The sequence below is a fragment of the Electrophorus electricus genome, chromosome 10 (genome assembly GCF_013358815.1).
Source record: "Electrophorus electricus isolate fEleEle1 chromosome 10, fEleEle1.pri, whole genome shotgun sequence".
In the NCBI taxonomy this organism is placed as follows: domain Eukaryota; kingdom Metazoa; phylum Chordata; class Actinopteri; order Gymnotiformes; family Gymnotidae; genus Electrophorus; species Electrophorus electricus.
In genome coordinates this window covers 14,005,807-14,118,804 of record NC_049544.1, presented here as the reverse complement: position 1 = coordinate 14,118,804, position 112,998 = coordinate 14,005,807, and the positions used below count along the sequence as shown (strand labels likewise).

Sequence of the window (112,998 nt, the reverse complement as noted above, 5' to 3'; positions counted from 1 at the left end):
TTATGCTACCTTTCCCAGGCTACCCTCCCTAGCTTCAGTTTGTACAATAAAATTAAAAAACAAAATGTCTTAATTTATCTGTAGTTATAAATTGCAACCAAAGCATTATAGCATATTTCACATTTTTGTTGTAGTAATTCTTGCACAGAGTGCTGACTATGCAACTTGGTTTGTAAAACTGCAATCATAATGTTCTGTATTACATATTACTATATCTTAAGTGAAACCACTCTTGATATGTGTCACTGAAGGAATACAATTGACACAGTTGTATGTCCAGTGCTGATACCAACATCATGAAGCCATGAGTTTCAACTCCTTTTTCTTGGTTTTCTTGTTCTTTTGATTTAGATAGGAGACAAGGGTATTGGTTGACATTTTCCAGGGCTCTTACACTTCCACCCAGATCAGATTGTATTACTGGTTAGAAATAATCCACTGGAAAATCTGTTGTCCAATGCATTGAGTGTGTTGGGTGTGATTTAAACATTGTTTGGGATATCATCTTTTGTCACTCTCCTCAAGACATTTTTTTTAAAAATTGAAATTGTATTTTTTTTATACTTTTTTTTTTGTTTTGCTTTAATACTACTTAACTTTTATGCTGTACATTTCTAAGATGCCCTTATTGTATTTTTGCCACATAGATTAACATGAAGATTAATTAATAAATTCAATAAATAGATTTTGCAAAAAAGAGATTAAAATGCATTTTCTGATTTTGCCCAAACTATAGTGTTAAAAGAATTATGACTTAAAATTACATTAATTGGGGATTTGACACAATGGTTATTGATCAGCCTGGCAGGAAATCTTGTGTACTAGATATCTTGGAGCACTCAACATCTGTACTTGCCTCTCAGGGTGTAAACACTTAGCAGTTGATTTGATATTACCTCACCCTCGTTTAGTCTGACTGTAAGCACGTCTTTCTTGGCTAATGAACATTTAAAGTATTTCAATGTGTCTCAAACAGCCTGAAAGGAGGCCTTGGCTAATGAACAGCATTAAAAATATCAACTTTATTTGCTTCTAAACACTTACCATCTTAACAGGAAATTTCATTCCATGCTTTTCTTCAATGGGGTACCTTCTTCCTATTAAAAAAGGATGGATGGCACATATACAATGACATACTGCAGGACAATCTATTTTAATCTGCTGAAGTAAAAGAAAAAAACTTCATCTCTCAGCATGACAAAGACCCCAAGCACAAGGCCAAGAAACACAGGAATGGTGAATAACAAAAAGGTGAAAGTTATACAAGGGCCAGGTCAAAGTCCAAATCAATCAAACTGAGTACTATTTGCAAATTGTGGCCCAAGTGTCATCCAACCACTTGTCCAAGGGAGGCTACAGTTGTGCTAAACCACACACTTTAAACTACCTTTAATAGTGCTACAGAACCTGGGGAAAAAAAAAATCACATTTAAGATGCCTGAAAAATGCAGTGTCTCAAATTGTATTACTATAACAGTCACTCATAAAATAAACATCTGTTAGGAAGCTAATATTTTCTAGGAAACATTTTCTTACCTCCAAAAGCTAACTGGGGCTTAAGTTAGTAAGTTGTAAAAATATGCTACACTATATGTAAAGCCTGCTAGGATAAACCTGCAAATTAAGAAAATCAAGCCATTATCAAGCTAATAAAAAAAAAAACTTACATCAATGGGGCTTTTAGAAAAGGTCCTTTAGAAAATTAATACAGATATTACTGCTTCAAAACAAAACAAGCAAAAAAAAAAAAAAAACAGTTCACATACATTTCAAGCTTCAATGATGTTCCTAGGGGTTTCCTGCAATTTGATTGGCTGAATTCTCAAAGCTAGAAACTGCAGATTCTGCAGTTTAAGCGGTTATGCTCCTTGGGTAGGGATTACATCTTGTAGAGCACACATTCACAAGCAAACCACACAAATTTTCAGGATAAGCACTTAAATCAATATATTCTTCCAGGCATTATATGAATGGTTTGAATGGTAGGAAACTTTAATGTGTATGTGTAAAAATATGGAAAAGATGATGATAATGAAGTGAAACTATGTCTTTCCACTAATGGTAGACCAGGCCATGAACAAATGTCAAAAAAGCCAATGTATCTGTTCTTTCAGTGTCCCCTTCCATATTGTCTGAGATGAAGTAATAAGCTAATGCATGTTTATCAGCCACATAATATTTGTGTCTTAAGTGATAGAAACTGTATTGATCCCTAAGGAAACCACAGGGTAGGAGTAGCAGATGTCACAAGTTAATAGCTTTCACAAAATACCAGCTTCTCTTCAGCAAAGAATAAACAGTTAAAAAGAACTAAAATATAAAATAAAAAAGGAACTGATAAAAATTACAACAAAATTGCTGCATTCAGGTCTTCTGCATTTTAACACCATTTGGGCAAACTGACTGTTACTGTACATCAAAGGATTTTTTTTAGTACATCTGAATGTAATAAAATGTAATATTTAAATTTACAAATATGTAAAATAACTTCAATGTCCTATAAAAAATTCTCAGGAAGCCGAATACAAAATTATCCATTTATCAAGATAAATGGATGAGCCAAGTTGCTTATCTTGTCTTTCTCAAATTTATATGGTGGCCATTAAGTGTAATATCCTCTGATATCTAGTGATTCTACCTAATACTGTTGGACTTATTTTTGATCTTTGCTGTGCTTGCTTAATTGATTGTTTTTCTATTAGCATACTGATCTAAATCTTTTCCACATAGTTGCCAGGAAACATGCCTTCTCTTCCCCGTAGACGGCCACACCACCAGCCTGAAGTGTCTGTACAGAGAACACACAGGGATACAACATTAATGCAATTTGCCTTGCAATGCAAATGTACAGAAATGCAAATACCTTCACATATACAATGGATGTAATCTTTGCTATACATAAATGTCCTATACTAGTGTTTATTACCTTCATTTAAGATCTCTATGATGTCCTCAGCATTGAAGCTGAGCTCATCAGTGTCCTGGGCATCATATGCATAGAGGGCACGGCACTGTGGGGATCGAGGCTTGGGTCTGGGGGCTGGTTTTGGGAGCCCTGCTCCTGGAATGGGTTTAACCTCTTTTGAAAGTCGTCGATGAAGGCTATAGTTGGGGACAACAGGGCCAGTGTGAGAACACAATCTCTGCAATCCAGCTGCAAGTAATGCATATAGGCCGTGATCTTTGTACACAATGTCATATTCATCATCACCAATGTGTCATGGAGCTTTTGTATAGTACATAAAGTAAAAACAAGAAAGAGTGCTTTTAATCTCACCCTGATACACCCTGGTCAGGCACATTCATGAAACTTATGTCAGTGTTAACTGGATTCCGGTTTTGACTTGGGCGAGATCCATGTTGGCGGGGTAGGATGGGTTGATCCATACTGGACTGCTGACGAAGCAAAGAGCCCCTAGAGGAGGCATGACGGCCCTTGTCAGCTACTCCTCGACCTGCACTCCTGGAGGGCTCTAACATCATAGAATTTTTTCAAAACAACCTTTTCTAACTTTGTTTTTAATAAAATGTGTCATATCAGTTGAGGGATGCTCGGGCTTTACCGCATAAATACTTGTCACGGCCCTGATGTGGATTTCCTATGAATCTGCTCTTTCGCTTGTCTAGGCGAGTGGGCCCTAAATGAAGCACTCATTATACTCATGTAATAAACAGAATTAACATGTGTACACACACCCACACCATATGTTCTCACTTATTGTCTTAAGACAATTAAAATTATTTTTAATTCTTATCCAAAAATCAAAACAAATTGCAGTTAAATTACCAAAAAAACCCAATTTTTTTTGAGGCAAAAAGCAGCATTCATAGTAGATATCCATGGTAAGTGTGAAAGACCTACTAGAATTCCTTGGAAGGCCAGGTCCAATACCAACAATAAGGGTCTTGCCACTTGGCTTGAGGACCACATTATCTCCCTGGCCTGTCTGGAACTGGATCTGCCGAGAGCCGGCAGATGCAAATGGGCCCCAACCTTCCTTCTTCACCTTAAATTCAAGTCTGGGAAGACCAAGACATTAAACTTCACAAGATACAGCTTCATTAAATACAACACATATGAAAAACAAAGGAACTCTATTACTTGCTATGTTTGAAAATAACTTTGAAAAATAAACATACAACCACATGCTTAGAAAGCAATCAGAAGATATAAAGTCAAGTTACAGGTTGTTGAATTTCAGGGCCAGCTTCCTCCGAGTCTTCTCCTCATAACGTTTGTAGAGCAAACTCAGGAACTCCGTTTTAAAGACGGACTCCAGCACGCTGTCGTAGCGCTCCTCATGAACAATGAAGAAGTCATCCTGGAGCGTACTGAAAGAGGTAGAAGGTTGTTAGTCGGACTCCTGGCAGAGGAAAGAGTTGAGATGCAAGCCAGCCTTCATGGCAGTAGCTATACATGGCCAGTATATGTCCTATGATGTTATCAATCAATGACAGGTCACATTTTACAGGTTAAAACCATTTATTATGATGGAATTTTTAATTATATTGATTTAGTTTTACCATTAATTTAATAGTGTGTGAAGCTGTGATGTGACTTTCTAATCTTCAGAAGAAATGTACCTCAGAGAGACAGACTGAATCTTCTCCAGCTCAATTTGCCTTTTGATGACCTCTCGAATCTGGCCCTTCTCAGGCCCCTGCTTCACCTTCTCCCGGCCAATCAGATAAAGAAACTTGGAGGTCAAGATGAGATCACGCTTGACAGTCTGGGAGTGGAGAGAAAACATTCAAGAATGTGATGTCAGATTTTAAAAAAAGTTAAATGTGTCAGATAAATTCATAGTCCCAGACTAACTGAATTTTAAATCTCAAAGAGCAACAGATGTGTTGCACACATCTCACACACATCCAGAAAGGAGGAAAAACAAAACACGCTTACCTTAAATCTGCGATCATATTTGACCACAACATCAGCAAATTCAATCCTCTCCCTGCGACCCACAAATTGCCGGATCTCAGGGCGATTGTCTGTGCCAATGTAGTCACCCATGAAGTTCCGGTTCAGGCTGTTTTTCCGCCGTTCCTTCTTATTGAACAATACGTCAGATGCTAAAAGTCAAGAACCCAATTTCACAGTCTATCCCCATACTATGTACAAAAGCATTACATTAAGTATTACTTGAAGCACTACATGTTAATTGCAGGTAACTGGAGAGCGTAAAACGGTCAGGCTCTTACCCTCCTCTCGCATGCGAACGTATTTGCGAACAGCAACGTGCTTGCGCCAGGCTTGCTGGATGACCCGGGCGTACCCATTATACTTTCTCTCTCTCATCTCTTCCAGAAGGAACAGCTGCAGGGGACAGTGGCTGACCATGAGTGACAGCATTAGACAGACAAAAGCTAAAATGGAACAGACCACCAACTGACCAAAGCACCTGTGAAAAGCACCCTGACTAAAAATCCACTGATCACTTCAATTGATCACTTCCTTGACTATGACTTTGAGAAGAGCAGAAGAGCAGTCACATGAGGCCTGCCACCAAAGACTCCTCATTTACATACTGTGATGCTGAATTATATCCTAAAGCAATATCTTAGAGGCATGTACTCATTTTGCCGAACTACAAAGTATTTACAATTTACATCACAAATACTGTATATATTACATATATCACAAAAAGTGCAATCATGTTTGAAACAGTATTGTAGGTGGAGTATGTTGAAAAATATTTGGAAAATCACCACCACCAAGTCAAAATGGCCTCACTGATTCTGGGGCCTTGATGAATATTTTGCTTTTGCCCAGCTGGTACTGATCTGGGTCCATGTTGACAGATTTCAGCAGGTGCAGGACACCTTGCTTCTCATCTCCACTCCACTGTGGCCACGTCTCTTTAGTCAGGATTGCATATCTGTGGTTTAGAGCATCTATTAACAACAATATGCAAACCACATGGACTGTACCAAAGCGAGGCTTGTTGCTATGGGTCTTCCAAGCTCACCTCTGTAAGAACTTCTTGAAGACACGGCGGAAGGCGTATCCAGCCCGGCGCACGCGGATATTCTCACGCAGGCCCAGGTATTCCACCTGGTGCTTGACACGGCTCTCCTCCCAGTCCCGGGGCTTTTTGGTCTCGTTGGGTTTAATACAGCGAATATAGTGGGGGGTGCATTTCATCAGTGTCTGCACCAGGTTATTAGCTTGTTTCTGTGAGCGACACAGCAGAGGATGTTTCAATGAATAGGTACACCACTACCTAATGTAAGATGCTTGTGTCATTTCTATCTACTGTGTTAGGTGCCTTACCTTGATCTTGGCACCTGCGGTTGTGGGACGGCCCTTTTTCTCAGCTTCAAGATTCTCTGGGAAGAGGCTTCGGATGAAGGCACTGTCAACACAGAGAGAGAATTTAGACGGACTGGTAATTTATTAAAAAAAAATCTTCAGACTTCAAGTTGGCTAGAAGATGCCATCAACCAATATCAAGCAGAACCTGATAAAGGGGTAGAGGAGGTAAATGCTGAACTTACAATTCACTGCTTTGCATCAGTTCTATGATGTCATTGAAAAGCACATCTCTGTTCCTCTCACAGAATCCATTAACAATATATGAAACCTACAGAAAAAAAAAATGGATCACTGGTATCTGTCAACTGAACATTGCAGATTAATTAATTTATACATCACATGAAATGATCACAGGGTTGGTTGTTGGGGTGATCACAGAGTTGGTGGTCACCCTGGCAGCTCCAGGGTGTCCATGCACGACCTTGTACTTCGTGCTTCTGTGAAAGCCTGATTCACCTCCAAAGGTAATTACTATGAGCGAAATCAAGGGTGTCAGAGAAAAAGAAACACAAACGTGCCAGACTGCGATCGGAATGCACTGCAGCAGGGCAAAAGTGTTTCTGAAACAGTGGTATTCATTCCTGCCTGCTCATTTAGTGAGTGATGAAACAGCAGGAATGTATAGGCAGAGAGCAGGATCAGTATACTGCCTAGACTGCTGGGTGTCAGTGGTTGTTGTTTCTTTCCTGTCAGGGGTTTTATCTCACCAGGGACCCAAAGATGCTGTGTTTTTTTCTGAAGGCCTCAGGTTGCAGAGGTTTCTGAAAGGGCATTAAAGCCCTTCTTTCAGTTTGCAGAGAAAGAGTTAAGAGTAAAAATAAACAAACATCCACACCATTAAAAAAAAAAAAAATCTGTGGGCTCACAGATACTTGTCCTTATGCTACAGAAGAGTTGTTCCTTTGTTACTCCTAGCTTTTCTTTAAGTCATAGATTTCATGCATCCTCAGCACATAACTCAGGCCAAGTGCAACGGCCTGTTAGAACACAAAGTCATTTTATACTCTTGAGTGATGAAGCTGATTATTATAGGTGACTTAGTCATGAGGCTCTTACATGCTCTGATGTCTAGGCTACAAAACATACCGATTTGTGTTTAGAAATAAGTCTGCCATTTACACTGTACTCAGCAAGGTGATACTGATCCCATTCAACAAAATGGACAAAGTATAACATGCACAAATGCACAACATCCTGCTCCTTGAGATGGTGATCTCTAAATCCAGGATGCCTATCAGGTAGGTATGGATTTTCAGGTTTTGAAGAAAATTTAAGGCCACCTCTGTTTATTTTCATACACAAATGCTAAATCAAATCAATATCATATAATGTCCACACATTCAAATGATGACTTGAGTACACAAAGTGAATGGTGCTTTAGTGTTGCCCCTTACCTTGCCTGCATAGTGGTGCACTATGAAGCCCTTATTCCAGCTATTGAAGTGTTCATGAGTGCCGACCTGTGCTTGCAGTTTCTGAAGCAGAGTCTGGTCTGCACCCTCACCCTTGGCGTGCATGGTAGCACACACATCATCCAGGATGCTCATAATACCCACAGGGTTCTGGGAATAGCACAGGCCAATTTAATACTTTACTCATTTCAATTCTAAGGAATATTTCCTGATTTGAAAAGTAGCACTTGCGTGATTATCTTCCAAAGTAGCATATAAATAAATGTGAGCGTTTAAAATCATAAGGACATGAACACTCACCATTTTGGACTCCATCAAGTCACATACAACTTTGTTGTTAAAATACTCAATAGGTGTCCATTTAATTCCTTCCTGCACATACTCTTCCTGTAAAGAGAAAAGTGAGACACAGCAGACACATTGGCTTCAGAGCTGCCTCTAAACTACAGTGAAAACAAAACTAAACTACTACTGTCATTCTGAAGTAGAATCCCAGCTGCTCACCTGCTCAGCCTTCAGGGTGAGCTCAATGAAGATCTGCTGGAGCTTCTCATTCACAAAGTTAATGCAGAACTGCTCAAATCCATTTTGCTGTAAGTGAATGACAAACCTGACTTTTTTACTTGGGCAACATTTGCAAAGAAAAAGTGTGCAAATTCAAAGGGGCTTTTCTAAAAATTTCTACCTGGAAGATTTCAAAGCCATAAATGTCCAGCACTCCAATGTTGAATTCCTCATGGTCCTTCTGCATGGCCTTGTTTATCGACTTTAGATGTAACAGAAGAGATTACAAGGAAATGTTTAATAAGTACACACTTGTTTAAGTTTCGAGCTAGGCTAATCACACATTAACTGAAGGACTGTGATACTGTACTTGTGTACAATATCCCCACTTTTGCCCTTAACTCCTTTTCCTTCATCCTCCCCACTCAGTGCAAATATCAGTCAGGGCATACCACCATATGTGTGTGCTGCATTTAGTTCTAACTTTAGTGATGAGACTGATTACGATGTTAATTGACGGCATATATTTGTGATCGTTGGGAAAGCGCCTCAGCAAACAATCAACTTTATTAAAACTAAGGGATGAGCCTGGTCAAAATATATCAAACAATAAGAATTGAAGTCTTAAAATGGTAATTTAATATGATTCGTGGATTGCAAAACAAAAGACATGCAATGTAAATTTTTGGTGTGCCTGTATTTAATCCAAAATGTGCAGAGGATACATGCGGTTTTAAAGCCGGAGACGTACGTCTACGAGGTAGTCAAAGAGTCGGGCATAGAGTGCCTTGGACAGGGCATCCCTTGAAAAGCTGGCTTGCTCAGTGTTCAGTGTAACAGAAATGCTTTCAGTCTTGCCTCCCCATTTACTGTCCATAACCCGACTTGTCAGTTTCTTCTTCAAGCCGTCCTGAGATATACCCAGCAGATAGGATGGGAAGGCGAGAACTGCACAGGAATGATGGAAGGCTAAGATGTGAAGCCTTTTCAAAATTATACCAAAGTACACAAAGAAGCTAGTTTTAAGCAAGTCCTATTTTGTTTATCAACACAACAACATACAGCTACAGCTTCAGTTTTAGTATAATGCTATTTTATCTGGAGGTATGGTGCACATTAGATTGTTTTTAATGAAAATTAATATCCTGATTTGGACAAGCAATCAGTTCACTCAGTCAACTGTTTCAAGTCAGTTTGTTCTAGAGAGTTACATGTAATACATGTGACTGATATGATGATAAACTGGGTGAGAGTTACTCACAGTCTTCACTCTCCACCACAGCATAGTTGCCTTCCTCTCTGAAAGTGATGTTGCCCAGATGAAGAATGCCAGCCACAATCTGTAGCACTGCATCTTGTTCTTCCAAAGACAAACCAATGACTGACATAGCCTCCTAAAAATGCAGTAGGGAAAATGAAACAAAATCTCTGTTAGGGTGCTGCGAACAGCATGCTTGTAACAGTTCATTAGTCACAATGTAAAGGTGTGTGTATAGTTCCTCATTTTCTGAAGCTGCAGAGACTCACCATGGTGTCAGAGAACTCCTTCTTGTCATTCATGTCATCCACAGTGTAGGTACCAGACTGGTTCATGTAGAAGTAGTAGTCTGCAGTGGTAATTCCCAAATTCTCTCTCTGCTCTTTACTTGCACCTGCTAAGAGCTGCAGGACAAAATAGTACTTGAGATCAGCATCTAACAGGACACCAGTACTAAGACCTGTTCACGTGTTCCTTTACAACAAACAAACACTCCATCTCGCTGATATTTCAACCCATTAAAAACATATCTATTACAGCACACAAACACATCCAATTACTTTACCTGGTAGTATATATGGAAATTTCTCTCTCCTTGGTTTTGAGACACAACCCTTGATTTCTCCAACAGGAAGTTAGAAATTTTTCCTCCATCAGGTTCCCCTCCCCGGCTGAACTGGATCTCAAAATATTTTCCCTGAGGTTTGAAATAAACACAGTGACTCAAGAAGATAGCTTAAAGTTGGTCCAATGTACAAAAGGTACAACAACCAGCATTACAGACTTACATATTCACAGCAGTTTACAGCTTTGCCTGCACCCAAACACACTCACATACACAAAAAAGCCAGCACCACAAGTCTTCACTTGTTGAGAAACCATGTACCGTTAACACTAGCCTAAAGGCTATTGGACAGGAATGCATACAAAATGGCCACAGATGAACTGCAGTTGAATGTATGTGGAAGCAAGAGGAAAATGCAGAATTACAGGTAATTCTGCCTGTTAAACATGAGCAACCTAATAATCAGCATGCAATGGCAGAAAATTGTTAATCTGTAAAACTCATTATAGACCAGTGAAGTTCCTACTGGCATTTTCTACTGCATTTGTGTATAAATAAGTACTAATATGGGCATGTTTATTCCTTACATTAAATGTGTATCATGTCTGGATCATATATGGATTATATATGGATCCATATATGGATTCTCGCAAATGCATCCCCAGTATGACCAGATGAAATCTGAATTTACACTCCCACGTAAAAAGCACCCATACATTGTTTCCATTTTACTTACTCCTAATCTGCTATTACCGGTGTATTATATGCTGTCAAATATAGGAAGAAACCATACAAAGCAGGCAATGAATCCTTTGCATCTATGGAGGAGAATGGTCCTTGTGCTGCTTTCATTTCTGCTGTGGTCAGTGCCACTAACATTACTGGCCAGAGGACTTATTGGGCACAAAAGAGTTAGGACTGGTGCGACAGAACTGGGTCTGGTTTCACTGATACATAGTATCTGTTATTCTTTCATGTACTATGTCAAATATTCAGTATAATTTGTGAGAAAGAACAAGCGTTGTCAGCACTCAGCAGAGGTATTTGCATTTACTTAACTTTATGTGGATATCAAATCACATGACATTTACACTTTTATTAAATTTGATCAAGATCCTGTGGTCTCTAATCATCTCTGAATATGGTTTGAGTGATCTGATCATAATACTTCCCGAGGGGTGTTTATCTGGTTTTTCACATGGCCAAATGAAATCCGAACTTGATCCAATCATCAAAAATGCATGTTAATACAATGTGTAAACAGCCTCTCAATCTTATTTTTAAGGAAAGTAAATATTTTGGTGGCTCAACTCACAAAGCGACTAGAGTTGTTATTGCGCACTGTCTTGGCATTCCCAAAAGCCTCCAGTAGGGGGTTTGACTGGAGGATGATATCTTTAACATGCTGATCAAAGAGGGAAAGAGATTGGAGGACATGATGAGAGATGAATGAGACATGAGCAACACTCTGTGTTAATGTAGAGTACACATTCCATTTGTTTATCTTAATAATTCACATTATTAGGACACAAATACAGTAAATCAGTAAAGTGTCTACTGTGCACACTAAACTAGAAAGTATTTTCAAAATACCATTAACATAAACCATTACCTCTATGGTTTAAATATTTTAAAATAAAATTACTACAAAAATACTTTAAAACACACAGCGTGCATGCGGACATATTGACAGAAATAACAGTAATAAAAAGGTTCCTACCTGAACTTTTGGCCCACCTCCTGAAACTTTGGAAATGTAGCTCATAATGTACTTGGCTGCCACAGTCTTTCCTGCTCCACTCTCTCCACTATAAAATACATACTTTGGTTTTAAACACACAAATATCACAGCATATAAACATCTCATCACATAAATATAAATGTATTAGATGGGTTAAAAGGTCCCTGACCTAATGATGACACATTGGTTTTCCACATCGATCATCATATTACGGTACATGTTATCAGCCAAAGCATAAATGTGTGGTGGATTCTCATATTGAGCCTAGTATGGAAACATTCAGACAGACAGACATTGTTCATTACAAAATTATGAAAAAAAAAAAAAGATTTACATGAGAAGTAGTAATAACTTTTTTTTCTGATGTAATGTGAAACCCCTGATCATCAACCTTAGCTGTGACAAAGCTTGAGAATGGTAAGAATACAAAGATCAAATTAATCTTCAGGGGTAAAGATTATTATTGCTATTATGCCGGTACTCACACAAAATTCTGATGCAATAAAAGTGTACAATGTGATGGGTTTAACTAGTATGAATACAGGAACTCACTGTTAGACTTGCTCTTCTCTATATTTTTAAGGGACAGACACAAGACTCATTTGTACTCAGAGAGAACAGCAGCTCCTTGGTCACCTTCGGATTTTGAAATTAACCACACACACTGGTTTATTTTACCCTCACTGTGCAGGCACCATGGCAAGTGCTAACATGCTGCACTACCACTCTGCCAATCTCATCTGAGTCGATCCCTGCTTAAATGAGTTATCCTGCAGGAATGGCAACCTGCTCCTGGCTCCTCACTCTACTTCTTAATCCACACACTGACAGCAACACTAACCCTTAAGAAGCCAAGCCAGATAAAGAGGTGAGTCTACTCACAGCTCCCTGATAGAGCTCCACTTCCCGGTCAGAAAAATATGACAACTGTTTGAAAGGATTTACAGAGATCAGCACAGGTCCTATATATGTCTGAAAGGCACTGGTAAAGGACTTGGTAGTTGATAGTTATACATTTTCAGACATTGATAACTGATACAGATACTGATAGTCATTTTTTTCTATAGCTACTGCAATGCTGTCTGATCATCTACCTTTTTAAAATAGAATTTTAAAGAGAATGCCATTATATTTCTAACAAAGGCATGACATACCATTTAAAAACTATTTTTATTTGCTTAAGAAACAATTACTACTGAAAAAGCAAATTAATATTTGCTAAATACTGAACAGTAATACAGACTGTAATAAATTTCCTGCATATATTGATGAGTGTCACACAGTAGCACCACAGAAGGATTTTCCCCCTCCAATCATCTTTAAAGCTATACCTGTAAAATTTGTATATGTTTGAACAGTCTTCTCATAGCATTTTCATATATTTAACAATTTTTTATTTATTTATTAAACCATCCTGATGTAGACATATCATGCATGTTGAATGAAAGCACTTAAATTGAAACACTTTGGAAAAATAAGATATGAATACAGACATAGACATAATGCAAAATGCATTTTGTCGCAAGGATACAAAAATGAAGTCATCCATATATCTTTTCTTGAGGTTGTCTGTGATGGCATCTTCACTGATCTTGGAGAGGAGGACCATGTCATCCACCCCACTGACCTTTACATTTTGTGTTTGCCAGTGATATCGCTCCTTACTGCCCTGAAAATGTAAGCGTTTGTTATTGTCTGTTAGAGTAACCTAAATGTTATTTGCAAATTAAGGTTAACAAATAAATCAATATTTATGGAAATTTATGCTTGTTGAACACATTGCTTAAGAAAAAAACTAGTGCTCCTTCATTTCTCAGTTGTGACCTGAATGTGGTTGGAGGCATCATCTGGTTAATAAATGTATTTGTGCACTCATTAACTCTGAGCCAGTAAAAACAGATTTGGGGAGTGGCTCAAAAAGTGTGTAAACAAATGACTGAGCTGACCATGTTAAGCACTTTAATAACATACTCAACACAAATGATGCTAATTTGATCTTTGTTTGCCTTGTGGAATGGAATTCCCAGATGCTGATACCATGTGTTGCACACTGGTTTATGTGCACTTAAGTTGACAAAAATGACTTTAGATGTGTAGCAGGATAACAGATAGCAACAAGTTTATTTTTACACCAATCACAGCTGTGTTCACATACAACCTCAAAGGAAAATGTACCAAAAATTACAACAAAACATACCTGTTAAACCCTGTATAGGTAGGGCCCTATCTAGGCAGATTTAAAAAAAAAAAAAAAAAGGTTTTTAGGTAATGGTGTTTGTTGGACTCCAACTATCTTTACAAAGAGAGAAGTGAAGTTGTTTCTAACTTACATTTTTATGTTCTAAGAGCTCTGAGACATCTATTTTTTGTTCTGTTTTCCCCCTGTGAATCATGACTAAAAAGGCTCAAAAGACAAATGCACAACAGAGTGTAGTACTGTTAGGAAAATTTTTTGGTATGTGGTGTTCAGAACCAAATCAGGTTAAACTTGACTATAAAATAATGTATAATAACACATTTATATTGGTACTGAAGTCATAAAACCTTAAAAGGAGACTATGCTATCTCTAAAAGCAGGTGAGTAAAGTGCTCGCTTATGTAAAGACAAAAAACGTAACATGAGGCATCAATTTACAACCCCCACATTTGAGTTGAGATGAAGTTAAATTCAGTTTCAACACATCTGATCCATCTAATCGAGGACTTGATCAAGTTATCAGCGATTTAAGTCTAATAGTAATGTGGGATCTAAACTTTCTAGGAAAGTACGTTTTCTAATGCCACTAAACCCTTGGTGAAAGGGCCTCACTGAAGGAATGAATTAATGTTTTTGGTTTGTTTGACATGAGCCAACAGCAACACGAGGATTAACGAAATAACTCACTCTTCTAAAGCAAATGTTTCGAATACTTCAGAGATTTGTACCCTACTTCAGGGGATTTTGACCTTCAAAATATCCAGCTCTTTCACTAAACAAAAATATTTCGCATTAACGGCAACTCAAAATTCAGTGTTAACGAATCAGTAAGGCCGCACCCATCACAAGCATCAACCCTTTTATATAGTGGTACATTGCAGGTAGCCTAAATTACCCAGATGTCCATAATTCAAATGCATAAAAAATACTTGTTTTGACACAAGGTGTTTTGACACAAGCGGATTCAAGGAGTTGTCACAACCCAGTCAGAGATCATTTCTCACAACAAATCAATTTTCATGACATGTCAGACTTTCAGTAAATATTTCCTTTCCAAATTTCCCAAATTAAACTGCTGAAAACGTTCCCCCACATGTAGGACTCTTAAATAAAACTGGCACAATACGCATGCATTTCAGGCCGGTCCAATTTAATCAACAATCAATTTAAGCGTACTTACCATCTTGAAATAGAGATACTTCCTGTAACACAGTCCTTGAACAACAGTCCAGTACTCAAGAAAATCGAAAATTTCAGGTGAAACTCAGATTTTATGGTGATCAGTATTCTGTGTCCATTTGTTGTACTATATAGCTTTGGAACCCTTAGGTATCCTTAAGTCCATCGAAACTAAGTGCAAACATGTAAAATCATGAAAAACCGACTTGTAAGAAAAATCGGTCACTGACAATCTATAAAGCGACAAGTGCGGACAGGTAAGGAACTTTTTTTCCACCCCTCCGTCTTCGTCCTGAGAGCATTGTGGGTAGAATTTGAGTATTATAAAACTTACAACATCGCCCGCTAGTGGTCTATGCAAGTGTTTTCAAAGATTTGATTATTTCCATTATCAAAAAGTAACCACAACACAATGAAACAACGTTACATTGGACAACATTAGCACTCAGTGTGTGAAACAGACATTTAATTTATTATACAAAGGAACATTCACAAGTTACGGGAGGTCATTCACATAATCGTAAGAGCTGGTCCGACTTACAAGTTACAAAGGAAGGAAAAAGATCTGACACAGAAAACTAGTATAAAATGGTAATGAAAGATATACATACTGGTAAATGGCTTACTCAAATATGTCCAAATAATTTGGAAGAACTGGGCTTCATCTAAAAAAGGTGAGCTAAAACTTACTAGAAAGGGGTCATACCTTCCTTCTGTTGTAATAAAAATTTAATTCTAAATCTGTGCATGTTCTGGTATGTAATTATCCAAAACTAGATATTAACAATGCATTGATTTCTTCCATTTATGTGTAGCCCTTGCTGTGTTTTGCTACCATCATTTGATCAGATCATATACACAACTGCCACTTTCACCCTATGTAGCAACATTTGAACCTCTGCTCTCAATTAAAATACAAGTGTTCAGTGGCTACATTACATATTAAAGCACAGCTCCCCATAATTCTGACAAGAGACCATGCACATTCTGTAAGTTTTAAATTTTTGTTATGGACATTTATACAGACTGGGGCATCTTGGAATGCCCAAAACAATTTGAAATTATCAACAGAATGAAATAAGAGTAAAAGCAAGTCAGACTTGTCATGTAAGAATGTAAGTAAGCATTTGTAAATAGGAAATAAATAGTGTTTTGACTCTTGGTCTTCCGTTTCACACTTTTAATACTTAAAATGGTTAGAATTGGACTTTTGGTAAATCTATGGATTTTTTTCATGCCCTAAACAGAATCCAATCAATTGTCACTACACATATTTAGGTTTGTATCCTTCCCATGCTTCTGTGCCTCAGCATGACAAATTATGAGTGACTATCTTGCAACTGATAAGAGGGGCTAAAAGTGTCTGGGAGATCAAAAAAAGCCAATATAAAGCTTTATTGAGCCAACTGGGACACCTTTTGAGAGGTCCAATTTTGGAAACTCTCAGTTAAAGCCCGACATCTTAACAATTATGTTCAGAGTTGTGAAAAGTGTGTGGTTCTCTCAATCTATAGCTAAAATAACACTGATCAGACCACACTGGAGAACCCACTTATGACTCTGTGCTGTTTACCCTCCATCTTCCCCTATCATTTATATTACAAAGCACACATCCCTCAAAACATTTCTTAGTTTGACCACTAGTCGGTTGTCTCAGCGGTGATTGCATTGTGTACATGTGAAAAACCGAACGCTGTTCACTCAAAGTAGAGATCATTAGTGATTACAGACACAAAAATTGCTCTGGAACACATGGGAATTTAAGACAGTAAGTACAGAGCACATGGATGAATACAAATAAATGAAAGAAACAAACAAATCAACAAAAAACAAACAAACAAAAACACTGAGCAGTTGAGCCTCAGCCTACTATTTCAAATGATGGATTAAGATACTGGACAAAAGAAGATTCCAAAAGGATATCCAGAGAAACACAATACTCCAAAAAGAAAAGGGGACAGGACTCAATTGAGAGAAGGCTACTGAGGAAAGAGTGAGGAAAAAAGACAAAGCAAAACTTCACAGCTGAAACCTCTTCAGTCAGAGTATAAATTCCATGATCAAAAGTCAGTCTGGCTTTACAAACATGCCAGGATGGCAGAGGGGCATGGCAGACAGTGGGCTTGGGAGGGGCCTCTGAGAGTGGTACAGTCTTTTCCAGTTCAAACATTACAGTCCATGACACGCTCTCCAGGATTCCCGCCTTCATTCACATGATGCCATTGGTGAGATACTGGAAGCCGTCGTACAGCTTGGTGGTGATAGAGCGCATGGAGCCATCCACCATCTGCTCAACCAGCACCTGCAGCTGTTCCTCCGTCAGGCTCATGTGGAATCGTTCCTTTAGGTTACGGATGGTGCTGGAGCCATGGAAGCAGGGCAGCTGAGAGCCTAGAGAACAGTTATAACAGTGCAACCATGATGTAGCCACTGCTACAGAGAATTTCACTAAGTGAGCTGAGGGAAATGGTACGGACTCCTATACCTATGCCATGCAAGATCAATACATAGTGTTCCCACTCTAAATCAATGTCTAATTCCCTGACATTCACTGACTAAAAAGCTGAATTTGACATGACCTATAATGAATGGAAAAACAGGCCCCCTTCGTTAAATTGGCAAGGAATTTTTATTTATATTTTTTACATTGTCAAGTAACCATAACGAGCACTCACACAATATGGAAAATGTGTGAAAATATAACATTTTAGTAAATTGCAATTACAATTTAGATGCTTGACACAGAAAAGATCAAATGTCTTGACTTTCCATGTCTGGAATAAATATTCCAGAAATTTCATGACTAGAGAGAACCCTGAATACAAAATGTTTTCAGTGATCATGCTGATCTCTGAGAAGGGTGCTTTTAAGTGGAAAGTACCTTGTTGCATGATCTCCACTATTTGGATGACTTTCTCCATGTGTTTGCGTGCAGCAATGAGGCCCTGAAGCATAAGCATCTTGTAATAGTTGAACATGTCTCCATCCTGACCTCCCATTACCTAGAAAAATAACAGTCTTAATATGCACCAAAATTTCATGAGGGGGTTGTCCTTTTGATACATGAGGCAATTCAAGGTGCTTAACAAATTAAATTATTAGACATTTGATTTAAATTGAAACAAGTAAATTATATATATATACATACACACATTATTTATACTGAAATAAATAAAATGGCATTACATCTACAAATTCATTGGTCAGTTTAAAGGCAGACGTCTCAAATCCCAAGTTTCGAGGAGAGCTTGACAAAATGAAACCAAAGTCAATATGAATAATATGGCCTTCAGAGTCAAGCAGGATGTTTCCATTGTGCCTGGAAAGCAGAAGAGAGTTACAATAACTAAGGACTGAAAAGGTGAACATATGTGTGTTCATTCAAATTACACATCTGTGGTACGAGGGGAAAAATATTTCATTAAAACTGAATGAGACCATTTATTAAATGCATATCACAACTGGCACCACTCTTAAGAAATAGTACAAACAGATGTAAAGCTTCTTTTTGTAGTTTAATCAACTGCAGTTTTTTTTTTTTTTTTTTTTTTAGTCATCTTTAGGAATTTTGAATATTAATGAATTTAGGCTTTTCTAGTTTTTCAATGACAAACTCCAAAGGTACAGAGAATAATGTCTAGTTTAAAGTTACAGTGAGAAAGCGTAAAGTGGCAGAGGCTACCCATCCCACCTGTCCTTAACCTGCAACAGGTAGCAGATAAGACAATATCCTGCACAACTCTGCACAAAGTTTCGCTGAGCAGTGAGGAAGGCCTCCGTAGTGTAGTTGCCGTGCTCCTGCAGGAAGTAGTCAAGCAGCGAGAGCTGGCTCTGCTTCTTTACTTGGTGAATGGACACAGCATTGACTACTGGCTCAATCATGCCACTGTCTGAGGAGATGACCAGGATCTTATAGGGCTTAATCCATAGTGGAACCCGCTCTTGCTCCCAGATAGACTGCAGGTGTGAAGAGAAAGAAGGTCATCATGAGATTTAAGTGATCTATCTCAGCTTCGAGTTGAAGGTTAAAAAAGTTAATCTATCTATATCCATGAAAGAGACTTAACAGCTTTCGTACAAAAATATTTGCCATTTTATATCCTATATCAGGAACATTTTTATAATCAAGCTGTTCAGTCTCTGAACTGACACAAATTATTCCAAATAGTGACACCACCTACAATGCCAATGTCATGAACTGGCATTTGAAATGTCTTTGAAACCAACTAATAAAAATAAGATGGTAACCTGAAGCTGTTTCAGCACTTGGAAGGCAAGGAGCTCCTGTCTTAGGTCATCACCACATTTCACTATGACTGAGAGAAGACGCCAATTAGGCAGGTGCCCATAGGGAGATGCTTCCCGGATTCGTCTGTAACAGCAGAGGGGAGAAGATTAGAACAGAATACTTCAACAAAAAGTAAGAGTGCAAGTGACTTTTCTTCACTTACCTAACCTTCTCCTGCCAGGGCTCTTTTAAGGCTACTGCTGAGGGATCCTCTGGGTCCTTCTTAAATGTGGTTGGCGTGTGGGCAAGCTGCTCTGACAGGCGCCGCCTAAATAAGTGCACACAAACCCAGATATGGTGAGGCGAAAGAGCTAATGACCCAGAGGAAGGCCAAGCTACATGTCACGACAGGAGATGGACAATAATGTGCTTACGCCCAGGTATGAATCCTCACATAACAGTAATACATGCTACAGAAGTGTTGATATCTTTGATTTTCAGTGCATCTTAAATGAAGACTATATCTACATTATGGGTGGGTGATATAGCAAAAATATGACCTTGATATTTTTTTCCCCACACTCATCGATATCGATATTTATCACAATATATAATATGATAATGTTGTCAGTTTGAAGAGTAACCTGATAATGGCTGAAGCCTAATTAAACCACGGGGTTCGTGGGTTAAACTTTAGTTTATTTCCAAAAATAGAATAGTAAAATGTAAACATTTAACTATGCATGCTTTATCTGATTTAACAAAACTTAATTTTAACAAAAAGTAATATTAGTTATGTACAGGTTTTACATCTCTTTAAATCTGTGTAAAAATAGAAATCTGTGTAAAAAAGTGCAAAATGTAAACACTGTAAACCAGTCATTATGCTACATCTGAGTTTGCTAAGCTATATCATTGAAACTGTGTTTGTTATATCCTTATACCTTTTTAATCACTTTTCACATCAATGGTTGCAAAATATAACAATTTATTGTTGTTTAGGCACCGACCTGACTAGTGCTGCTAAAATAAGGAAGGACCAACATAAAATAAGGAAGGACCGACTGTATTTTCAAGGTGTAGGTGTGACTGCTGTGGTCACTGGGATGGAAACTTTTCAGGTAATGAAAAAGATTTGTTGTGCTTCCCATACTAGTTTGCACTGACCAATGACATATTTTGCAATTAATCAATGTTTCACTGCTTTTCACATATCAAAACCACTTCCATATAACTGGTGTCATGGTAACTTTTTTTTCAACAATTTTCTCAGCTTTGGAAGATACCGCAAGTTCACTTTCTTGCATTTTCCTAGTTTTTAGAGCCTTCTTCAGCACCAATAGTTCATACAATGCTTTGCAGTACGAAATAGGCACATCATTTAATGTGCAAGCCAAAAGTGAATAACTGGTTGTTGTCATGTTTATTTCTGCTGTATGCTGTTGCATCTATCCTTTTTGAGTAAAAATGTCAAAAGCTTGTCATCATTATTGACATAAATTCATTGCGATCCTGATTCTAGATCATTTTATTGCCAAGCACCAATTTACACACTTCACCGGCTCTTGCTGGCCCACTGATTATCAATGTTTAAGCACCTACAAAAGGCACTGACTGAGAATGACCCCTCTTACTAATATCTTCAACATAGGTTTTGAATGACCGATTCAAAACCTATGCGGCAAAACTATCCAAAGAACTGAGAACGAGACTTGAATGTTTCTGTAGCAAATCACCCTCAAAGACAGCCAAAGAAAAACAAGTATGTTCTTGCATCACAATATTTCTTACAGTTCATTTAGTTTTACTACAGAACTGCAGCTCTCTCAACTTTAAGAAAAAAGTTCTCAATCATTCTGAGCTTGGGCATGAGAACATTAAAAATTAACTTTCAAAATCATGGAATCCAGTCAAGAAGAGCAAATATTTTAGATCTGTCTGTGGTGATAGCAAGCCAATTTAGAACACTTTTGGATGACCAATTCATGAATGAAAGTACATTCTTCAAGTAGCTTATTCTAAAACCATTTCATGCTGAATTTGCTACCTTATTTCTTTTTATAACTGATCTCCTGAAAATGGAACTGTTCTCTCAATGGATTTATCCCCAAACAGAAAAGCCTTAGATGTTAATGTGTTTAAGATTACCAAACACACAAAATACACACCTGATGTCACCAGCGGCGATAAAAATGGGTTCTTTGCTCTCCTGGCTGGTGATGCTATCAACTGAGAACTGGGATATGTTGTCACAGCTGTTAGTGTGGATCTCTGGCAGCTAAAGGGGTAAACAAAGTATGGGTGAATTTACAGTGAGAAAAGCATGCTCCCAAAGAAAGCCAACAGCTGTGCTCTGGTACCTCAACCTGTAGCTCGCCAATGTCATCCACGGACCAGGCCTCATCGTCGTTGTCGTAGTTGGGCACGGTGGAGAAACTGCTGGCTCGCTGGTCGGGCGTGATGCCGCAGTCTGGAAGATTCTCCACAGAGCGTGTGCTGCGGATCCGTGTCTCAGGAATCCTTACCGGAACACTCGACGTCTCAAAGTTCTCACAGTCCAGAACTTCCACATAAATTAGATATGGTGCCTGGAAATAGCAGAAAATTGGAGAAAGTTCTGAGATGTCTCCATTTCAAGGCTGCCTAATTAATGTCAGCTCACCAACTCCACATTATATTTACCAGTTTGTTAAAAGAAATAAAAACAATCCAGTGTGACACACAAACTCAAAACTTATTAAGAAGCTATGCTGCAACTGGCCTGTGTCTATTCATTTGATCACAGCCAAGTTCACCTTGTCTTTTGAGTTGAGCACAACGGCCTGTGTGTGGGGCACCCGCACCACATGGTGGTCGAAGGCAGCTGTAGGCAGCCAGACCCGAGCAGGCAGCTTGTGGTTGAGCAGGGAGAGCTCGGAGATAAGTCTCTGAGTCTTCTGCTCTTTGGTGGGCAGGGTGGCCAGCCTCTTCCCAATACCCATCAGAGACTTAATGAACTCCCGCTGAGGAGTCAGGCGGACAGGCTGACAGGAGGAGACGAGGACAGAAATCCCATAGATATGGGAGAAAAGAGGAGAAGAGAGAGAAATACAAATGTGAATACACAGATATTATTTCATATCTGTGGATTTATCAGTTGTAGTATCAAGAAGTTATAAATGGCCTACAGGTAATAAAAGTTATTTGTACTAGTGATGTCATTAATACTACTATAAACAAAAATGATGTAATAGGCTGAACTAAAAAAAAGTCTACATGCATGACAAAATCACACTGAAATCAAAGCAAAGCATGAGAGTTTAAACAAATGAATGGAAAAAGAGTGCTCTCTAGCAGCAGCAGCTGACCACAGGGTGGCATAGGTGAGACACAAATTAATAACATCACCTGAAATGAGAGGACAATTTACACAAACAAATAAGCCCATTCCACAATGGCAAATGTGGAGTAAGACTCTACAAACTCCTCCATCTGTGTTCTTCGCATGTTGAATCACCATGTTTATTTACCACTCCCAAGCCAACAGAGACAGATTGAAAAACGTGTAGAAGAGGTTGGAAAGACTAACCACCAAATAATTTGCAAAGATTCTGTCAAACCATAAACCTCTTTGGGTAAACAAGAGCATGTACACCATGCCCACAAAGAGAATTCCCTCTGATTAATTTAGCAAGTGAAATGCACACCCATTATTGTATGGTGATTAATTTACCATAATAAAAGATACAACATTCATAACAAAAGATAAATCCTCAATGTAATATCAATACATGTGTGATGAATGAACACACCTGACAAAAAAAAGCAGAGCTCACTTAATGAAAAAACCCCACAAGGAACAGATTCAGAACAGCCTAGCTACATCTTACCCCCCCTCCTAAAAAAGCATTCTATGCACAATCTGTAATTTAATATTCAATTGCTGATCATGGTGTCAGACTGAAAAAAATGCCCAGGTTTTCTATAGCTAAACTAAATGTTAAAGAGACTTAGAAACAAAGAAAAGAATGCCAAATAAAATGACTTGACGGCCAATAAATTCCTGATTTTATATATATATAAATAAAAATCAGTAGACATTGTGTTTCTATGCTGTTGTATATTACCAGCCATTACCACGCACTGAATTCACATGCAAAACAGCAATCTATCCTCCCATTTACCTAACCGACCCCACGATTTAGTGTCTTGCCCTGTGTTTAATGATCATTGAAATATAATGTGTAGTGACCTGTAGTTTAATCACAAGTTGCTTAATTTATTGTATAGCTTATGGTTGCACTGTTGTCTGTATTTGTCATATTTATTGACAATTTGCATTGTTTTTTTCCTGTCATGTCAAATATAGCATTGTGTCCTACAGGAAATCATTTTTTCCTTGCTGAACACCTTGCTGATTGTTTTGGACCATCAAAATTTTAATACCAACAGAAAATGGCATTTACACAGGCATTTTAATACTAATAGACACTGCATTAATGACATATTCATTTGCACTGCCAGTTGCTGCTATCGCAGCAATGAAGTAAAGAAGTATAAGGATAAAAACTAATCTACATTCTCTAAACTTTAGAACCCCATGAAATGAATGTTATGATTTAAACATCTACTGTTCTGAACATAAACTGGTTTCACCTACAATTTCAGGAGTACTTTGCTTGTAAAGCTGATGAAGGGCGTACTTTTTTATCCATCCATCCATACATACATATATGCAGGTCCATAGACAGACCACTCCAAAATGATCACTTTCTCTTTTTTTTCTATTTATTGGTATATGTTTGAGTAAAATACAATGTTTTAATCAATAAACTACTGACAACATTGCTCTGAAATACCAAATAAAAAAATTCATTATAATATTTATTTGCAGAAAATGACAACTGGCCAACTGGCACTATTTTCAGACCTCAAGTAAAGCAAAGAAAAAAGGTTCACATTCATTTTTAAACAACAAAATGATGTTTTAACCTGGGAAGGATTCAGAAATCAATATATGATAAAATAACCCAGATTTCTTGTGTCTTGGCATGCTCTCCACTAGTCTTTCACATTGTTCATTAAATGAGATTTGGTTCAGGTGATCTCTATCAGTGCCACATTACATAGAATAAGTTGTCTGTGTTGGAATTGAACAGGAATAAAATGACACACACACACACACACACACACACACACACACACACACACACACACAGTTTCCAAAAGAAACAGATCATTTCAGACAGAAGTCCTTCATCAGCTGTGCAAGCAAAGTACTTCTGAAGTTCTAGGAGATTAAACATAAGTTCCAAGAATGTAGATCAATTATTTTGCATTACATTTCATAATTTTGTTGTTGCCATAGTAACAACTGGCAATGAATGCCTTAAAATGCCTTGCCAAGATCATACCTTAATTTTGACGGTGTTCAAAAAAACAATAAGCAAACCTTCTTTTGGTTTCTCCAATGCATAGCTGATTACATCTTTTGCCAAAGATACAATAGACAACAACTGCGTTAATAAATTCATGGGTTTCACTGGAATTTATGGCCTCCTTCAATCTACTTTTACTTATTAATATTGGTGGCATTTATTTCTTTACCCGAGTAGTGCCTGTATCATCCAAACTGACTTCACAGTTAACAAACATTTAATTATGGGTTTTGCATATGCTAATGCTCCTTAAATGATCCATATTCAATAAATCAGAAATCTGAGCTTTTGCAACAAATTATGACATTATACCAGAAAGGAGAAACCCTTCTTGAATTGTCCCATTCACTGAGTAATGGGTAGCATCAAAGGGGAAAAGACAAAGAATTCAGGTTTCCAAGCATGTCAGGTCATAGACATAATTGACAGGCAGAAGTCACTGTGGAAAGGTCGGCTTTAATATCACAAGGTTCAGTACACCTCAGAACTTGTCACTTGAGATGACATGCTTGCAAATGTCAAAGCTTAAAAAGGCACACATCTGAAGGAATCTGGGAGTCCAACCCCAACTGCGAACAGAAACAGCCATCATCCCACAATGCACAGATAAGGATGTTATTAGACAGTGGTTCACTTACGGTACCAGCCTCTAACTTGAGACTGTCGGAGCTGGAGCTCATGTCCTGGGAAAAGGGGGATGGGTTATGGTACAAGAACAGGGGGGAGTGGTGAGGGGAGGGGGTAGCAAGACAAAACAAAAACAAACACACACACACACACACACACACACACACACACACACACACACACACACAAGGCTTGCAGTTATAAGATCCATTACCACTCCATGGTCCTGTTTATGACTCAGCATGCCTCAAAATTTGATGTTTACTCCTGGCTGCAGCCTGTGATTAATCCTCAGAGACATATGGGAGGGCCAGCAATCTTGCATCATGACCATGCTGAACAAGGCCAGGGATTGATAAATAAGTGCAGCACAGCACCCCTTAACCTCTCCTGTACACTCTCTGCACAGATACAGGCCACCTTCTAACATTTTCATTGCTTATTGGCAGTATGGAATTGATCTCATAAAGGAAATGTTTAAACATGAAAAAAACATTTAATGTCTGCCATTCTGAAATATGTACAGAATCATCACTTTATATTTTATCACACTGACAGTTAAATAACACAGAAAGGCAAAGTCTAATCTGCCCAATATTTGCCCTTGACAATTTCTGCAATCCTTACAGCTCATCCTTTCGCTACATATACCTCAGATCTGCTGATCATCTACTCTCTCACATGATACAAGTTGTTTCCAAACACATAGGACAGAAAAACTAGAGACAGGCAAAACAGCAGAAACAGAAGGATGCCTAGGCATGCTCAGCTTGTTTACAAAAGCATGTGGTTAGGCAGTGGCTGTTAGGCAAACAGAAGCAGAAGTCCAAACTCTTCCATATTAAGACTAATCACCATTCAGAAACCCACAGTCACCCTGGACTTTCATGGATCTTGTGGAAAAAACAACCTGCAACAACCACACCATGTTTGTTTCTCAGTGATAACTTTTATGATTCTCTTCTGGGAAAACCTGATTCCCAGGCGCTTGTGCTATACACAAAGGTTTGGGATCTGACACACTGAAATGCACTTCCTGAAGAACTAATTGTTCAGCCAATCACGTATACCTAAAATGACAGCGGCTGGAGCTATACAGAAAATGTTAGATAAGGCATTCCTCCTTGATAATGACTATGGCTGCTTCAAAACAATAAACTGAATACAACATTAGCAGTCCACTGAAAACATGAATTGGAACAGAAGGTTCAGTTTCAGAGGATTGCAAATTTCTTGCCATCTCTGAGATACTAAAAACATAAAACACTCTGCACTACAAAACAATGCTCGAACCAGGTGTGGCACCCCATTATGGTACACATTATAGTGTACGACATATTCTACTACATACATTTACCCAAAATATTCATCAAACTCAACAAATAAAATCAATATTTAACTTTTGGTAACTGAAAAGTGGATTCCAGGCATCATCTGAACTGCTTTATTGCCTAATATAAATCAATATAAAGCCCATAAGCATTACAGTCTGAAGCGTCTTTCTCGCAGGACACAGTTAATTCTCAGGAATCCAAAATGTATATTCACAAGGCTTCACTGATCCTTGGCCCATGTGTTACAGCTACAGGCTCTTAATATAAGTAGTGCTACCACTGATTCTATGGAAACTCAAACATGCAAATAAAAAAGGAGTTAGGGTCAAAGAGCATCCTATAGTGAGACAAATAATGAAAGGTAATAATCTTGACCAGTGATTGAATGCCAAATTTCACATCACAGTGAGATGCCTGTGAGAGAGGAGGGGTGGATCTGCTAAGGGTAAAAATAATAAGAAATATTAACAAACAAACAGACTATACAACCCACCTACACAAAATGGGAGGAGACTGATTAGTTGAACTTATATTCTGCTTAAAGCACAAAAGAATATGACTATGTGAAAGCTGTCTATTCTAATGTAGGTAAATAGAGACTATTAGGGATCTAATAGGGATCTGTTCAGGTAATACAAAACCCCATTCATTGTTTCTTTGTCAGGCAGGGCCTAAGTGACAAAGGTATTGTGGTCATTCTCTCATGCACTAAAATTTCTGTGTGGAATTTCTTTTTAAGGTCAGAAACAGGAAGAGATATTTCATGTCCAGCATTCTAGCCAATAGAAAATTGACTATGTTGGTGCCCTTCTGGTGTAATGTTACATTATCAGCACGGTGACTCATTATGCATGACAGAGGGACAGTACAGGTGGCATGTGGGGTATAACTGAGCTAATGGACGAGTGAGGTACACGACCCCAACAATGGTAGATGCCATGGACACATCTGATGTCATTCTACTCAGTGGTCCACAAAAGATCTGTTTTCAGAGTGGAAAGAAGTTTACTGGGCGAGGACCAACTGGCTTGTGCCTTATTCCTTTACCAGGATTAAAGTGTATTTATATGGCCATATGGCTCATAAAAAGGAGCACTCAGCACAAAATCAGCATCGCCTGGCATTAAATACACTGTAACTATGGTGTAAACTGACAATTCCTAGTCACTCAAGAAAAGCAAAGAATAAGAAATGTCATGTGTATACATTACAAAAAAGCAATATTTTATATTTTGTGCTACTGATATTTCTGTACTGCAAACATTTGACAGACTGAGGCCAGACAAGAGGTAATGAGATTAACATTCTGACCAGGGAATATAACTTCACAGCCCAGTTACTGCACAGAGCACTCCTTAACATGTGCCAAAATGTTACTCTTCATCAAGTAGACCTTCACTTTTATACACTTTTGAGACAAAAGAAGGCTGCGTGATATGGACAATACATCATATTGTTAATATATTGCTACATCTTGCAATAAAATCCTTAATATGATAGTTAAACACGATCAGATAATTTTTTAATGGTAATAAAACTTGTTAGTCTTGTCACAGAATTGAATTGATTCATCAAAACACTCATTATGAACTTGTGAGGTTGATGTTTACAGCGCATAAAAAGGTTTGGAATCTGTTATAGGGTGCATTCTGCAACCCACTCAGAAAACTGAAAACAATATTGCATAAACACATAACTAATGATATAGTGTGTGGGTTTGCAAGCTAATAGTTTGCAGTTGCATGTATATAGCCACATTTATTAGTGTGGCTTGCAAAGTTGACAGTATGCCATCATAAGATGACCAGAGCTAGAAAATATGCAGATTACAAACACATATGATATACCCCTAAATGAGCTCTGCAGCAGTGAAGATGATCAAAATGCACATCTCAGTGCACACAGTACTGGCAGTGAATAAGACAAAATAAAGCCTCTGCAATAACCAGCAATCAAACTCTCATACTCCAGCTATGACAGAGGTGCTCACCTCGTCCTGACTGCTTTCTACTTTGGGGTTGCTGGCTGTCCTCTTCAGGTTGCTGCTGAGACTGATCGTGACTGTGGCATCTGACTTGGAACGCTGGTGTGTGCGTTTGGAGGGTGAGAGGCCGTGCTCGCCCATTCCCTGCCCGTGGTGGCAGGGCGGGGGTGGCTGTAGGGCCTCCCTGCGTGCGCGCTGGCCAGCAGGCTTCAGCTCATCTGACAGGATAACCTTGCGCAGCTTGGTGCCACGCGAGTGCCGCTGCGTGGAGATGTGCATGTCAGAGGAGTAGGCCCCTAGTAGCCAGGCGCACTGCAGCGAAAAGTTGATGCTTTGCCGGCAGCGGTGAACCACGTAGGGCTTGATGGCATCACCCACATCCTCGTCCATGTGGATGTACATGTTAAGCAACTGGGGTAAGTAGAAGTCCACATCCTCATAGCGAAAGCTGAAGAGACGGTTGCCTATGTAAGCCTGTACCCCTGGCTCCTTTGAGTTGTACAGGTAGGAGATGGCCATGGAAATGTCAAACAGTTTGGATTCAAAAAGCCGCAGCAGCCATGATTGCTTAGAGGAGTTGTTGTTCTGGCGCCGGCGCGCACTCTTCACTGTGTCCGAGGGGGCCTCCTCCTCGCCAATCTTCTGAGATGTGCACAACCTCCTGCTATCTCTATCTGAGGAACCTATGTGCCCGGTTCCATTCACCAGCCCTGGCTTAGTGGTGACCAAAGTTGATTGGCCCTCACCTTTGAGGAGCTTGACCTTCTGCAGCACCTCCTGGCAAGCTTTCTTGGCTACTTCAGTATCTATGACCAGGCTCAATTCTCCCACACCCTCAGATATCACATCCAGTGGCGGGCTGGAGGTGGACAGGCCCTCACTGGCACTGGGGCTGGAACTGGTGAGAGGCCTTGGCCCAGAGGATGGAGAGGAGGGTAAGGAGAGAGACGAGGTAGTGGAGGTGGAGGAAGCTGACGGGCTCTTCTGCAGTTCCTCCTGTTGGGAAGAGGAAACCTCCAGCTCGGTGTCACCCATGGCCACATACACACAGGCCACTGCACAAAAGACAGAAACAGCATGAAAAAGAGGAGGACAGTGTTAAGATCAACAATACTATAACACTTACAGTTGGATTTTGTTGATGGACACATTCTGCACAGCTCTTGAGTAAATTCTCAGCTATTTTTCCTCACAAAACAGAGGCTGTCCACAAACAGATCTGCGTCTCAGATAGCAATTAAACTGAAGCACTTCCCAAGGACAATTTAACCCATAACCTTTAGCTAGACTGTCAATCCTTAGAGGCAGCTGATTATTGTTTAAAAGCAAGAGCCTTGTGCTATTTTAAACTGTGGTGAAGAACTGCAGATTTCACTGATCCATATTTAACTTGCCACCTGCAAAAAGCCTTATAAAGGGGTAGGAACAAAATGCTCTTTACAGAAATGAACTCTCTACAAAAATCAGACTAAGTGTTTATTTATTTAATTTTACTTGTTCATTGTTTTGTTGCAAAGCATTTATGGAGTGCAATTTCTATGGTATTACCCAAGCCTACATAGCAATTTTTTTCATAATTTGTAATAACTTACCCCACATGGTATGATTACAAACCCAAATGAAAAGAACTGTTGTTTAGCCTAAATTATAGTGAGGTACCAAGGACCACTTCTGAAAAGCTCTAAACTATTGTGTAGGTCTAATTTGTTTATTGAGGACTTTATAGGCCAACCACTTTTGATATGAAAACCTAATGTTTTTTTAAACATAAACTCATCCCTTGTCCCTTGATATCCTGAAAAGAGAAGTTCCATGCGATCTTAACTTTCATATGAATGTCTGTTACCGTGACTGAGGAAGGACACTTTCCCTCAGCCACAGCTACATCCTATAGTCATCAACTTCTTCAGCCGGTTACACCATCAGAGGGCCAGCTTGAGATAAAGGGAGGAATCTATGCTTCAAGCTACACTGTAAGTGTGAACATAAAAGTGGATGGAGGAATTAAAATCTGCAGTAACGTTAACAAAAACAGTATAAAATAGTTAATTTTAAGCATCATATCCAAAGTTCCGCAAGCAATGTTCAAAACAAATCTGACAAGAATCAAAGGCCTGAGAACACATCAAAGTTTCAGACAGCAGCTGCTCAGGTTTGACAATTTTGGCAATGAAATCAACACTTCACAACAAAAAGTCATAAAAATGAAATTTTCCATTTAGCTGTAAGTGCCAGCACAAGCCCATTCTCTGAGTCCAATGGCAAACTCCTTCTATACATCTTGAAAAATTCAGTGAAGTCTGTGACATTAATTTGCACCAACTCATAAGATTCACCTTACCTAACACTAAGCTGCTGTGGTACCAAAAGCCTGTTTATTGGTGTTGCAACAAAGCAAACTTGCATCTCCGATTGCAATGGAAACAGCTTCAATTGGATCCAGTACTGACAGGCGACACCACTTCCACCTTGCTTAGCTAGCCACCCTTACTAAACAATGAACCGATGGAGCACAGCCTGCATCGTATTATCTTTCCTAGTCTAGCTAGCTAGAAAAGTTTCTGCTGATGGGCAACAATAACGCCTGTAGGGCAGGGTTATGACAATAGACCGAAATAACGTTATCCGTCTTTTGGCCTAGATTAAAACGATTTTGTAGATGTGACATATCTCTTATTAATAAATGTATTAGAACACGCATAGCTATCGAGCTAAAGTAGTTGCAGCTATGTCAGGACTATGAAATTTTCAATGCAGATAGCTTCCCGAGTTAACTTACCCTAGCTAAACGACACATCATAGATAGCTGTCTAACCTTTTGCTAGTTTACATGCAAATATTTTAATGCAGCTAAATCAGCGTTACGTTAACGAACATCCTTAATGTTTAATAACCTTAACTAGGTACATAGTGAACAAGTTACCTAATATTAAACATCATCCACATTATTCCAATACACAATTTCGCCACAACAGCTAACCCTGACACTGAACAAAATAAGTTAGCTAACGCTAGCTAGCTAGCAAACTAAAGTCCACAATTTGGCAGATAGCTAGGTTAGCTACCCAAGTAGCTAACGCTAGCTAACCTATCTTCCTAGCTAGCTAGGATTAGCACACTGATGATCGGGGTTCGCTAACCTAGCTAGCTAAGCATTAAACACTGCTAGTCGGTACGAATCACAGCTAACTAGCTGTAATTACCATGGATCGCGACAGTTGTTTCACGATTATAGCAAGTGCAAGTTCTAAGACGGATAGGTAGCTAGCCTAGCTAGGTAACGTACGATTAAATTATATTAGCTACCTAGCTAACTAAGGTTAGGTGGGTGGCGAAAGGGATTAAATAGCTGGAGAGCTAGCTAGCTAAGTTAGCTAACTAGCTAGCTCGCTCAGAGGCAAGACTGTCTGGTTAGCAAAGCAGCTACAAAGCTCTCATAAAATAAGTATCTATTTTTCGTCAGTAAATAGTAAAAGCCCAATTAACTGATAGACACCAACACCAATGAACTTATTTTACCTTATGTAAACTGGGTGATATGATTATTCCGTCTATCTCTGGTGTAACATCCCCATTAGGGAAAGGTACAATTCCCCGTCGGATGCCGAATAACCGGCTTGCTAGTTGACGTCCTAAGTGAGCTAGGCACACTTTCCCTACTCTCTCGAACTTGGTAAAGTCCATGCACAAACCCCTTTCGAATAGCAAATTATTTACTTATTTAAAGTAGCGGCCATAGTTAGAGAGTATAAATTTAGCCATAGTAAGATACAAGTTATTCTATATACAATATACTGTAGTTTTAAACAACATTTTTCTGAACAGAAAGTACTTTACCGCAGAAGAATGGACTTTTCCAAAAAGTAGCGACGAGGGGAAGTGAAAAGAAAGTGAATTTGGACCAGCGTTGTCCGTGTATGGGTCTGGTGTATGTGGCAGTAAAGGCTTGTAGTTTATAACCTTTTCATTAACGGTTATAATACCTCAAAATCTAAAGGTGGAATGACAAAGATGGAGAGAATAAAAGACATTGACACACTCAACACATTAACAACTATGAATAGGAAGAGAAGTTATGAGAAATGTTGAGAAAAGAGGTACGTTTTAAGTTGTTATTTGAAAGAGGAAAGTGAAGAGCAGAGACGGAGAAACTGAGGTAAAGTGTTCCATAATTTTGGGGACATAACACTAAAGGATCTGCCTCATACAAAGACCAATCTAAACTTGGGGATGGAAAGAAGACCTGAATCAGAGGACCAAAGTGTACTGGTGGGGCAGTATGACTGTAGGAGTTCAGCTAGGTAGGGAGGTGCAAGACCATGCAGAACTTTGAATGTAAGGAGGAGGATTTTAAACCGAATGCATTCAGGGATGGGGAGCCAGTGTAACTGATGTAGACTAGGAGTGATGTGGGCTGATTTCCTTATATGAAGGAGGATTCTGATGGCTGAGTTTTGGACATATTGAAGTGAGCAGATGGTTTTGTTTGGGATACCAACAAAGAGAGAGTTGCAGTAATCAAGACGGGAGGTGACGAAGGCATGATCCAGTGTCTCAGCGTCTTGTTTAGGGAACATGGCCCTAAGCCTAGCAATATTACGGAGGTGAAAAAGGGCATTTTTGACCAGTGACTCGATGTAGGGTTCAAAAGAGAGTGAGGAGTCAAAAAGCACATAAAGATTCCTAACTGTGGATGAGGAACTGATCAAGAGACCATCTAGATTTAATTTAAAATTGGAGAAATTTGAGATTTTGGACTTTGCACCAATAAGTTGATATTCTGTTTTATCAGAGTTTCGTTTGAAGAAGTTTATGCTCATCCACTGTTTGAAATCTTGGATATAAGAGAGTAAAACAGGAGGTGGTAGGGTAGTGTTAGTAATATAACTCTGAGTGTCATCCACATAACAGTGGAAATGAAGACCATGCCTGCGAATAATCTGACCAGGGGTAGCAAATAGATAATGAACAGGAGAGGGCCAAGGACTGATCCCTGGGGAACACCTTGAGTGATGGTATCAGTGTGTTATTTGTGTTTACGTAAAACAACAAAATGTATTCTATTTGAAATATAGGATGAGAACCATGAGTATGAGCATGTTATGGTTAATTGTGTCAAATGCGGCACTTAAATCTAGAAGGAGGAGAATACCCAGGTCACCAGAATTAGTAGAGAGAAGAAGATCATTGAGAACTTGTAAAAGGGCTGTCTCAGTGCTGTGCATGGGATGGAAACCAGATTGGGAAGGTTAAGTGTTTAGTATTTAAAGGCATACAATCTTGCCCTTAGGCTTTGGTCCTATCCTTTTGGGAACACCTTGGATACAATACATTTAAATGTGTATGCAAATGATGGAAGAAATGAAACATGATGGAATTAGAGAGTAAAAGAAAGCAGACCTTAAACATAGGGCTGATTGTTTGGACAGCACAGGTAACGTTCTTTCTGTTAAATTTGTTTCATCTGCATCACCTGAAAGGTCTATTTGGAAATTTTGATTTAACTGATAGTAGCAGCAGTAACTTCAAAGCTTGTACAATAGTAACACTAGAGAATGACCCTGGCTTGTTTTCCCCTTTCTTAATCAGTAATGCCATGGTATATCAAGTTTTACAAACAAAGGAAAAGTTCTTATCTGTTAGTGAAAGGGTCTAAAGTCATACTTAATGTATAATTGCCTCTTTTGGCCTGGTCAGTTACTAATGAAAATAAGACAAAGCTGGAGACAGTGGCTATTCCAAATGTATACACAGGATGTCAAACATAATCGGCCAAAACATTAGGGTTTCAAATATGGTTGCGTTCACTTACTTCATAATAGCTACTAAGAACCCACTGCCTTGCCAGTTCTTCTCAGGGGTCATCAGGTAAGCATGTCTCTTCACTGGTGTTCCCTGATTTACACCCACATACATCAGATTATTTTGGGGTGGCAAAGCTATATCAGAATGAAAATCTGTTTGCAGACATTCATCATAGAAACAGAATACTATACTGATCATCTATGCCTAAAGATAATTAAAAAAAAACCCCAGCAAGAACAGTGATGACAAAAGTAGCTTCTTAATATTCTACTGGTATAAAAAGCTAAAATCATACAAAAGTAAGATAACATATGTTTAGGATTTCTCTGTAAAATAAAACTGTCAAAATGTCTATGACAGGAGCACTCATAGATAATTGTTAGAATTTCCTACAATGGGACTCCCTTTTCTGTACAGGACAGTCTTTTTTATCCAGCCATATTAAAGTTCTGTCCTCTATAATGTTATTCTCTCTATTTTTAGATAATTGAAAGGCTATGTCAAATATGGTCTGAGCTAGTATCAGATGGCTGTCTCATTTTTGATACTGCATATTTTATCAAGTCTGAACATGTTGCACTTGCTATATCATACATATTTCATCTTAAACATCTGCTTAGCCATCTATATATACTCATGTATCTCTGTATAAAGTGTGTGTGCTTCTCAGCATCTCTAACTCAGAGTCAGTTATACTGAGATACATGCTTCAGGGCCCTGAGGAAGGACAACCAGATAGGGCGAGGAATATGGTGGGACTAGCAGGACAAGTTCAAGAAAATAGGGTATTTTTCCTTACAATAATTAAAATCAAACAGTAACATAGTAAAAACATAAAAAAACAGGAAAAAAATTCTCTTAACCTAAATGACCAAATATTTTAGATGGAGGCCTTGAGTAGTGTCTATGCACTCAGTTGAAAAACAATGTAACCCCCCCCCCCCCCCCCCCCATACCTTTAAGAATATAGCACACACCCTTATGGTACTTATTACCATTCACTTAGTACCATTCACAAACCCATATGGCCACAGCTTGTCTATTTCGTTCAGAAACACAGCAACTGAGGAATTCTGGCTAAAGTCCTTTTTTTTTTCAATGAAAAGGGAATGAAAATATGTGGTGTTGAACATAGACAGATGTATGAACAGATAATTACCAGAAAAAAGTAGAATTCACAAATTATGGTTACATACCAGAAGATCATACTATTTTATGAACTTGATATGATCAGAATTATTAATGAGTTTAAGAGATTCAGTGGTATAATTAATGTCAACCACCAAAACGTTGAAATTATGGGAAATACTCCTCCAAACAGTTTTTAGTCATGTAGCTATGACAGAGACCTAGAGAATTAAAAAAAAAAAAACTTCCAAAATGGGGGTCAGCACTTGACATTCCATAAAACATCAACAAGTCAGTAGATCAGTGCTGCTGCATCAAGAACTGCAGATCTTTTTATTAATAATGCAATTGATCAAACCCACTGCCCATGACTCTCTAAAATGACATTTCTGAATGTTTTTGGGTGTTTTGTATTTTGTTTGGTTTAATAATTTGGCTAAATAGAGAAGTGCCACGTTTTGAATGACTGTGCGCTTGCAGCTTGCCAATGTTACATACTTTTGTGTTGTGCATAGTGTACATGACCTAAGGTCAGTAACTGATGTTTGTCTACTTAATACATAGCCTACTAGTTAAATATCAGTGTATGTTGCTAGAGTTAAATGTTTATTAGCCTATAATACATGGTGTGGTATTGAAAGTTCACTACTCATCTCAGATTTACCAGTAGCATTTCTATGTATAGTGTTCATAATTAAAACCTGTTCATAACTGAAACAATTCTTTACATGAATTTGTTTGCTGATATTAGTTATTAAGTGGTAGGCTAATATGCTAAGCTAATGCAAACCAACGCTAAATAATTAATGTTTTGTTCTTTCTTCTATTATTTCAGACCACAACAGACTCAACTATCACTACCTTGTATTAAAATCATATGATCTTTCAAGCATAGTACATTTCCATGTTTACCACGCAAACATCTGCCTTATTACTGACGCTGGATTATTTACGATATTATCATTATGTGTATTATAATTTTTTTAAATATTGCGTTTATCCGCATATATTGGTATATCACAACACTCCTAGGTTATAATAGTGGTCTTCAACCAATCAATCTTTCAGGTTAATTTTCTAAGCCGTTATTATATTTCGATAGCTAGCTAGCTGCATCCCTTGGCATAATCGCTTATTAGCTATTACCCATATCCCAACTACAGTGTGTTTTCTCTTTCTCTCTCTTCCAGCTTTATTCAGAAAACAAAATGTCTGAGAGGTCTTTGAAAAAGAAATATTCCTTTCACCCAGAGTGGGAGAATGAAGGTTTTTTAAAATATATATATTATTAATATATATTTTGTGAAGTGGCCTGCACAGTATTTTTCTTCTTTACTCAAATGATATATTATCAGTAAGGGTGTGATTGTCTTCATACCTCTGTTTTTCATTGTTTATTGCGCACAGGCATTTTCCTGCAAATTTATTTGAAAATTGAGGTCACTGTACCGCCGGATTTGCCTGCCGACTAAAGGTTAATGCAGAACACTTACTGAAGGAAATGTGGATAATAACTTGGCAAGTCTTTATTTTTAATTAACAGTTAATGTTTTTATTTGCCACTTTATTCAATAACGTAGCAAGCAAAATATAACAATGTGAAGGCTAATGTATGTTAATTTTATGAAATTTAGTTAAGCTACAAATGATTTTTTATAACGTTACGATACACTGGCATGTTTGAAATTGCCAATAGTCATTGATTAATATGTAAGAAATGTACACGATTCTGTTATAAATACGTCTTTATGGCGTCCTCTAATTTAACCAGAGAATTGTATTAGCCACTATTTAAACACGGCACGGATTCCGAGGCTCTAACAGCCTTCCCACCTTTCAGGTTCAGACAAGCAAACCCGTGCTTTTGCGATCCGATTTCCAGCCTGCGCTGTACTGACTAACTGGGCAGTTACGTTTCACACCGAGGCTGTCAATCAATCCTCTGGTCTCCACGCCCACACAGCAGAATGGTAAAAGACAACGAAGAAAAACGAAAATTCAAAATACTCCTTTAAATGTCGTTTCAGGGGAAAATGGAAGGTAACTGGAAAATATATAATTATTGGCGGAAATATTTGCTTTTCCCCGATTAAAAAAAAACAATAACAACCGTTCAGGGCCTTTAAGGACCAAACTGCGTGATAGCGTATGGAAAGTGTAGCTTTGCCCAAAAGAGGTAAGTAATGTGGAGCACCATCGCTAAAGAATCGAAATCTTTTACCAGATCGCTAGAACAAAGGGGGTGAGGGGAAATATAACCCACTGAAGCTTTACGTGTTGTACAAAACCGTTCCCAGGTGGAGAAGAGGAAATAGCGGTTGCTGCTGACTCCTTATTTATCCATACACATACTTCAAAAACAAAGATGAAATAAGATATGAGAAAATTGCCTCTTGCAGTTACAACTGTATCACTGCACGTTTCACGTAGCCTAAATGAAGGCTTACACGTTTTTGCTACATTTTTGAACATTTATGCTGGTAGATTTGTTCACGTTTCTAAAGAGAATCTTATTCCTAAAAAAGTTGGTAACTGCCGCTTTACAGTGTGTGTTTACGTGAATGGGCTTTAATAGAAGGTGCCAAGTCACCTATGGATCGATGTTATTTATTGCCATTAGCCTAACTTTGTCCAAATAGCCTTGCTTTGCGAGTTAGGTTTTCCAATCAGGATGTTTCTCTTTCCCCTTATATATTTATGCTCTTCTCCATCACAGGACAGGTCCATAGAAGGGTATTAAACCAGCAGCAGGGCCTGGTATCTGCATCTTTGTTAGGAGGAACAGGAGGAGCACTGCCAGAGCCTTACAAAGTGACCTCCAGTAGGCTACTGGTGTGTATGTTACTGAGCAGAATGCTGTTTTAGCATTATGGCAGTCCACACCCCTTGGGGGCCTGTAAGGCCACCCAATGGAACAGATCCTTTCTCATGTTTCAGGTTATTGCATAATATCTATGCAGCTTTCTTGGTCCAGGTAGATTACACTATCAAAGTCAAAGATAGTGTAGGTACTACACCAGTTTGGTAAATGTTATTCAAACAGTCCACATGAATTGTGTACAATCCTGGATTTGACTACACCTACAGTGGACTCTGTGAGCAACAGCAGTTTTTTGTGAGGTTAAAAGTACCAAACATCTTTCATTTAAGAGTTCTTACATATATAATTTGTGAGCCATGTAAGAATCTTCATGTTATTTTCATATGCAGTGATTTATTTATTTTGCATTTAATTTCTGCGTACTGCAATTTCATACAAAATGTACCTGTTTAAAAATACTAGGGCTACTTGAAATACAAAAGGCTGGCAGTGCAAGGAATATAATAACTAGGTGAGAGGGATAACTATGAGTAATATTTCATGGATCATTTTGTAAGATAATCCAAGGTGATTCGCTGTTTACAGCCAGATGTCTGAGGTGCAGTCTCCTCCAGGGTATCGGACCTCATGAGCAAGTGCAGGACCTTCAGGCTCCTCCCCAAAATCCACCAAGAAATTCTCATTGACCTTCAGGCCACCTTTTGTTGTGTCTACATCAATCTGCAGCATGACAGATCCTTGCCTAATGACAGGAAAATAATGAATTTGTGAATCCGAGGATAACGTATAGTTCAGTAAATTGCACTAAAATGAAGTGGGCTGTAGTGGGACTGACTTGATGAGCTCAGGATAGAACTGTTTGTCCCATGCACTGTACAAAGAAGTGGTTACATAAAGTCTTTTCCCATCCAAACTCAATTGTAGCATTTGTGGACTCCCTGGTATTCGCTTGCCCTGATGGACAAGAACAGACAACCGATCAATTTTGGGGACAAGCAGTGGTGGATTGATTAGCTGTGTGTCCACAAATACATTTTTAGAGCTGATAATTTTACCAGGTAGCTCATTCCATATTAAAACATACACAGCCATTTCAATAACAGGCACATAATGCTAATTTAAAAATCATCCCAGATGCAAGAATTTGTTAACAATGAAATAGACACTATGTACTTTCACTATCCTTGGGGATGGTTGTCTGTTCAGTTCCTTGTCCTCCAGTACTTTGACAGGACCATCATTTTGAATGCTGCCTCCAAGGAAGACCTTACAGCAAATAGTTATTATACAGCTTGGAAGCAAGACCATATGAAACTTTGTAAACATATGTAAACCAAGTAAACGCCCACAAAGATATCTACTGATTTATTAAGCATATTGATGTCTGGAAGTTTGTCAGGGTTCTCACCTGGCCCACCATATGGGGATTCCTCTTGTCAGTGATGTCATATTGACGAATGTCACCATGCAACCAGTTGCTGAAGTACAGGAAGCGATCGTCCAGAGAGATTAAAATATCAGTGATGAGACCTAAAGCAAGACAAGTTTATACTTATAAATGGGTCTCAACAAAACACTATGGAAATGGTTAATTCCAGACTAATACAGTCTCACTTGGCATTTCAGGTAGGATCCAGCCCACTACTTTTTTGGTAGGTACTTTGATGATTCTCTCAGCAGTCCAGTCACCTTTCTTAAAAACCCATACATATATTTAAGGCAATTAACTGTTTCTGAGAACATACACTATAACTTTTAAATAATGATCAACAACTGAATTTTATAACTGGATGCCTATAAGATTTGCTTGCCAGAGTCTTGGAGAAGTGGAAGACAGTGCCCTGGAGTGCACAGCCTACATAGCCCTCAGCTGCAGCAGGGTCATGCAGGAAGCGAATCTCTAGAGGGATGGCACCCTCTTCTCCCAGATCCAGAGTCTGCACACATTTGTGAGTGGTCCAGTCCCACACATGGATGCGCTGTCCATAGTGACCTGCAAAGAGAAGTGTAAATTATATTTCTAGTCACCATTGAAACACGATGACTGCACATTGAAAAAAGACAGCAAATCATTAGAGAATTAGAGTAAGCATATATGCAATAAGCATATGCACCCATACCCACCAGCTTTGACATCTGCAGGATTGAAGCCATTCGCAAGCACTTTGGGTGCTCCCCACTCAGTACTCATCATGACATTATGGCGTGGTTGGTACCAGAAGTCATAGCCAAATGGTGCTGCTTCACCAGGCAATTCCCAATTGCCAGTTATTTCAAATGTCTCACCATCCAACAGCACAAACCCTCCTACGAACATATAAAAGAAATTTATACTGCAAATTTATTAAACTTAATAATGACTATTAAAATGGCACTGGTAAGAGATGGTTGTTGGTTTAAAAAAAAAAAAAAAAAAAAAAAAAAAAAAAAAAAAAAAAAAAAAAGGGGACTACTTGACCATATAGATTAGGTAATACACAATATGAAACAGCCAAGACTGTAGCTAATCATCCAAAGTGTATGCATGTGTCTCATTTTACCTTTGCCATTTCCTAAGGGATCACCCAGAGTACTGATCATAATTTGGCCACTGCCCAGGCAGTGCGAGGTATGAGGATTAGCCAGGCCACATTTCCAGAACATTTCCACTGGTTCCACTGTCTAGTGGAAGAGAAAGATTAAGGGGAAAAGTGATGCTTGTGCTTAGAATGTGGTCAGCTGCAAACTAGTCTTACCAAAATGCAACAAATAAAGATTATGATATCCATCCAAATAATGTCAGTTTCTTAAAGGGCTATAATTTGGGGCATAAAGAATTCCCTCTATTTTAGTCTTACCTTGTGAAGTCGAGGTGCTCGGGAATCTGTGCCCACATCAATGATGTAGATGCGGGAGGAGATGAGTGAGGGTAAGATGAGACGGTTACGCTTTTTAGAGGTATCGCCATAGCAGCTGCTGCAGGCATTCCAGCCAGAGTGGTGGAGCTCATCATTCATGTTGGGCATGGGCAACCTGTGAATGACCTGATTACACCCAAAACAGAGTGATCATTATTCACCCTGCATGCTGCAGAATTAAGGAGGATACTAATTTTATATACGCCAATGTTTATCTGAATATTAAATGAATTAACAAAGCAAACAAAACAGTCTGATCCAACTCTTTATTCTGTGTCAATTACCTTGCAATAAGTGGCAGATTTGGGATCAACATCAACTGTTGCAAGATAGTCGGGTTTTCGATTTTCAGTATTCCGGTAAATGCAGGGCAGGTAAACAATCTTCTCTCGAGGCCCTTGCAGAATTATTAAGTAATTAACTTCAGGTTGTTCAGGCTTTTAAGTGGAATCTCTTGATATTTAGATTTAATTTTATCAAGTTCCATGTTGCACTCACCATTCATGGCATCCAGAGGACTTTTGTATCCTGGCCCACATCCTGAGCAGTTAGATGCTGAGAGCAGAAAAACAAAGACAAAGACACTATTACTGATATACCACACTTGGTAGAATACATTTTCCAGAGCCCAAGTGACACAATGACAAAAATCAATTCAAATGCAGACGTTATAGGAACACATACAAAATCAGAGATAGTTATGAATATAAACTAGTATGCATATCTAAAATACACACATATAGTGGTACTTCAGAAACATGTAATTCATAAATTAAAGTACAGTCACCCAAAGAATGCTGCATTAGATAGAGCTTCAGAAGAGAAAGAGACAACATTTTCTCATGTGAATGGTTAAAAAAGCGATTGGGTATATGCAGTATCCATGCAAAAACTTCCAACTTCATTGGTTGGGGGCAGGGCTTAGAGAAAAATCAGGGAAAGAGGGAGTCTGTATGGAGGAGGCGGCGACAGACCCTGTCAATCAGATGCAAGAGGAATGATGAGATTAGCATTAAAACCAATCTGGAACACTAAGTTTACATGAGCATTTCACATTTTTACTTCCACTTTATTTCTGAAGTCGAGAGTATTTGTGCTGCAAAATGGTTACTGAGAAACTATTAGTGGTATCTGTCATCCTCCAAGTATTTCTAATATAAACATATGAACCCATAGCCTGTAGCTTTAGTTTGTCCACTTTCCTTGGTGTTTCAAGACAGCGGTGCTACACATGTAAAGATGCTTATACACAATTTAGTAATGCTACAGTGAGTGGGGAATCTATGTAGACCATTGAACAATTCCAATGAAATATAAATGTAAATTTAAAGCCAATTTTAATGAAATTGTATAAAATTAAAATTCTATTTTTTATACAGGTTATATTAGATTGTATTAGGCTACTTAATTCCAAATAGCTATAAGTCACCCTGATCCTGACACCTTAACAACCCCATGTTTAGTAATATAAAACTGCGCATGTACATTAAATTTTTTAGGTTTCAATAAGAGGATGTTCCATGTGACTCACTGCATAAGATTTTGAACAATTACATTTTCAAACCAGCTTTTATTAAAAATAAGTTTAAAAATAGACTGACTTGGAATTTAATAAGCAAAATGGGCTATGCAAGCCATATAAGAATTTCAGATAGGTGGATTTGTCCAACCATGCAAAGCTGAGTACATTTAATTTGATGTGGTTACAATACAAAGACATCCAAGATATCCAACTGTTTGCAATCCATAATTTCTTAACTATTCAGATACATGACGGTTAACCAGTACATTGGCCTCTTCATTTGCACAAAACATATGAGATTTCACAATAACACAAACAGTGTAGAGAATGAGCATTGCCAATGATTTAGCAACATCCTGTCTGTGATAAGAATAACCATTAGAGAGTATTGTTTAGTTAAATCTTCCACCAAAGCTGAATGACTGCCTTTTGTGTCGACTAAAATCTATAAGTACTTCCCACCATCTTTGTTCAAACGTCTTAATTCAGTTCCATTATGATTTAGAGGGGTTAGTACACCTTCTGCAGAGATTAATCAGACTCTTTGGCCATATGCTCTACTGTTTATGGTTATCAAAAAAGACTGGCTATCAGCTCTTAGCTATCAGAATACGGTTTTCCGTTTCTTCTGGCAAGTATATTCAAATATATTAAACTCTGCTAACACTCAGAGTTGGCTTATGCTTCCAGGATTTGGTAGACAACCGCTGTGTAGCCTGTGAGCAGTTGGGCAACAGCATTGTTTTTGTGAGGTTAAAGTACAAGAGAGCATGTGTTAAGTTGTATTGGGATTGTTGCTGAAACTGTCACGTACAGCTCTATCTAGAATAATTTTCACCAGCCACCACTGCTTACAGTTGTTACTTTCTTTCAAATTCAACATTAGTAAAATTGATTATTTAAACTCTTTCATCTTTATGTCTCTTAAACATACAGAGTACAAAACAATACAGCCTTGCCTAACCAGAAAGTCGCCATTGTCGCTCTTCTTTGGTTATATGTACACTAAAGCTCTAAATGAAGAACATTAGCCTACACAACAAAACATTTGCACTTACCCATTTTGATCGAGTCGATCAAACCCGTCTCGCATAAGCTACTGAAGAAACAGTGCACAATTATATAACCCTCTTGGAGGGGACCGGCAGTTACATAATTTACGACGCCACACAATGAATTAGGATAAACCAGTGGCGACTCCTCGCGGATGCCAAAGGCAACTGGACTCTCCCCAGATTAAAAGAGAACATATAACTTTAATCTCCATTAGTTCAGTGTAACACGGCCAGTGCTTTAGAAGCATTAAGAACGATTTGTGCAGGTGTGCTTCTGTTTTTTTTGTTCATGGTTTGAGCAAGCATGCTTCTGCTTTTTGTTCATTGAAAGATTATTACAACCATAAACGGTATGAGTTCACTACATCTTTTATGATAAACTTTAGTCTTTGGTATTTTTTATAAGGCCGATACCCCCGCAAACCCTTTTTTAATTGTGCGAGGAGTCAGTTATTTGTACGTTTGTAACCACAATGCTTGTCAAGCACAATATAACCTTGCAGGTGTGAAACTAAACTCAAACTATTCTAAGACCTGACAACTGCATGTATGAATTATATATCCTTGAGGTCGAGTCTCTTGCAACACTCCAGGAGGTTGACTGACTGAACCAAGACTAAGCGAATTTTGATAATTTTCAAAACAGACATTTATTAACCATTTTTTTTTACAATAAACATTTTAATGCCATGTAGTTAGATTTAAGACATTAAGATACTCAACGGTCTTTAAGCTATAGAGCGAACTAAACAACACAGTTCAATCCGGCCGGCCAGTTATTATACAATCACTGCTGAGCATCGTCCCACCATAAGTAAACATTTTAGTGGGTGGGCAAAGGAAGCCACTGTCGATTTGGGTTTTGTGTTGTATATCGATTTCGACAACTTGCCATTTGAACAATAACTGAACATCAAAGAATAATCATTCACCTTTAGGTTTATACACACGTTTGGAATAGCCCTACTAAACAGTTAGAATGTATTATTAGGCTTGTTCGAGATAACCTCCTTGACTTTCACGAGAGTAGCCTGCTGGAATATTTTGTTTATGGTTCAAGCCTACCCTCTAACGTGGATCTTCCCAGAAGTGTAAACTAACCTTCAGGAGGAGTCTATTGGTCCACCATCAAGCCTTCTTTGAAGATCGAGTTATTTCAGTTAAGAGTTCTTGCTCATAGACAAATTCTAAGATTTCTAATTGAAGGCACCAAAAACAAAGTGTAAAATTGTACATGCATGTTTATCTAGAAAAGGCGTATTTTCCCTATTTTCCATCCCCAAGAGATCTATGTGCTTCATTTACGTTATCTTAAACAAGAATGTAGGAATAAAGAAGCTGTTACAGATAGATCTATAGTTTTCATTTCAATAGGATCCAATCTTCTCACAGCAAACTAAATCAATGCTGAAACATTGCTGCCTGAGCTATTTGCAAAAAAATGTTGCTCCTGTATTAGTTTTCTCATCAAAATGATGTTCAGTGGGTATACGGTATAAAACCAGACTCATGTTTAAGGTTGCAAGAATAGATTATTTTAGTATTTGAATATTTTTTCAATCACTCCAATGATTAATCGATTAATGATTAATGGAGTAATCGGATACAAATACTTTTGCTTTATTAACGAGCAATAGTAAATATACAATTTATTATTTAAGAACAATCCAAATTGTATTGCTTAAATTGCATACAGTAAATAATTGCATAGAAAACAAAACATACTTTAGTATATTTTAGTGCCATATTAATTTAATAAATTAATTACATTAAATTAAAAAAAAAAAGATATCCACATTTTTCACGTGTTTTTCTTAAAGACGTGCAGAACATCCGTGTGTGAACGGAATCGTTAATTTTGACAAATCTGGTGTAATGATGCTAAGTGATTCTTGATAAGAATTGCAAACACAGAATAGTTTCGTTTATACACCAAACTATTGATGTGTTTTCACATTGATGTGTGTTTACAGACTGAAAAATATAAACCAAACAAGTAATTTGCTTCTTTCCCTAACCTTTACAGGACAATCAGTGGGCATCAACATTTGTGTGAAAGTAGTTTTTGAAAACAGTAGCTAACGATAGATTTATCAGAACACAGAGCAATTTATTTCTCCAGTGTATCTGGAGGAATTTATTATTTCTCCAGGTTATCCCCTAACAGTATATTTTCATTATATATTCATTAATTCGTTCCAAATAAAACTGAATGTAATGCATCTTACCCCAGTCCATTTACTATAATGCCTACTACATAGATTAAAAACGTAAAATTCGACGTATCTGCCAATAAACATGAGAAATCGCTCCAGTACAATTCAACATTCTGACGGTTAGTGAACTAGCTACTTTGCAAGCTAACCTTCCGTAAAATAGCAGTGAGAGGACTACATGACCTCTCGGGTCATGCACGATAACCCTATTGTGTGAAACTCTCCTGTCACTGCAGTGATAACCCAAGGATGATGGTACGGACTGTTCGGACTCTGGCAAAACTCGATGTCGGCTTTTAAGTAAACATATTCGTCTACCGTCTTCAATAGAACATGCTCGACCTTACTGCTATGAAGATACTGGTTTCTGGGATCTTATTCACAGCCTCCCCGTCGCTTACTGAGAAAATACGCAAACTTAAAAAAAGTCACATTTGGCTTCTTCATATTATCCTCTCGTCCTTAGAAGTAGAAGCAATACAATAACACCTCGCTTTAATGTTGTTTTGGTATGTTCGCGCATTTTTGTTGTTAGCGAGCCTAGTATTAAGCTACTGAATCTGTTTTCGGCCTCATGGCCGTTTTGCACATATTTCGCACAAGGCACAATGGGGCATATTAATATCGTATATAGTTATATGGATTAAAAGAAGATTCGATACAAGTGATTAATAAAAATCATCGATGCAAATTTAGTTATTAATGTTGAAATTAAGAAATTTAAACATATTTCTTAGTACCAACATCTATTAGCACAGAAGCTGTAGTTAGGCATCTTTCTTGGTTTTTGTAATAGTATAATGTAAAATAAAGCTCAAAGGCGAGAGGTGTGACCATTTGTAACCACTCCAAGTGGTGTCTTCAACAGAACATACTGAAACACACATAAGAACTAGTAACTAAACGCGAATGACGAATGTAAATAATTCAAAAAATAATTACTTTACTCAGAAATACATGCAAGCATTAAGAATAAAAAAAGTGTCAGAAAAGCACAAATCCAAAACTCTACTTATACACACATAACTGAGCAAAGTATTTAGTACCCTGCTCTTAAAGATTTTAATTCAACTCTAACAAGATGAGTTAAGATGTCATGTCTTAATTCAACATAGCATAAACCATATTTTTTGGGGGGGGATCCCACCTTCCCTATTCCCCCAGTTTGCAGTTGGCATTGTAGTTATTCTAAGGCAAGTGTAAAATTCTGCTTTGTAAAGTACACAAATGTATCCAAATCCATTATTACCATCACTTCAGCATCACTGAGACATAAAGGCAATGACAACCACTTTTACCTGAGTGGATGAAATTAAACACTTATGTACCAGACATATCATTTAATAAACACAAATGAAAATTGCAACAATTTCGGAGTGAGTCTTTTTTCTTTAAGAATGTATATTATTAAAATTATAAATTAATAAACAAAAAACAACCCCCCCCCCCACCAGTCACAATCACCTATGAATATCTTCAGTTAATGCAGCTTGTGTGAAGAAATGAAGAGCTACATTTTCTAAATTTTTCAGGTTTTAAAGATTACATTTCACCCTACAATATTAGATAAGTTATTAGTCATGCAAGTGGCCTTGTTGTGAAATTAAACAGATATATTAAATCTTTAGACAGCATTTACTGATTCTTTTACATTTGTGTAATGTGATACGGTATGATATGGTAATGTCCTTTTGAAGAAACAAACAGCAGACTAGCCGTTGAGTCCAACATCTAGCTGGGTTTCAGTCAAGGTCTAAATATGGCTCTAAATGCTTCGCTTTCTTAATAATCTTGGGTAGGGCTTGTGACTGACATAAGGGCGAAGGGAAAATCAACTTTTTGAAGTCTCACTGGATGTCTCCAAATCTTTATTCATCCCTTCCTGTGCTTGTTGTTCAGTCCTATTACTCTCTGTCACTGTTCTGGATTCAACATGAATTTCATCAACTATTTGTCTCTCTGCTACTTCAACATCCTCCTTTGAGTGTGACTCTTTGCATAATGCATTTTTCATTGTCTCCATTACACCATCATTGCTCTCTGTGGACTGTTCCTCTGCTAGTGGCTTAGGGTCTGCTGCCTCTGTTCCAAGCATGGCTTCTGTCAGCATTTTCATCAACTCCAACTGTGTAATAGCTTCCTTCTTATCTTCTTTTTGCTTAGTAATCACATGAGAAAAGAAGAATGAATACTCAATCAGCTCAGTCCTTCTACAAGCAGCAAGAGCCTCCTCTAGCCAAGCCACAAGTTGCCAAACCAGATCTGCTGCCTTGACCTCTGCTACTCTACCCTTTTCTGCCAACTGAGACCAACGAGCTAGCAAGAACTTCTGCAGCACAGGACGTACACACATCTCCAAAGGCTGACACTGGCTAGTGCACCCAGATGGAATTATGATAGGTAATGTTTTGGTGCCACTCATAGTAGACAGGAAGTCTTCAGACATGTGACCATGATGGCCATCCATAACTAGCATGGCCTTATCCCTATTCTGGGAGCGTAAATGCTGTCGCCATACACGAGCAGTCCACAGCTCAAGCTCTTCTTTTTCAGAAAAACCCTCAGCTCTTGCCTCAAGTAGAACCGAGTCTGGTAGCTCTTTGCTAATATTCTCTAAAGGGGTGCCTTTAAAAAACAGCATTGTTGGCAACATCGTGCCATCCGCCAGTACTGCAAGGTAAATGTTTATGCAAGGTTTCCCAGTACCTTCTAAGCGAAAGACTGTCTCTTTGGATGTGGTTGAACTTTCAACAAGCACATCAAAGTCAACAAAAACAGAAAGCTCATCCATGGCGCCAATAGTAGAAAGAGGAATACTGTGCATTTTAATCTGTCTGTGAACAAACTCAATGAAATGGAGGCAGCTTTCCTCCATGCTGCGTGGAAGCTGGCAACTGGACATAACACTGTGCAGGGCAAGCTTGTGCCGAAGCATAAAGTTCACTGCCCACTCATACGAGATGCGGAAGGAACTGCTCTGAGTAGTTTGACTGTGGATCTCTGAAGCTTTTTGAAATAGATTCTTCTCACTAATGGGATGTTGCTGCTCACGTTCAACTAACACCCATTCCACCAAATTGTCAACAGCCTCTCCACTGCTGTAAGTGCCAAGACTCTCATCGTTCAGTCTTTTCTCTTTGTCACGAAGCCAGGCTCTAATGAGCTGAGGCTTAGTGTCCATTTCTTTGGCTGCTTTATGGATCCCAGAGCACAATGCAAAAAGCAGGATCCGTAGCTGCCGCACAGACAGTGTCTCCTCTCTTTCCTTTGTGGTTTTTGTTGAGTTAGGTTTTGGAGTAGGCTTGCTGACTTTGTATCCATCTTCTGTCTTAAGGGCCTTCTGCTGACTACTGTCGTCAATCTCCAAATCTGAATCTGATAAATCCACGGGGGCCATCTCCTGATCAAGGTCTTCTTCCACTCTAGAGGTGTCCTCCAATGATGTAGCAGAGACATCCATTGAAGATCCATGGGGAAAGCTTCCGAAAGTACTGGAGTTCAGGATAGGCTGAAGATATTGCCTGAAGAAAACCATAAGCTTTACATATTAAGAAACATTAGATGTAGGTAGAGATTATTGTTTACAGTATTTGGAATAGGGCCCTGTTCTTTATGGCATATCTGTATAATTTAAGTAGTAACACTTCACAAGAGTAATTTTATTTACTTTGGCAGACCATAGATATTTAGAAGCCATTGATTTCATGGCCTGATGTTAATTACTGATATTCATTTCTTAATAATGGCAGATACCAGGAAGATGTGTTATATTACATACTGCTTATACCAATATTATTTATTGGCAAACAAAAAAAGCAATGACTTTCTTGTAACAAATTTCTGATCTATGAAAAAGGCTCAACCTTGTCAAAAAGTTCTAGTGGCTGAAAATATATGATAGATAAAAATCAGTTTACATTAGAGTTACATTAGCTGTTTTTAAGAATTTAAAGAAACATTCTCCACATACTCAAAGTCACAGTGAAGACATATTGCATTGACAAACTCCACACTTATATGTAAATGATAAATACATAAAGATATACCTGTTATGCTCCACAAATCCAGTTTTGGGGTTACCTGTAATAGAAAAGAGAAATGAGTAAGATTACATTCAGTGATATTTTATTACAAAGTGGGCATATGTAGGAAATTAAGTAAGAAGAAAGAAATTAAGTTCTTTGAAACTTTGTAACTACGATGCAAACACACACACACACACACACACACACACACACACACACACACACACACACACACACACACACACACACACACACACACACACACACACACACACACACACGCGCGCAAAGGTTTAATTGGCCTTATAACCTTTGAAATTTGCAGAGAAACCATGGAAATCCCAGAAGCAATAGGAACCCTTGCACAGGTTGACACGACATGCAGTGCAGCCATACACACTCTCATGGCGCCGATTCTTTAGGTTGCAACTCTTACATCTTCTGGTCCTAAAAGTAATTTTGGCTAAACGGTGCCTGACCACCTCAAAAGTACTGGTATCTTCTTTACTACCTTCATATCTCTGTTGATGAAATCGGTCCTTGTTCATTTGCTTTTGGAGAGCTTGTCTTTCAGCACATTTGGCAAGCTGGTATCCCAGACGTCTACGGTAGCTGGCCTGTGAGAAGTGGCCACCCTGAAGCCACGTGGGTGGGTTGCCTTTCCGAGTCTCTCGTAGTACAATGAAAGAGTTTATGATGCTCAAGTTGACAAGGAACCAAAACAGCTGCCGCCAGTTTGTGTCCAGGACCAAGCCACCTAGCTGGTTGCAAGCCAGCAGCTGTTTGCAAATGTCCACACCACGCATGTTATCCTGAAGGAGCTTAAAAGCCAGAGGTCTTGAGATGGTGGAGAGCTCACCTACCTTTGTGGTGGACCTCCTCCAAACTGTATCTGGTTGGCCAGCCACAGCATTTGTTGAAAGGCAGACCATCTCTTTTGCATCTTTCCACCTGGTAAGCAGCAGTGGGGGGTACTCAAATTGAACGAATGATCCAGGGCTCTCCAATGCAGGCTGATCCCAGACATCTCTAGGAAGGACTGGGCTATGAGCGGGGATGGAGCTGGAGCAGTATATGCTCTTCTTTTCTAACTCCTTCATGAGGGGGACACTTACTAACAGGCTGGATATGAAAATTTGATGATGCTTTCCTTCAAGGCCTGCCATGAGGTTAGGCACAACCAAACTTCCCAAGTCTCTGTTCTTTTCCTGTTGGGTCAGGATCAGCAGTTTGTGACAGTAACCAGACTTGGAGTCACACAAAAGCCATATTTGTGGCTGAGAGTTTCTACATTTTTCCCCATAGGTTCCCTTCTCCTGGGCTGGCAGCAAGGCACAATCAATAGTCAAATATTTGTTTGGTTTGTAGGCCATCTGCATGTTCATCTCCAAAATTTTCAACAGGGGCTGGAAGGAGGACAGTTTGTTCATACTGTGATCATTCTCCTCTGCAAGCATGCTGCTCATCCGAATGTGAGAGCTGATTTGCTTGAAGCGTGTGGCAGACATGGTTCTGTAGAAGATGCAACAGTTATGGTAATGCTCCCAAGACCAGTACATTTCTGGCTCTGGAAGAGACTGCAAGCCCATCAGGATACAGAGGCCTATGAAGCCCTTTGCCTCCTCATTTGTGAGAGGATGCCAGGTGGGGTGCCCTCTGCCAATAGAGTGTTGATATTTGGCAAAAATATTGGTCTCACACACAATTAAGTCTATGAGGCTGTCAGGGAAGATTAGTTGGAAGTAGTCAAGGACATCGCTGCTCTTGGCCATGAAATGCTGGGGCCCATAGCTGTCTGTGAACTCTGGCACAGATCCTCCATCACTTGGAACCCTCCAGTGCTCCATGGACAACCAGTCAGGCTTTGCCACAACATCACTAGCTCCTTCCACTTGTGGACCCTCCACCTCCTCCTCAACCTGGCAGAACTCAATATCAGTCTCCAGACACTCTGTAGGGGAGGGGAGGGATCATAGGAATACACAGTTAGTCTTCTTTTTGGAGTCTGATGACCAATACTACTCCACTTTATAATAATATGCTCAGTGCTTAAGTGGGTCCCATGTGCCAGTTAGCTTTTTGAAAGGACTTCAGAAGTAGATGGCAATTCCTTGGCTTACAGTCCTTTCGTAAAGTGATTTGTCTTTTTAAAAATAGAGCTTCTCTGTGTTAGAACTCCTGGATATCTCCATTCAGCTTTTGCACAGAGAGAATTGTGTATGCATTTATTCTCTTTCTCCCACCCACAGTGTTCTGACACAGACTTGCTGTGACGTAACAATAATTTCTGTGAAGTAGCACCAGGTAAAAAAACCACGTCTTTTGAATATAAAACTCAAGATAAAATCCTGTGATGCAAGTTTATTATAAACCCGATAGTCCTGTACAAGTTTGTGGAAAGTGTTTGGGACAGGTGAATCATTAAAACCTGCAACACATCTACAGTGTTTTTTTCTTTACAGTCATTGCAGACCATTAATGAAAAGAAACAAAAAGTGTATTATATAAGAGGAAAAAAGAAAGAGGCAAAATGGCACTTGATTTTAGTGGCTGCCTCAAATTTCTTTGCATGACTACCATCAATGCAAGTGAAGATACTCAATTGGAAGGGGAGGTGATGTCTGGATGGACATTTTCCATAGGTATACATTACATACTTTAGACTTTTTTAGTGTTTGAATAAAACTTTATACGTGCATTTACAGTGTATATATAAAATTTTAAATCTATATTCAGTGAACCATATAGATACTCAGTTGTTACCCAACAAGCTGCGTCATTGCATCCTTTGTTTATGCACAAGAGTCTGGCATCTTTTGTCTCAACACAAGGAATAAAGTGTCACTGCCTGTCAAGCTGGCCATTACAAGGTAAAAAAAATCCATCCCTTAGTCACAACATTAGTTGCATCAAAATCAATTATTTGATGTATTGTAACCTGGAACACTGGTGAGTTTAGCAAGAGCACCCTGGCAGACCCTAGAAGAGTAAAATGGTTGCTAATTTAATATTTTCAATCATGTAGAAAAACTGTTGAACAAAAAAACGCTTTATAAGATGTATCCATAGATGTGTGAAGATCTGCCATAAAGAAGAAAATATCAGCATGACTTTTGAGGGTTTAGTACAAGATGCAAATCACTTGAATAAGAAGTGGAAAAGTCTTTTCTTCCACAGTAGCATGATGATTTTGAAGTGTGCAGAAGCATATTATATTATCTGTTCTGATCCAAAACAATACCTCAAATATCAATAAATAGCACTTTAGTTTACAATTGTCCAGTGATCAAAAATTCTCTACTCATACAAGTACAGCGTTTTTCAGGGACAAACAGGGGAATGTTAGAGGCAGCACAGGTCAATCACCCAACCCAAAGTTCCATGCAATTCTCTTACTGAAGACAAAACTGACATTAAAAATCCCCCAAAACAAACAGGAACTCAAAAATGCTGCCTGGCACAGATTTCTCAGACTTCAGGCAGGGATCAAATACAAATTATTTACAAGTACTAAACATTACAACTGTATTTAAGATTAAGTTCACTATGAAACTATATATATAATGGGCTAGGATATGGTTCACCCAATATAGATATAAATATCAAATATGCCCTCAATCTGCTTGAATAAAGAACTAAAATGCACTGTCCAGTTATATACAGACTGCACTATATATGCCAATTGTTGGTCATTCCTAAAAACATACTCACCTTTCAGAGTGAAGATACTGTAAGAGTGACTAGGGAACTGGACAAGGTGCTTAGCCATCAAGTCTCCTTGACTGGTCTTGTAGCTGCAGCATTCACATGTAAGCCTTAACCAGCTACAAAAAAAAGTTGGATCTCAACAGAAAATACCAGAGGAAATAAACTGGAAACCATGAACACAGAAAACGCGTTACCTTAGAGATGTCCTTTTTGAACGAGCTTTATGAGCTCTACCCGGAACATGATTGCTAAAATATAAGTACAAACATTTGAGTCACCACTGAGTGACGTCCTAGATAAGGTCACTGTTCTTTATTAACATTGTGTTAAAAGTAAATGCTAAAACACAAAATGCAAATTAATATTTATGCTACAAGGTCAAATGTGAAGGTACATTTTTCATAATAATAATAATTATTATAATTGAGCTTGACTCACTTGATCATGTGGTTAGCATATGCACGGGAACAGCATGTGCTATAAGGGCATAAGGAGCAGTGGACATATGTAGGATAGTGATTGGCAAAGTCTGGGATGTCAAAGGTGCACTCCACACACTTATGTCTCCCCAACAGTGCTCTGAGTAAAGAAACACACAAAAATGGTTCCTTAAAATCATGAGTTTGGGTCAAAAGTATATACTTGGAATTAAAAACAGTTCTTAGAGAAAAAACCCCAAAATGAATCAATCACATTTAAAATTTCTAAATGTTTGTGAACAGTAGAGTCAAACTTTCTACTACTGTTAGAAAGAAACAGGTAATTTCAGTTTTGGAGCGATAAAATTAGTGTCGTATTTTAAATCCACTTAGCCTGTAACTAAGCCTGGGTATGATACACAGTGTTGAAAACTGTAGAGCTCCTTGATTATTAAACAGGTAAAATAAAATATTTTTACCAACAGGACCTTAGCATTAGCTTGCTATAATCAGGTCTTATATTTTTAAGTGTTTTACTTTAATATCATTTCTCCATTGGAAGTTTCACTCTTTAATGTTTGACGTTACAATTTGTATGGACTAAAGTTGCCAATGAGTAAGTGCCGTAATGGAACATTTTTAAAAAGTCAAAACACATTCAAATTTGTGTCTAAAAATGTTAAAATTGTTCAGACAAAAAAGTGTGGTTGTAAAGGGCTAAAATGATGCCGCCACAGCGCCTCCTTAAGGACAGAAATTGCAAAAGCAGACACAAAATGGTGACACACCCTTTATATAAGAACTTACCTGTGCTCCTGGAACTTGGATAGAAAGTCATACATCTTTCTGACCTGTTTCTTCCCAGTACCACTGCTTTGTGGGACCAGTAATTTCTGTGTTGAAGCTTGGACATGCAGAGCAGGGTTTACGTTCCTCTCAGAGGGATCTTTACTGGCCTTAGAAGGCATCTGGCTTGCAATTTTTTTCTGCCCTGCATAAGCCCTTATAGTTACCTATACAGAAAACCATACAGAAAATTTAAGAATGAGACACCCACAAAAATGATTACGTAAAACTTTCCAGCAAATTGACCAGTGAGTGTACACCATAATGAGTAGGACTCAGTTTGCTCTCAGAACAGCCTGAATTCTGGGCAGCAAGGATGCCACAAGGTGTTGGAAACTTTGAGATTTTTAAATGATTGCATCACGCAATAGCAGAAGATTTGTTAGATGCACATTAACACCGTGAATCTGTTCTACCACAGCCCAAATGTGTTCTACTGGATTCAGATCTCATGACTGGGTTTGCCACTAAAGTACACTATGTCATGGTCACAAAACCAGTTTTAAATGTTTTTGTGCTTTGTGACTTTATCATGGAAGTAGATATTGTAAGATACCATGGCCACAAAAAGATACACATGGTCAGCAACAATACTCAGATGAACTGTAGCATTCAAGTATGATTGGTATTGGGGAACACAATGTGTACCAAGGAAACATTTCCCCACACCATTACACCACAACCACCAGCATGAACATATACAATGCAGGTTGAGCCCATGGATTCCTGCTCTTTATGCAAAATTCTGACCCCACCATCTTAAAGGCACAACATAAATCATGATTAATCAGAACTGGCAATATTTTCAACTTTCGTAACCCTGTGCCTACTGTATTCCTTTTCCTTTTCTTTTCTGATTCTGATTCCTTTTCTTGTCTGCCAGGAGTGGAATCTGGTGGGGTCTTCTACTTAAGTTTGTCTTATGGTTCAATGTGCTATACATTCTGAGATACTTTTCTGCTCGCAATAGTTGTAAAGAGTGGTTTAGGTTACCTCTTTTGATTTGATTAAGGTTACCTCTTCTTTCGGTTTGAACCAGTCTACCATTCTTCTCTAAACTTGTTTCAATTCACAAAATCTCCTCCCACACCATTCTGTATAAAGTCTAGACACTACTGTGTGGCAAATGTCAGCAGTTTCTAAAATACTCAGATCAGCCTGTCTGGCAACAACAGTCATATCAAGGTCAAAATCAGACCCCCCCCCCACCCCCCAGTCCTGATATCTGACGAACACTGACTGAAGCTGTGTCTGCATGATTTTACCATCTCCCTGCAGACATATGATGGGCTGATTGGATAATTGAATGAGCAGGTGTGCAAGTATTCTTAATAACAACAATAATAATAATAATAATAATAATAATAATAATAATAATAATAATAAGGCCAGTAAATGTATATTAAAACACACTTCAGCCAGAATATTAACATTATTTTCAATGTACATTAACAGAAAAATGTTCTTTTGAAAATGTCATGAGGTTTCTTTGAGAGTTCATGTGTTTTTCTGGAGATTAAGCTGATACTAGCATTGAAGACTTACTTTAGTTCCAGCCTTAAGCCCTTCTAGTTGACTTGGCTTACGGAACGTCTTATGGTGATTGACTTTATGCTCAACCTTCTCCTTTGTGAAGAGAAACTGAAGTCGACATTTGTTACAGTTGTAGACTGTTGAATTCTGCAAATAGAAGCAAAAACAAATTAATAACATTTTGTTGCAGAAGTGTCTGTAAAAGACATTCAGTCTGATACTTGTTTACAAATGTAAACACCTACAGATGATGGCTACATTCCATTCCATCAAGAATCTTAAGTCTTTGTCTGAAATCGACAACAATAAACAGATGTGGACCTCATTTACCTGATGACGACTGAAGTGTAGCTGGTAGCTACTGGAGTTCTTAAAAACCTTTAGACAGTAAACACACAGCAGATAACGTGTATCCTCATGCCATGTGCGGAAGTGATTATGCACATCACAGTAGAATGAAGATCGATACTGACACACCTGAGAAAGTGATCAAAACCACATTCAACTTGGAAGCAAAAACATCTGCATCATCAACAGAATGTCAAGCAAACATTTTCTAGATTTAATGTTTTTAATAACTGTGCTGTGTTCAATGTAAGGTATTTCACCTGGCAGACATATGGCATCTCGCCAGGTTTGTGAGTGTTCTTCATGTGTTGCAGGAAAATAGGTTCGCTCTCAAAGGCCCACTCACAGATTTTACATCTCGCTGCACAGAAAGTGTACCACCCAAATTAAAGCAAAAAGAAAAATCTACAGAATACAATGAATTACAGCTTAAGTACATGCAAAATTATTTTACTTATACAAGGTAAAACATTACAATATCTACACCAGCTGCATTAGTTTATATATTGAATAAAAGAGGCACCTTTAGTTTAAAACATCTCATAACTTTGCCTATACAGTGAAACAGAACTGAAATGCAAATCTTGCTTGCAACATAAAGTAGTAATCTTAAGAACTTTGTATCCAGCTATGTGAAAGTGATCAACATTCAGCATTATTCTGTGCTTTCAGTAATTTTTCATAAGCCTTGAAAAGGGTCCTTTAGTAACAAGTGCCTCTTACAAGTCGACTCTGAAGCACTGTGGACACTCTCCACGTGGCACTGAAGGCGAAATGGTGTTGGGAACTGGCGGAAGCAGTGCGGGCAGGATGTGTGTGTGTCCACCTCACCAGTCTGCTGCTCCACATCCATGTGAAACTTCATGTGGTTCATGAGCCTATTCAAGGTGCAGCAATTAACCAGACTGAGCTGACAAACCAACAGGTCTGAGATACTCTAAAGAGTGGCATTGAGTGTCATCTTCAACTTTTAATCACCTTTACTGTACATAAAGTACTGCACTTAATATAACGAGCACAGGTTATTCAAATATTCAGTTTTGGTCCTGACCTGATATTGTTCTTCAGCTTCTTTCCACAGGTGAAGCATTTGAATGATATAGGCTCTTTTAAGTTGTCCGTGGGCACATAAACTCGATTTCCCTCAAAGGTTCCATAGTAGAAGTCATCTACCAACATAACAATCTTGGACTGGGTCTCTTCTGGACCGACATCCATGCTTTCGCTCTTTATTTGCATGGAGAAGCTTTTGTCCTGAACCGTTTGAGGTTTTGCTGCAGGTGCAATATTGCTTGTGCTCACAGTACGAGTCATATCTGGACAGCAGAACTATAGGACAGAAAAAGACACTTCACTCTCCAGCATCCCTATGGTTTCAGATAGAATCAGTGTTGTGTCCACGTATTTATGTACTTACACACATATGTCCTCGTAGTGCCTCGATCATCTTGAACTGAGCGCCACACCGTGGGCAAACGTGGGACAGTACTGCAGAAGCAGCTATAAAAAAAAAGAAAGACCTACTGATACGATGTTTAAGTTAGTTTAGGATTTCTCTCTTTCTGTGCCATCAATTTTTTATATATGGTGCTGTATTTTATTCTTTGTTGTATACATTTTATCTTTATGCATTTCATTTCAACTTTGCATCACATTTTCTTCAATTTTGCCTAGATATTTCATAATTAAATTTATTTATTTCATTTCACCTCTACTTTTGTAAGCCTGTTTACAAAAGTGCTATATAAATACAGATCATTATTATAATTATTTACTAATCTAACATATCATTTGTAAGTGAGCTCTTCTGATTCTCAACGTCATCAATACCAAAAACTTCAACTCTTTCCATTCATGTCAACTCCTAACTATTAACTGTTTAAAAATGCATTACCATCTCTCAGCGTACCTTGCACAGTGTTGCTCTGAGTTATAGGAACGGCTGCCTGGACAGCAGCTGAACAAGCACTGTCAGTCTTTTGATTGCTCATGACAACAAAGGCCTGCTGCGGACTACCAGCAGGGAAGGTGACCGATTTCACGATGCTCATCATGTTCTGAACATCTAGGTTTCCTTCTGGCTTTACTGTCACTGCCAAGGACAACATGAGACCCATGTACAAGTAACCAACACAGGATTTCAAACATTATATACCAAATGTTGAATACTGTTTTCAGTTCTATTGCTGTACAATCAGAATCAATGAAAAGGTAAATGCAAGAATTTTAATTTGCAGTTCTCAATGCTGTTTCACTGTTGAAACTCTGAATTCAGCTTATCTCAGCGTTTCCTCACCTATTTGAGTTGCTGTGTTAACGGGGAGCACCCTGGGAGGGGTGGAAGGCTGGGGGCCTGCAGTCGAAGGTGTAGGCTGGGCCCTGGGCTGGCTGGTTGGTACAGTGCTGTGGAGGGTAAGGGTGGCTGGGAACTGCACAGCGGTGAAGGAGCTGGGTGCCTGTGCCTGATTCACAACTGGAGTCGTAGGCCTCATCTGAGCTTGCTGTGTGATTATCTGAGTTGCTCCTACTCCTGGTTTAAAAATGCCAGGTGTCCCAGCTTTGTCAGAAAAAAATAGGTAAATAAAGCAGACACAAATACTAGTATTTACCAATCCCACTACTGGTTGAAACAAAACAATGACGAAAAGGTCGTTAGTAATAGAACTGCCGCACCTTGGACCAGAGTGAAGGGTCGAACAGTTTGGCCCTGCTGGACGTTTAACACAATGCCCATTGGGCTCTGGCTTGATTGGATATTCTGAACAGGGATCCCCTGTAAAGGCACAAAATAAATGAGACAGCAGTACAAATCACATGATATATGGTACAGTGTTCAACAGCCAGTGACAAGAGAATGGCCGCCGAATCTCATTTGAGCTGAGTAAATGGCGACCAGCCTGCATCTGTGTGGTGAAGTAGATGGGCTGACCACCAGCAGCACTGGAAGCAGGTGATGTGCCGGGGAGGATAACCTGGGACAAAGCCACAGGTGCCAGTCCCCCTGCACCCTGCGTTAGAATCAGCTGCTGACCAGGTGCACCCTTAGGTATCCCAGCAGGCATAGCGGTAGGCACTAAAAGAGAATGAAAGGATGTTGGACTCTAGAGGCTTAAAAGGCATGGTAGAAAGTCAGACTGGGTGGGACGATGAAAACGATTGACACTCACATGTACTGGCGAGCAGGGGAACAGTGTTCACATTATTACTGGATGCCGGCATGCTGGAAATCACAACTGGTGTGGACACAGGTGGGGTCTCAACTTCAGGAACACCTCCTGAAGACAGCAGATAAAGCCAAATATGCAGTTTTAGAACAGTGCAAAAAACACAAAAAGAAACTTCAACTTCAAAAAATAATTCAGGAAGCCTCTGGAATTACTGTCACCATTGTTACATATTAACAAAAATGGCATGGAACAAAGAGTCAATTATTAGTATTTATTTCATGCAATTTGGTAATCTTCCACTTAATCACTTAATTTATTAACAAACTAACAAACAAGGAAACAAAAACACATACATCACTGCTGCACTTATTTTCTCTCTGTATTTGTGTATCCACACTAACTCTGCTTCAGTTCTGGATATGTGATAATGCCAGACTGGCCCTCTGAACTTTATTAGGATTTAGTAATTATTTGTGCAAGCAAACCAGTTTCCTGTAGTTACCTAAACAAAAAAAATCCAAACTGAAAATTACTGCTTAATGTTTTCATCTATTGTTACAACATATGTCTGTAAGATTTGTAAACAAAATCTTTGTGTGCAGCATGATGAAATCCTACTTGATGATGATTATTTCCAGACTGGAGACTGCAACACAGTATAATCCCAAAAGTGAGTTGTGTTTACCAAATTTTAGGAAATCATAAATTGTGGCAAGAACTCTTGATGGATGCAAAAATGTCCAATTTGGCCTTCTCTACTCATCTGCTCCTCTCTTTTTGACCCAGAAATATTTCCCAATTCAGCATATTTTTCCAAATACTGAAGAAAATTAGTAGAAAATACTAAAATTCAGATGGTTGCTGGCAAAAGAGTAATGCTAGTTGTACCCTTAGCAGAACCGCTTTGCTGTTTCTTTAGTGAGAGGTGCTATGTGCTATTCATGCCGCATCTGAGATGCTAATTTCTCTATAATTATTTCTCTAATTATATTCATCACATTTTTGTTTGTAGTGCATTTTATCAGTTTAATAACCACCCGTTACGGTGACTGAGTAGTCACCGTATTTGACTAAATGAATGCTGAGAATTACAGCATTCATTTACTCAACATACCTGTTGACTGTCAAGTGTCTATTTATATTCATAGAGGGCATCTGCTTGTGTATATTCCTAACCTGACCTCTAGTGGTACAGAACAAGCATATAGGTCAAAGGTGTATGCATTATACATGAATGTAATAATTCTAACATAATATCCTGGTATTACTCATCAAAAACAAGCTTACGTTACATTTGAATTTTAATGATGGCTTTTGTCTTACAAATCATCAAATTATATTTTATGCAGTATTGTCAAATAGGCTGTTTACCTGTGAGACCGCTACAAAATGTCACCCTTAAATAGGAATAAAACTTACACTGAAAACAATTATTGTTAATGTCCGTGTGTAATACATCACTGTAAATTAGCTGAAAATAATATTTACCAGTGGAGGTCTTGCTTTCAACAGTGGCTAGTGAATCATCTGGCTCATTCTGATTCATCTGTTGCCATGGCTCCAGCTCCTCCTCCTCACACTCCATAAACAAATCAGCATCCTCCATATTACTGCAATGAATACTGTAACAGTTAATGAATATTCATTTTAACAGAAATGTTATTAGTTTAAGGTTATTGTATTCTCACATTTACTTTTATACATTAATACTTTAGTTTTGCTCCTAGAACATGCCAAAGTGATCATTTGTGATTGGAAAATATCCTTAGTGAATTAAATAAATTACCTGGTGTGTTTCTTTAAAATAGTTTCCAAATTACCTCGCTGAAACAGACCTGTAGTCTAAACGACGTTTGTGAACCTTCTCAGGTTCCAAGGGCCTGAAATAAATACTCAGTTAGGCCAGTGTACAAACAAGGGTAACGTTGGTGGCTGTCATTATGGTCAGTTTACATGCACCTGCAAAATGAAAAAGGTAATAAGTATGCAAACCAGCTTTTACTGTCAATAAGTTTATACTAAACACCAAAAACATTCATTGGATATACAAGGTCACGAGCCTCACGCTGCGTATGACAGTGACGTTAAAATAATCTTGGAGAAATTCTCAAACGGGTGCAATTTCAGTGAACTGAAAAGGGGCGGAGAAAAAAGTAGTCCCTGTGCTGAACCAAGACATGACTCAAACTGTTGCAACTGGCTTTAAACGCCTACGTATTTTTCCAAGTACACAGTGCAATAGAAAATAGTTGGTGTCAATTATTGTTCTAACAAAGTATTTCATTGAAATAGACATGGTATTTCCAAAAACTGGGCGGTTTCAATTGATTCGCATGGCGGAAAATAGCAGCCACTTTACATTGTGGCACTCCGCGCATTGTTCAACGCGCATATGATAAAGAACTAATTTATAACCTGCGTGCTCATCCTTCGTATCATAGAATGCATTTAACGTTATGAGTAATACTCACCATTTTAAAGCTTATTGCGAAACGACCTCTAAACGATACACAAGAACAAAAAGCTTCACCGGTACGTCACCAACGAGACACTGTGATGAAGGTTTTCCGTTTTCAAGAACACAGATCCGACTGGTGGAATATCTGCCTACGTAATATCCTGGGTTCAACAAAACATGCTGATTGGCTGTTGTCTCCCAGAAAGAAAAACTGTAATTTTTGGAACAATGGACATATTGTTAAATTGCGTATGCTACACTTTTAGTGCTTTATTTGAAGCTATTGTACATTTGTATAGCCTATATTTGAGATTGCATAATCACATAGCCTATACGCGATGAACATCGCGGATGAAAAGCAATTGTTGATCGTGTAAACGCGCTTATTTCCAAACTAAGTGTTATGTTTCTAAATGGGCAATTGCAGATCTACAGTTTCTCATCTAAACTGGGCCCACAAGTATGGGAACATGTGTGTAGGTTGTGTGTTAACCTTGCTGTAATTTGATCAGTCTGACCAGTAATGTGTATTACCTTCTTTTTTGACACTTAGTATTGGGGCTCTCAAGTTGGGGCCAAAAAACCCCAAAAGACCTGCCACGCTCTTTAAAGTAGACTGTGTGTGCATGTTCAGAAGACCAGAGCTTCAAAGACATTCATAGCAATTACTATGCTTTGTTTTTTTGTATTTTATATATTAAGATGATTGGAACAACCTCATTAAAATCACTTCATTGTGGCCCAATATTTAATCATGCATCTCGTTCTTCCATCATAATTCACCAGATATGTAATAGGCTAACTGTAGTGACCTAAGCGCATAGTCTCAAATCAGCCAGTATCTGAGGCTTAAGGAGATAAGCCGCTCTCTCTTCATAGATGATTTGGACTGTGGAGAGAGGGATAGAGATAGAAGCCTAAGCTGTCCTCAGGAATTGACCGGTGGATACTTTGGACTCCCAATAGATAGTCCTTGACTTAAGATTGGGGATCAAGTTTTGTCATCTGCATATGTATATGGCTCGCTCATTGCTGCGACAGTGGGTTGTAAGTCATCATCGGTTTTATCAATCATTTTAAAATCACCCACTGTATTAATTGATGTAATAAAGTGATTGTAGCATATACCCCATGGAGAAAAAGCTATTTTGTTGACCACCAGATATTATGACTAACCTTTCTTTTTTTTATGTAGGCTATTTAAGCCTGGATCACTAATTTGTCACATAGTCATTACTACATAAGTATAAGAATGAACTTATATAACAAATTAAGCTACATAGTGGTTAATACCAATTAATACCAGGAATTACAAAACTTGTGCTTTGTTCACAAGGTCAGAGGTAATCAAATTAAAAATATGTACAATAATATTTCTTAGCATTCAACATTTTATACTTTGTTTTATCATATTTTATTTGGTATCCAAACCATGACACATTATTACAGTTACAAAGTAGGTATAGCAGTTAAGCAGACAATGCAATCACTCATCACTGTGCATCTACTGTTATACAGTGTTTAAACTTAAGATTTAAAAATCTTATAATTCAGCATTTTTGACATTTTTAATGATTGGAATATAAGGCCATTGCAAATAAGCAAAAATGCCCCTTCTCTTTTACAAAATGTTAAGTTAGAAAATCTAAAATATTTTATAGACTGTCTCAAACACATTCTATAAATAAGAAATTAAAACCTTGGCCCTGACCAATGTGGTACCCCAGGCAGGATTTTGGCTGCTGCCCTTTGTGTCATTCATTCATCATTCATTGTGTTTGTACACTCACACAGACACTGCATAGCTATGTCTATGAGATTTTCTTTATTTTAGGGACAAAAAAACAGTATTTGTTCAATGTCACTTGCTTCTTTAATACTGTTTTTTGTTGCTAAAATAATTATTTATACTGCATACATACAGTATATACTATTTATACTGTATTTACATTGTTTTTTTTTAATTTTTTTTTTTATAATTTATTCAATGTCATGTAATATATAGAGGAGCATATGTGACCATTGGGTGTTACAATATGTTAATAATAAAAGCTGCTGATTATGAAAGCCATCTAATAACATAGCCAGCACCTAAGCCACATTATAGTCTGTAAAATTATAAACACAAACAGCAAGAGTAAATTACACCTAGCCGTCATGCACAAAACAAGCATTCATGGAGCACCACTCTCACATGATTGATGCTGATGACTATACATATCAAATGCAATAAATGAAATGAAAATGCAAAGGCTTACATTCATTAATGACAAAATTAAAATTAAAGGACCATTATAAGCAGGGTTAATATTGGTTAGTCTAACTCGACTAAGATGTCAATAAAAATGTTTGCATGGATTCTTCAGGCAGACAGTGGATAGGTCGTGCAAGCAGCACACATAATTTTGAGAAAAAATACTCTTTCTTTTATGGAAGTTATTTCCCATACACTTGGAAAGTTGGAATAGTCATTCCAACTTTCTCTAATGAATTTAGGTGAGGGTATCTGACACTAACTGTTGCTAGATAGTTATTTATTATTACTATTTATTTGTACAAGACTTCATTTTTGGCTATACAACTACAAATTCAAGCTCGCAACCTTTTAAACATCACAGTACAACTTCACATTTGCCTCAGTAGACTTGTTGCGAAACATGTGCACGTGTACATTTTAGTTTTCAAATTTAGCTTACAAGTTCTCACATTAAAAATACAAGTACAGATTTTATTTTACAAATTCTCAGATCAGGGCCTACAAGTTGTCAAGTTTTCCAACATAGTTACATCCATAAAACATCAACCAAATTTATCCTCGTCATTTCAGTTTACACTGTATAAATTGGTTAGGGTCACTGGGTTTTGAAGTTCATTCCATGTAAATGGGGCATTAAATAAAAACAATTTCAAACTACTTAGTAAAGAATGAAGAATTCTCCTAGATAAATGATGAGTGCGGAAAATGTAGTCAGGAGCAAATACATGTTCCTAATAAAATAAAAATGAAACATCAAGGGTATTCTATTAAATTGGAAATAAGAATATTGTCTTCTATTTAAATTTTTCAAATACATTTGGATTTGACATATTATCATAGCAGCAAATTCAATGATCTCCAACACTGGCATCGGCAAAGAAACAGCACTGGATACAGCTCACCGAGTTGTGGTCCATCATTCAGAGCCAAAGCAGGTGTTCATCATGCCATGATGCCCTTATACATCTTCATGCTATGTGGTGTGCGAATTTAAGGGGCTCAAGTGGTGATCACCTACCAGGACATGACATGTGCTGAGCTGGCATCAGAGGAGATTCGTCAGGCCACAGGAAGTGGGAATGTTGTCTTGCGACACCTGAACTTTTTTCTGTCTGCGAATTTGCCAAAGAGTTCTTAGCCATAGAGGGATGAATAGACATCCTTATCAATAATGCAGGTTCTGAGCAAGCTCAGTCAAAAAAATATTATACAGAAATGCCTTGAGTAGGTACAAAATTTGTCTAAGTGTGAAAAGTGCAAAGCATGATGCTTTACTGAACAAGAGTCCAAACCTAAGATTGGTTCTGGAGTAATCTAGGGGCAGATTGGAACCCTCTCACCAACATAAGGGATCAAATCTGAAATATAATATTTTCTAAAGGTGAAAGATAATGTTTTCTGAAGTTGTTGTTAAGCTATAAAAACAATGTGGGGTGTAACAGGTGTAATGATGTGTACCAAGTGGATAACAGATGATGGCTTTGAGACACAGCTAGCAGCCAAACACCTGGGCCATTTTCTGCTCAGCAATCTCCGGTTGGAAAGACTTAAGAGCTCTGCCCCCAGTCGTGTGGTGACTGTGTCCAGTATTGCACACGCTGGTGGTATTACATCTATTAATCTTTGAAAAAATAGTTTTAAAGTATTTAAAGAAATGTAATTGCAGAATTTTCAGAGAACTCTAAATAACAAATCATTTGTAAATAAAATAATTTTACCCTCAATCCCTTTAAATGGCAATATCCAGTTTTCACATATTCATAATGCGTACATATTTTCATGCAGGAAAGATTGATTATTTAAGAGGCTATACAACTCTGGTTAGCTCCAAACAGAGCAAGCTGGCAAATGTCCTGTTCTCTAGGGAACTTGCTTGATGGATGAAAGGTAAAATGCCCATCTAGCTCTGAAATTATGAAAAACATTTTTTTTTCTTTTTTCTTTTTTTGAAACTTGAAGGTGTATGTTTTTTGTACTGTGTTTGTCTTACCTTTTAGAAAATAGCTAAAATATAAATATATTTGTACTTTAATGAATTACGCTACAGTTATGTGTGTGTGTGTGTGTGTGTGTGTGTGTATGTGTGTGTGTCTGTGTGTCTGTGTGTGTGTCTAACATGTCTAGTCATGACTGTTTTTGGAGATGATGGAAATTTTCAGTGGTGAAGTGAAGAAAGTTTCACTTAAATTAAAATTAAAGTCCAATATTAAAACACTAATATGTGCTTGATAATGGAAAATAGAAATATATTAAAAGTAATGGCTTTTTATTTTTATTTTATCTCTCTCATTTTTACACACACCTTACATGTACATTGTTTAAAGTCACTAAAGGTTTCCACTTTCCACAAATCTTTTGATAAATGTGGATAAGTATATAGAAAGGTGTGTTGTGTTTCATATAAGTGGAATAGAAAGAAATGGATATATTTAGAATAGTGGGTTGTGTGCCACTAGAAGACCACTAGATGGCAGAATCATAAGGTATAGTTCAATGCCTTGGCAATTATTGTATCACTTTGGTTACTGCTCTTTGGAATTGGCCTTATTTGCTTACAAAATGTGCTAGTACTGCCTATTGCAGTAAATGACTTACTGTAACCTTGTTAGCTCATGCTGCTGCCACAGTTTGTTAGTCAAAGTCTGTTAACAACCTTAGGTGGATTATACTTTATACAACAAATAACAACATTGGCACTAGTGTCATACCTTCCTATTACTGAACAATGTACAGAGAATAGACTTGGTAATTTATTACTGTGGCTTAATTAATGTGGCTGACATGAAAAATTGAGTGACTAAAACAGTATGGTCCTGTTTTCAGATAGTCATTCATAAGCCTTAAAAAACTGTATCCTCCTTCTGCTGTAGATTGATCTACCTTTTCAGATGCAAAGAAATGCACATTTTTGGACAGTCATGTTCACAGTAATATGAACATCATTTTCATGGTTAGTGTGATCAGACATTCAGTTTTAGTCTGGACAGTCCGTTTTTTCATCTCCCTGTCCTCCGTCGGGCAGAATGCCTAGTTATCATTCTTTTGGAGTGAACTGGTTGCTAGTTATTGAAAAATGTTATTTTAGAATGTCACTAGGTTACATACATGTCAAAGCAAATACCTTGTATTTCATTGGTTTCACAGATTGCCTTGTACCTACCAGATAACCATAGAAATCTAGTGTTAATGGTAGAAAGTTACGATGTTTGCCATGGTGTGAAAATGCTAAAAAGGAATGACTTCAGTTCTCAGTGGCATGCACATCTCTTCCTTTTGAGGAGTAGGACAGATGAATTTCATGCCTTCTGTGCACTATGCCAGAATTCAGTACTGCAAATAGGTGCCAAGTTTGGTGATAAAACATAATTTATGTTACAGATTTCTACATCAAAGCTAGCTACACAGGTTATGGTTTTCATCTTTAAGATTCGTGGCTCAGTTAGTCCAAGGCACTGACGTATACAGGGACAGTGATAACCTACTATAGCAAACACAATAGGTGAGTCAGCTAAGGATTCTTGCATATCACAAACAAACTTGAGTCTTTAGATTGTACTTCATGGTCAATATAGCACTTATTGCTTATATAGACTGTATAGACTTCCATTTAGAAGTTTAGGAAGGGCAGTGACTAAATCATTGAAGTGTCTGTACATGCTGTCCCACTGGGAAACGACCACTAGACTGCCTTTTGTCTTCATACAGATAGGAGTGTATTGACTAGGGAACTTTGTGGTTTCTTGTCTGTAGTCCAAATATTCTCCTTTTATTAGTCAGAGATAAAAGGGGTAATGAGATAATGCTCTGTAAAGCCTCTAATGCAGTTTATAATTTATGCATTATGTATGTGTATCGATTTAATATCAGTAGGTCTAGATTACATTCATTTGACATGCATGTAAGAAAAAGTCAACCATACCTAAAAGGCTGTGACAACCTATGCTCTCAAATTTCATGTATGTCAGAGATTCAGGAGTGTATTTTTCATGTGTAGTTCATGTGGCTTCATGAGTCATTTACTATTCAATATGATGCTTTTACGCTAACTCAGGTTGGTCTTTATTCTTAAGTTCTTTCACATGAGGATATTTCAGCACAGTCATGTGATGGACAAATTGCTTATGCATTTGATAGTGCATTTAATTTGTTCTACTGCTGTATTTACTGTCCAGTCCAGTATATACTTCCCTCAAGTTGAATGCCTCACATGTGATCACATCTTAGATGTTTTTATGAGATACTAAATCAGTCATTGTCTCTGCTAAGAGAACACGAAGTACAACTTGCTATGTTAATTAAGGAACAAGCCGCAACAGTAATTTAATCTATTAAGGGAGGCATAAATTAATTAAGTAGTATACTTCTCATGCACATCAGCAATGGCTTCACTAGGCTCTGTGTGTTGACCTTAGGAATTAATGTTGCACATGATCACTGCAAATGCCCCTTTGATGAGGCATTTGGGAGAGTTTTGAGGAATGTAAGCTCTGGATATGCTCTGGATATGTCTGCTACATGCTGTAAATGTAAATGTAAATGGATATACTCCAAAAGCCATGCCTCCTAATGCTTCCATGAGACTAACTCCCAGGCTGGGATGTTATACTAACTGCACAGCCAAATCAGTTGACTCCCTGTCTGCCCTCCCTTTCTGGCCTTCAGTATGGGTTGAAGTGCAATGGTGTATGGCTGAGAACAGGTTTCTGCAAATTCAAAATGTAGCAGCCATAGTTCTTACTAAAACTAGAAAATTTGATCCCATCACTCCTATGCTATCTACTTTACATTGTCTTAAAGCAAAATTTCATAATAATTTTAAAATACTTTTAATGACCGTTGTCGGCCAGAGAAGGATGAAGGATGCCCCCCCCCCCCCAGGAGTTTTCTTCCTCCTGCTCTAGGGAGTTTTTCCTTGCTACTGCTGCCCTTGGCTTGCTCATTCGGGGCTTGGACTTAGACATTTGTAAAGCTACTTTGTGACAACATCTGTTGTAAAAAGCACTATATAAATACATTTGATTTGATTTATTTCCATTACCAAAATTTTCAATGTGGTGCCCCATACTGATAGCAGGTAAAGTACTAACCTGTGGCACAGCAAGGGTCTAAGCACCAGCAAAACACACCTGCTCAGACTTATGTGTGCATGTTTGAGACTGACATGCTATCTCTAACTTAGGCTGACAGAAACAAACATTGTCTCTTTTTGACTCCAAATGAGGCTTAAAGTATTTAGAGTATCACTGCAGCTAAGTTTTAGCTCCCAGCTGCCTAGCAGGACCATCCAGGCTGAGATAATGGAAGCAGAATCTTTTCCTCAGTGAAGGAGGACAGGCAGATTTTGACTTGGGTGTAATTAACGCCAAGCTTGAATCAAGGCTTACATGGGGGAAAGTCAGTGCTCTGTATTACACTACTGCATGTATGTGGGCATGCTGCAATCAGTCCTACTCATAGAATCAGTGTGATTGCATAGAGACAGCTGGTGCCTTGACACACACACAAGCAGCGTGGTTTCCGCCCCTCAGAGAAGCAAAGCTTCAGTTGCAGCTGTATGTTTTTGTTTTTTTTGTTTTTTGATACCCCATATGTCATGAAAAGTAGTGATATGTTTTTTGCAGTCGCAGAAACAAGGTGTTTTACTGCTTTCCATTTGGCCACATTTCAGCCAAATGTCCTACCTGATTTATGTGTGCTATAAGCATTCACTATGGAACTAACCTGATTAATAGCCATTCACCCTGAAATCTATTTGCAAGGTGTTATAGCAAGAGATCTGATTAGTTTTTGTTTAAAATGTACTTTGGCTGTTTATATTCCTACTACTACGGGCTAATGTGTAAATAGTCCTGACCAGGGGCATTGGCTGGGAATGTAAAAAATTCAGGGTTGAGTCTTACAGTGTAACTTTCATAGTGCTACAGTGTATTTTAATAAACTTGAGATGGAAAAAATAATTTGGGGCTGATATTGAAACATTAAAGGCTTAAGCCCTGAAGGTCCACACCTAACAATGCCCATGTCTCTGACTTATTCCAACTGAGAACTCTCTGCAGAAGTCATTACTTGACAGATTCATGTTTAAGTGCAATATTAGATAAATTATTGCACCAAGATGCCTCCATAACCATCTGCACCGAGCCATGCTCATTTTCTCTTACTGGAAACATCCTGAGTTTGCACAACATCTACTTACATCCTAATGGATCAGGAAGTTTGATGCTTGTATTTGCTTGGCAAGTTGCTCTACTTCCTCTGATCTATCATCAATCCTGATGCATTTTTTATGATGTGCACTTAAGATCCTCAGGAGTCAAAGGAATCTCACTATCATCTATAAAATAAACAATTGCTTAAGGAACCTGAAGAGAATACTACATTGATTTGGTATTATTATGGATGGTATAAATAACTTTGGAATCACTTAATATTTAAGTGGAAATTTTTTCAAGCGGATAACCAGAGACCCATCGGCCTAGTACCCTACTCAGCTTAAAAACCTACATTCAAAAGCCTCAACCAGCAGAGAAGTGCTGCATTTTTACAAATCACACATTTTAAAGAAAATATTTACTAACACGTCACTATAACACTGTCCAGTGAGTCAATGTCTATCTAGTAATGATAGAGAGGAAGAGAGGCATACATGTACACACACATGTTCACAGAGAAAGTGAGAAAGAGAGAGAAACAGAAAGAAAGAAAGAGAGCGAGAGAGAGAGAGAGAGAGAGAGAGAGAGAGAGAGAGAGAGAGAGAGAGAGAGAGAGAGCGCAGGGAAGCTTTATTGCTTTATTTAATCTAATGACACTGCTGACCATTTCCAGTGCCCAACACAATGCACTGAAGATGAAAAAAATACAAAACAAACTGCAAAAGGGAAGATGAGCCATGCAACTGAACCACTACACTGCTGTTTTCAACTGATGTGGCAAGCATGGGTTTTCAGGAAAACTTTGTGGTAACAGTATAAGATTAAGGCCACCTTACACAATATTAATGCAATGATTCTCTTAGTACTACAGGAACAGAGGTAGTCCAGAGTCATTTATGTGTGAAGATAGCAGACTGGTGTGACATAGTAGTCTACAACTTATCCATTCACCTAACCTGAATCTTAATCAGTCATATTGATCCCCTCAACATGCTTTAAGATCATCAAGAGGTTCTGCATTAGAAGATAAGCTGAGATAGTCGTGTCCAAACCTTAGTCCAAACTAATGACTTTACCATCACGGGGCAGTTGTGGCACTCAGTCTTTAGTTCCAAACTGATTTGGCAATATTGGCAATTACATCAAATTTTCAACTAGTGTACAGCTTTGCCAATGTGCATTTAACTGTGATGAGCCAAAATAAAGCATGCTCATATCACAACTAACTGGCTTTAAAGAAAAGCAGGGCCAAGCCATAGCAGTCCTATTCCACACCAGTCTTATCCTGTGTGAACAAAAACTTGATTCAGTAGTCAAAACATAGATCATGTATTTGAATGACAGGAGATGCAATTAGGGTCTTTCTGTGGACACAAAAAGGCAGATCAATCTACAGCTAGCATATAAAACTACAGTGTAGAGAGAACACAGTCTTTTAAAGCTTATGAATAATGACCAAACCAATAAAAGATGTTTTAATAATTGATGAGGGGCATTTAGATCTCAGTGGAACTTTTGATTAGTGTGGGCCTTTTAATACCAAAACACAGAACAAAAGAATGTTTAGAATGCACATCCCAACTGGCCTTATTAAGTCACTGCTCTACAGCTGGGACTCAATAAAACACAGGGATCTTTGTGCTCACACAGATGAGCAGAAGTGTTGTGATGTTGTTGTGGCTTGGCAAATGTGGTCACAATGTATGTTATGGAAATAATAATATGGCCCACTAAGGAGAGGAAGCCAATGTCATAACAAGGTAGTGTAATGGCTCTGTGGATCTATAGAAAGATGGTTCTTAGAGCAGAGAGTGTAACTAGATATTCTTGTTGTTGGCTCACTCCATAATTGATGGGTGTATAGAGTAGAGTTTCAGGGTTAGCATTACAATGAGTAGGTGCATCTCACTTGTCAGTGTTGGTACAATGGTTGTCTTACTTGGCAATATTGTCATAAATCCAGTCTCTGTAAGAAATCTATGCATGTTTATATAAAACAGTAAACAGAGAAAAACCATGGGTTACCAAAACCTCTCATACATTTCAAGCAGATTCACAGCAGGCTAATTTTCTAATAACATGTTCAGAAGTAATGTAAACCGTTTTATGGCACATTATGGCTTGACCAAATGAAATGAGAATGTTCCAGCGATCTCCTTTAACAGAATATAACCCTGGATATGGCACAACATTGATTACTGCAAATAGCCCTTGGGCTTAGTGAGCAAAATTATTTCACTGTTGTTACATAACAAGAGGTGTTGTTATCACTGTATGATGCTTTACATAAACCTATTTGATCGTACAATCTATATTTGGGCGGACTTTGTTACTTTGATATTAACATAGACAATACTCAAAGATAATACTCAAAATGGCAAGAGACATGATTAATAGGCGAAATCTCCACATATCACATTACAACGTCAAGAGCTAAACCTGCTCTTTAAGTGTCCTGACATCTACAGTGGTAACATTTTTTTACCATTTGATGCTCTAGATTATTTCCACCATCAATTCCCTTATTTAATCCAGATGAAGTAGGTCTTGCATATTTGAGCCTGTTCCTCTCTATAGAGGATTAGTGTTCATGTTAATGTGGCCTGGGAACAAATAAATACTGTGATACCTCCTAATGCAAAATTGAAGAAATGTTTTTTTATGTTTGTCAAATCCAGTGGTACCATATATGTAGTAATGGGTATTTTAAAAAAGCCCTTTCACTGAGTGTACATCATAATGATGTGACTGACTTAATCCCACTGTGTATCTGAATCATTAGAGGACAATGCAGCTTCATGATTTGGTCTGTATTGAACTAGTCATGCAGGACTCAACATTGCATGGTGATAGGGTTTCACTGAATCTTTCATTTGGTAGTATAATGTAACCACACACTGCAAGAAAGCTAAATCCCTGATCATTGGCCTTACAGCTGGAGTATTTTCAGATGTGAAATCATTTTTTATCACACAAATAAATTTCAAAGGTGATATAGTAATATTGCATAAGGTTAATAAAATAGGCAAACTAATTGTGAAATATGAAGAGAGATTTCCCATTACCAGTGTGTTGCTTTTACTATAGACAACCCCTTTACAAATAATGAAATCTTGTGTGTCACCCTCTGTTGATACCTTCCCACAGCCAAAACTATATGTAGAAGCAGAGAACTGGTCAATGTATGGAGTTTGTTGTTGTGGCTGCTTTTTGTAGAGTCAGCAAAGAGTCTAGTTATATAGGCACTGCTAAGGGGCACTTTAGCAGTTTAAATTCCAAATGTTTATATGTGCTGCAAAGTGCATAAAACCTCAGCTCTACCACTCCAAACTCTCCAGGTTTCTAATTCAGTATTTCATCAGAACTGCAGAATCAGTAGTTGGCACTCTTTAAAATTTCCCTCTTTAATCACACTACAGTGCAGAATCAGTGCAGAAGTTAAGCAAATAGAGGAAACCTTATTCAAATAAATCAGTTAACTAATTAATAACAAATTAATCAATGTATTAGTCAATTAATCAGTCAATTAACTTCAGTACATCTCATAAGACAATGAATTATGGTTCTTAAAGTGATATAGACATATGGCACAAAATGTTCATTCATTGTTCAAGGACTTTTAGATTCCTTTGGAGACCTGTGTGGAGGTACAGTTAGAGAGTTTACAATTAGGCAAGATTTCCCAGGAATAACAATGACACACATTACAGGAATATTCAATAAAACATGATTTATCGATTTATTTATAAAATAGGTTTTATTGTTTTGTAGTTTTGTGATGTCTTAAGTCATTCACATAACTAACTCACTTTGCTTTATGATATCTAGTATTGATGGCCTGCATAGGTAGTGTAGATATACCTATGACTAAAAACACAAGCAGTAAAGATTGCCACTTTATCAGATAAAATCAGTGGATGATAATGACCTTTTTCTGTGTCCATATAGCGACTAAATTCTGGTTAATTTAGTATAGCTATATGGTTGTGCAAGACCATAAAAAGACAATGGAAGAGATTAAGACAATGTTTTTCTACCATAGGGAAAACTATTTACAAGATGTCTAAAATATACAGTTGCTTATTCAAATCTCTGGAATGAACTGAGATGTCAGCAGATTTGCAGAGGTAGAAAAGTTACTCAAAAAAGTTAATTTAGTTCAACAGAAAAATGCTGAGAGGAATTGAGTCATTTAAAAGTAGAAGTGAGTCTGGAATATTCCACTTAGCTGAAAGTACCAAAGTGTTCACAAAAATGTTCTAACAAAAACCGTTTCCAATTGTTAATTTTTGTGGCATTCAAACCTAAACTAATTTTGCCTTTGGTTATTAAACACAGCAGTGTATGTCTAACTTCTTTGTTGGGGGAAGAGGGGCTCACTTACAAATTTCCAAACCAAATAAATTAAAATGTGCATTTTGCCCTTTGTGCCAGACTCTGATTCCCAGCATTCCTCTGTCTGGACCACACCCATCGTTACCTTGGTCTGATCTATTTGATCTAATTATTAATAAGACACCTGTTACCAATTTGCCCACAGTACATAATCCCTTGTTTTTCCCATATTCCTCGTGAAGTCTGACGTATGTTTTCCCTGCAATTTTAAGCAGTTGTTCCATACTCATTGTCTCTCTGGTTGTTACTTGGTTTGTTTTATGTATTTTCCCCTTTGGAATTCATCTATTGGATTTGTCTGTTGGTCTGCTTGATTCTCTGTTTTTGCCCCCTGCCTGTTTACTGATTTTTTATTTGGATTACAGACTCTGTAGCCTCTGCCTGTTATTATTAAAGTCATAATGATTTTACACCTGTGGTTGTCTCTTCTCTCTCACGCACATGCTATAAACAACATAATATAATACACTGTTCTCACATTACATAATTTTTATATTTAACCTCAATTTTAAATACGTAATTTTTCCAGTAATTCTTCTTCAAATTATGAAACACACATTAGATTGACACCTAATGTCCTGAATGTATCATAGATTCTATACTAAATGTATTTTAAACATAGCCACCTCCATGTGGGGGACCTACTCTAAGGAGCATTAACTGGTTCATTCGAGGACTACGAAGCAATCTGATTAATCTCATGTGAGCTGCACTTTATAGAAAAATGAAAAAAAAAAACTTATTAGAATGATATTATAGTGACTTATTATAGTGATAATAATAATTTATAAATATTGTTTGCTACCTAATTGTGGTAAAAATGACTGCTCCTTTAGATTTTCATCACTTTGCTGTTTTAAGGGCATTTACCTAACTTTTATCCAAAGCAACTTACAATTATGACTTAGTACACCTTGAGCAATTGAGGGTTAAGGGCCTTACTCAGGGGCCCAACAGTGGCAACCTGGCTGTGGTGGGGATTGGCAACCTTCTGATTACTAGTCAAGTACCTTATCCTCTGAGCTAGCATTTCCCTAGGACACTGCACGGTGATACATTTCTACAGAATTCTTTACCTGGTCAGTACAGTATATATAAAAGGAAGTCATGAGGTGAGACACTATTTTAGAAAAGGGATGTTTTTGAGTTTTGATTTAAAAGAACTGTGCTAAATCAACCAGACTGACTGATCAACCAGAACAGTATGTGACTGAGGATAATCATTATGTCAGTAATTTAATGATTTATCTACACTACATTTTTGGAACAATAGACTGGCTGCTAAGTTCTTTGGTTCTCTTAATCTATGCTTTAAAAATGAATAACTTTGTAACTGCAATAACTGAATTATAAACCTGAAAGCTATAGGATGTTATCTTACCACTGTTTACCACAGAAAGGCTCATCAAATCATTCTCTGTAGTCTGTAGTGTTAAACTGGGTTTACTGAGGACTCTGAAGCTGATTAATACTAATGGGCAATTAGTGGTGAAGAGTTGAGATAATAGACCTTAAATGAGCTTGCAGTGTGATTGGCAACCATCAGAACATAGTGCTGCTGACAGCTCTCTCACAAGAGTGGCTTCTATTTATAGGGTTGACCTTTTCACTCACAACAAAGGGAGTTGCAAGTGCTCTATAAGAGGGCTTAATCTTATTATTGTCTGAACATCGAGGAGGAGGTGGAGGAGGATGTTGTGATTGTTTAGATGATAAAAGTTCCAGAGCCATAAACACAGATAATTAATGGAACTGTTTGGATACAGAAAAAAGGATGACGTTGACTTTTACATGGCACATTACAAAACCAGTAGCTACATGCTAAGATGAGAAGCTGTAGATGAGCACAAAATTGTCATATGTATATGTTTCTATGCTTGAATATTCTGTACCCTAAAACTCCCTACATTGTTGTTGTTGTTTTCTTGTTTAATTGCCTGGATTGTAAAAGGCCACTCTATAAAATGTGGTTGTGCAATCGGTCTGATGAAACTGGGACAGTAGTTCTCCTTAATTCCATCTCTGTGATGGATTAGTGTGTCATTCCTCTGATGCTATAGTGTCATATTTTAGGGTTTAGACTTTGGCATTTACTGAGATAATCAAATCGTATTTACTGCATGTGAGAAAAAAATTCATTACACAGTAAAAGCATTAGCTCCATGAGACAATTAAACTTAATTCAGATTTGTATAATGAACTAAACTAAGGTTCAGTATTGCATACTGCATATTGGCTAGGAACACTCAGTAGAAAGTGGTTGGAAATCAAAATTAGCTTATGAAAGATACAAAGGAAATGATCAGAATTAAACAGGTTTACAATATGCTTTACCCAAGTTTTACAATGAAGGATTAGAGATAAATGGACACAAGCAATTAAGACACCATTCATGGAGCTAGGTAGACAATATGATCCTACTTCCAACCTCAAATTACAATTTTTTTTTCTCTATTTTCTGATTTTTACTCCAAGGTCTGTTCATAACCTACCACAGACATTTAAACGCAATTTAAACAAATTACAAAAAAAAAATAAAAATTGCAAAATTAGGCCTCTAACTTGTTTTGCAAAGGAGTTACAACTTCAGGTGGTCTATCTCTTAGATACAAGCTCTACAAAACTATGTTGTGAGACATTCAAGACAGGCCATGGTGAGCTGAAGATAATAGGTGGTCATGTATTTAGATCTAATTGTTTAGACCCAATCTATTTGTTCCTTCATGCACATAAGATATGTTATCTGTATATACTTTATGTATAATAACAGTCAGATTTTCATTGCAAAGCAAAATTGGTAGCTTGATGGAATCATCTTCATAGAGGCGAAACTATTTCCATAGTGAATAATGCAAGTTTTACAATGTGTAAATCATGACAATATACAGACCCACGAAAAATATACAAATAGTTTTCTAAACTGGTAAAGTTTACTCTGTATGTGTGTTGGAGTCAGATAAGTGACCAATGTCTGTACGTCTGTATGTCTGTACGGCACTGCACTAACCTACCTTTTCTATTTTGTGAAGTTAAAAACTTTCTTTAAGAGCAAAAAAGAAAGAAATGTCTGAGTATTCTATTAGTAAAAAGTAAATATGCCAAAAGTAGTGTTATGTCTTAGGTACTAGTTAGACGTAAATGTCTTTTGTAAAATATTGCATAACTAAGATATCATGTTTTCTACAAAATTACATTGCATCTATCAAAATGTAACACATTCACTTTCATGAATGATATTGACTTTTTCACCTTATATTAAGTGACTGCATTCAGTTTATATACTTTGACAGCATTTTCTAGAAAGCCAGACTTAATGCAATTTTCCCATCCTAGGCAGGGTTAGAGAAATGGAAGCCGTATCTTAGTTCACATTATTCTATAATATGCCTCGCCATTTTGGTGTGACTGAACGATGTTCACACTAAAAATGAACAATCCACTAAATGGGCGTGTAAAATCAGCGTGCAATTGGCCATTTTTGTGAATTGCTTTTCAGTAGTACGGAACTTAACTACATCCTTCATGGCGGCGGTCGTATATTGCACCTACTTCAGAAATGAGTGGAGTAAGTATTCTCGGAGCACAGGAGCACAGCATTCTACGGTTTGGTAACGACAAATTGTCGCCCACATGTGCTCGAGTGATTCAGATTATTTTACTGATCTCTGTAGGGCCTCATCGATTATGCTTTAAGTTTCAATTCACAACATCCTATGAGTCACAATAAATAATAAACGTAATACAAATTGATATTAATGACGTGAACGCGTGACCATTTAAAATGATTATGGCCTATTCTTTGTGTCCAGTTTCAGTGTACTTCCCTTAGCCAGTGACATCATCGCGATGGAGGGACAAAGCGGGAGTAGCATAGCTGCAAGTTCTTCAAACCGATAGAAGTCTGAAGACACTTATAACGGCTGGAGGATAGACTCAGGCGAGGATGGGTGCACCGATATAATAAGCAGCACTAGTAAAGATTAGTTTTTTATCATTTCTATTTCTGTTTCACGATGAATGCTACGTCCTGAATGATAAGATCCGCGGATTTAAAACACACTGGATGGAAGAAGAGAAGGCGGCGAAGTGAAGAGACACGACACCGTAGTTTTTGTCTCGTCTTTATGTCTTTCCAAAAGCTGGACTTCTTGAATAAAAGCAAATACAGATAGGACTTCAGAAACGGGATTCTTTCGAGGGAAATCGGTAAAGCTCATAATGAAGAAGAACAATTCAGCAAAGCGGGTAGGCACCGAGTAGGCTAGGGTCCTTTGTCATTGTGTTTTTAACTAACCTACGTGCTTTGTGTTTAACAGTTTTTTTTTCTTGAGACGCTTCTGACCGTAGGAGCCAATTACTACATACTGATATTGGTTGAGCACTAATATGCATCATTGTAGCTTTTCATAGGTTGCGGTTTGGGCTGACTAGGCTACACTGCACTTATACCCATTAGTTATGGCAAAATTGACATTCTCCATGGCCTCTAATGGCTTTTGATTTGTATAAGTTGCTTCCTTTTTATGTTTATCCAGATGCCGGGAGGCATAGTTTATAGCCTTAAAAAAGAAGAATCTTTGGAAATTTATGCTGCAGAAGGCTTTTCAGTTATTACACGAAATCTTCATGCTCTCACTGTAAAGTATGGTGTATTCACACAAGGCATGCAATAGTCTACATGACAAAGAAAAATGATAGTGCCTTTAGGACTACACCTATCTGCTTTTGTGAGATGTCTCTTTGGACCCTAAAGACCCATTCAAATAATTTTAGCCTGTTTCTCATTGCACTGTATTTTTTTCCCATTTCTTTTAAAACTCAGGGCTTGCAGGACTTCAACCAGCAGCCTGCTCAACCAGACAAAATTGGGTGGATTCGCAAGTACTGTGGCAAGGGCCTCTTCAGGGACATATGGAAAAGCCGATACATTGTGCTAAAAGGAGAAAAACTCTTCATCTCAGAAAAAGAGGTTAGTTTAGTAATGGTGAGATGAATTTTGCACTTTATTGCAGTTTCTATTTATTATTATTACCATTATTATTATTTTTAAATTCTGCATTTGCTGTTCATTGATCAATAATGGCAGCAATGTCTGCTAGATATATGGCCAGGATTGTTGTTATTGTTGTTATTATTTTTAAATATACCAGGACTGCACATAAAAAGTGTATCTCATGTACTGCTTTGTTTCTAAAAAGGAAAGTGGAATGATTAATAATATTTCAGGATAGCTGAGCTGTTACACTTTATATGGTTAACAGAAGTTATGAAGCTTTACAGATTATTTGAGGATCCCATTTGAAACCTAATGTACACTGGTACTTATAGCATGGAGTAGGCTTCTCTCTGTCAGCCAGTGTTGACCAACACAAGTAAATTGTTAAAAATGTGAAATGGAATAATGTACACTTACATTGTAAATAATTCTAATTAATTATCTGACAAATCAGGTACTTTTGTGTTGCTGATGATGAGGCTCCCATGTTGGTAATCAGTGTTGATTCCTTTAATTGTGCACACTATAATTTAACACAATAAAGTGATGACCCTTTTAAAACAAAGACAATGAAGTTAATCTAGCAGGTGGAAAAGTAGTTAGTATCTAAATGTTGAGTAAGTCTTTAATTGTTTTATTTATGATGTACTTATCTGTAAACAATGAAACCAGAAGGATCAGAAAGCATCTCAGATCTCCTGAGGCATCTACAAGGAATCACCTTTAAGAGAATATGATTCCATGCAGTAAAACAGATGTAAAAATGTTTTTAATGGATGCTTAAAAGGTACCCAATGAGTATTTTGACTGTAAAAGCCATTTCCTTTCCTGCACACATGCACACACAACTGTTAGAGATCTGTGGTCATCTGCTTTACACCTGCTCAATGACTTATTTTAGGAGTCATCAATTGCATGATGTATCACTGACAACACTGGTTGCCTTTGTAACCCTTTTACAACTTTTGCCATTTGAATTGGCAGAAGTTAATATTTTGTCAAGTAGATTTGGTGCTGCGGGCACAATCTAAAACTTCCATTAAAGTGTTGTGTTTTATGAATGTATTGTTGTCTTAGTATGTGCACTTTCCTAGTGCACCTGTTGAGCTGTGCTGTGCAAGCAACCAACTGTCCTCTTCCCTCCCCCTGACAAGAATGAAAATGTTCTGCAAAGGAAAATGTAATGAGCTAAGCAGGGCTGGCCAGCCTACATCACAGGCTTGTTTGTCTTAGCAACCAGGACCAGCTGACTTGCAGTAAAATGTGAAAAATACCTGTCCAAATAAAAATTTCACCACCTAATTGTGAATTCTGTAGTATAAAATACATGGCAATCTATGGTGTGCTGGTTTCAGCAAAGTCAAAATTGTTAATTTTTACTGTATGTTCAGGCTTTTTGTATTGAAGAAGAACAACGCTTCCAGAAATTTTATGTAAGAGTAGTTTTTAGGCCCATGTTTATTGTTATTTTTTGTGTTAGAGCTCCCATTTCGGTTAGTAAAAATACTATTGAGAGATGAAGCTTTGCACTGACCAAATCCTGTGAATGGTTTCTAACTAATTATATTTTAATTCATTTTATGGATGAATGAATAAATAAATCTAAATGTTACTTTATTATTTTATAAGGAGTTATTGAGACTCTGTTGGCTCCAGTGGCTCCAAAGGTTTATGACCAAGGACAACAGTAAAGGCCAAAATTCAACCTGTACATTCATAGTTATTTTAGATGGTTCTGGTAGTCAGTAAAACTAGAAGCAAGTAACAAAAACAGAGTTCAGTGAAAAGACAGCAGTTGCAGACTCTGGCAGCTCCTTGCAGGAACATTCTGGACAAGCAACCAGGATACATACTTGGGGACTAATATCAATGACATTGTCTTGTAAATAACTAGTCCTATTTCGATGTACTCAGATGGTGTCATGTTCTGTATTGTGTTGTTTGCCTGACTATTAGTCAAACGGTCTCCATGAAAGGCTTAACTGGTTTCTATATGCATGAGCAAAATAAATTACCCATTATTCATGTGCAATTTCCTAGCCTAGGCAGTGTGGGCTAGGGCAAAGTAAAATGAAATAAGTTTGAGTCATGTTCATGGTGAAAGCTGTTTGCTGTGCTCAGCATCAGATCAGACCATGCTGAGCCAGCTAATGGAATAAGGAGGATGACCCTTTAAGTTGGAGCTTTCATCATAAGTTTCATCATTGACCAAATGTTTTTCTACAGCTGTCGATACAGAAGCCTTTAACGAAACAATGCCGCTTTTTAAAAATTTTTTAATTTTTATTGCCAACAGTGTCACTATAAACACCTGAAACCATTTCACCATGGTCACCGTGTCACTGAAAAAGTACCCGTTTTTGTCACTAAGAGAATGTAACAGAATCATGGAATCATGCCAGATCTAATGAGTGGCAGACGATCAGTGGGTCACCGTAAATTGAACTAGTGTATTCTTTGACATTTGAGAAGGTTCTGGGAGCAAGCATGATCCCCAGTGCTGGAGTGGGCATGTGGAGGATCAGGTGTCCTGTGCCGAATGGTGTTCTCAGAGTGGGACAGCTGCGAGGAGTGGGTACAGACATGTGGAAGAGCTTATTTTCACTGTTCACTGTCCCTGCACCTTGTCTTACTCTTCATTCCTTCTCTTTGCTCCCTGCTTGGATTTTAAAGGTGGTCTGTATGCTATTTCCTGTGCAACTTTGTTTTATGTGCCTGTGTACTTACACAGTAGTGGTAAATATATAAAAGTTGTATGGTCAAGCTGGTAGCCATAAGCCTGAGTGCATGATGGAATAACACAAGCATTAGTGTAACATTTTACAAACTTGGTAATAAAATTAACTTGTGCAATAAATCAGCAGGAACCTTTTAAATGAGTGTTTGTGTTGAAGAGGAATTAAAAAGCAAAGCAGATGTACAGTGCCTGTACACTTTATGCTCTTCTATTCCAAATAAGTCAATCTTATCATGTTCTTTCATGTTGAAATTATTTCCTGATCTCATTTCTGCATTTTTAGGTGCATGCATGCATGTGGACGGTGTGCGCTTAGCAGGATATTGGTCACATCCTCTATTTCACACTAGGACCTGTTTTTAGGTTGTTGTGTGTTTGATTCATCATAAGCATCTTGTCAGTGTTTCTTTTGAGTTTCACTAGCTACCATGTCATTTTGTTAGGTAAAGTGTGCATGAGCAGCAGAAGACAAAGTAATGGAAGCTTTTTTTTATGCATGTGTCAGTAATTTAATGAGGTTAATATAAACTGTCAGATAAAATTGCTAAATAGAAACAGTGTGGAGGTTGACCACATGCGACGTACTATTTAAAGAGGTGACAGTTTTTAGGTGTTTGGCTCTTTCATGAGAATGTTTACGAACTGAAATTATATTGAATATATGATACTTTTTTGATACAGGCAGCTTATTGACCTTTTATTTTTTAACTACTTTACACACATGGCATGACACTGTATTTGTGTTAAGACCAAACTGGGACTAGGACTGTGACATGGACTATGAAAAAGTGTACATATCATCTTCATTCTAATTCATTTTTATTCAAACAGATTTGAAGCAACTATTTTCAGTGTTCTTTCAGTTTCAGCACTCTTTCCACCACTAGAAATGTGATATTTAATTTCCACTGAATGAAATTGGCAGCAAGAGCACAATTTACAACCTTGTATATTGGCCATAAACTGGGTGGGGTGCACATTTTGATTTATGCATCTTGTTTTGTCTAATCCAGAGAGCTATGAACTCTGCATAATGTGTGTCAGACTCTGAGAGTTCTCCCAGCAGCAGTCACTCTTAGAAATGGAATTTGTCATTGTATGATATCATGTAGAGTAAAACTATATCCGAACAACATGCATCTCTGCCTCATTAACACAAGAGGATATACTAATACTATTACTTGTACTTCTACTACTATTACTACTACTAAATAATAATAATATTATTATTATTATTATTAAGTTCAGTTTGTATAGTACTTTTTACAAACCCAGAGGTGCATTTCATTGTGAGGGGAGAGAGAAGTAGTTTAATTAATTACTTTGCAACCATAGTTTTACCACTGTGATACATTAATTCAGTGCCTGGCAGAAGCTGTGGGGGAAGCAGTACTAATATAAATCTAAATGTTGTCAGCATAACAATTCATAAACATGGCCTGAAATTTCACTATGTGGCCTAGTTGAGAAATATATAAAATGAAGAGGTCCAAGGACCAAGGGGCAATGGATGATGTGTATGTACTTGAATTATTGAATTGAATTATGCACTTATAAAACTTATTGAATATGAATTGTTTTCTATTAATAACCCATGACCAATTAAGTTTTGGCGAGAAATGCCAATAAATGATTTTAGAGTTTAGAAATGAGTATGTCATTGTTTACATATCAAAAGCTCCTGTGAGAGCCAAAAGAATATTGAGGAACCAGTCATCAGGTGAAAACAGCAGATAATTAGTAATTCTTAAGAGAGCGGACTCAGTACTGTGCAGTGTGAAAGCCAGGCAGAAAGGGTTCATACAAATTACTTCTTGACAGAAAAGCAAGAAGCTGTGAGACTACTTCCATGACTCCATTCTGGCTAAGGGAGATTGGAGATGGGTCTACAGTTGGCCAATGAGGATACATCTAACATAGGTTTTTTAAGTATAGGTGTAACAGCAGCAATTTATAGAGAGGGAGGGAGAGTACCTAATAAAAAACACAGGTTAATTGGATGAGCAATAACAGTTGAAATAACAGAGGAAAAAGATTTAAGAAAAACAGTTGGAACTGGGTCGAGCTGACACAAACAGTAAAATGGTTTAGTAATTATGTCATAGGCAACTGTCAGGATTCTGATGGACAGTAGCCTGGAAAGATAAGAACCAGTTACCATTGCGAAATGCTTGTAATTTTGTTTACTTTATCCTGAAAAAAATCCAAAAAGACTCACTGAGGAGTCATGTATTTAAAAAAAAAAATCTTCTTTGACTGTTAATGTTTAATTTTGTGTGGTAGTTGTGCTTAGAAGCTGAGCTTGGGTCAGTTTGTGGGAGCCCTTAGGTTAGTAAAAGGGTTTAGATCTAATAAAACACAGCTGAAGTAAAAACGATTTTAGGCCTTACTTTGAAACAGTTGTTAGATGTGTATAAACCATGTCAGCTTGTACCAGAAGAAACACCTTTTCTTTAATAACAAGTGAAAATATGAGGTTATTGGCACAAAAAATAGATATTTGTGCTGTTCTCTCTGCATTCTGCCTATACATTGCCTGGAGAAGTGACACTAAGAGCTCTGAGGAAGGAAGAACAATTATTCAACAGGTTTAACACATGGTTCAAATAAAATCAGTTTGGTGATCTATTCTGCATATCCATCCTTAGCAAGGCTTTGACCAACTCTCTGACAGTGTTAAAAAGTGTTTGCCAATAAATGACCTTTAAGATTCCTTGCTAGCACTGGTGTAAAAATAGGATTTTTGTCATCATGGTCTTAACCAGATTACCCTGCCAAGAGGGTGCATTCTTTGTGGGATAGCCATGCACTATACTCTGTGCTTATGTAAATAGCTTCAGGATCTTTTGGGGAGTTTGGGGAAAACTTCAACTAGTTATGTATTAGTGTTTTCAGGCTTGAGCTCTTCAGCTCAGTGCTTAAACTTAGCACAAAATGGGAAAAAAAGCTAAATCATACTTAGTTAATTTGACACTTTTTACTTGTTGCTGGATCATTTGCACTCTGTTGTAGGTCATTGTAGGTTGTAGATTTTACTGGGTTTTTTCCTATGTCTGAGCTTTAGGTTTGCTCTTCCCTGCCTCATCATGAGAAGTCATCTATATTCCACCTATCTAAAGATTTTTTCCATTTTGATGCATTATAGAGAGCCATATTCCTGTGCCTAACTTACTGTTTTCCGGCTCCTCTGGCTTGAGTAAATGCAACCAGCTGTTGCTGTGTATCTTTGCTGTCACCTTACACCTACATAGTTTCTGCACAAAATACTTGGCATGGTTAATTAAAATGTAAGGACACATTTCCTAGGAGTTTTTCTTTCTACTTCTCTTTAGGTTGATCTCATAGCTTCACAAACATCAATTCCCTGACTTTGCTATCTCTACAAGATCTAACACTAATGGAAATAGATATTTAAATGTCATGGCCTAAAAGAGGCCAAACAGTGGCCAAAAGAGAAAAGGATCCTCAAATAGGGAAAGTTCTAAATGGAAAGAAGCCAGTCCCACTCTTATTCTGCCCGTTCAGGCTACGGAGTAATAGTATAAACTGAAATATACTACTCTGCCCTTTTTTGGTCCACATGAATGCATGTCTTTTTCCTCATGTACTGTGGTGTGAAAAAGTGTTTGCCTCCTTCCTGATATCTTTTTTTTGCATGTTTCTCACACTTAAATGTTTCAGATCATTAAACAAATTTAAATATTAGACAAAGAACACAAGTAAACACAAAGTGCAGTTTTTAAAAAAAAAGGTTATTATTAAGGGGAAAAAAAAATCCAAACCTACATGGCCCTGTGTGAAAAAGTGTTTGCCCCTAAACCTAATAACTGGTTGGGCCACCCTTAGCAACAACTGCAATCAAGCATTTGCGATAACTGGCAATGAGTCTTTTACCGCGCTGTGGAGGAATGCTGGCCCACTAATCTTTGCAGAACTGCAGAATTGTTGCAATTCAGCCACATTGGAGGGTTTTTGAGCATGAACCGCCTTTTTCAGGTCATGCAACAGCATCTCAATCGGATTCAGGTCAGGCCTTTGACTATAGGCCACTCAAGTCTTTATTTTGTTTTTCTTAAGACATTCAGAGGTGGACTTGCTGGTGTTTTGGATCATTGTCCTGCTGCAGAACCCAAGTGTGCGTCAGCTTGAGGTCAAACAGATGGCCAGACATTCTCCTTCAGGATTTTTTTGGTAGACAGCAGAATTCAAGGTTCCATTTACCACAGCAAGTCTTCCAGATCCTGAAGCAGCAAAACAGCCCCAGACCATTACACTACCACCATCATATTTTACTGTTGGTATGACGTTCCTTTTCTGAAATGCTGTGTTACTTTTACGCCAGATGTAATGGGACATACACCTTCCAAAAAGTTCAACTTTTGTCTCTTCAGTCAGAGTATTTTCCCAAAAGTCTTGGCAAAACTGAGATGAGCCTTTATGTTCTTTTTGCTCAGCAGTGGTTTTCGTCTTGGAACTCTGCCATGCAGGCCATTTTTGCCCAGTCTTTTTCTTATGGTGGAGTCATGAACACTGACCTTAACTGAGGCAAGTGAGGCCTGCAGTTCTTTGGATGTTGTTGTGGGGTCTTTTGTGACCTCTTGGGTGAATCGTCGCTGCACTCTTTGGGTAATTTTGGTCGGCCAGCCACTCTTGGGAAGGTTCACCACTGTTCCATGTTTTTGCCATTTGTAATTAATGGCTCTCACTGTGGTTCGCTGAAGTCCCAAAGCTTTAGAAATGGCTTTATAACCTTTCCCAGATTGATAGATCTCATTTGTTCCTGAATTTCTTTGGATCGCAGCATGCTGTCTAGCTTCTGAGGATCTTTTGGTCTACTTCGCTTTGTCGGGCAGGTCCTATTTAAGTGATTTTCTTAATTGAGAACAGGTGTGGCAATAATCAGGCCTGGGTGTGGCTAGAGAAATTGAACTGTTTTCCAAAGATGTGATAAACCAGTTAATTTATGTTTTAACAAAAATCACTTTTTCACACAGGACCATGTAGGTTTGGATTCTTTTCCCCATTAATAATAAAAACCTTCATTTAAAAACTGCATTTTGTGTTTATTTGTGTTATCTTTGTCTAATATTTAAATTTGTTTGATGATCTGAAACATTTAGGTGTGACAAACATGCAAAAATTAAGATATCAGGAAGGGGGCAAACACTTTTTCACACCACTGTAAGTGGTTCAGAGGACATATGAAGGACGATTGAAAGATAAGGATTCATTTAGTATCTGCCAGACAATTTTATTCTAGAGACATGAGGACAGTGGATAGTGTGATAGAACTTGTTTTTTTGCAAGTCAAAGGGCAGAGTGGTACACAATGCCAAGCTTAAAAAGCACTGGCTGCAAAAAGCAAATGGCTGACATTTGGCAGCAGCTACAAACATACTGTCACCTTTCTATCCACAGGCAGCATCAGGGTCAGACCTGATTGCCACTTAATCTGTACTGCCAGAATAGTAGCTGTACTGTCTGTGCAGTCTGTCCCTGCTGTGACAGCAGTGATGCAGTGATTGCTAAAAACTAAACATAGTGCTGTAGCAAGACTGCCTCCCTGCTCTTCAACTGCATGAAATTGATTGTAACCTAATGTGATCTTTCCTCAGGGTTTTGCAATGCTGAAGTCAGGCCATGCTCTTCTTCCTTGTGTACATGCCTAAAGGGGTTAAGTTTTGAACTATTGTTTTTTGTTGAATTTCAAAGTCAGCTCTACAGTAGAGCTACTATCTGTTCATGCATAATGTAAAGGTGCTTATGGTGTTTTATTCTCATGATCTGGCCTCAGTAGGAATAGCTTTGATTCTTAAAATCCTGGATAAAAATTACAACACTTCTAGTCCTTACACAGTAATAAAGATGTATTGACAATAAATATCACTTTCAGTTCCACCTATTGTATAAGCCATAAAACCCTTTCATTTCTAACCAGAGAATGCCTGGATTACCCTTGTTTAACTGACTGGCAGATGTAACCCCGTCCCTGTAAGATGACCACCTTCTTAAGGGTCAGGTCTGAGGGTGGTACGATGCAGGCAGTAGCTTTGTCCCCACACTGCTTTTGGACATGTCTCCAGGGTGTTCTGTGCACTGTGACTGTTGCCAGCATCATGAGCTGACACACAGCATGCCAAGTGGTTTACATTATAGGCAGTCTGCTGTATGATCAGGGCTATTCTTGCCTTGGTCTAAGTGATTCTGCCATGAGTCAAGCCTGCAGAAATAACTGATGCATTGGATTAGGTCTGCAGACACTGAACAGACCTTTATTGGTATCGCAGACAAAAGCAGGGAGAGCATGTAATAAAAAGAAAGCTGAACTCTAAATCAATTAGGTTTCGGTATGAACCAAGTGCTGTGAATTTTCTCCCATAAATTTTGATGGTACAAGTTGTGAAGTATGCTCAATGAAACAAATATAAGACTTTGCATTAGATATCTTAATAGAATTTTAAGATACATTTGATTCTTATGCTTCAGCATATTTTATAAAAATTCACAGGGACCCAGTGTAAACAGCTGGTAACTGGCTATCTCAAAATCAAAAGATCATTGCAGTAGCATAATATTCATCTCTAAAAGTGAATGCAACTAACACAAAGTTTCTTGGGGAAAAAAGAAAAACTTCAGTTTTAGACCCACCTAGAGTCCACCTCAGACATGGGCTGCAGTAATAGATTATTTTAGTAATAGAGTATTGTACCGAGTACTCCACTGAGTAATCAGATAAGAAATACTTTGGCTTTAAAGAGTAACAGTAAATATACAAAAGAGACTATAAGACCGCTTAACATGATGACCAAACTAAAGTGGTTTCTAATTAGAAAAACATTTTTATTGCATAAATTGTCAAAACAACCAAATTTAATTTATTTAAATACCATATTACAGTCTAGGTTTAAATAAAATATGTTCTGAAATGCAAAAACAAAGAAGTAAATAAAGTCAATTTCAATATATTAAAAAGATATCCTTGATATGTTTCACGTGACTTGTTGATTTGAATAGCCAACATAAAATAGTTTGTTTTACACATATGAAAAATATAAACCGGATAAAACAAATTAATTGATTTGCTACTTATCCTAACCTTTACAGGCACACTAAGCCAGCCACAACATTTTTTTGAAAACAGTAGCTAAATTTCTCAGAACCCAGATCAGTTCCCCAGTGTACAAAAGATGATTCCCCAACAATTAATTAATTCACTGCTCATTCACTAAATTCATTAATTTGTTTGAAATTCTGTTGTATGTAACGTAACTCCAGTCCATTTACTATAATGCCTACTACATAGATCCAAAAATGTAAAATTCTACATATCTGCCAATAAACATCAATCAATTGAACAATCTCACGTAGTTAGTGAACTAGCGTTAACTACTTTCCCAACTAACCTTCTGAAAAACAGGAGTGGCATAACTGCATGACCTCCTGAGTCATGTACGATCACCCTGCTGGGTGAACCTCTCCTGTTTCTGCAGTGACAACCCAAGCATGATGGTAGGGACTTTCCGGACTCTGGCTAGGCATGATGTCTGTCTACTTTTAAGTAAAGACAGATGTTCGTCTATCATCTTCACTAGAACTCGGTCGACATTACTACTATGAAGATACTGGATTCTGAAAGCTTATACTTAGCCTCCCCATCGCTTGCTTATAATAAGAAAATATGCAAAAATAAAGTCACATTTGGCTTCTTTATATTATCTTCCCACCATTCTATGGTAGAAGTAATACAATATCACCTTACCTTAATTTAGTATTTAACTACTGAATCCGTTGTTCGCTTTATTGATGTTTTGGACATATTTTGCTCAAGACACAAGGGGGCATAGAAATATTGTGTGTGTATAGTTATATGGATTAAAAGAGGCTTTGATGCAAATAATTTGCATCATTCATTTTTAGTAAACAAGTTACTCGAGTTTCTTTCAGCCCCACCTCTCTTGCATTCCAGAAGCAATGCACCAGGATCTTTCAAATAACAGTCAAGTAATATGAACCTGAGTGGTTTAAATGTCTTGTGCTTTCTTCAGGTGAAGGATGAGAAGAAAATCCATGAGGTGGTTGACCTAACAGACTATGAGAAGTCTGAGGAGCTTCGCAAGGCCAAGAGTCGGACCAAGAAAAACCACAGCAAGTTCACCCTCCTGTGCTCGCAGCAGCCAGGCAACACTGTAAGTAGAGAGACAGTATGGGGGAGGATGGGACTTGCTTTCACAGGAGAGCCTCCTACACAGGCTTGTGCTGGGTGCATTAATTAGACACTTTCCAGAGGTAATGCTGATCAAGGAGGGTTTAAAATTGACTGAACAAGATGGGTTCTAATAGTAAACTACAGTATGTAATGAGTTATATTCTACATAAACAGTAAGGCATGATATGCCAAATGTACACCCCCAGACTTGGGTCAATGTGGGGTTTTTCATCATGTCTTGTATAATAAGCTTTCAGTAAGAATGTTTCAGCTAATTGGCTTTTCACAAGCTACCGTATCCCGTTCATGTAACAAGAACTTTACACTCCAAGAGTCCAATACATGTCTCAGATAAGTGCTACAGCATACTTGTTCCTTTAATCATTGTTGAATTTCTGGGACTTATGCACACAGAGAGCAAAGAAATATTTTGAAAGAATAGAATCTGGATCCGTTTTCAGCATTTCTGAAGGTTAGAGGAGCATGATCAGTCAGAGGAGCTGATCAGTCAGATGTAGCCCAGCACTGAGACAGATGGTTAATTCTGAGGCCTGGGTTTATGGGCATCTAATGGGGAATCTGTTAGTGGCGCACGCCACCACGTGGCAAATAAATCCCACTGCTTCCAACAGCTGCTCCCGCAGAGTGGTTCAGGAGAACGACTCTCGATACCCCATCTGACATAACCAGTACTGTCAATTGATGTTCACTCTTTGTTACCAGATTGCCAACCATTATGGATTGACTGTCTAAGTACTGTTCTATAATCAAAGATACAGAGAAGGATTTTGGATGTAAAATGCATATTAGCTTGTATTGTAAACAGCTGTATGAATGGTCGTATTGTAAACTGCTGCTGTCATATGTTATGGAGTTGTGTCCTGTGATTTGGTGGCTGCTTTCTACTACTTTTGCTGCCTTTGAGGTTTGGAGCCAGAACCATATAACTGTGCTTGGCCCACTGCACATGTAATGTAGGTTCACTGAGCACCAAAAATATATTTCAGGTACTGCTCGATCCAGACACTTTTTAAAATTCCTGCATATGATGTAGAACTGCAAGGTATACATTGGTCCTGTCAGTAAAGATCTATGATACATGTGTCATGTTAACAGTAATATGTCCTCTAGGTTCCAAATCTGGTATTCCTGGCTGTCAGTCCAGAAGAGAAGGAGTCATGGATTAATGCCTTAAATATAGCCATCACAAGGGCCAAGAACCGCATCCTGGATGAGGTGAATTAAGAATACATGTGCACACACATCTACACGCACACATGTCGCTCTCTGCTCTTGCTCGTGTTCAGTCATTTCAGAATAACCTCAGGACTTCTCAGAGGACTGACATATAATGCTAACCACACACTGCTACCCTCACATTCCTTTTTCAAAGCGTAGTGAAACCATTTGCTTTGTTTGAAAACAGTTGGAATTATTTCAGATGATAGCTATGACTGATTTGAAGTATGTATAACCTCAGTGTATGTTCTCTAATTCAAAATGTCATGTGAGACATCCATCTTGTCATCTCAACTATCCATTTATCAAATTCAGTAGAGGTAGCTATACATACTGTTGGAAGTACTGAAAAGGCAACGCAACCATAGTGAAAAAGGCTTGACTGGAAATAAGAGTAAATGTACCACACAAGTGTGTCCTTGGATGCTGACTGATTCATGCTCCATACTGAGTCCCTAAAAACTCTTTTGGAGCAGTTGGCCAGGAATGGAGTGAATAAAGTCAGCACACAAAGGCAGCATCTTCTTGCCCCAGTGGCCTGTATATTCTGTCCACATAAGATCAGGATTTTCAGGCATGACTGCCCTTCCACAAGTCCGTCAGATGGGGGGCATAATGGCCTCGGTTTACTGACACACACATTTACTGCAGGCACAAATAGCTCTAACCTAAATAGTAGATATTGTGTCGCACTACCCTAGCATGTTTAAAAGGTTTTAATGGTTTGCCTTTAAGTAAGGTATTAACCTAATTATATATTGTCAGCAGTTTGCTTGTGTGAATTGGGTTATTTAATTTGTAATTTTGCTGGATTCCTTAATCCTTGGTCTATCTTTATGCTTTTTATACTACGCTCACAAATCTACTGAAAATCGAGCGTTTTGCAACAATGTCATTATTTCAAAATTTAAATTAAATATTATTTTCTATAATAATAACAACAATTATAATAATAGTAATAATAATAATAATAGGTCAGATGCATTATAATGAAGGTCCAAGTATGGTTTAGTGTTATAAAGCTGACATTGATCATGTTGTTGAGTGTAAGCCATACGGTCAAAATTGTCTTGACTTCAAGCAAATGCTTAAAAGTGTAAAGAGGGAACTGTGCAGCATGTGGGGATGAGCCACAGAAAACTGAAACATACGTTTAAACACTCAACTTGAAATACTTAGCACGCAGGCTAACAGGGTTAAACACCAACAACAAAGACTCATAAACGATAGACTTTTATACATGTAAACTAATGACAAACAACGAGGAGCAGGTGTGGAACACAGGGAGGGTGTGGCCATACTGATGACACACACACACACACACACACACACACACACACACACACACACACACAGGGAGACGTTTTGGAGGAGGGGCAGTATTGTGATAAAAAGTCTTGTACTGTTTCATACAACTGGGCAAATAGTAATAGTAAACATTAAATAGGGTGTCTCCCATCTGCTACCTAAGCATAACTGACTATAATTTTATTAATAACCAATAAACTGTGTTGTAGCTACTAACTGTTAAACAGTTCAGAAAATGTAATTGCTAGAATAAACAGAGTGACTAACAAAGCTTATTAATGGTCATCAGGGCTAGAAGCTTTAACTTGGCTTGTATCATTTAACCATTTCTGACATTGAGTAGTGTTTCTTATTTTAACCCATCCTCTTTGTACCATTATGCAATTCTTCCCCAGTTTAGCACCCTAACAGTCAAGACAATAATAAGTTGTGTCTGCCTCACCAGTGTTCTTATGTTGTGCATTATTTTTGCTTTTGCATTATGATCATGACATGGTCAAAAACTAATTTTTCCTGATCATATTGTTTATGCAGTATTTGTTTTAATTAGAAAAAAGGAGATACTGGGATTCACTACAGTCATCCACACATTATAGATCCTTCTTGTCTCCATGTTGCTGCAGTTTCTATGTGAAGCCAGAGACCCCATGTGGCCTCATCCTTTACACTCAGCTCATTAACTACTTTATCAGTACACAAACAGGCTACTGTGGAGGCATGTTGCTTCCTGCTCTCACAGTGTGACTGATCTTCCCAATCGAATCCTCACACATGGATCTTTAAATTCCCTTCCAGGTTACTGTGGAAGAGGTAAGCTGTCTGGCCCATCCCACACGGGACAGAGCTAAGATCCCCCACACTCGACGACTACCTACCCGTGGGCATCTTTTGGCTGTGGTAAGCAGTCCATTTATTTACAATGGAGCTACATTAAACATCTCAAGGAGCCATTAGCAACATGCACTTTTATGTGTCACAAATCTTGTTATACGAGTCTTTCCATAAATTCTGTTTACCATTATAGCAATTTTATTTGAAGCCTAATCTTCCTGTGCTTTGCAGGCCTCAACCTGCACATCAGATGGCATGCTGACACTTGACCTTATTCAGGAGGAAGACGCACTAGCATCTGATGAACAGGAGACCTGTGAAAAGAACTTTCTGTGTAAGCAAGACAAATCTGTGAGTCCTCTCACCTTGAGCCCTGGGGCAGAAAACTGCAAGTTTTCCCACGGTGCTGAGGCTTCAGGGAAGTCCCAGAGCTTGCCGCGAAAGAGCGAGAGCTCCTGGGACTGTGCAGACATCCAAGGCAGAGTGGCTACAAAGAAGCTCATAGTGACCGAGAAGTGCCGATGCGTCTCCATGGATGAGATTCTGTCGCACTCAGAGGTACAGGCCACCAGGGCTGTCATCCTGCATAGTCCATTACCAGCTTCCGCACAGTCAGTTGAACGGCTACAGTACCTGATCACACAAAAGCTGGAGAGGACACATGAGCTGCTGAGTGAGGTGCGTGCTCAGGGCTGTGTGGGAAACTGCAGCCTTGCCAAAAACCAGAGTGTGGAGGAGCAGCGGGTGGAGGCTGAGCGGCTGCTGGAGGAGGCCTCCTCGGTGTGGGGGCACGCCCGTGACGTGCTAGGGGAAGTGAAGGAGCTGCGGGCACTGTGCAGGCAGCTGGACTCAGCCTGCTCTACTGGGCTTGCCTCCTCCATTAGCAACAAACTGAAGAACCCACAGCACACAAGTTACAGGAAGAGCATGATGTGAAGCATGGACAAGGCTGAGGCTTTAGTCAAAGCCTATTATGAGATAAGTTATTAATTTAACCAATACAGTGATCAGTTTTAATTTTAATTGAAATGCTCCATTGTCATATAATATGCCACAGTGATCTTTGTGTTACACGCATTTGGGTAAACTCACCAGAGATCATTGTGAGATTTAAGTTACACAAGTCAGTTATTTTAAATTGTACAAGTGGACTTTGTTCCTCGATTACTAGGGCTGAGGGCATATATAAAGTTGATTGTCACGTGCAAAACCCAAAACATCAGTGATGTGCAAGGACTTTGCTGTAATCTAGGCATTGTTGTGTGTTCCTGAAACTGCATGTGCTCATCATTCTAACATGCTATTTGCTTTAGTAAACCTGGATCTGGTTTGCTGCTCTTTCTTTGGTGGTTGGGGTTTGCTACCAAGAGTCAGAGAGAAATATCCAACTGGGCTCCACTTAGACTGGTTTTAATCATAGCAGTTAACTAGGGTGTATATAACAGCAGAACTAATTGAAGTGCCAGCTGTAACTGCTGTGCTGGAGCACTTCATGATGTGAACCCATATGAAAGACAGCAAGGTATGCCAGACAGCGGACATAATGGGAAAACCACAGTCACCATCAGCCTGTTACAATGCGAATGGTTTCCCTCTTTTGCTTATACACTGGAACAGTTATGGTTCAACGATGCTGCATGCTCTCTGAACTCTGTTTTTTTTATACAGACACACATATGCACACACACGTACACACAGGAATGGTTGACATCATTATGTAATGTACACAGGATAAGCGAGCTGCAGGCAGCAATGTCAGCTGGCCTAGAGAAGAGGCTCATTGTGGAACAGGTGGAGAGAAAAGCCAATTTGGAAGTTATGTCATTTTCTGCTTGATGTCTTTCTATGTTCTCTGCACGCTTTCTGCAGATGTATCCCCAAAAGCCATGCGTACTCATGTTATTATGAATACTGACAATCTGGTGCCAGTGTGTTGCTCTTGGTTTGGAAGGAGGAAGCAACAGAGCTGCCGTTAGAACTAACACTCGATGCAGTGAGAAGACTAGGGATGTCTATCTTATAGGAGATTTGCACTATAGAACACTGTAAAATAAGAGTGGTACTGGCAAGCTATCTTTTAAAGTGTAAGGAACTGAACAGACAATCCAACACAAACAGCAGCTAAGAAAACAGACAAAGCCAGTCCCTAAGTGGCATTTCCTAAAAGGCTGGTACGTAGGAAAAATAAAACTCAAAAACTGCCTTAGTGAACGTTCAGATGGCACATACGATCAGTGTGTCAGTTTAAAGAATACCGCTCATGTTTGTCATAATCAAAATCCAACATCCAGGATGCCTGCAACAAAAGCAAAGGTGAATGAAGCAGTGGCACAGGGGCCTTTAAGTCAGACCTGATCAGCTTGTGCAAATCTTTGCTGAACTTTGGAAAACTATGCAATGTTGCATATTGGCCTGAAATGTAACAGGCATCAGGAATTACTGGAAGTGTACAGAATGGTACTGTACCAGACCAAAGGGTATGTGTTGCCAGTATCTAACACCTTGTTTTACAGTTGCTAGCTAAATGAAGTTTGCACAAAACTGGGTACAATTTATTTTGTTCTGTCACTGAGACTTGATTACAACCAGTGTTATTTTTTGTACATTTTACTGTAAATTGCTTTTTGTAGAGTGAGTAAAGGTATTCTAGAATTACTGCTATTTCCCAAAATGATTTACTTTTACTATGCTTATCTGAAAAAAAAAAGTTCAGTATCATTGTCTGACTCTGGGGTCTCATGGTATCATGTTGAAACCTTGTTAGCATTTGAAAATTTAACAAAGCACAATACATTTCTGTCCTGGGCATTTTGGCAGTCTGTGTAATAGATATTCTGTTGACCCACTCATGATTCAAGTGCTACCTAACATTCCTAGACTAATCAGAGTTTCCTACTAAATGCAATGTTATTGCTATGAAGATACTGACAGTTTCTGTATTTCACAGTTTGACCAGCAAATGTGCTTTATTATGCATATGACTGTAACAAATGAAAGTGAACATATTTACTAAATCAGCTGTTAACTAATGACATCCATTATCCAAAGTGCCCAGAAACTATTAGCACCACAGAAAAGTACATCAGCTCAATCCTGACATTGATCTTTGATGTTATGCTATAGACAAGGCACTGGTTACAGCCAAATTACTTCTGTACCTACATAGTCATGCATTAATACATCACATCTTTGCTTTTTTAATGAGAACAAAAATATTGTGAATGCATAGAACTTAAGAATTCCTGTAAGCCATAATGGAGTTAGAAATTTTTTTTCTGGACTTCTTGAATTTTATTAAATTAATTAATGTAAATTAGAGGTTATGTAATTGGACTCCAGACTGAATCATGAGATGTGCTCCTAGGAGACATTGTAGACTTTTTCAACTTCCGCTTTTGCCCAGTCTGTTAAATGTTAAATGTACTAGGACAAATGTACTAGGACAAATCTGAAGAGGTTCCAAAGTGTAGATTAATTGCTCTAAAATATGTAGGGAATTAAGCAGGATAGAGTGACTGGAATGTTAATGATCATTAGACCCTGATCGATTGGGCTCTGATTCATGGATGACATCACCACCATTGTGATGCAGAATGGTCAGACTGCTGGAAATACCTTTTTATTGCATACACCTTAATTGCATAGGTTTACCTGATTAGGCTACCTGGAGGTAGGGAACAATTTGTGAAATTCATTCCTCCCCTCAACTCTCATTAGCTCATTAGTCTGAATGTATTACAGCAAAGCTGGATAGAGTTACTTGTGAATATATAAATGTAGCTGTTGCACTTAGGTTTTTATGCTCAGGACTGGTACATCTCTGATATACTTGAGACACATTTGTGCAATTAAAATATTCTAACTCCATAACTCCATTCAATGTTTATTGAGTGAATGTGTATTACATTTTGACAGCAATAGTAACATAATTCTTTAGCTATGCCAAAGACATTCAGCAGACCAATGCTCCGAAGCCGATTTCAATCAATTACAATAATTTATTAAGGAAGGTAGGTACACAAATAGTTTGTTCTTTTTTTTTTAGTAGTCTTTCTGTTCATATACTGTTGTCTTGATCAGTAACAAGACAGAAAATGCAAAATATGGCCAAAAAAACCCATTTAGTTCTGTGTGAATATATCACCACCAGAATATAAAATTAATTTATTTTACTCATGTGGCTCTAAAACGTGCTGAATACCCTTACATTGAGGGCTTTTTTTCTTTAAATGCTCAAGAACCATATAATTTTGCTGTATATAAAATATATTGGGTTTTACTTTGTAGTAAACAGCCTGTAGCTATCCCCCTAAACAACCAAAGCAAAAAAAACAACAACAAAAAACATTACCTACCATTAGATTTCAAGACACAAGACTTTAAATTCCAGTGTACATAGAAAAGATTTTATTTGATGAAGGCATTTGTTGTTACTAAAACCTTACATTTCTTAACTGATCTGAATATTCATTTGAAATAAAAGTTTTAAAGTCCTAATGACATGTAACAATGTACCTATTTTATGATTTTATTAAACTGCTGTAGTGGGTACAGGTAATCCACTTAAACATCACTGAAAAATATGTTCATTCAATTCCAGACAGTGTTAATAAGAAAATAATTTAAACAAATCAACACCACTCAGTAGTGTACAGGTGTAAAGATGCAGTGAATGTTGTTAATCTAGTAGAGAATGGTGCAATGGTATGAATTCTAAGTAAATGTTACATACATACATAGCATAACAGAACCAGCAGCTAATGAGATTTGTGCAAGTTGTGAGCAGGAGCCAACTGACTGGTGACATTGCACTATCTGAGGCAGGAGTACGTCAGCAACACACTCAAGGGGTGGGAGGCTGTAAGTGTAAGTGTACTGGTGCCGGAGCTCTGGCACCAGACTGCTTCTGCTTCTAATGATTATCAATTCTCAGTCTGAAAACATTTCAACTTTGTGACTAATAGGGGAGTTAAATTGTACTTAAAACAACAGTTAACCTACCGCACTTTCTAGAATATTTTGCACTTTGAATAAACCTGACCAAAAATTATAATACATTACTTAATAACACTACTATTCATCAAATATGTTATTGAAGGTTTTTGGTCCTTATTTTTGAATTTATTTTTCGCCCATCTCCCCTATAAATTATCTTGAATAAATAAACATTTAGATTTTTGCAATAATCCTGGTGTAAGTACCAGTTGATAAGTAATAAAGATATTTTATCATAGCTGGATTATTTTACATTTAACCATGGTGGCAATAATTCTGGCAGATGCTGTAAAATGTGTCACACTACAACACACAAACACATTAGGGGTAGCATAGCCAAGAATGACTGTAGAACTATGAAAAATCTTTGAGGAAGTTTGTGCATTAAAAACAAGTATCTTGGTTGAGCTCATTTTTTAATGCAGAAGTAGAATTGTCTTTTACACATAGCAAAGCACAGCCATTTTTACTGCCCACTTATCACTTTAAAGGAATATCAAATAATCCATTTTAGGGTGATGATTTTTTTTAAAGCATTCTACTGGCCACTTGGATGAACGAGCTATCCATAAGTGTATAAAATATGAAATAACCAGACAATGCCTTCTGGGATTATTTGACTAGTGAATAATTGGGAATGACTGCTGAGGTAGTAGCAAACTGTAATTAATCTTTTGGACTCTAGCAAAGCTGTTCATTACATCCCATGTATGCTCTCATAGGTTGTGACCAGGGCACTGGTGAAAGGTTCAAATAACTGTGACTTAAAAGAGTACACAGACAAATATCATCCTGCATAATTCAGCACTTTTATGCACAAGTGCCTAACATTTCTAAAGCTAATATTATGCCAGGAGCATAATAATGAATAGAACTGTACACATATGCTTTTACGATGTATTATATATTATTAGAATTTATGTCAATTCAAGTGAAAAACTATTTATTTTGAAAGGGGAAAATCATTGTACAATTGTGATAATGCTTTTTCTAGACTGTTGTCTTTCATAACTATCACTTGACCAACAAAGTTTTTATTTTTGTTTGTCATAAATGAACAGTCAAAGCGCTGTCTGTGCTTTGTTTGCTGTGTCTGATATTTGAGCACCAGGTGTCCTCTGGAAGGGCTGAAGGTCAGTGCAGGGCCACAGGCATTTATGAGATCAGCCATTAAATCAGAAAATATTGCATTTTCCATTCCAAAGCTTGCTTTTTGGATGGGTATATGGACTGCATGAATTCAGACAGTTATGGCCCAGACAAGTCAGCCACCCTTTATCTCTGCTTGAAGAATCATAAGCTCTAGAGCTATATATCTGCAGTATTGCTAGAGTTCTACATAATGCAGTGTAACAGTCTGCTTAACGAAAGTCAGACAGACGTAGGTGTAGCCTCATTTTATCATCTCTAGCACCACCTGCTCACAAATCTAATCGCTACATATTACAGGAGGCAACTGCCCTTTCATGTTTTATCGATTTGACCAATAGGGGCTGGTAGTTTTACACAGCATACTTTATAAACCGTCTTATGCAGAACGTTTAGGCGAGAATTGCTCCTCTTTTATTAATACAACAAAGGACATTTTTAAGCCAACAATGTATGTACAACTGTGAATTACAATGAATTACAAAGTCAAACAATGTGGACGTAAGTAAGCAATAGATGGCAAGATTTTTTGGAAAGCGCTGAAACCTCCATCTAACACATTTTGAAGACGTCACGTTCACCAGTTTAATAAGCAGTCACTAGGAGGTAGGAAGTAGGAATGGCGATGGCAGATCTTACGAGGGATGTAGACAGTTCCTCACATGCAGGTGCTTAAATGTAATTTAAAAATAAAACAACAACAACAACAACAACGAGGGTGAGGGTAGGGCATTTACAGTGTCAGGCTGTCCCTGAAATAATGTCTCTGGCATAATTTTCCTAGATGGTGCTATGTCCAGTGCTGGGACGGCTGTATCTACGAAAAACAAATCTCGTGTTAACATTAAAAAAAACCATCCCGTGTTCAGGATCCACACAGCTATTAGCACTCAAATTACGTGTTAACTGAAGCAAAGAAAGGCATGAATTGTGCCAGAAGAAACTTACAAATGCACCTCTGATTCCAGTCACGTTGCAGGGCGACGTGAAAGACCTCAAATGCACCCAGGTTAGGAACGCACTGCGCACATTTTAAATAAATGCACGCTATTTAGGGAACGTTGTTAAGGTGTAATGTAATCCTCCTAGTAATAACCATATTTAAAAAAAAATTAGCAGTAGTGTAGGTTATTTTTCTGCAACTGTATCCTGATTGTATCCTGATTACGTAACGCCATTACATCTTAGGTTTATTCCGTTGCTGCTCAACCCTGGCAATATCATACCCAGCCTCAGTTAATAAGCCAGCACCATATAATCTTGCAGAAACAAATATGCACATAACCAATAGCTAAAAAAGCACCAAACTATTATCTAATTCTTCTGATTATTATTATTATTATTATTATTATTATTATTATTAACATCATACATCTAAAGCTGCCAAAATGTCATCTGTTTTGAATCTTCTAGACCTTTTGGCAGCCTTTGACACAGTAAACCACAACATTCTTCTCTCTGTTCTCCCCAGGCTTGCTGTGACTGGCTGTGCATGGAAATGGTTTCAGTCCTCTCAGGAAGGACGGTCCTGTCAGGTGAAATGGAGAGGATGCACATCCAAACCATATAGACTCTCCACTGGTGTTCCACAGGGCTCAGTATTGGGCCCCATTCTCTTGTCTTTGTATACTCATTATCTTCGTCATGTAATATCTTCTCATGGTTTCTCCTACCACTGCTATGCTGATGACACTCAATTATTTCTTTCTTTCCCACCCTCTAACATGCAAGTCTCCAGATGTATCTCAGCATGCTTGACTGACATTGTGTCATGGATGACAGCCTACCACTTGAAGCTCAACCCCAGTAAAACCGAGCTTCTGTACATCCCAGGCACTCCCAACCCTTACAATGACCTCACAGTATTCTTCGAGAACTCCCTGGTATCACCCTCCGAAGCTGCCCATAGCCTGGGCATAACCAGTTGTCATTCTCAACTCATGTTTCTAATCTAACCCAGTCTTGCAGATTTCTCCTTTGTAACATACAAAGGATTCGGCCCCTTCTCTCGCAGGAAGCTACCCAGGTGCTTATGCAGTCTCTTGTCATCTCAAAGCTAGACTATTGCAACTCGCTACTGGTCTTCCTCTAAAAGCCATCAAACCTCTACAACTTGTCCAGAATGCAGCAGCACGACTGGTCTTCAATCTTCCGAAGTTCACACATTACTCCGCTGCTGCGCTCCCTTCATTGGCTTTCAGTAGCTGCACGCATCAGATTTAAAACCTTGATGCTAGCCTACAAAGCCAAAAATGGACCAGCCCCTTCATACATGAGGTCAATGGTCAAAGCCCGATCCATACATCGAGTACTTCAAACCTCAAGTATGGCTCAGCTTGAAATACCATGCTTCATGTCTCATGGAAGACAAGCATTGAGACTCTTTTCTGTCCTGGCTCCAAGATGGTGGAATGAACTTCCACTTGCTGTCCGGACAGCACAGTCCCTTGCAGTCTTCAAATGCAGACTGAAGACCCATCTATTCGTGGAATATTTAAATGACAATTTACCCTGCTCCTAAGTACTATACTATACTTACTACTTATTGTAGGGTATTGTTTATTACACTGATGTTGTCTAACAAACTCTAGCACTTATTGTGTATTACACTTATCATTGTTTAAGATAGACCTTATGTATTTTGTATTTCTAGGCATCAGCAGTGATCCCTGTATTTCTACAGTATTCTAGATCATTGGCATATTGGACTCTAACCTACTTTACTGGCTAGGATGTATTCTATGAGTAAATGACAAAGCACTTTTGTAAGTCGTTCTGGACAAGAGCATCTGCTAAATGCCATAAATGTAAATGTAAATATATATGATAGCATATTATTGTGAGCTCTGAAGTCTAAACATAATGCAATGTTTCTAATCATCATCATTCAAATGTCCTCTTCTGAAATGTTATTATTTTGAGTTGTTTCTGTCCTATAGTAATCCACTATATAATTTTTTATGAGAATTTAGTTTAGGAAGCTATATAATGAAATATATTTTAATTTTACCATCATAAATTATTATGCAGTATTACAGCAGTATGCAATTTGTACACATAAAACATCTCTAAAACTGGTTTATTAATGCATAATGATATTGAAATGTAATAGCAAAGTATCCAAAATGGTTCTTAATGTAGCTAGATAAATTATGTTAGGCTGTTATTATCAAGTACCAAGTTTTCATTAAAGAAATATTTACTAGCAACAAATTATTTTAACTAGCCAGAGAAATTTCACAGGGTTGCTAAGCAAGCACTTAGTTTGCTTGTGTTGTGCCAGCCCATCAAGAGCCCCTTGTAGCCTATGTTTAATGTCTAAATTCCACTTATTGTTTAGGGATGCACACCATATATGTGTGACACTTTAACTAGCACAAACGGACCAGTTGTCATCACCCATTCCTCCTCATGTATTACTGTGGGAGTTGTCTACTTATAACTTGCAAGAGATGTAGTCAGATGTAGTCAGATGTAGTCGTTTCCAGGAGCAAGGTATTTTAGTACTGATGGTATTAAAGGTCTGGACTCTGTGGTGGCCAATCCATGTGTGAAAATGATGTCTCATGCTCCCTGAACCACTCTTTCACAATTTGAGCCCGATGAATCCTCGCATTGCGATCTTGGAATATGCCTGTGCCGTCAGTGAAGAAAAAATCCATTGATGGAATAACCTGGTCATTCAGTATATTCAGGTAGTCAGCTGACCTCATTCTTTGGGCACATAACTTTGCTGAACCTAGACCTGACCAACTGCAGCAACCCCAGATCATAGCACTGCCCCCACAGGCTTGTACGGTAGGCACTAGGTATGATGGGTGCATCACTTCAGCTGCCTTTCTTCTTACCCTAATACACCCATCACTCTGGAACTGGGTAAATGTGGACTCAGCCGACCACATGACCTTTGTCCATTGCTCCAGAGTCCGATGTTTATGCTCCCTAGCAAATTGAAGCCGTTTTTGACGGTTAGCCTCCCTGACAAGTGGTTTCCTAAAGGCTACACAGCTGTTTAGTCCCAGTCCCTTGAGTTCCCTTCGCATTGTGTTTGTGGATATGCTCTTACTTTCATTATTAAACACATCCCTGAGTTCTAAAGTTGTTTTTCTATGATTTGATTTCACCACACGTTTAAGTGATTGCCGATCACAATCATTCAAGATTTTTTTCTGACCACATTCCTTCTTCGAAGATGATGTTTCCCCACTGTCCTTTCACTTTTTAATAATGCGTTGGACAGTTCTTAACCTGATTTTGTTAGTTTCAGCAATCTCCTTAGATGTTTTCTCTGCTTTATGCATGCCAATAATTTGATCGTCCATTCCATAGGGCTGATCGTCCATAAACGTCCATTCCATAGGGCTGATTCTCAAGATTGCAAAATGTATTTTGTATGGGGATAGAAAATTAAAACATAATTTGAAATCCATCAATATATACTTTCATATATCTTTGAATACATAAATTGATAATGTAGCCAATGCTTTATTTAACAATATATTTAAAAGTTAATGCGATGGAGCATTGTAATAGCTGGAGCATTGTGTTAGATTGTAACTGTCACTAACAAGTCTTTGTTGTTCCTGCCACAATTAACATACTCATCGCCCGCCTCTCAACCATTGGCATTACTAATATGGTTCTTGAATGGTTCACCTCCTATATTTCTAATAGATCTAATAGATTTTGTTGTTTTTGGTAAACACAACTCGCACACTGATAGCATCACTCAATTTGTTCCCCAGGGATCAGTCCTTGGCCCTCTGGTTTATTGGATCTCTGCCTGTTTCATTGGATTACCCTCGTTGCCTGTTCCCTGTCTGTTTTGGTTTGCTTCATTGACTGCCTTTTGGATTTTCAACCCTGGCTTATGTGCTTTTGATTACATCTGTGAAATTCCCATGTTCTCTAAGAAAGCTGCATTTGCCTTACCGTAAGCAACTACATCTAAGCACATGCTCAGACTGTTACAATAATCTATATGCTACCCCTTGGTCAGATGATCCACAGGCTTAGTCTTTATTTCCACTGTTATGTTGAAGACACTCAACATTATTATTAACACCAAGGCTAACACTACCCTACCACCTCCCGTTTTACTTTCTAGTATCCAAGATCTCAAGTAACGGATGAATATCAAAACAGAAGTTCTACTTATTGGCACTAAATCCAAAATCTCAAATTTCTCTAATTTTAAATTAAATCTGGATGGTGTCTTGGTCAAATCCTCATCTGCAGTTAGGAACCTCTGTGTTACTTTTGACTTCTCACTCTCTTATGAACCCCATATCAAATCACTGGATAAAATGCCCTTTTTCATCTCTGCAATATCGCTAGATGCGCTCCTAAAAAGATGCTGATACTCTGGCTCATGCTTTTGTCTTGATTACTGCAACTCTCTCTTCATTGGTATCCCAAACAAAACCATCCACTCACTTCAATATGTTCAAAATTCAGCCATGGGGATTTTTCTACATGTTAGAATATCAGCCCACATCACTCCTAGTCTAAGGGGGCTCCTGATCCCTGAATGCATTCAGTATAAAATACTCCTCGTTACATTTAAAGCTCTGCACGATGTTACACCTCCCTACTTAGCTGAACTCCTAAACTCATACTGCCCCACCTGTACATGTTGATCTTCCGATGCAGATCTCTTTTCCATCCACAAGTTTAGAGTGATGTAACAATGGCATAGATGAAGCAGGTTACAAGAATGAAGGTTTTAAAGCCTTTTTAATGTTGCTTCCACAATCCAGTGACTAGGGCATTGTGTAAATGAATATCTATAGCTCATCAGTGTTTAAACAGAAAATAAAACACAAGACCACATAATGGGACCACAATAGAAAATTAGAAAACAGGCAAAACCAACACTGAACCAGGCAGACAGCAAAACAAATACTTCACAGTCTTACGTAGAAGTAGATGAAGGTAAGTAAGTCACCTGCAGACAATGACCATAAGGAATAGGATCATAGGTAACAAGGGGGAGTAAACAAAAGCAGGGCCAAGAAGTAAACAAAGAGCACATGGCAAGACTGACAGACAAAATAAACAGAACTAGTAAAAAAGGGACAAAGTAGAACCATGACAATTGGTCTCTGTAGGAGGAAGATCATTTAGTGTCATGCCTCCAAAATTAGCGAACACTCTAGCTCAATTTCTCCATCTCTTCACTCTTCATTTCTCTTCACTTTCCTCTTTAAAATCACAACTTAAAAATACCTCTTTTCTCAACATTTCTCATAATATTTATTCCTATTCATATTTGTTAAACAATGTTGAATGTGTCAATTAAGGTTTTTTTTCCTCTCTCCATCTTTATTTTGATAGTAAAGCGACCTTGAGTCTGTGAAAGGCAATGTATAAATTAAATTAAGGAAGATGACAATGTGGTTTCCTTGTGCAACAGTGTCAAGAGTATACCATGAATAGTGTGATAAAGAATTAATATCCAGTGAAAGGGCATCTCATAGATGTAAATAATTCATCAACGACCCACGAAAGGAATGCGATGAGAATATCAAGAATTGTTAGGCAGTGAGCAGTTAAGCAAATTGCAACTGAATACATCTCTGCTGCTCTGACTGTCATGTCTAAATGCCCAACTTGTTGTTCCTTAGCACAGATGGGATGTAACAGCAGACGAATTGAGTGCCAGTGCTGTCTAGGGGAAACAAATATGCATGACTCTAGTGGGCAAAAGAGCACAAAAATTAGATCACTGAGCATTGGGAAAACATTGCCTGGTCAGATAAATCCATATTCGGTTGCACTATGCTGCTGGGAGGGTCAGAATTAGATACAAGCAGCATGAATCGATGAGCCCTTCCTGTTGGGTGTCAACATTTCAGGCTGGTGGAGGTGGAGTAATGGTGTGGGGAGTGTTTTCTTAGCACACCCTGGGTCCTCTGATACCTGTGGATGGCAATTGGATGACAGTATGACAGTAGGGATTACCTAAGGGATTACCTAAGTATTCTGGCCAACTTGATCCCTTCAGGGCAGCTGTGTACCCTGTGGCAGAAGAACATGTTCAGCAGGACAATACACTATGCCACAAGAGTTGTGTAATCATGGATTGGTTCCAGGAACAAGACAGCAAGTTTTCCTTGTTTCCCTGGCCTTCAGAGTCCTCACATCTAAATCCTATAGAGCATATCTGGACAAGGTATAATGAGCTATTCAGAGCATGTTAGTACATTTGTCTAATTTGCAAGAAGGTATCCTTCCTGCATGAGCCAAGATTGTTGAAGAACGATTTCAATACCTAATGGAATTTATGTCCAAACAAATTGCTGCAGTTCTGAAGGATAAAGGAGGCCCAACACACTACTAGATGGGTGTCTCTAATAAACTGGTAGTTCAATGTATCTTGATGGACTATTGGCATGATATTTTACAATCAGCAGAATGCCATATTTCTTTTATTTATTTATTTATTGGGCTTTCTTGCCAGGAGCACAAGGGAAAACAATGATGTACAGAAACACATCACTTGCCTTAACATTTAATGTGCAACAGTAAAATAACACCAGGTAAATTTTAAGATTATAAAATTATAATATTATGCGTTATAAGATTAGAAGATTTACAAGCATTATGTTCTGTTACAGGTCTGAACATAAAATGAAATTATCACCTTTGTTCTTTCTTTCTAAGGATCATGTGTCAAATTCTTCTTACAAGATCAGCAGAATATATTCAGGTTTGTAGTCATGTCAGATCTTGTAGTGTGTGTGTGTGTGTGTGGAAGGGAGGGAGGGAGAGAAAGAGAGAGAGAGAGAGAGAGAGAGAGAGAGAGAGAGAGAGAAAGAGAAATATGATAACATATTGAGTTCCTCTCAATGTTAGTGTTTCAAAATCATGTCCTGTCCTCTAATTTAAGTGATAATTTAGTATCTTACAATTTTATGGTATTTTTTTTGTGTGCAAATTTTGGTATACTTACCCCTGATAAACTGTGCAGCAATAGGGGTAATTTACAGCATTGTGGAATAAAGGGATAATGTAATGTGCACTGTACATGGTGAAAGATGAAGGATACTGTAACTGTTACTTTGGTTAAGGTTGGATGTACAAAGAAGAGACTTCCTGGACATTAGAGGATCAAAGAAACATTTATTTATATTTGGTTTTGTCTGTGTTATGGCTGATGAATATTCTTGGATTATACACTGAAATATCCTTCTAAATCTGAAAAATTCAGATTTTTTTCCTGTTAGCTATCTTACTACTCAATCAGTCTTGAGTCTGTTCATAGTAAATCCTATGTATTTTATAATTTTGTATAAAACTTTAACAGCAAAGATTTTTTTATTTATTCTATATTATATTTCACTGTCACAATTATTTGCTGTAGTGCTCTTTGTTTAAATAATTAATTATGTAAATGTTCAGCCAGTAATAAGGGAAAAAGACAACAGAACTTGAATGTTAAAGTCAGATTTGAATAAGTAAATCGAGGGCCAGAAAGTCCCTTGAATGAAATACATAGGCCTTAAGTCATAGATTAGAACAATTCATCTATGTTGTTTTCCTTATTTTGAAAACATTTCTATAATTTTGTCCTTTGGAGACATTCAGAAGGTGAGTCTGATCACAAAAACAGCTATAGGTACATATGCACTCACTAATTCTTAGGAGGTTACTGCCATAAATGCATCTATGTTGTATCTACAATGGACCTGTCTGTTACACTGCTAATTTTTTTAAGTGACCTAATAAAATGACTTACTATATTAAGTTTAAATTCTCCCCATCATTTTAAAGTAAAAATTAATAGATTTAAGGCCATGTTCTGAGCTTTAAGTCACACGAACCAATATATAGTGCTGTGAAAAAAAAATTTGCCCCTCAATTTTTGCCAATTTGTCACATTTAAATATTTCAGATCATCCAACCAACTTTAATATAATATAAAGACAACACAAGTAAATACAAAATGCAGCTTTTAAATGATTATTCTATTTATTTAAGATTTATTCAAAATCTATATCACCCATGTGAAAAAATAATTGCCCCTAAATCTTATAGTTGGTTGTCACCCTTGGCAGTAACAACTGCAATCAAACATTTTCAATAACTATAACTTGTGATGAGTCATTTACATCACTATGGAGAAATTGTGGCCCACTCTTCTTTGCAGAATTGTTTTAATTTGGGTACATTGGAAGGCTTTTGAGCATGAACTACATGTTTAAGGTCACAGTATCTCAATGGGATTCAAGTCAGGACGTTGACTCGGTCAATCCAAAACTTTTGTTTCTTTTGGGCCATCTGAGGTGGATGTGGTTGTTTGTTTTGGATTATTGTCCTGCTGCAGAACCCAACTGTGCTTGAGCCTTATCTTATAAACCTATGGGCAAAAATTTCCTTCAGGATTTTCTGACAGAGAGCAATAATATTTGGTTACAGAAGCAAAGCAGCCCCAGACCATCAGACTACCACCATGTTTGACTGTCATCACTACTTTTTGAAAGATGAATAATAAAGAACCTGTTGATGGAACTTCACCTCTCACTTCCTCTATGCTGCCTATGTCACAGAATGTGCAGCCTCCCAGAAGCGAAGCGAGCAGCCCTGAATGGGCTCACCTGCTGGCTGTCCAGATGGCAGTGCTGGATCAGCAGAGACAGGAGATTGGAGAGGTTCGCTCTATGGTGCAAACGCTCGGCCAGCACATCCTTCACATGTCTGTGAGTACCGAGAAAAGAACGAGCTCTCCCATCAATCCGCCGGTACACGATGGAGTTAAAGGGTTGATTGCCTTTGTTGAGGCGTATGGTGGGGGACCCCGATACCTGCAAAGGTTTCAGTATGCAGTGTGAGCTGTTCTTCGGACACCAGCCGCAACTGTCCGACCATGCTAAAGTTTTGTTTGTCATCTCAAGGCTTACAGGAAAGGCACGCGTATGGGGTGCGGCGTTGGTCACAAACAACTCTCCACTTAAGAATGATTATGCGGGATTTGTTCGAGAACTACATTTGGTATTCAACCATCCCCATCAGGGAAGGCTCTGCGGGCAATCACTGTTGCGCCTAAGGTAGGGATTGCGATCCGTGGCCGACTACACCATGGAATTCTGGACCTTAGTGGCAAGAACACGTTGGAATGAACCCGCACAGATTGACGTGTTTGTGAACGGGTTGCGGGCTGACTAACAGGCGGAACTAGCCTCTAGACAGGAGGGGAACACCCTAAATGAAGTAGTTCACTTAGCCATAACATACGACCGCCTCCTGCAAGGAAAGCGGCGGTGTGCAACAGGAGGCTCCGCAACGAAGCAGGACCAGACCCGTCCGGCAAACTGACACTCCGGAGGAGCCCATGCAGCTGGACACAGCCTGGGTACAGCGAGGAGGAAGAGGCAACAATAGGGTGAGTTGTTCTTCCTCTCGTCCCATGTTTAAGGTGCCGGTCAAGGTATCGTGCAAAGGCCGTGTGCTTTCAGTTTAAGCCCTAGTGGATTCGGGAGCTGCTGGGAACGTCATGGACTGGGGCTTTGCAAGGAATCTAGGTATCAAGGCCATCGCTCTGCCCTCCTCGCTAAGCGTACAGGCCCTGGATGGGGGTCTGGTAGGTCCAGGTTACATTACCCATATGACACCCAGGGTTGTCCTTGTGACCAGGGAGGGACATACGACGCATTAGTTTCTTCCTCCTACCTTGCCCGTCTCACTCTCTCACCCAAGTTTGCCTTGGCTGTGTGTGCACAATCCACAGATGCTGTGGACGAAAAACCGGATCCTGCAGTGGACACCGTCCTGCTATCGGAGGTGCTTCCCAAACAAGGCAGTACCCCTCCAGGCTACTTCAATAGAAAGTCTTGAAGCTGAAAAGCAGGTGCCTATTCCTTTAGAGTACCAGGACCTGGAGCAGGTCTTCAGCCCCAGCAAAGCTACACAGCTTCTACCGCATCGAGATTGGGACTGCGCTGTAACACTCAAGGAGGGAGCAGTGCCCCCTCAGTGCAGAATATACCCCCTCTCTCAGGAGGAGGAGTGGGCTATGGCACAGTATATCAAGGAGGCACTGCACCAAGGGTATGTCTGACCTTCTACCTCTCCGGCATCAGCAGATCCCCCGTCGCCTATATCGACAACTTTTTGATCTATTCCCCCTCCTGGAACCAACATGTACACGATGTGCAGGCCATGCTACAGACCTTATTACAGAACCACCTGTATTGCAAGGCTGAGAAATGCGAATTCCATTGCAAGGAGGTCGACTTCCTAGGGTATACTATTCAACAAGGGTGTGTGAGTATGCAACCAGGCAAGGTGGAGGCAGTGAAGGCTTGGCTAAGACCACTTACACGCAAAGCACTACAACGCTTTCTGGGCTTCGCCAACTTTTATAGGAGGTTTATTAAATCCTTCAGTTCACTGGCAAGGCCCCTCGCAGACCAGCTCCGGGGACATGTGCGAAAGATCAAGTAGACCCAGGAGGTTAACAAGGCCTTCGAGGAGCTCAAGAACACCTTCTCAACTGCTCCCGTCTTACAACAACTGGACCCAGAGAGACCTTTCATGGTAGAGTTAGACGCCTCCGACATAGAAGTGGGCAAGGTACTTTCACAACACACGGGGGAGGGAGGCGGCCTGTGGCCCGCCGCTTACTTCTCTCGGAAGCTGAGCTCAGCAGAGAGGAACTAAGGGGTTGAGGACTGTGAGCTCCTGGCTATGAAGCTCGCGCTCGAGGAATGGAGGCACTGGCTTGAGGGAGCACGACACCCATTCACAGTGTATACTGACCACAAGAACCTAGAATACCTCCAGACCACCAAGAAACTAAATGCCAGACAGGCCAGGTGGTTAATCTTCTTCTCCCGGTTTCAGTTCAAGGTCACCAACAGGCCAGGAGAGAAGAACCCCCGAGCAGACGTGCTCTCTCGACAATACACAGCAGAAGCACAGTCAGCGAGCTCAGAGCCGTTACTCTCGCCCACCTGCTTTTTGGCGTCCCTAGAGTGGGAACTGGACCAACAAATCAAGGCTGCTAACCCACATCCACAATG

General features: G+C 38.4%; 5 protein-coding genes across 14 annotated transcripts; 1 reads left to right on the top strand and 4 right to left on the bottom strand.

The window, feature by feature from the left end:
* Positions 1 to 2,624: 2,624 nt before the first annotated feature.
* On the bottom strand, positions 2,625 to 15,194 carry myo1eb (myosin IEb). Its single transcript, XM_027002440.2, has 27 exons — positions 15,174 to 15,194; positions 13,328 to 13,465; positions 12,679 to 12,768; positions 11,966 to 12,060; positions 11,776 to 11,863; positions 11,371 to 11,460; positions 10,056 to 10,187; positions 9,760 to 9,894; positions 9,494 to 9,626; positions 8,984 to 9,180; positions 8,414 to 8,494; positions 8,233 to 8,319; positions 8,029 to 8,115; positions 7,711 to 7,878; positions 6,499 to 6,584; positions 6,275 to 6,356; positions 5,970 to 6,175; positions 5,735 to 5,879; positions 5,203 to 5,317; positions 4,904 to 5,073; positions 4,585 to 4,730; positions 4,186 to 4,332; positions 3,863 to 4,020; positions 3,564 to 3,638; positions 3,278 to 3,473; positions 2,927 to 3,102; positions 2,625 to 2,788 (listed from the first exon to the last, which is right to left on the bottom strand). Exons 1-27 carry the CDS (start codon positions 15,174 to 15,176, stop codon positions 2,712 to 2,714), a joined length of 3,303 nt encoding a protein of 1,100 aa, XP_026858241.2. The 5' UTR covers positions 15,177 to 15,194; the 3' UTR covers positions 2,625 to 2,711.
* A 416-nt stretch (positions 15,195 to 15,610) lies between these two features.
* On the bottom strand, positions 15,611 to 32,385 carry pi4kb (phosphatidylinositol 4-kinase, catalytic, beta). Of its 2 annotated transcripts, XM_027002299.2 has the most exons (12): positions 32,282 to 32,385; positions 28,769 to 29,817; positions 25,456 to 25,500; positions 22,196 to 22,423; positions 21,761 to 21,988; positions 21,569 to 21,678; positions 19,624 to 19,728; positions 19,421 to 19,544; positions 18,864 to 19,129; positions 18,359 to 18,491; positions 18,054 to 18,174; positions 15,611 to 17,563 (listed from the first exon to the last, which is right to left on the bottom strand). In XM_027002299.2, the coding sequence occupies exons 2-12, from the start codon at positions 29,795 to 29,797 to the stop codon at positions 17,382 to 17,384; spliced, it is 2,571 nt and encodes an 856-aa protein (XP_026858100.2). In that variant the 5' UTR covers positions 29,798 to 29,817; positions 32,282 to 32,385; the 3' UTR covers positions 15,611 to 17,381. The 2 variants fall into 2 exon arrangements, with proteins under 2 accessions (XP_026858100.2, XP_026858109.2); XM_027002308.2 differs by lacking the exon at positions 25,456 to 25,500.
* A 6,504-nt stretch (positions 32,386 to 38,889) lies between these two features.
* selenbp1 (selenium binding protein 1) lies at positions 38,890 to 44,096 on the bottom strand. The gene is made up of 12 exons (XM_027002978.2): positions 43,994 to 44,096; positions 41,912 to 41,968; positions 41,698 to 41,810; positions 41,354 to 41,539; positions 41,057 to 41,177; positions 40,641 to 40,823; positions 40,328 to 40,509; positions 40,131 to 40,209; positions 39,925 to 40,046; positions 39,690 to 39,782; positions 39,352 to 39,470; positions 38,890 to 39,258 (listed from the first exon to the last, which is right to left on the bottom strand). Exons 1-12 carry the CDS (start codon positions 43,995 to 43,997, stop codon positions 39,096 to 39,098), a joined length of 1,422 nt encoding a protein of 473 aa, XP_026858779.2. The 5' UTR covers positions 43,998 to 44,096; the 3' UTR covers positions 38,890 to 39,095.
* Positions 44,097 to 45,709: 1,613 nt separating this feature from the next.
* Positions 45,710 to 62,822, bottom strand: pogzb (pogo transposable element derived with ZNF domain b). 6 transcript variants are annotated; one of them, XM_035531022.1, is made up of 21 exons: positions 62,724 to 62,822; positions 62,039 to 62,132; positions 61,741 to 61,862; positions 60,253 to 60,360; positions 59,983 to 60,158; positions 59,759 to 59,858; positions 59,382 to 59,642; positions 58,995 to 59,177; positions 58,503 to 58,585; positions 58,137 to 58,414; positions 57,809 to 57,963; positions 57,346 to 57,446; positions 57,068 to 57,214; positions 56,750 to 56,884; positions 55,166 to 55,371; positions 54,378 to 54,518; positions 54,134 to 54,187; positions 53,943 to 54,055; positions 50,542 to 52,182; positions 50,253 to 50,286; positions 45,710 to 49,727 (listed from the first exon to the last, which is right to left on the bottom strand). In XM_035531022.1, exons 3-21 carry the CDS (start codon positions 61,856 to 61,858, stop codon positions 48,038 to 48,040), a joined length of 5,724 nt encoding a protein of 1,907 aa, XP_035386915.1. In that variant the 5' UTR covers positions 61,859 to 61,862; positions 62,039 to 62,132; positions 62,724 to 62,822; the 3' UTR covers positions 45,710 to 48,037. The 6 variants fall into 6 exon arrangements, with proteins under 6 accessions (XP_035386915.1, XP_035386918.1, XP_035386919.1 ...); XM_035531025.1 differs by having other exon boundaries at positions 50,743 to 52,182; XM_035531026.1 differs by having other exon boundaries at positions 51,091 to 52,182.
* A 16,180-nt stretch (positions 62,823 to 79,002) lies between these two features.
* Positions 79,003 to 102,744, top strand: plekho1b (pleckstrin homology domain containing, family O member 1b). Of its 4 annotated transcripts, none has more exons than XR_004776591.1 (8): positions 79,003 to 79,079; positions 79,324 to 79,759; positions 80,337 to 80,498; positions 91,293 to 91,433; positions 92,585 to 92,689; positions 94,796 to 94,897; positions 95,063 to 102,510; positions 102,707 to 102,744. XR_004776591.1 is itself a non-coding variant. In XM_027002757.2 (7 exons), the coding sequence occupies exons 2-7, from the start codon at positions 79,733 to 79,735 to the stop codon at positions 95,765 to 95,767; spliced, it is 1,227 nt and encodes a 408-aa protein (XP_026858558.2). In that variant the 5' UTR covers positions 79,003 to 79,079; positions 79,324 to 79,732; the 3' UTR covers positions 95,768 to 102,616. The 4 variants fall into 4 exon arrangements, 2 of the variants coding, with proteins under 2 accessions (XP_026858558.2, XP_026858549.2); XR_004776592.1 differs by lacking the exon at positions 102,707 to 102,744 and having other exon boundaries at positions 95,063 to 101,984; positions 102,447 to 102,616; XM_027002757.2 differs by lacking the exon at positions 102,707 to 102,744 and having other exon boundaries at positions 80,337 to 80,483; positions 95,063 to 102,616.
* The last annotated feature ends 10,254 nt before the right edge of the window (positions 102,745 to 112,998 follow it).

Bases quoted from the DNA above. Each gene is read 5' to 3' on its own strand.
- pi4kb (XM_027002299.2), bottom strand. From the start codon at position 29,797: ATGGGTGACACCGAGCTGGAGGTTTCCTCTTCCCAACAGGAGGAACTG. The intron at 25,501-28,768 runs GTGAGCACCTCT...CCCTTTTCCCAG, and splicing joins TAGAAAGCAGTCAGGACGAG to GACATGAGCTCCAGCTCCGA. The intron at 19,545-19,623 runs GTAAGTGAAGAA...CTGCTGTTACAG, and splicing joins CCCTGGCAGGAGAAGGTTAG to ACGAATCCGGGAAGCATCTC.
- myo1eb (XM_027002440.2), bottom strand. The intron at 8,116-8,232 runs GTGAGCAGCTGG...TTCTCTTTACAG, and splicing joins TCACCCTGAAGGCTGAGCAG to GAAGAGTATGTGCAGGAAGG. The intron at 5,074-5,202 runs GTAAGAGCCTGA...CTTGACTTTTAG, and splicing joins CGTTCGCATGCGAGAGGAGG to CATCTGACGTATTGTTCAAT.
- selenbp1 (XM_027002978.2), bottom strand. The intron at 41,540-41,697 runs GTAATTGACACA...GGGTGTAATCAG, and splicing joins AATCTGCCACTTATTGCAAG to GTCATTCACAGGTTGCCCAT. The intron at 39,783-39,924 runs GTGAGAACCCTG...ATTTGCTGTAAG, and splicing joins ATCCCCATATGGTGGGCCAG to GTCTTCCTTGGAGGCAGCAT.
- plekho1b (XM_027002748.2), top strand. From the start codon at position 79,733: ATGAAGAAGAACAATTCAGCAAAGCGG. The intron at 91,434-92,584 runs GTAAGTAGAGAG...TATGTCCTCTAG, and splicing joins CGCAGCAGCCAGGCAACACT to GTTCCAAATCTGGTATTCCT. The intron at 94,898-95,062 runs GTAAGCAGTCCA...TGTGCTTTGCAG, and splicing joins GTGGGCATCTTTTGGCTGTG to GCCTCAACCTGCACATCAGA.
- pogzb (XM_035531022.1), bottom strand. From the start codon at position 61,858: ATGGAGGATGCTGATTTGTTTATGGAGTGTGAGGAGGAGGAGCTGGAG. The intron at 59,643-59,758 runs GTGCGGCAGTTC...TTTCTGACAAAG, and splicing joins ACCCTTCACTCTGGTCCAAG to CTGGGACACCTGGCATTTTT. The intron at 54,519-55,165 runs GTAAGTTCTTAT...TTCTTTACTCAG, and splicing joins TCCAAGTTCCAGGAGCACAG to AGCACTGTTGGGGAGACATA.